This window comes from Canis lupus, chromosome 15 (genome assembly GCF_003254725.2).
Source record: "Canis lupus dingo isolate Sandy chromosome 15, ASM325472v2, whole genome shotgun sequence".
Classification (NCBI taxonomy): Eukaryota; Metazoa; Chordata; class Mammalia; order Carnivora; family Canidae; genus Canis; species Canis lupus.
This window is the reverse complement of record NC_064257.1, coordinates 18959242-19103420: the sequence shown is the minus strand read 5'-3', so window position 1 is coordinate 19103420 and position 144179 is coordinate 18959242. Positions and strand designations below refer to the sequence as shown.

The following is a 144179-nucleotide window of genomic DNA, read 5'->3' as shown; positions in this document are numbered from 1 at the left end:
AAAAATCTTTAAAAAGAAACAAAAGAGAAATCAGGCTTTTTAACCCCTAAATTATTGTCTTTCAAAAAACGAACTCTTTTATCTTTGTGCTTTAAAAAACACCCAATGTGGTTATCCTTCATACAGTTTCTTTTGCATTTATTTGTTTGATGATTTTTTTTTTCATTGTGCTGTCCTAATGATAACTTTCTATTCTTTGGAAGAATTAGATCAGATGATTAAATCCCCTTCTGAGTATTTAGAAGGGGGCAGCCAAAGAAAGCTGATTTGAATACAGGGAATAAACAGTAATTAAACTGTAAATGTTGATTTTCTTTTGAAGTCCACTGGCGTGTTTGGTGTGAATAACGAGCACATTGTCGGTTAGTTCTGCTGCCACGGCGCTGGCACGCGAGTCGTTGAGAGGCTGCGTGAAACTGGGGACTTTCCCAGGGCTGCCGAACTGAAACTTCTCTTGTTTATATTAAAGCCTGAATAATTTCTCTTCCTCAAACAGCACACATTGATTTTAGATAAGTACTGAGGCCCCCCCACCCTTCAGACTCATCTACTTCACTATAATCTGGGGATGAGCTTCAGAAAACCTGGAAATGTGACTTCTCACTGAAAACCAAAAAGGGTTTAGTTCCACGGTGCATTCTGGTGAGACTTTATTTTGGGGACTTTATTTATTATTTATTTATTTTACTTTTTTGGGGGGGGGACTTTAAATAGTAGTTCTCCACCTCAGCTGTTCCTCAGACTCACCTAGGGCACTTTGAAAACTCGCAGGACCCAGGTTGCCCACCAGGTGGGTGGTAACAGATGCTCCGGGACAGGGGACAGGATGGGGGTCAGTGAGAGAAGGTCAGCACTCCCCACGTGACCTGAATGTGCAGCTGGTCCTAGGAACCTCGGCTGAATTCAGGCTAAGACCCACCGGCCTTCTCCAGCTTTCTCCAAGAAGACTCAAGGAAACTGGTGGGCAGTACGTAATCAGAGAAGTGCCTAATTGGCTTTTCCCCTGCAGCTGAAAAAAAAAAGGGGGCTGCACATTGCTCACCCTAAATCATGTAGCAACGTTTACTTGTCTCATGCTCCAATGCAAACCCCGAAGAGACTTCGATGATTATAAAAGCTTCACATGTTTAAAAAACAACGTGTTTAATGATTAACTGGGTCAGCATTATTCAGGATAGGTGAGGCAGGGTATTGATTTCATAAAACCACATACACAACATACACACACAAAGTCGAGGTGGTCTCTACTGCAAATGTATTTTTATAAGTTATTTGTCACCCTATTAACAGCCTCAACTGGATTCTAAAGAGAACATCTGCAGCAGGATGAGTGCGGCAGAAATTGTGCTGCATTATTTGGGGCTGGGTTGGGTCCTGTCTTGGCAAATGTAATTACTATGATGAGACCCCAATTGTCCCCTCGTGGAACTATGTGGTCCTCATGAGTCTGATTCTACGGCGTTTCAGGCCTTCGAAAGCAGTTCACGCGGTGAGGGTGTTTTATAAGCCGCAAAGCACTGAGCACTGAGTAAAGCACCGAGTACGTTCGTGTATCATATATATTTTGCGAAGTTTTGGAATTTTCATGTTTCAAATCGACATCAAAAAAGACAGTCTGCGTTGTGGTTGGCTGCGAAAGGTGATTGATTCTGGTGTGGCCCTACTGGGAATGGGTAGGGAGGGCTTCTTCAGCGATCTCAACACGGATGGAAGGGGGAGTCTAAAACCCCTCGCATGAGCGGCAACTTGTTGGTTTTATGATCTTCTGCTTTGAGAGGTTTGCTCATTCATTCAACAAACGTTCCCTGAGAGTCTAGTTGGTGTCGGGTGATATTCCAGGCTCCAGAAGCAGAAAGACAACAGAAAGCCCACCTTGCCCTCGAACAGTATACAGGCCAGTTGGCGGAGACCAATTAATTAAGTAAAATATGTTTTAGAGAAAAACAGAAAGGAGAAAGGGGATAGGGAGAACTGGAGTGCAGGTTCTCCCTGTGACCAGGGCCGGCCCCCCCACCCTCACGTAGGTCCACGAGGTCCCCAGGTTGCAGGGCCAGGTGGCCCTAAGGGCTTGGGGTGGGCCTGCCCTGTGCTTGCCAGAGAAGATGCAGGAAGCAGGAGTTTCAGATAAACAATGCGTACTGTTTAAACAGAAGGATGTGCCCTGAAATATTTGGGGGGATACTTCTACTAAAATATTAAACTGTCCTGTTTTTTATTTTTAATTATTTTTTTAAGATTTTATTTGTTCATTTGAAAGAGAGCTTAGAGAGAGCACAAGTGGAAGGGAAAGGCGGGGGCAGAGGGAGAAGCAGGGAGCCCCCCACGGGGCCCTATCCCGGGAGCTGGGGTGGTGACCTGGGCCCAGGGCACAGGCTCCCCGCACCCCCAGGTGCCCTGGCCCGGCTGTGCTGACTCTGGCAAGTCTGGGTGCCCTGAGCATAGGGGGAGGCCTGCAAGGGCCAGAGAGCGGCCTGGGGTGCGGGGTGCTGGGAACCGAGGCCGCGGGGCCGGGGCTTCTACTGCAGCGGACACTGGGCACCCTGGGGACCTGCACCTGCTGGCCTTCCACCAGGGATGGGGGATGGAGGCCGGGGGGGGGGCCCCACCCGGGGGGCGGCAGCCTGGGGAGGGAAGGGGGCCCTGGGGAATCTGGGGGGGCGGTGGTCCAGGTGCCTGCGTCCAGCCCCAGGTGGGGGTCAGATAGGGACCCGGGAGGAGGGGTCAGGTGAGCACCAGGGGTCTCTTCAGGGGCGGAACCGGGTCACATGTCCTTTGATGCGGGTGACAAGGGAGGTGGAGACGCGGCTGGATGGGCAGAAAGGCGGTGCCGGGCTCCTTGGGGTGCACCTGTCTCGGGAGTTGCGGGCTGAGCCAGCTGTGGTCTCTCGGCCCGGGGGCGACCCCAGGAGGGGTGGTCATCGCTGCCACCACGTGGTGACCTAGGGCCCCGGGGGGTCATCGCCGCCACCATGCACTGAAATGTGCACGTGCCGGGGGAGGGGACCGCACGTGGAAGTAAGGCTTTCTTGTTTCCCCCTCCTGCCCATGAGGACGGCACAGCGGAGCGTGAGGAGAAGGCGCCTGAGGTCAGCGTGGCCAGGCCGGCAGCTCGCTGCTTCCCTGCCCGCAGTCCTGGGGGCACGGCGTGTGACCCGAGGACCTGCGCCTCCAGCTCGCTCCCGTTGCCTGCCGCCTTCATTTTGGGCAAGTGACACAACGTGGCCCAGAGCTTCCCGCCTGTAAGGTAGGGACGCAAACAGTAGCCCTCTGCCGTGGTCACTCTGCAGATCAAAAAAAGTAATGTCTGTAAAACCGTTAGAGGACGGAGCATGGGGTAGGTACTGAATAGATGGCAGCTGCTTACAGACGGTTATCACTGTGGACACAGAAAACGTCCTCGCTCGGTAGCTGCAGACTCTGCCAGGAACGGAAGTGGAGGCGCCCAAAGGGAGCGGGGCTCCGCGCAGTGGAGACGACGGGGCCATTGCACCCCAGGCCAGTGCTCAGCAGCAGCGGGTGCCGACCGGGAAACCGGCCCGTCTACCCGCAGATGGCTGAACTCCGCTCTCTAATCCAGGAAAGCGGGACACTGTTGACGAGGGTAAAGAGGAGAGGACACAAGAGTGGCCAGAGGGAAGGGAGGATGGGAAGAAAGGGGAGGGCTCCCGGGCGCCCCACGGGGTCCCGCGTCCTCTAGGGCCTCAGCTACCAGGCTCAGCTCTCTCCTGGCCAGACCCATTCTGCGGCCAAGGCGCGGGTGGTCTCTCGGCAGGATGCTGTACCTTCCCCGGTAAGGCCCCTGGGACGGCGCCGCGCCCTAGGCGCACCCAGCGGGGCGACTGTCTGACATCCTCCCCCAGAGGGGGCCCGGGGCCTGGCCGGCTGCAGCTCAGCGCGGCCACCGACGCCCTGGCAGCTCGCGGTGCGCAGGGAGGCGGCTGCGGGAGCCCGTGGCCTCGGTGCCCCGACAGGGGCCGCTTCTCCCCCTTCTCCCCGTTGCCTCTACTCGGCGCGGCTCTCGGGCTACGGTCACCTTCGGATCAGCACTGGGCAGGCCTGCGCACTTTGTTGAAGACCACGGCCACACCTGATGCGGGGCTTGCTCGGCCCTCGGCCCGCTGGGCCGCCACTCCTCTGCCGGCTACAGACCCCGCAGCTCGGGCGCAGACGTCGGGCTCCGGCCGCTAGCGTGGAAGGCATTCTGTCCAATTCACTCCAACTTCCGGACCTGCGAGACTTTGGTCTCTACTTCCTGGAAGCAGGCCAAGCAAATTCTTCGAATATGGAACGTGGGGTAGGGCTTCCGAGGGGCGCGGGGCCCGGCTCCCCCTGGGGCCTTGCTCCCCCCGGGGTAGGGCTTCCGAGGGGCGCGGGCCCGGCTCCCCTCCGTGCAGCTCCTCCCCGCCCCAGCCAGCGGTGGGGGTGTTGGGATAACTGGCGATGCAGCCCCCAGCCCCCGGCACACACACCGTGGCTGCCGCCGGACTGTCCTCCAGGCCAGCTCCCCCGCCAAGTGTCTCCAGAACAGCCGAGGCCCACCCTGCGTCCTCGGCCCCTCAGCCCGTGCTCCCGGCCCGGTCCCCTTGCTCCCTCCCGCCTCAGCATCTGCACCTGTGTCAGGGCCTGGTCCGTGCGCCCTGTCTGCAGCTCCAGGGAGACGGCCCAGGGGTGGGTCCCCCCCGAGGTGACAAGGGCCAAGGGCAGCAGCCTCCATGATTCACTTCCTCCTTGCTGTGTGCTGGGTGAGTCACGCCGACGCCAACCACAGGCGGGAGGCTCCTCACGCGCAGGCCGCGGGCTCTGCTGGAGGCCCGGCATTCTTCGTATTCCCTTGGGATCTGCATGTGTCTTCTGGTGACTCCGGAGCCCATCTGTGTCCCCTCCTTGTGTGTGACTGACTCCACCTGGGACCCCGCCGGCCCCTTGGGGGACGTCTGGTCGCTTGCGCAGCCTGTCGGTCCAGCCCGGGCCGCCACACCCCAGGAGCCGGGCCGCGGGTGGCTCAGTGGGCTGGGCGCCTCCCTGGGCCGGCCGTGGGCCCTGCGTCCTGGGGGGGCTGGAGGGGCCTCGGGCTCTCGGTCAGGAGGCCTTGCTTCTCCTCCGTCCTCCGCTCCGCCCCCACGTGTGCTTTCCCTCACACAAAGAAATCCAAATCTTTAAAAGAATAACTAAATAAGAACGTGTCCCAACAGTCCTCCAGCATGGAGCCTGCGGTGAGTCATGGAGCCCACCCGTGACTCCTCCAAAGTCCATCCTCCACTTGCTTCTCCCAGGAGACCCCCCATGGGAGGAGGACGTGGGCCGAGGAAGGGGTGGCCACGACCTGGAGCTAAGCTCCACAGTGAACTGGGTCTCGTCTCCTCTCAACGATGGGAGGGACATTATCTTCTTTCTTTTTGCGACCTCCTAGGAACCACGGAACCGGATGGACCCCCTCAATCAAGGCCCAGCGGGCCCAGAAGCCCTCCTTGTTGGCCTTGTAGACCACAGCCCTCCCTCCCCCTCAGAGGCGAGCACCTGGGGACTCTGGCACCAATCCCTCCCTTGACTCTCTTGCCACCTGTGGGCGCAGGATTGCCATCTTCCCAGGTGACGTGTCCCCTGTCTTCTGCTGGTGGTGCTGTGTCACTTACCCTATTGGGTGATGCCTGGGCCGGTCCTGCTCCCTCCTCACCCCGCTGACTCCCCAGATCTGCAGCTCCGTGGGCTTCCTGGGTCGGGAGCCCACAATACTCCTGCCACGACGCATGTTTCCGGTCAGGACAGTGCCGAGGCGAGCCCAGGTGAGAGTCTCGGCGGTCTGTCCCTCGGTCCTGCGCTTCCTGAGCTGCAGGTGAAGGGAAACAATTCTGCGATGGGCGCGGGAACCCCCCCCTTCCCCCCACTTGTCCCCCAGCTCTGCCACCCGGAGGAGTGGCCTGGCCAGTGGGCACCTGCGGAGCTGGGCCAGGAAGGACCCATTCACTGGCCCTGCCCCGCCCCCTGCCCCGTTGAGAACACGCGTGCCATTTACAATATTTCATCACACTCTTCCCTGCAATTCCCCACAAAGATTCTTCGACCTTCCTTGGGCTGTCGTAGTTCCTGCTGACCTGGAAATAAAGGGAAGTGGGAACGGGATTGAAAGCCTGACTCTTAACCCTCTTTACTCCCTGTCGTCCTTGACTGGCTCAGGCGTGAAGGAAAATCAACATCGAGTGCACCCCTAATTTTGAGTCCATCATTTAATTAACTGTTAATAACACTATGGGATAATGATGATGATGATTGTTTATTGTCAACCTACTGACCCCCTTCCCCCAGGGGGACCGGGCACCGGGTCACGCAGGCGGCTGGGCCCGTGATGTCAAGATAGCACAGGTAGTGGCTGTACCTGCGGCAGGTGCGCGGGAAGGTGAGGCTTGGCCTCACGGGGGGTTGGCCTGGGCCTCGCCGGGCCTCATCCGAGGGCGGGTGCAGCAGCCCCTCCCAGGGCCGGTGTCCCCCCACCAGGGGAGAGCAGGGTCCATGCTTGTGTGGAACAGTTGGGTCAGGGGAGGAGCAGGCGTTGGGCAAACAAGCAAGGTGGGAGGCTGATGTCCGAGCACGTCTGGGGGTGGCCCTAACGGAGCGCATCCAAGTTCTTTTCAGGGGTGCTTGCGAGCCCTTCAAGTCCGTGTCCTTAACCCTGGGAGGGAGCAACATCTGAGCCACACGAAACACGTGGAAGCTGAACTAGGCCCGGAGCCTGTCGCCCTGCCATGGGCTTGGGCCACTGGCTTCCATGCATCCCCCGAGGCCTGGGGCCCAGTGTGAGAAGCTCTTTTTCCGGAGGAGGAAGCGGGAGAGAGGACAGTGGTGGCAGCTGCCACCCCAACGCGCCCGCATCTCTGGCTGTTAACCCGCGGGGCGTGAGGAGCAGCTGCGGCCTCCCGGACGGGCCCGAGTCCGCAACCCCTTCGAGGCGAGCGTGTGGCCGTTACCTTCTCCCGAAAGACTCGTCCTTCTCTTGTAGAACGTGTGTTGAACGATCCGTTCATTCCTGATTTATCCATTTAATCACCAAGCATCTCTGGAGCTTACACCGAGGGGCCCTCCCTGGCCTAGACCCTGGCGACAGACAAATGAACGACACGGATGAACGGCGCCATTTATCTCATTTTTTAAAGTTTTCTTTTTTTTTCAATAAGCTTCTAAAACGCGATTATATAATTACGAGTGTAATTAAGAGAAAAAAATTGCTCATGTGATCCAAAGGCATGAGAGAAAACAAAAAAGTAAATTAAAAAAACCCGACGCCACGTGGGACACTCGGACACAGGGAAGTTGTGAGTTTTCCTTGGAGATCCAAGCACTGGCCTGACGGGAAAATCGCCACACGTGTCATTTGCTTTGCTTTTCCTCATTTCTGTTTCTACTCCGGCAGAAAATTCTTCAAGGATGTTTTTCTGACTTAGTCCCTTCTCCAAGTCCTTTACTGACTTGTTTCCTGACATACAGGGAGTTCCCAAATGTTTCCATCTAGGACAGGCTCGTGTCACGCAGGGTGAGAAGTGGCCGGACCCCCGGGGTTCACCCGTGAGGAGTGGGGTCCCAGGTGGGGAAGTGATCCACCCAGTGTCAGAGACCGGGTAGCAGCGGCTGGTCCTGTGCCACTGAATCCAAAATGGAATTCCTGCCTCATTTGTCTTCCTGACATCCGCTTGACGACTGACGCTTCACTGTGCTGCTGGCTCCCGTCTGTATCTGACACGGATCTTCATGTGCTGACAACAGTGACGAGATGGCTGCTAGACATTGAGGCTACTGGATGCTGAGCAAGAAGCCGATGACCTTCTACGCATGACATCATTGATCTTTACAACAACCATTCCAAAAAAATTTATTTATTTATTTATTTATTTATTTATTTATTTATTTATTTATTTATTTATTTATAAATATTTTATTTATTTATTCATGAGAGACACAGAGAGGGAGGCAGAGACACAGGCAGAGGGAGAAGCAGGCTCCATGCAGGGAGCCCGACGTGGGACTCCATCCCAGGACCCCAGGGTCATGACCTGAGCTAAAGGCAAGATGATCAACCGCTGAGCCACCCAGGTGTCCCACAACTTAAAAAAAAAAAAAAAAAAAAAGATTTATTTATTTGAGAGAGAGGGAGGGAGAGGACACAAGCAGGAGGAGGAGCAGAGGGAAGGGGAGGGAAATCCCCAAGCAGACTCCCTGCCAAACACAGACTCTGCCTCGGGGCCCAATCCCAGGACCTCAAGATCATGAACTGAGCCAAAATCAAGAACTGGACACTCAACTGACTGAGCCACCCAGGTGCCCCCCCTTTACAATAATGTTTTAAGAGTAGCATTATTATTATTTTCATTTTATTATTGAGGAAAAAGAGTTAGAAAGGTCAAGCCAATGGTTCCATTGTCAGCTTTTAAAAAAATTAAGTTATCTTGAAAAACAAAATAATGATGGCATTAGCTTAAAAGTCAGAATGAAATATCCATGAGTCCACATGATATCAATAAATAATTAAATAAGTTGAGAAGAAATAATTCCTTCTCATAGAGGGTTCCAATTATACATGTAAAAGCAATGAGGGAAATGGAAAATCATCAGAACACCACAGTAATAATTGCTGCAGGTATCAGTGCCCGAAAGTTTGAGGACACAGTTTCAAAGTATCTCCCTCAAGATATTTACTAACGAAAAGTGGAAAAATAGGGACACCTGGGTGGCTCAGTCGGTTAAGTGTCTCTTTTTTTTTTAATTTAATTTTATATTATTATTGTTTTTTAAGTGTCTGACTCTTGATCTCAGTGCAGGTCTTGATCTCAGGACCTCAGGGTGGCAAGTTCAAGTGCCATGGTGGGCTCCCCATTGGACATGGAGCCTACTAAGAAAAAAAAAAGGAAAAATAGCAACTTTGAATAGTATTAATAGTAACCTAGCAGATACCATCTCAACTGAGGGATCGAGGTTAACATCACCAGTAATAAGAGCTAATGATGTCTTTTACCCCTGACGTGATTCACTGAGAATGGAACTTCGTGTCTGTGGTATTCTTGTTAAAAATGTCTAACATCAGGGGTGCCCGGGTGGCTCAGCGGTTGAGCATCTGCCTTCAGCTCAAGTCATGATATGATCCCAGGGTCCCGGGATCGAGTCCCGCATTGGGCTCCCTGCATGGAGCCTGAGTCTCCCTCCGCCTGTGTCTCTGCCTCCCTCTCTGTGTCTCTCATGAATAAATAAATAAAATCTTTTTTAAAAAAATGTATAACACCAGTCTCATCATGAGAAAATACCAGACACAAGTTGAACAACATTGTACAAATTATCTACCAATACCCTCAAATGTGTCAAAGTCATGAAAGTCTAGGAATGACTGAGGAATTGTCACAGTTTAGAGGAGGCTAAGCGGACGTGACAACTCAACTCAGTGTGGAATCATGGGGGAGAAAAAGAATATCGGTGGAAATACTGGTGAAAACCAAATAAATACCACTCCAAGTAAGTATAGGATTATATCAGTTCATTTCTTTTTTTTGATCCTTGTATTAGAGTTATGTAAGATAAGATTAGGGGAAGCCGAGTAAAGGATATAGGGAAACTCTACTATTTTTACAACGTTTTGGTGAGTTTAAAATTATCTCAAAATTTAAAGTTAGGAAGCAGATTATAGAATAGGTTGCTAGGCCCCACCTACGACTTATAAAATTAGAATATTTCAGGTGAGTATGACCCAGCAATCTGTACTGGGAAAACCCTGAGTACAAAGCCATACATAAAGAAAGTAGTATGGTCAGCATCTGAATCCAGGACTCCCTGATTTCAAAGCCCCTGCCCTTTGAGCAGATTGCCTAGTAGAGGTCACGCAGATTCAAACTGAAAATGCCAATGATACTTGAGATAAAAATACTCAGTGCAAAACATTGTTTTATATATCCCATTCTTTTAAATACACAGCCATCTCTGGATTTAATGATTGAATAGAGAGCTAAAGGCCAAACCATTCTCCTTGACCTTAATTCCTAATCATCTCCATTTGTTCTAAATAAGCAGCAGAGCCATCCCAACCACATGCTCTATATGCAGGTTGTAGCGCAATGTTGGTCCATTGTTGATGGAGAGGAACTCAAAACTATGAGCATAAACGCCACCGTTGTAAAGTGTGGTCACATTGTAGGAATATTCATGGTATCTCCACACTTGGGGTTGCATAAAAAGAGCTCAAAGTTTAAATAAATGTAAGGCCTCTTTTAATGTGTGTGCCTTCTTTTCTATTTGGCACAGCTCATCTTTCAGGTTGCTTTGGGGTCTGGCAAGTGGAAGCTCCCAGCAGGCTGGAATTCTGGAATTTCCCACACTCAGAGACCTGGTTGCCAAAGAGGTGTGGTAGGGAGGTTGTCCAAAGGGCTTGGAGCCCATATCCTCTTCCTCCCCGCTGCCTTCTGCACCAGGCACCATGTTAGTTCCTAGAGATGCAAAGATGAATGTGATGCAGCCCCTGCCTTGAAGAACTCCTGGCCGAGTCTGGATGTGGGCCCATGCACTGTTCAGACCGGGGCTTGAGCAAGTAAGGGCAAAGGGAAGGTGAATGCTGCTCGTGGAGCAAAAAAGCGACCATCACCATTTCCACATGCTGGGACGTTGACATAGTTTGCCAGAAATCGGGCTCAAATTCCTCCTCTGGATAGTGGGTGGACCTCCTCTCCTCCAAGAACGGGGCTGTGGTCTGGACACTTAGAGAGCTTTGTGCTCAGTGCAATCACGTTGCAGGAACTGGGGACCCTTACTCAATGCCTCAAAGGCAACTGCACACAAGCAGGAATGTGGAAGCGGGGTGCAGCCTGTGCTCCAGACTTTCCCAGGTCCGCCAGGGAAGGGGCACGCCGAGGGGGTAGGGTCGGTGCTCGCTTTGCTGCATACGCAGTGGCGAGGTCGGACAACAGCAATACGGTGCAGGGCGTGCTGGGCGTGATGGGACCACCGAGAGGGGGTCTGGCTCTTTGATGGGGCGAGAATGGGGGGCTAGAGGCATAAAAACCGCACAGAGGGAGCCATATATGAGATCAAAATATGAGTCGGAGTCCATCAAATGTCTGAGGCGAAAGGAGCTTTCCAGCAAGAGGGCTCATACCTTGGTAACAGTCCCACCTCCCAGCACCTTTTGAATTTTTTCTTTGAGTGATATATTATGTCTGTATAGGGCTCCTGCCAAAGCACAGGTAAGTGTCCCAGGAAGGGATAAGGGCCCCCACGTAACAGCCGAGGACGACACCAGTGGGGCAGCTCGTTAAAGGGGGAGAAACAGACCAGGGCCCTCAGCTTTGGGAGGTCAGGTGCCAGCCCTATTTCTACCCCTATTGGGGGCTCAAGTGGGGGTCCTGGGCATGTGGGAGATACAGAACACTGGTGCTTGACAAAGGGAGGGTGTGTGTGTGTCGTGGGGCTCAGTTTCCGCACACGCCCTTGTGAGCCGGGCTGGCTTTGACGAAGCGGCTGTTCCCTCGTTTAGCTGGAAGAGGGCTAAGCGTTCAAGGTTCAAGCCATCACTACGTTTGAAATGAAAAACCTGCAGAACAAAAAAGGTGGTGGTAATAAGGAAGGGGCTAGTGATCGTTGCGAATTCGCCGCGTGCTTGATATACAGTTTCCCACTTCAGCCTTCCGGCCGCCTGGTGCAGGAGACACGATCGGATCGTTAGCATCTGTGCACAGGGAGGGAATGAGAAGGGGCGTGTGAATGTGGCTGTGGTCACGGGCTGGTGGGGGCAGGTCCTAAATCCCGGAGCAGCCTCGTTCCCACGAGCTGTGCTGTGTCTCTGCTGCTGGAAGATTTAAACCAGGATTTGGGCACAATCTGAGTGATTGCCTCTATACTAAGTGTCTTCTGGGAGTTTCCCTTCATGGCATTGTGGGTAAGACAATACTCTGCTGGGCTCCTCTGTGCAGCAAACTGCCGGGTCCTCCCCCGGTGACTGCGACCGCCTAACACGCCTGTCCACGTCCGTTTCCCCATGCCCCACTGCGAAGAATGATGCTAGGCTCACGAGGCAGGACCTCAGCTGATTAAGCCTGAAAATCTGACCACGGGCAAGAGCTTGGGATCACTTGTTGACTCTGGGCAAGCTCTTTAAATTCCGCAAGCCCTAGTTTTCCTTCTCAGGATAGTAAGATTACTTCTCCAAATCCCACAGGATTGCTGTGAGGAACCTCTAGTTTCAGGAGGGCTTCAAGAAATAGTGAGAGTGGCATGTTGTACAAGGAACAAAGACAAATAAGGGGCTGTTGCCCCCCTGGAACTCACAGCCTAGCTTTGCTCTACTCAGCGTGGTCCCTGCACAAGAAATGCATCCCTAGGATGTTAAAAATACAGAATCTCAGCCCTCATCCTGGCACTACTGAATCAGAATTTGTCTAATAATCGGCTCGCCGTGTGGTTTGGATGCACACGAGAGTTTGCTGAGCTCTGGCTGTAGAGCACACAGGAGGGAATGAGTAAGTCCGTTGCAGGGATCAGGGCTGTCTTCCAGAGACGGGAATGCCAGGCCTTGAAACGACAGGCAGGCTTCCAATAGGCAGTGAGAAAACAGAGTAAACAAAAGCTTGCTAAGTAGGAGCATAGAATTTCTCGGTGTAATTATTTCTTGGTTTGAGACATTCCAGCTCCATAAGGAATGACAGTTTATGTGTAATCAGGAAGCAAGAGGGGCCTTGCGTATCCAGGTTCATGTCTGATAATAGCCATTCAGCTCACCAAACATTACTGGGCATTATTGTTGATTATCATCCTGCACATCTGTGTTCCAGGTATGTGAACGAGGAGCGAGCAAAACAGGTCTGTTCTTCCCCTGAGTTCTGGACCCGTAAAAGCCCAGGTGAGAATCCTGGAAAAACCATTTCCCACTTGCCTAAATGTGGAGAAATGTTAAGCCTTGCCATTCCTCAGTTTCCACACCTGTAAACGAGATCATGATGGTCCCCACTTGGTTGGGTTTACGGGAAGCTTACATGAGTAACGCGCTCTGGAAATAGGAACAGGAACACAGAACGAGTTTATTGGCACTTTCTATAATTAGTGGTTAGTGTGGGCAGAGTAACTGGAAATTTTGGAATAGGTTAAACATTTCTGCAGACCTTTTAAGATTCCCTGGATGACCGGATCACCTGCGGCCCTTCCCACCTGACCGCAGAGAACTCTGAACAAGAGGGTAGCTGATCTTCATCATGGTATTATTTATAAGCTTACCTGAAGACTTCCCTCCTTAGCTATTTCGTCCTGGCCCACCCCTTGCTCACTGTGTGACCATGAACCGGACCTCAGGATTCCGTCCCAGACCTCAGGATTCTCAAAGAGACAACGGCGAGTCCTTCTACCTGCCCGCGGGATTGTTACCAGGATTAAACGACTTACTGTAAGTCAAGTGCTTAGAGCAGTGCCTGATTCATGTTAAGCAATTGCTAAATCTTAGCTATCATCGTTCTCATCACTCTTCTTTTTATTATTTCCCTTAAAGAACTATCTGGGGGCACCTGGGTAGCTCAGTTGGTTGAACTGAGTCCGACTTGTGATTTTGGCTCAGGTCCTAAACTCAGGAGTCATGGGATCAAGCCCCAAGTCAGGCTCCGTGCTCAGCGGCAGCCTGCTTGAAGGTTTCCCCCCTCCCCTCGCTCTCCTCTTCCTTTCTCTCTAAAATGAATAAATAAAAATCATTAGAGATAAAGAACTGAGACATACGGGTGGCCCAGCAGTTGAGCGCCTGCCTTTGGCTCAGGGGACCCCGAGGTCCCAGGGGTCGAGCTCCCTGCAGGGAGCCTGCCTCTCCCACTGCCTGTGTCTCTGCCTCTCTCTTTGTGTGTCTCATTAATAAATAAGATCTTTGAAAAAACAACAACAACAAAAAGAACTATCTGAGAATGAACCACGACATAGAGTGTGACTCACATACTGTCAAGGTTGGTTCTAACATGCAGTGTCCTTTATACTCAAACCCTCGACTCCTTGACCTCCCTTGCTTGAAAGGAGCTTGACTTGGCTGGTCGTTAGGCCCCATACGGTATTCTTAGCCTATACCTGGCATGTGAGCAAAACGGGAAATACTATATACAACCTTAAAAAAGTTGAATGTGAGGAATTCCCTTGCCATTACCACTCCCCCCACCCCCCAGCCCGTCACACACCCTCTGTCCAATCTAAGAATGTGGACAGTCGTTTTGCAGCCTGTGCCCTCGGCATTGGTGATCTCGTATTTTCTGTCCTGCCAGGTTGGGTAGCTCATCGTCTTCCCTTTTCCAGTCCCTTTTCACTGCTACACAATGTGCTATTTCACTCCGAGGAGAAAATGGAACACCTGTTGTAACTCTTTGAGGATTTTGTTCTGTGTTTTCTTGTAAAACCAAACCAGAAACCCCCACTGGCAAAACCAGCTGTGCCTCATATTTAAATACAAACTATAAAGTGTCGAGGGAAAGAAAAAGTGAGTTAGCCAATGAAAACCTTACGCAGGGGGCCAGAATTGGTTTTCAAGATTTATGAGCTGAAAGCAAGTCACACTTTAATGAATATTAAGTGAAACCCTTCTTATTCGTGGAAGACAGGCTATGTTTTCCTACGGACGGACGCTGATGTGGAATGCCTCTCTTCTGAAACTCGAGTTGTCTCCTTAAAATGATATGCGCATCAGGACATTGTAATAAAACTTCTGAAAACTAGAAAATAATTGATGGTTTGGTACCATGGAAATCATATATTTTTCCTCTAAAATGTGTCAGACTTTTATCTACGGGGACACGTTGTGAGTGAAGCATAAGGACAGAAACCTTGTATTTCAGATTGCTTTGCCTTGGTTTGAGGTTCTTGAGATTCTGCGTCTTCCTACCTTGATAGAAACGTGAACTCTTTTCACTGTAGCATTCCAGGTGTTCTCTTTAAATCTCAGGCCGAATTCATGGATTTTCAGGATGATTTGAAGGTTATCTAGGTAATTTGGTGGGGACAGGTGACTTGGGGACCCCATTCTTCCACCATCTTGCCCCGCCCCCCCCCCCCAGGTTCTTGAAATTCTGAAAATGAGGCCCAAATTTGGTATAGGGAGTAAGATGTGGGCAAGGTTGGTCCTCAGTGTCTTCAGTGCTTCCCCCCCGCCCCACCACCATGTTCCACATTCTCCTTCAGGCCTGGCTGCCACAAGGAACCCTACCCCACTTCCTTATCCAGCCCCTCAACCCCAAAGGGCACCAGGGAAAGAAGGACGCAGTGTGAATACGGCCTTTGAGAAGAATATTTGTATTTAAAATATCTTCGCTAAGTGTGGAAGGAAAAACCGATGCATCTGGGGTATGTAAGGAATTACTGCTGTTCTGTGGGGGCGTCTCCCATCCTCGGGGCACCTGTCATATCATATTCTCTGTTTCTAACGATGTGCAGGGCAGAGGCCCTGGAGGAGGAGACCATATTGGCTTCCCAGTGTTTCTAAAATCCCACTAACATACTAACTCGGAGCCTCCCTGTCTGGCCTGGCTGGGTATGGGGGAGACAGAAATAGAATCAATTCTAGAAGTGAGGCCTGGCGAAGAAATGCACTAAAGCATCTGTCAGAAATGCCTTCTTTCCGTCAGGGAGGATGGAGCCCTGTGCCGGAAAAGGAGAGTGGTCAACCATGAGTGACCGATAGTCCCAGATGGTGACCGTTAACGCTGTGCTCAGCTGGAGCAGAGCTCGACCGTGTGGTCTCGGCCCCCTAAGGAGGCACACCAGGAATACAGTGTAAATCCCCCAGATCTAGGCAGGACTGCCTCCTTTTCCCCGTGAGTGGTTGATGATTTAGAACATCAGGCTATAGTTGCCAGGTAAGTCGGACTGTGGGTCCGTTTCTGGGGTCGGGTTTGCTCTACGATGCCAGGACAACTCTTTGGTCTCTGCTTTGGGGGAGGCAATACATTTGGTGCCACACTGAACACAGCTTCCCCTGGGGCAGGAATGGCATCCACCTCTTCTGTTGATATACCTGGCTCTGTTCCGAGCACAAAGTACATACTCAGTAGCTTTTGGTTGTGTTTTTTTTTTAATGTTGAGGGAGTGAATGATGGATGTATGAATGAATAATCTGTTTGCAGTCCCAGAGCTGCTATATTTTAGCTCTCCGGCCTTGGGCAGGCTATCCAAACTCAGTCTCAGTTTTCTTGTTTGCAAAATCGGAAAAAATAACACTTGCTTTACAGCCAGAAGAAATAAAAACCTAATGTGTCAGTAGCCCTGAGCACAATGCTTTAATAAAGATAAGCTTTTCTTATGATCGCAGCAGAAGCAATAATATTATTAGCTTCCATAGTCCCAGCATAGGGTCGTTTTTCCAGTGGGGGAGGAAGCAAAATACCAGGTATAGATGCCTGTGGCAGCCACTGAGTGGACCGGCAGAGGAGAACTGCACTGCGGTGGAGACTGGAGTGTTTTAAGAGGCTCAGGTGTGAGACTGCACAGGTTTGGGCCTTGGCAAAGGCCGTAGAGAAGCCTGGGATCGGGTCTGAGAAAAACTGGCTCGGTTTGAAAGGGAGGTCGGTTTTGAGGAAGTTGCGGATGTATCTAGCCTCCAAGGTGAGGCCATGTCCACCACCACGTGCACATACGACTACGTGTATGAAGAAGAGGTGGGCTGGACCCAGGAACGCAGGTGTGCGGATATACGTGTGCATGTGTGCAAGGCCCGGGAGGCGTTGCCTGGTTGGTAATGGAGGCAAAGAAAGTCGTGGGGGGAGGTAGTGGGGAAAAGGGAAGGATGTGTGTTAGTTAAAGTAAATTCCTGGACTGCCTGGGTGCCTCAGTCAGTTGAGTGTCTGACTCTTGGTTTTGGCTCAAGTCATGATCTCATGGATCGTGGGATCAAGCCCATGTTGGGCTCTGTGAGATTCCCTCTGCCGCTCCCCACCCCCACACGGGCAGGCATGCACACAGTCTCTCAAGTACCTACATAAATCTTAAAAAAAAAAAAAAAAAAAAAAAAAGGTACATTCCTGGACTCACCTGTGACCTTACCTATGGGAAGCGTGGCTAATATGCTGATACGCTGGGTTCTCTAATACTTAGTGCACTCATTCTTTCTGGTGGAAACTCGTGACGTGTGATCCTATGCTACTTTTACAGCCAAGTTTTGTGGCCTTTGCTGTTTTTAGATTTTTTTAAAGATTTTATTTATTTGTTCATGTGAGACACACAGAGAGAGGCAGAGACCCAGGCAGAGGGAGAAGCAGGCTCCCTGCAGGGAGCCCGACGTGGGATTCGATCCCAGGACCCCGGGATCACACACCGGGCCAAGGGCAGATGCTCAATTGCTGAGCTACCCAGGCGTCCCAGTGGTCTTTGCTATTTACAAAGCACTTGCTAAAAGGGAATCTATAAAAGGCACAAAGAAGAACCAATAGAGAAATTTGGTGCTGTGAATGCACGTTTTTAGCCAGGGTACACCAGGCATTGGTCTAGGTGTTTTATACACTTTATGTCTAAGTTTTATAGTACTTCTTTCCATTTTATAGATGGGAAAGCTGAGACAGAGGTTAAGTAACTTGGGGAGTATGTTGTGAAATCAGGATGCAAACTCAGGTCCATCTGAATTCCAAACCAATGCCCTGTCCAGTACTCAGTAATACATGTGAGGTGGCCTTGGCCTTCTTTCCTTCACAGTTATCTTTCATTATGTGGACGGGCTCAGTGATAGGAGGAGATATGTTGATGGAAAATAATCACTTCCAGGGACAATGTCTATGTCTTTTTTTTTTTTTTTTTTTTAAGTAGACTCCATACCCAGTGTGGAGCCCAGCATGGGGCTTGAACTAATGACCCCTACCAAGATCAAGAGCTGAGCTAAGATCAAGAGTTCGGTGCTTAACCGACCCAGGAGCCCCAGACAATGCCTATCTCTTAATGAGAGCTATGGACACTGAGTCCTCGCTCGGTGCCACTTGGCTAAGGGTGTCACCATTCGCGACCTCATCTGGTTGTCCTGATCCATGAGCCGAGCCCTGTGCGTGCAGTCGGTGGGGATGAGGACCAGCACCTTCCAGCTCTGCGCCATGCCTCCTGGGTGGGGTCTGCGGCCCAGCCGTGGCAGGGAGCCACCTGAGGGCCTGCTGTTTCCTGCATCCACAGCCTTCTCCGCGGGCTGCAACTGCTGGGCTAGGCCCTTCCCCTCCTGTAGGCCGGCGGGCTGTGGGCGTCGGGGGGGGGGCCGGCCGCCCTCCTCCCTTCCCTGGGTGCCCGTCACCCACCGGCGCCCGCAGGCCGGGGGCGCACCTCGCCAGGGGCCGTTCAGTATCCCACATCCCAAGAGGAGGGGGCGAGTGCAGCACAGTGACCTATTCCGAGAGAGAAAAAGAGAGAGCGCGTGCGAGCTCAGTCAGCTAACTTTGGTTACCGTGGATTGCTGTCATTGTCCCATCTTATGATCAATTATTACTGTTGCTCTCTCCCTGGGCCTCATCGATACATTCGACTGCATCGTGGGTGGGGGTGCACAGGGACAGGTGCAGGGAGCCTTAGGTGCTCCGTGTGCTTGCAGGCCTCCTCCTGGCTGGAACTGATCCCCGCGTGACCCGTGAGCCGGGTGGTACTGTGGTTCCTCGGGCCACTTGCCACCTTCGGTGACACCTGCCAGGCCCCTTTGAAGGGCTGGGCCCCGGCCTCTTCCCTCTCCGTCCTCACACATGCTCCCTGACGGGGGGAACCCAGAAAGTCAGGGCCACTTGGCCACTGTCCATCCTGAGCAGATGGAGTGGCTGGGGATGCAGCCCAAGGGGGTGTGCTGTCGCGTGAGTGGCCGGTGGGGCACAAAGTAGGCGCTCCCCGCTTTTGAACCCACCTCACTGCCTCTGGTGCAGAACCACTGGGAGCCCGGGTGCCTCCTGGAGCTTCCCGCCACCAGCTGGCACCCTGGGGTGGCTGGGTACCTGTGCCCACCGCCCGGTCCTCGCAGGGCCCGACCACGTCTCCCTTCCAAGGAGGCTCGGTGCACCTGTCACCTGGCCGTCTCTGGAGGTCAGGGGGTTAACCTGCGGCCACACACCTGGCCGCCCAGGCCCGTCGTCCTCCGGGGCAGACCGTCTGAAAGCCTTGCCCCTAACTGACCTCAGCGTCGCTCCTACTTTATTTCAGTGGGGACTCGGGGACCTGAGCTTCTAGATACAAACCCACCGTGCTTGTGTGCCCAGCGATAAAACAAGTGAGCTGCGCCTTTTCTTTTCTGAATAGGGATGGCTTCGTGATGTAGGATCTGCAATTACTACGAACAGGAGTTTAATTAAGGAGTGTAATTACTAAAAATACATAGGCTTCCTATAAATGGGGGAATCTCCTATCTGAGGATCACAACGTGTTGCATGCAAACTAGCGCACTCCCCTGGGCTGGGTGCGCCCTCAATTACTGTTTTAGATCTTCCTTGGGCATCCAGCACTCTGGGGCTGAAGTGGGAGGGCAAGTTTACTTATAAATTGCAGCAAGACGGGCACAGATTAGATCTAAAAAAGGACTTCCTGGTTGTGATGTTATTAGACACCGGCCTGAATCACTGGGTCAGTTTTTAAAGACTTGCATGACGAGGACTTCCTGCCGCTTCCGTGGTGCCCTTTTGCCACCAAACCAAGTCCTTCTCCTCCTGTAGTAGAACAAGCGGAGTCTTTGAAGGAAGCACAAATAGCAAAATAGCGAAGGAAAGAAAAAGAGGATTGCAGTGGGTAAGCTGGGAAAACCCAAATTCTGGCCTCTGTGAAGACCGGGGCAGCAAGGTGCCGACGCCTCAATCAGCATCAGGAGGGCCACCCTGTCCTTGTGCAGCTTCTGCTGCTCTTCTGTATTTGCGAATTCTGACTTGAGCTCCCTCTCGCTCTGCCCTCACCTACACATTGCAATAAAGATGACAGATTCTGTGTTTTTAAGAAATAGGGTAGAGCGATGTCTGCATTTGTGTGTTTTCGGGGGGAGTTTCCTTTCTGGTTTCTAGCCGGTGTCGGACAGAGAAAGCTCCCCGATGCCCCAATATTCCTTCTGTACTTGGTTTCTACTGGCTTCGTGCTCCTGCCGCCTACGCTTCCTCGGGCAGGAGAGGCAAGGCCCAGGGGCTCCGCAGCTCTGCAAACCGTCCACGGCGGCCCCGACGCCCGCCTCGCTCACGGCCCGCTGCCTGCCCCAGGCTCCTGCCGTCCGGGCCTGCTGGCCAGCGCTGGCTAGAGCCACCCCGTTTCTGTCTCAGTGTCCTGCAGCTTGTTCGAACCCTCAGGGTGACTGTAGCTTTGGTGCTAGACTTTGCAGGAAGTTTTCTGCAACCCTTAGGAGTCCGTGTCCCCGGACTCCCATCTAGCTGAGGCAGAGCGAGTGAAAAGCCCCAGGATTTGAAGACCAGGGTTTCTCGAATTGGGCTGCTTAGTTCAATGTCTGGTTCCATGGAACTTGAGCAAATTCCTTGATCTCTCCTCCTCAGTTGTCCCCATCTGTCAAACGGACACAGTAATAATCCCCGCCTTATTGAATAGTCGGGAGGGGTTGCATGCAAAGCACTTAATGAGCATGTAGTAAGCGCTCCAGAATGCTCTGATAATAGTCATTACCGTTAATTAATCAGACTCCAAAACTATCAGAATAAGCCTTGTAGGGGAAGACTCCCGTTTATCTCTCTTCCTAGATCCAGAGCATCTTCAATTATTTTAGTGTTTCTCCAGTTGTGGGTTGGATCTTATTACTGTTTCATGGAATCAGTTTAATTGGGTCTCAACCACCCTAAGGAAGAAAAGAAGAAGAGCAGTACACAAGGTGGATATCAAGGGTAGTATCGTTTCATAGAACTTGTGTTTGTATCCTACATGGATACTCATGTATTATGTACATTTACTTACTTATATATGTATATTTACACTCACACTCACAGGAGGACTGAATACAATGAAAAATATCTTATTTCAACTGTAGTTAAAAAAGTGAAAAGCAGGAGGCTAAAACACACAAACTGAAAAGGAATACTTGCTGCAGACCTGTGACTCCTCTAAGTCACAGGTTATATATACACTGAGCTCTTTCAAAATGATGGGATCTTTTAGAAATAGGATTAGAAAAGTCCTAACTGGGGCAGCCCGGGTGGCTCAGGGGCTTGGTGCCCCCTTCGGCCCAGGGTGAGATCCTGGAGACACGGGATCGAGTCCCACGTCCGGCTCCCTGCATGGAGTCTGCTTCTCTCTCTCTCTCTCTCTCATGAATAAATTAAAAAAAAAATTTAAGGAAAGTCATAAGTGCAGCCAGTGAGGGAAGAAAGAAATCATTTAAATACTTACAGGGCAGAGAGGAAAAAAAACTATTACATATGTAGTATGTATGTTATAAAAGCCCCTTCTTTGCAAAGTAGATATCTGCAAAGGGTTAATATCCTTCCTGTAAAAAGAACACTCACACAGTAGGTGAATGGCGAATTTACAAACGAAGCGCATAGCAAACAAGCTTATAAAAATGTCTTCGACACCGTTAGCAATAAAGGAATATGAAGGAAAACAGTAAGATGATCTCTTCACATATCAAAGTGACAATTCTCTATGGTATTACTAACCGTAGAAGAAGTTACAGGGAGTAAATCCCTCCACACAAGACTAGTGAGAAGAAAGGTTGCTAGAACTTCTCTGAGGGAGCAGATCGGTGATTTCCCTGCAAAAGTCATAAAGTTGCATGTACCTTTTGAGTTGACGATCCTACTTGAAAGAATCTATCCTAAGGCCATAATAAAGCAAGTGAACGCACCTTTGGCAAGCAGATGTTCAATGCAGGGATGTTATAGTCAAGACTTAGACCTTAGGTTTTGTAATTTTTCCAAAGTGCATCAGATTGGGTGTAGGCATAGTAAGGATGTGATTAGCTTTTAGTAACACATGATGTGGAGGAGAAATTGCAGGTCACTTCTCATGGGCCAAGTAGCCCACACTTGCCCTGCTGTCGTCCATTCGGGGCCTGCCCACACCCAGGTCAGTTTGGCTTCCGTCCCAGGGAGCCCGGTACTAGGGTCAACATTCCAGACTGTGTGTTGTTGTTACTCCCACTGGCGGAACTGCTGTCCCTCCCCTGCCTGGCCCAGGAGAACCCAGGGCTGTGAACTAGGGCCTGTAGGTGCTTGCTGCTCTCAGGACACTGCCCACCTGCTTCCCTGAGGTCAACGGGGTCTATGGTGGTTGTGGCCCTTACTCCCCCCAGCTAGCAACTGGGGGTGAGGAGCCCTTGGAGATGCATTAGTCTTCCTTTTTGTTTTCCTCCTATCTACTGAGGCTAGCCCACTGGTTAGAATTCATTAAAAAAAAAAAAAAAAATGCTCCTAGCCCTACTTTTGAAATGTAGAAATTGGCCTTTAATCAGACTATGACATGTAGAATTATGGCTAATCATATGGCAAGTGGAAAACAGTCTTGACAATATTACATACAGTGTAGAGTATCATTTTAGGAAAATAGTCTAAATTCATACACACTGAAAATAGATCAAAAGGGGGGTGGAGGTGACTGGGTGACAGGCACTGAGGGGGGCACTTGATGGGATGAGCACTGGGTGTTATTCTATATGTTGGCAAATTGAACACCAATAAAAAATAAATTTATAAAAAATAAATCAAGGGAGAATATAATGATATTACATGTTAGTATATTATCTTCTATATCTTATTATCTGTAATATACATTAATTATGTATAATTACATATATATAATTTTATGGGAAGTACACACCCCATAAAACTAACAGTATTTCTCTCTGGTTGGGAGGATTCAGGTGATTTCCCCTTCTAGTTTCTTTCTCTTTTGTAATTTTCCTCTGATAAGCAAATATTCCTTTTAATAATGAAGACAAATGAACCTTTTTGTCATTGTTGCTCTCTGGTGCACTGATGGGTCCTGCAATGGAATTGATTGTCCCCATCGAGTTCTTCACACAGCCTTGCCTTGTTAGGCTCACAGGTTAGAGTTTGGTTAGTATGTGTTGAAAAACCTAAGTTCCTTTCTCTTCCAGATCCTCCGGGGCTTTGGGCTTCGTGCTGCGTGCTCTCTTGCCTCTCATGCAGAGGGTTCCTGACCAAGAGGTCAGCTGAGGCTCCCCGTCACGGGTCCGATGACCTGAGGGGGTAAGAGTCCACACATTTAGTCACTGGTGTTCATCTCAGGTCTGGCCAGCAGTTGAGAAGAGATGGCGCAGTGGCCACGGTGTCCTTGTTTCGCATCCTTCTTCCTGGGGTTGTTTTGAAGAATAAATTAACTGAAGCGCCAGGTGTGGGGCGGGAATGGGGCCCGTGACCGGCACACGGAAGCTCCTTGTCTGTGGCCCTTTCCCCCTTTCACAGCCTTCTCTACTGGAGGTTCTCCTTTGGAGGCTCGGGTAGCTAATTATTTCAAGCTGGTGTGGGAATTCAGCTCCAGAGATTGACTGGTAGATCAAAACTTGGATTGTTCTGACCCAAAGGAGCCCCGCTCTGTACCTCATTAAGTGTCTTTTTGGCATTTTGTCTTTCTGTTTCTGGCTACTCTTCTGCTCACACCCCTTTTGGAGTCTGTGTTGATGAATCCAAAGTTTTCACGGTACCACAGGGTTTGTGGGAACTGAATACATTTCTTCAAGATCGAACATAAAAATAAGCCCTGGCCCCATGCCTAAAAGAAGTCACTGGGAACCCAATCAGAGCCGGGCAGCGAGCCCAGGCCCTGGGCTAATGAGACGTTTACATTCTAGGCCTTCCCTTTCAGCTGGGTCTCTGCGGGATGCATTGTGAGGGTGCGCTGCAGGCCGAGGCCCTCATGCTTCCTAGTTTGGTGTCACGCATTCCTGCAGCGGAGCAGGGCCCTGATGAAAACACATTTGGAAACCAAACCAAATCCAACACAGTTAGCAAATGACACATCCTTAGCCCAGAGCAATTATTCGGTTTTTGCGACTACTTATTTTTCATTTAAATTCAGTTTGGAGTCTTTCTTTGCATCTTCCCTCTACGTTCAACCTGTTTATTGCTAAAGTCTAATCGTTTACCCTGAGAGGAGGTAGAAATAGGCAAAGGAAGATGCAATCTCATTTCTTTCAATATTTGTGGGAACACTTGGCCCTAGGGTCAATATTTGTCAGAGTTTTAGGAGAGCATTTTAATCTACCATATTCAGGAATATTTAAAAGGCACCTAGAAGAGAATTTGGGATTGGAAGATAAGACCTCGGAGAATGTTGACGGTATGGTGATCGTTTTGGGTGAATAGTATTGGCTTTCTAATAGTGGTCACTCGTAGATGGAAAAGACAAGAGGGACAGTACTTATGCTTAATTTAGGCTAAAAGAAGGGTTTTTCTCTCAGGTAATGGATGGTAGTATGGCAAAGTGTGGTATTTTTTCCCCCAAAATAGGAAAGCTATTTATGCAATTTGTGCAGAGAAGAGAACCCAATGGCTTTGTGGGTAAACTTGCAGGTTTTTTCTAGGATAGGGAGAAACCAAAGGGAGGGAAACCCAGTGGCTCCTGGGTTCAGGAATCATGGTTTCGAATCAGGGATGAGAGGAAAGTTAAAGTTCATTTCCAGAAATTTCAGGTTCCCAGATTTGGGAATTGCCTTTCAATAATGGCTCTTTGTGTAGCACATTTCTATTTGTTTTAAGCACAATTTCAGAGATGTCAAGAAAAATAATCCCAAACTTGAAAATAAAGGGAAAAAGAAGACAAGATGTTCTATCAATATCATATTTGGGGAAATGTTTAAAGGGCCACCGAGGATTATATAATCATTCAAGGAAAAATACCTTTTGTTTGACCTATTTATCATCAACGAGGCCTAGACTCTGCGAGGTTACGTGATGATTTATAGATCTATGTCTGGTAGAAAAGATGACCCCACAGATTTTGTTTTCATTGTCCAAGTACCAGGTCCCCAAAAGCCCTGAGAAGCAGCTTCCGTTTTGCTGGCTCCCCCATCCACAAGTTGAATGTGAGTTAACGTGTTCATTCGTTTGTGTGAGTCATGTTTTAGCTGCTTAAGAATTGGGGTGCCTGGGTGGCTCAGTCGGTTAAGTGTCAGACTCTTCATTTCGGTGCAGGTCGTGAGGTCAGCATCACGAGAGGAGCCCTGCATCAGTCTGGGCCTGCAGCCTGTGAAGATTCTCTCCCTCCCTCTCCCTCCGACACCCCCACCGCCTCCAAAATAAAAGTTAACTATTTAAAATTCACTCTTTGACAGTGGAGTTTGATCTCTTATGGTTTTCTGAGTAAGATCTCTCATTATAACATCTGTCTCCTCCGTTCTTTGATTCAGGAGACCCAGAGTCCATATTTTTGTTGAGGCCGTGTGCGTAATTCCACCTGTATTCTTCAAAAGTGTTTTTAAACCTCCGACAGAACTAGTTCCTGATTTAAATTGGGATGCAAAATCCATCCCTGTTCTTAAAAGAAGCTAGGGTGAATGAGACTTCTTCATTCCAGGAACTTTATCCAAATAGAAAAATCAGTGTTTCGGGATCCCTGGGTGGCGCAGCGGTTTGGCGCCTGCCTTTGGCCCAGGGCGCGATCCTGGAGACCTGGGATCGAATCCCACGTCGGGGTCCCGGTGCATGGAGCCTGCTTCTCCCTCTGCCTGTGTCTCTGCCTCTCTCTCTCTCTCTCTCTGTGTGACTATCATAAAAAAAAAAAAAAGAAAGAAAGAAAAATCAGTGTTTCACGTTGTTCAGTACCGTCAATGAGCAGGTCTTGCGTACATGCAGTCTTGGCTGGCTTTCGTGCTAAGAGTTGGACCTACCCTTGTAAACGGTTTCGGGGTAAAAAGACTGAATTGGTTTCCAAGAAGACCAGCTCTTAACAAAAGAAAATATACTGACTCACAAACAGTTGAGTTCAGGCCAGAATTGTTTGTTCACTGCCTGCATGCATTTGACCCCTTGTCCTTGAATAATGAGCCACTCGGATTCCACTGCTTTTTGGTGTGAGACAGTTGCGTCTTTGAAGTTTTGGAGTTGCATCTTTGAAAAGTCTTTGATCTGAAGAGTCTTCACTGCTTACAAAGAAAAACAGGCAAGAGAAACCGCGCCACTTTAAAAGCAAACAGGTGCCCGTACCTGGGACCATAGCAACTCCATCTTTCTCTTTCAGACAGGTAAGGTCCCTTTGTAGAAATAAGTACCTGGTACCCAGAAAGGAAATACTTGTTACAGGGACCGATTTGGTAGCTGGAAATAAAACTCATGACGAAGGAACTCCCAATATTGAGTCTTAACATTTCAATATTTAAAATCAGAATAAAAGTGCAGGTGATCTTTATAGACAAAGAGTTCTTTAGAATACTCATTCTGCAGTTAGCCCTTAAATTCTTAGAGGGGTGCGTAAATGGTTGGCCAGGAAGTTCTTTCTTACTGGGAGGCAGTGGGGAATGACAGCAAATAGCAAGTGGGTTGTGTTTGTTTTAGAAAGTGGTATCATCCGTTCTGCTGTCTGGGTCATAAATATGGGATGGAAAAAAAAAAAAAAAAGAAAACTATGGGATGGCCTGTGTTTAAAATTGGGGTAAAAGCTTCTCCTCATTGGACTAGGTCCCTTCAGCAGCTTATTTACAAGATGGACTACCCATCGATATTTGACAGGAGGGAATGCTTAGTTTTCTTAGGTCAATATATTAAAAACTCTAAGAGCAAGAAGGAAATTCTATACTCCCGTGACTGATAAATTAGAGCTAGGTAAAAAATAGAAAGAATTGAGATATGATTTTTAAACACAATTCACTAACCCAAGTTATTCATATTTTTAAGGCCGATATTCTTGGCATGGTATATTTACAGGCAACTATGTTATAATAATTAAAGATGGACAAACATAAACTTCTCAGATTTACAAAACTGTTTTTAACTGTTGTTGAAAGCTCTCTGGGGGCCCCTGGGGGGCTCAGCGGTTGAGCACCTGCCTTGGGCCCAGGCCATGACCCCGGGGTCCCGGGATCGAGTCCTGCGTCGGGCTCCCTGCATGGAGCCTGCTTCTCCCTTTGCCTGGGTCTCTGCCCCAACCCCCTCTGTGTGTCTCTCATGAATAAATAAAATCTTAAAAAAAAAAAAAAAACAAACTCCCTGAAGATACAGATGTTTATGATTTGCTTCCCTTTTGACTAGTAAGGCATGATATATTAATGTAATGAAAGGATTTTGATTTTTTTTTGAGAGATCTTTGATCTTAATAAAATGTCTTCTAATTAAAAAAAATTGTGATTTGAAATTGTGGAGATAGGTTTCTAGAACCATCTTTACCCCCAGGCTATCCACATTTTCTTGGTCTTCGGTGTTTGTTTTGTTTTTTGGTTTTTGGGTTTGTTTGTCTATCAATTATCAAACCAATTGGTAAGTGGTGACTGCTGTCTTCTCCCCCAGCCTTCAGAGCTGCTTGTCTCTCCACGAAGGCGCCACCAGTTCTGCAGGTGTTAGTTAGTGTTGGTTTGTGTTAAACAAGCGAGGTTTATGTGATTCTTACTGAGGCTTCTCATCCAGCTTTGATTAATTTGGAGACTTTAGAAATGATGATCTGAAAACCAGTGACCCCTAGGCACAAAATAGCTGGTCAAGTTGTTTGTCTTTGACAACTACTATTAAAAAGAACCAAGTACAACAGCAATATATACTCCTGGCTAGATAAACAGAAAAGAATAAAGACTCACGGGGGCTCAAAGTTAATCCGCAAGGCTAACTCAGCCAAAACCCCATTTCTTTTGTTCAGCTTCTAGGAGGGGGTGTCTGTTGTAGTCAAAACCAAACTGGTAAGTATTCTTAATACCATTCCTCCTAGATTCTTTTTTTTTTTTTTTAAATTAATAAAAGGATACTTGGGTGAAATAGGTGATGGGGATTAAAGAATACACTTGGGATCCCTGGGTGGCGCAGCGGTTTAGCGCCTGCCCTTGGCCCAGGGCGCGATCCTGGAGACCTGGGATCGAATCCCATATCGGGCTCCCGGTGCATGGAGCCTGCTTCTCCCTCTGCCTATGTCTCTGCTTCTCTCTCTCTCTCTGTGTGACTATCATAAATAAATAAAATAAATAAATAAATAAATACATAAATAAAGAATACACTTATCGTCATAAAAAAATAAAATACAGAATAAAATGATACTCAATTGTCAATAGAAGAATAATGATAAACTATAGTTCTCATTCTTTCAGAAATTTCAGCATTTTTGTTCCTGTAAAGGCATTTGGCCTGTAACTGGTACCTTTAAAAAATAAACCAATGGACTGCATTTTCCTGTGGAAAGGCAGATGAATCTTAGAGCATTTTTTTACTAAATGAAAAAAAAATTTTTTTAAACTTTTCCTTGAAGTCATTCTTTCACATCGTACACAGATTATTTGAAGATGACTTTCCCACAGTACAACCAGCCAGCTTGATTCCTCCAGGATGTAGGAATGACAGATTGTTTCCAAGAACAAGCTGTGTCTGGAACTTGATGAATCTAATGTAATCATGGTCATCCTGAAGCAACAGTCCCCATGACCAGAAATTGCTCAAAATATGAAAGAATATAGTGGCCCCCAAAGGAAATAACATCGCTCAGAGCATTTGTGGAATGGTCTGGACGTTGCAGGAATTTTCAGCCTTTGGGATTTAACTGGTGGAGCACAGCGTAGTTTATGTTGCTTGGTCTGTCTGTCTGTCTGGCGGAAAGCTTGGAAGTTCAGGCCCCAGCCCACCGGGACTGGCCACGAGGCAAGTCTGTTCCCATCCTTGTCCTGATTGGCTAACATTGCAGATAATCTCCTGCACCTCGGGGTCAGGCTGCCTGGGTTCAAATGCGGACTCTACATTTGCTAGATGTATGACCGTGATAAGTCACTCAAACACTCTGTGTCCCGGTAAACCCATTTGTAAAATACAGATATTGGTGGAACCTACTCTCAAGTGAATATATGGACTTAACGTGCATACAGAACTTAGAAAAACTGCCCAGTACAGAGTAAGCATTTGATAACTGTTGGCTGTTTATTTTCATAATTCCGCCTCTGGTATCCTGGGACTCTCTATTTCACTTGTTCCTACGTATTTACTTTTATTTTTTATCTAGTTTTATTTATTTTTGCTTTTCTTTTTTCCTTTTTCTTTCTTTTTTTTTTAAATATCATTAACTATCCAGTAAATAACTGTTAAGACTTTGGTATATTTCCGTCCAGGCTTTTTCCTACACACATTTTTTTTTTTTTTAAAGATTTTATTTATTCATGAAAGACACAGAGAGAGGCAGAGACACAGGCAGGAGAAGCAGGCTCCCTGCAGGGAGCCTGATGCAGGACTCAATCCCAGGACCCCAGGACCATGCCTTGAGCCAGAGGCAGATGCTTCAACCGCTGAGCCACCGAGGCGTCCCTATTTTTTTCATTTTAAGTAGGCTCCATGCCCAGTGTGGAGCCCGCTGCGGGGCTCAGACTCATCACCCTGAAATCAAGACCGGAGCTGAGATCAAGAGTCGGATGCTCAACCGACTGACCCACCCAGGTGCCCCCTGTATTTGCTTTTAAGTTTATTTTGTGTGTGTAGCAATCACATATCTAGGTCTAACAGTGCATGAAGAAGAATTAATAAGTAAGTCAGGAAAAATTCTAGGGATGGAGAAGCCTTTCCAATTCTCAGATATATAATCACCTAGGTACTGTTTACTGCAGGCTCACAAGTTACCAGATAAGCAAAGTGAGTGAGAATTCTGTTTAGAGAGCAAAGGCTAGGACTTCCCTAGTCATGCACGAGGAGGATTAATTGGTAAAACACTGAAGGAGAAAATACTCTGTTCTTAAGTGACAGGGCTTTGTTCCTTTTATGAGCTAGACCTAAGGCTTTCCCAGTCCCTTGTACACCCAATCAATGAGACATCTTTTTCTTGCGTGTTCCCTTTAACTCTTACTTATCCTTTAGGTCTCAGCTTGGAAATTGTGTCCTCTGAGAAGACTCCCTTCCCTCCCTGAGTCCCTGTAAGAAACTTTCCCACCTTCTACACCCCAATTAATGGCACTTAGCATGCTGCATTGGAACCAACAGTCAACTGGTTAGTCTCTCGCATTACATTATAGATCCAGGAGAACCGAAATATTACCAGTTTTGCTTCTTTTTGTAACTTTGGCCCCTAGCACAGTGCTTAGTGTGCAGTAGATGCTCAGTAATATTTTGTTCTTTTTATGTAGGGCATCCTATGACCTTTAAACTTTGGGGCTGGTGTCTGTCAGTTTTGAGCATTAGTAATAAGAATTTTTTTTAAGATTTTATTTATTCATGACAGAGACAGACAGAGACAGAGAGAGAGAGAGGCAGAGACACAGGCAGAAGAGAAGCAGGCTCCATGCAGGGAACCCGATGTGGGACTTGATAGCGGGTCTCCAGGATGACACCCCGGGCCGAATAGGGTGCTAAATCGCTGAGCCACCAGGGCTGCCCAGTTTTGAGCATTAGTAAATGTGGACACTGGAGGGGCTGGCTTGCCAGGCGTATTCTCACATGTAGGTAAGGATGAATTAGGGCCCTGGAATTCCCCGGGCGATGGGGATCTGCTTCAGCTTCTACTGACTTGCTTTCTTACTCCATGCTCCACTCTTCAAATAGAATCTTTTAACTCCTGAGAAGTGAATCACCCCTGATAAACCTATTGCAGGTGCTGGGACTGGATAAGACCTACGGTAGGCCCTGGGATGGGGAAGAGGCTAGTCCCTTTCCTGCTCATTTTTGGACCATCCCAGAATACAACTGTGCAGAGTCCCCCATCTGTGGATGACCAGGTAACTTGTTTCCATTTCCATTTTCTGGCCTTGGGCTGCTCTGAGACTTCCTCCAAAGGTTTGTAAGTATCTTTGTTGGATAACTTGGGGTTAAACTTCCTTTTGGAGGAGATAAATCTTACCTGAGTCATTCAAAGGATTCTTATTATTCAGATTCCTTTGTAGGTGTCAGGTTAACCCGGCTGGACCTGTGGCTTCCCTTCTATCATCTCATCGGGCCTGTTGATCTCACTCGTTCATCTCATTCTGCTGAATGAAGGCATTAACTGGTCAAAGTGTGTGTATACCGTATGCAAAGTGACGTTGCTGCTTTGTCAAAAAGGAGGAGCCCTTTACCTTCTTGCCATTTGAATGAGAAGAAAAGATCTATTAAGAAGGGTTGTACTGGATAATGATTATGTGCCTCTATCTCTTTTAATTCCTGCTTTAAAAAGGAAGTGACTCATACTGTAGATAAACTGGACTTGAAAGAACGTCTGGCTTATGCAAAGCTCTTATTTACATACTAGTCTCTTTCATTCACAAGGAAATTGGACTCAAGGACTTTGGAGTTCCTCCTTCTTTCTTCCTGTTCTTTGATAGCCCAAAGGATCTCTGGGAGGATATTCTCTGCCCCTAACACATCCCCCACCTCTCCCCACCCACCACCCCCGGCCTTTCCTTTCTCTGTTGGAAAGAGGAATTGCATGAATGGACGAGTGCAGGCCAGAGAGGTGTTATGAGAAGTTCCTCCCTCTTACATTCCTAACTCCTGAAAGGCTCAGCCCTTCCACCGCTAGTATTTCATGTCTTCTTGTCTGTCTAGATGGAGTTATATTTACCCCCTACAATGTCTTTCCCAGGGTTTAACAAAGCAGTCCAGAGTGCAGGTGAGGGGCGTGTACATGAGCGTCAGCCACACCTGGCTCCTACGAATTGTGTGGTCACAGGCGAGTCATTTAATCCCTTAGCTGATGTCCTCACCTATAAATGGGAGTCCTAATACTAGCTGGGTCACAGGACCGCTTTGATGGTGTCATGAAACTTTATGTAAAGCACGTGGTCTAGCAACTGGCCAGGGGTAAGCTCATCCAATATTTGAGATTGTCATTAATAAGAGTTTTATTTGTTACCTGACTTAGCCCCCCCCCCTCCTCTTATTTTTAGGCTTTTTTTTTTTTTTTGCCTTTTCTAAATAATTTCTCCATTTTTAGCTATTTTCTCAGTGTTTGTTGTATAAATGAATTTGATGAACGAATGGTAGTGGTTTGTGTTCCCAATGATAAGAACCTACTAAAGCCTCAAAAACTGGAACTTGTTCTTGAGATTCCTGGGCAGGCAGACTGGTTTGCAGGGTGAAGGGTTGATTTTTCTCTATAACAGAGTTCAAAGGAGTTCCTAGAAGCCAGGTTTCCTTGCCCTGCCCACTGGCTTCTGAACCAGAGGTGACCTCAGGCTGGTGTGATCCAGAACAACTCCCACTTTAGGCCTGGCCCAGTCTTCCCAGCAAAACGGCATCCGGACAGGGCAGTAGGCAAACAATCCTCTCTTGTTTTCCTCTTCCTTAAAATAACCCTTCATACACTCAAAGACAGTTATTAACTCCGTCACAGTTCATTTATTAGTACAGGTATAAATGACTAATAAAGTGAACTCTTGGGCACCTGGGTGGCTCAGTCGATTAAGCGTCTGGCTTAGGTCATGATCCCAGGGCCCTGGGATTGAGCCCTGTGTGGGGTTCCCTGCCCCATGGGGGGGGGTGGTCTGTGTCTCCCTCTCCCTCTGCTGCTCCCTGCTTGTGCTTTCTTGCTTTCTCTATCAAATAAATAAATAAAATCTTAAAAAAAAATAATAAAGTGAACTCTTGAGTTTTTTTCAATCTACTCTTTATTATTTTTTTAAATATTTCTTCCGCTCTATGAATCCTGCTTTGTTGTATATTCATTCATTTAATCTCTCGATCCCTTTCTTTCACTCCCAACTAACCAACTAACCAGTGGTAAACAGAGCCTTGAGGGCTTGACCTGAAGGGGTTAGTGACACAGTCCTTCCATTCACCCACTCAACAACCGCCTGGGAACATGTCCTCTGTGGAAACAGTGTACTAGATGTTGTGTATATATTAACTAAAAAACAGAGAGAGAGAGAGAGAGAGAGAGATTCCTTGTCTACAGAACTTAAACCCTAGTCTCATCTTTATGGGAGATTTTAGGGCTTCATTAGGGACCATCCAGGATCCCACACTCACAATTCCATAACTGTCTTTGTTCTATTTGACTTTCACCCCCATTCCACTTCAGCCATCCTTCCACATAGGCACTTCACGGGCATTTACAATTACACTTGATCTTGTCATCACCCAGGACTGAAATCTTCAGCTCCCTAGACTGGCTTGCTGATGACAGCCTCCCGTCCTTCCAGCTTTTTTACTCCCATTTTCCAGCCATGCATTTCGTCTAAGACTTCCAGCTCCTCTTCCTCCCGGTCAGCCTCTGCTGTATGTATGTTCGCGTCCTTGCTGTGCAGCCTAGACAGGATGATGGCTTAATGCTTTGCTTGGTCTCTAGGCAATACTGTCACATCCCTTGCACCTCCTCCTGCCGTCGTATCCTTCAAGAAACTTGTCCTGTACCCGTGTACCTTCTTCAGGTCCACTTTTTGGGCTTTTTATTTTTATTTTTTAATAGGCTCTAGTAAATAATTCAGGAAAGCTAAACAAAACACTTTTTAGTCTTTTTGTGTTCGTTCATTGATCTCTCTGTTAGCTACCTCTGGTTTTTCTGACTCTGTTTTTAGTTGTAATACTTTTTTTTTTCCCATTTTCCTTTTTATTCTTGATCTTTTTCATCAAGCTTGTAAGTGCTGCTAGTCATTCAACTTTGTCACAACAATTGATGGTCTTCCACTTGAGGCAAGCTTGCAGTGCTGGTTGGTAATCTTTCTTTCATTCCTCACGATTGCTTTATTTTTTCTTCAGGCTTATTTTCTTTTCTGCGAAAAAATTTGTCATTGTGGAAAATTTCAAACCTACAGAAAAGTCGCATAGTATTATAGACCTCTATGTGTTTATTACTTAGTTCGTGACCAATCTTGTTTCACCTCTGGCTTCCATCACACCCCCAGATGATATACTCTAAAAGGTAAGGACAGTTAAAAATGAAGAGGTCCCCTCTTCTAGGAAGGCTTCTCTGACCCCCAGCCCAAGTTAGGCATCCTTCTTGCATATCTGCTTCAGAAATGTCTCTTGATAGACTTCCTGTTCCACACCATCTCGGCCGGTGCTCATGCAGGTGGCTTCCCAAGTCATAGTATGTTCCAGCTCCAAAGAATCACCCCCTCATTTTGTAGGTAAAGATTTGTCTGTTTGCACCTTGCTGTCTTTAAGAAGGGAATCCAATCTCCTTGTTTTAGCAATTCAGAAGCTGTTTGTTTTACCAAGGGTCTGCCAAGGGCAAGCCTCTATGTTAGACATCCTCAGAGTATGAAGATAGAAATCTTCCCTAAGGTTGCTTAGTGAGATAGAGGAGATAAAATATCCACTCCACTAAGAAGAATACAATCATAAAGAGGCTCAGATAAAATGCTGTGAGACTTCTGAATAGGGCGTGATAAAGGGCCCTGAAGTCACCAAGGGAATGGAGGAAAACCCTACGTGGGGGTAACATTTGAGCCGAACTTTGAACACAGGCAGGGACAATTCTAGGGGGGGAAGGATATTTGATTCAGAGAGGCCATGAGAGAGAAGGCAGAGAGGAATTTGAATTTTAAACCATGGACACGATTTGCTATGCATTTATCTGAGAATTAGCAGGTTCTTTTCTTTATTATAGAAATTGCATATGAATTGCATAGCACCAAATCATGAATCTCCTGCAATTTGAAAACTATTTGTACAGTGTCAATAGATTATCCTGTATTATCCCATTACTTTGGCTGTCTGCATTTTCCTAACGTTCAAAGAGGCAGAAATTTGGTAACATTTGTCTATTCCATTATCAAGTATTGATCTTTGCTAAGAGCTAGGTATACTAGTGTCTATAAAGATATGGAAGCTAAAATCACTGCTCCCAGGAAATCATAGTGTTGTGGGTGTGGTAAGAGTTAGAAAGGTTATCAGTTGGTTAAAATACAACATGGCAATAAATTACTCTTGCTATAGAAGCTGAGCCAGAGGGAGCCCCTAACTCCATCTGCTTGGGGGTGGGAGAAACCATCAGAGAGGATGTGAAACCTGTCAAGCAGGTGAGGGTGGAAAAGTTCCCAGAGAGAGCTGCAGTACGTTAGGAGTGAATGAGAGGTAAGAAAACAGGACCAGGTGTGTAGCATTTTGTACTTTCAAAGATTTGCAATAGGGCTTCCGCAGGCAGTGTTTCCTCGCCTGCCCATATTGTTTTTACAAAAAAAGAGGAGAAATAGAAAGAGGAGGAGAAAGGAGAGGACCTGGTTCTGCAGATCGGACTCTGCAATTCATGTGCTGTGTAATTGAGGAAAATTATGTAATATCTGTGGGCATCTGTCAGTTTGGGCACAAGCCAGATGATTTTTTTTTTTTTTTTTTTGAGAGAGAGAGGAAGAGAGAAAGAGTGTGAGCGGGGTAGGAGGGAGAGGGAGAGAGAACCTTAAGCAGGGCGCATGCTCAGCATGGAGCCACAAGAGGGGCTCGATCCCATGACCCTGACATCATGACTTGAGCCAAAATCAAGAGTCAGCCACTTAACCTACTGAGTCACCCGGGCCCCCTAGGCTGGATGATTTTTAAAGCCTTTTCCAGCTTAAGTGACCTAGGGCTCTATTTTCCATAACTTTCCCTTTGATGATGAAGCTGAGCATCTGAGCATTGATGAACACTGGATCGAGGTATTTGTCTCAGTATATGCTGAGAAATAATGAAGCCCATTTTCAGACATTTTTTTCCCTCCATGACTGAGCACTGTTAGGGTCACGTCCACCAGAGCAGCTGTTCATCAGCTATATTCCTTAGAGGGAGGGCGGGAGGCATTATTATTATTATTATTACTTCTTTTTTTTTTTTTTAACATTCTGACACCTTTCCTTGCCTCAATATCACTACTGCTCATGAGCGACATAATATGGTGATAAGAACTGAAATTACTCATGGACATTATCATGGGGCTATTTTGAAAGCATTATCTCATGTTCGTTTCCTAGAATATCATCAAGTCTCTCCAATATCAGTTCCTTAAAAGAGCATGTTGTTTTTGTTCCAGCTCAAGCCAAACTATTTTTGTGAATTTTGTCTTTAGCACTACCGACTTCCTTCTCCAACGCTGTTGCCAAAAGCATAGCTTTCAGCAAACCAGAATCTGATAGTTTGCTGCACTTGACGTTAGCTGTTTTCAGTAACTGTTCATCTTTACTCTTCATGTAGATTATCTGCATCTGTAGGTTACTTTTGGAGCATTTAAATCCTGGAATGAATTTCTTTCATCATTTCCTGTGCCTTTGCCACGCCTGACCTGAGCCCCACGCTCCCGTCAGTCACTGTGTCATCAGGCCCAGAGAAACACATTAACCCAATGTTAGGCAAAGCAGCATTTCACAGCCAAATCCAGCACAAATTAGTATTTTATGTATTCCCAAAGGTAGGAAAAGGGCTTTCACGTTATCTGAGAGTTTAGTTTGACTCCATTAAAGTGATAAGAGTTAAGGGGGGAAGAGAGTCAGCAGTGTTTTGTGACAACGAAAGGCAGAGGCCTACACAGTAAGAAAAGGTGGAGCTTCTGGGAGGCCCAGGGGCTTGATGGCTTAGATTTCGTCCTTGGGACTTGTCTGAGCAATGGTCTTGCCTCCACTATGTAAGTCATAGACATTAGAAGAGCCTGTACTTTCAGCCAGATGCAACGGAAAAGAGTCTTATGAGTAAACACACGGTAGGACGGTGCTAGAACATTATTAGCCGATGAGCAGAATTTTTTGCAAGGCAACTTGAGGCTGAGGCTCGTTTGCTGATGAATTTACTCAAATGATCATTTTTGTAAGGCTGCTGCACAGAGAATTTAGCCATAAACAATTCTGCCCACTATTGACCTTTTCAACTCTAGCTCTCCTTCCTACTAATACCTGATGCAATCAAGACTTTTCTTGTCAGTTAATACAGCACATTTTTTTCTCTTTTTAAGGTATTTTTGCATATCAAGCAGTACTTTTAAGGCTTATACCAGGATAGTGTCTTGGATGATACATTTCACTGTTACTTTTCAGATCATCTCTCTGGATAGTGTAGTCTAATCAAGGTAGAAATAAGTGCAGAGGGGTGGAAATAAATGCAGAGATTTTTATTGAACACTGGCTTATTTTTAGGTAGGTTTTTTTTTTTTGTTTTTTTTTTTAGAGAAAGAGGGAGAGGGAGAAGGAGGTGGGAGAGACAGAGGGAGAGGGAGAGAGAATCTTAAGCAGACTCCATGCCCAATGAGGAACCCGGGGAGGGGGGGGTCCATCTCACAACCCTGAGATCATGACCTGTGCCAAAGACACAGGCTCAATTTGTTGGTCACTTAACCAATCGAGCCACCCAGGTGCCCAAGTAGTTTTAACTAGTTAATATTCTGTGTCTGCCTATCTAAGAGGGAAAAGTATTCTGAATTCCTCTGTTGTGTAGGTTGTTTTACTTGGCAGTTTCTGGGTCTGGAGGGTAGAAAATGATAAAATACGTAAATAATAATGAACATGGTTATGGAAAAATGGAAATTAATGGTGCTAGGAAAGTGTTAAATTCCTGTCAATATGCGTGAGTTTAGTTTCACAGGAGTTCAACAGTGAGTCTTCTGGCCTTTGGGCAGCCCCTCAGAAAACCTGCTATTACTGTGAAGGATCAAGGAGGAAAGTCCACTATTATAGAAGCCAAGAATGCTAGTTTAGGAAAAGAGAACTTTGAAACGGAGTGAGAATGTGTGAGAAGAGTTACTTTAGGTAGGAGGTTGGCGGACAATGAACTAGAAAGTGTGGCCACTATGGAATTAAGGTCCAGGATAAGCAAACAACAAAGGAGTGTTCTACGGCTAGGGGTCAGGCTGTTTTCATAGTGAAGCCACCGTATTTACTGTGCATGCATTTCATGGAGTGTAGTGTGTGTGTGTGTGTGTGTGTGTGCGCGCGCGCGTGCACGCGCACGCATGTTTAGGGGGCTGGAAGTTGAGGCAGACTGGAAAGGAGGTAGTCTCCATCTAATCAATAAGGTCTGCTATGACCTTTGCTCCAGCTGATTGTTGCCATGTGGACCTAATGTTGCCAAGTCTTCTCAGTTTTCAAAAGACATGGGAAATCTGACATCTTAGAGGAAATATGTCAGATTTTAAATGTAGCACCACATTAAAAGATTGTGTGAGCCCAACTGAGTGTCTCTATAGGCTGATAGAGCCAGCTGGTGACCTGTATTCTAGGCTGATTTCAGAATGACATAGCTACATGCTGAGATTTGTCCTACTTATTTGTTGGGTAACCTCAATGTCTCGCTCTGAGTAATGGCTGTAAGAAGACTCAGCCCATAGGGTTGTTTTGAGAATGTAATAAGATAATTTATATAAAAACTCCTGAAAAAAGGTTTGTTCCTTCTGTGTTGGAGAAGGATCTAGCTTTCCTCTCATAAAAATGCAGGGAGAGTCTATCTGTGTCTTCCTCACTTGACATTTCTTGCTAATTTCCCTCAAATTATCCCTCCTACCAGCTCCCTACTAAGACACATCTTAGGGGGTTACTCCTTAGTGTCCAGAGGTGTCAAGAGGCTCTTAGGGCTGGATGGAGAAGCAGCTTCATCCTGCCAGCCAGCTCCAGGTGTTTGGCTGCCCAGCCCCTCACACTGAGAAGAGTTGGAAGGCTTACCAGGCTCAGCATGGGATGGTGTCCCCGTCCATTAGCCGTGTCTTCCACAAGTCCACGAGGAAAGAGTAGAAATACATGCTAATCCTGTGCCTAGGAAATACAAACACTCATTTAAATTGATTTGAGAGTGAGGAAAGGGAAATACATTTGCCCATATTTAACCCTGGATTTGTTTCAGGTCACAAACTAAGGGCCAGAGACCATGTTTTTTTGTTTTTTTGTTTTTTAAGATTTTATTTATTTATTCATGACAGACACACACAGAGAGAGAGAGAGAGAGGCAGAGACACAGGCAGAGGGAGAAGCAGGCTCCATGCAGGGAGCCCGACATGAGACTCAATCCCGGGACCCCAGAATCACGCCCTGGGCCGAAGGCGGCGCTAAACCGCTGAGCCACCCGGGCTGCCCCAGAGACCATGTTTTTAATGGGCTGTACTTCATAGTTCCATGTCGTTTTCAATGAAATTATAAATTATCGAATACTGTCTTTTCTTCCCCTTCCCTCCCTTTGCTGCCATTGTTATTACCCTCTCCTAACCTCTGTGTATAGGAGAGTCGGCTCGTCAAATCCAGAAAGCTCTGAATGTAAATAAAAGCTAGATTTCATTTGTGAAGGTTATGGAAATATTGAAAGATCTGGAAACTTTGGGTCTCAAGTTCCTCAGGGTCTTTCTGGTGACATTGCCCCAGAAAAAAACAGTCTTGCTCTGCCCAGACTACATTTAGTTTTCTGAAGAAACTTACAAAAAACCCTTCCCTCATGGAGACTTGGGCGGGCACTTGAAACACCTTTAGTGACCAGGTGGGGTGTAAAGGCGACCAGCTATGGGGAGGCAGCAGCCAGACGGGATAATAAATGGCACCTGCTGCTGGACTGGACATTGGGGTGAGCTGGAGGGCACAGGCTCGTTTATCTTCAGCTTCTATTGATTGTTGCAATGCCCTTGGCCCCCAGAGCTTCAAGAGCAGGTGTGTGGGTGCACTCGTGGATATTAAAGCCTGGTGGGGGCAGATGTAACATGTCTGTGGACTGGGTTGAGCCTCAAGACCTTACTTGATTCCTGAGAGGGAGTTAGGGAGTGACCCATGATGTGATGAACTGGTGGTCTGAGATCTCTACTTAGGGAACTGGAGATGTATACGAGTGTGTGGGGAGGGGTGGGAGTGGTGGACAGCGCAGGGAAGGGAAGGTTTAGGGACAGTCCCTGCTGTGTCTCGAGCCTGACTTCACTGCATGAAAGCTCCTAGAAGGGAAAATATGCAGGGACCAGAGCAGCAGTGAGCTTGATGCTGTGCACAGGATGCACAAGTGTGGGGGCGCATACGGAAGAAGTGGACGGGAAAAGAAAAGCATGGAGCAAAGGAAAAGAGCTCCCGGAATCTTGGCAATTGGCCTACTGGAGCCCTTTTAGGAAGATATTGAAGAATGCAGTCGCCGAATGCCCTTTCCGATACCCAGGGACACAACTAATGGCAAACCAGGAAACAGGACAGGATTGAAAAAGTGATTACCTCCAAAATGGACCAGTGATCGTTTGCTCCTAAGAAGGGATCAATGCTCAAAACCAGAACTCTAGGCAGCATATGCTTATAACTTAGTTGCTTAGGATGGTATACTTATATAAAAAATACTTAGTATTTCTTGACTATAAGTAATTTTCTAGAATATTCCTTACTATGAAAAGCCCTGACAGTTGTATCAGTTCTTGATTATAGCAACCACCCCTAACACCCCCAGATCCTGGGTTTGTGAGGCTGAAAGGAGCCACAGAGATCATACATTACTTTCTTTTTACAGATGAGGATCCCTTACTGAGAGGAGTGAAGACTTAGCCAGGGTCACAAAGCTTGAATCCATCTGGGACTAGAACCTTCTCTCCTCTCTTGAACTCAGATCTGATGTCTGTGTTCAGATCCAGTCAGCAGTTGCTATCCCCGGGGGTGTCCCTGTTCCTGTCCCCCTAGCAGCCCACCCAGTGGAGAGGAGGAAAGGAAGGCAGAGCAGAGAAGGGATGGTTGGAATTACAACCTAGTGTTTGAAAGAAGCCTGGGCAAATTTGTCGTGCCTTCCCTTTCCTCTTTTTAAATTTAGTGGTGCCCATAAATAGGACCCTTTGCTGAATAAAGCAAAGTGCTTACATGTAGGCGGGATCTAATTTAAAAAAATCTTTTTTATTCATCATATAAATTCATGTTAAGTTTCTTGACTCCTAGATAGGGGCTAATTTTCCCTACATTTAAAGACCTAAAAGACCTAAATGTTATATTGGAACATGATGATTGATTATGGGTGTGTGTGTGTGTGTGTGTGTGTGTGTGTGGTTTAACACCTAGACTTGGTTTTAATTGAAGTATTTTGGCTAAGACAGGTAGCAAGAAAATTGGAGAGATATGCTAACTTACTTTAGTTCCGTACATTTGTGTGGTGGATAGAGATCCTCTAGCCCAGAGATCCTTAACCTGTCAGACCGCCTTAGCACACTCTGCTTGACTTCTAGGCTTCACCAGGGCAGGGATTCTCAAGAGAAGACGTGCACATCCCAGAGGTGTATCGGAAGCGGAGTCACGGTGGCAGGCAGGGCGATGCAATTCCACGTAGTTTGGAAAAATTCCCCTCAGAGAGCTGATGACATTCCTTAGTGGGAGGCGCGTTACCTCCCGGGTCTGGAGTCTGTACACTATTTGTTCCCATCTTGGGGGCATGGCCTAGATTAGGATCATAAAGGGTCTACGAGGATCCTTAGAAAATATTCCCCAACTTCGTAGGCGAAGGAAGAGCTAATGGAGGCTCCGTGAGCTAGAATAATATTGTGCGTGGTGGAGAGAGGGGGGCAAGGAGTCAGTGGGAAGAATGTCCCCAGGTAGCGGTCCTCGCTGCTGACAGTTGCTCCTGGGCCGGAGGGAGTGTCCTTCCCTTGATTGGGAGCCTCCCTGGTTTACCAGCCCATCACCAGACTTTCCGGAGCAGGAGGGGCCTTCTTTCCATCCTCTCTGGTTTTTTAAGGGTTGAGGGTTTGGGTCAGAAAGAAAGAAGAGGATTAGTCAAGGGTCCTAAAGATTAAAAGGTGGTTTTATATTTTGATTATCAACATTGTATGTGAATTTCATGTGTTGAAAAAAATAAGTACAAAGATGTGTCAGTGGAGGTTCATTGACTGACAAACGTGCTGGTCAAGACTGTGCGGGCCTGGGGGCAGCAGGCATGTGGGCAGGAAATCTCTACACTTATCCTCGATGTTGTGGGAACTTGAAAATGCTCTCAAGAGTAAAGTCTAATATATATATATATATATATATATATATATATATATATATATATATATATATGCCTTCTAGTCCCCTTACAGCACTTAGCATCTCACACTTCACAGATGTTGACGTGAAAACCCGGGACCCCTGTGCTGGAAGGAGCGAGCGGACACATTCCTCTTCTCTTTCTTCTCTATCTTTCCTCCTCTTCCAACCATTTCCCACCTCTTTTGGGAGCTGCGTGGGTTTGAAATCGGTTGCTCGCTCTCCCTCCAAGGCTCACTGGTCCTCAGGACAGTGCTTGGCTGTAGCAGGTGCTCAACACGTTTCATTGGCTGGAGGGAAGGAGCGAGCCGGCTTGGGGCCCCCGCACGCAATGAGCCGCCCTTCCAGTGCGAGGGGCGCTTGTTCTGGTGGGGGGACCTCGGGCAGTTTGGAGACTTTTTAGGCCATACATATTTGTCGGGGATTAAACCGACTCCTATCTGTGGAATAGAGTGCTATAGATGGGAATCAGCTTTAGAGACCATCTAATCAAGTCCTGGAACTTGTAAAAATAAGATCTCCTGTGTGCGGGCTCCCGGGAGCAGACGTTTACTTACGTGTTCAAGGTCACAAAGCTGGGAAGGAGCAAAGCTAGTGTTTGGAAGCCCAGTTCTGCTGACTCCGAGTAGCACCTTTGTGACCGGCAATTGTCAGAGAAAACCTAACCCGGGAAGGTACTCTAGGGGGTGACAAGTGCCACGCAGGTGGCGCCCTTCCATAGCCATGTGGATGTCCCTTACATATTTTCCTTATTATCAAGCTAATTTCCACTACGGAGAGTGTTTTTTTATTTCTTAGGGAGGACTGTGTGGTTTCATTTCCATCCCAAGCTGAAGTTTTAAATAAGCTACACACACACACACACACACACACACACACACACACACAGCTTGCTGACATCAGGGAATTCTGAATGTGATCTTATGTAAATTTGGATTCCTGCTGAGAGAAGAAAATTCAATGAAGTGGGCCCTGCTGATAACCTATAAAACATTAAGTTATGGCTTGTACGATCAAAACGGGGTGGGGGGTTGGAGTACAACGCTTTATCTAAGACTCCTCTCCAGCTAAGCACTTCCCTCCTGATTGGCTTGAAGACGTCGCCTGCCTGGCAGGGAGAGTCCACTAACACGTAAGCGGGCAATAGGAACAGAGCAAGAAGCAATCAGTTGAAGTGGGATCTTTGAGAGCATCAAGATGTCATTAAGAGAAAGTTTGAAGGCCTTCGGAATTAGATGGAGAGAGGTTGAGTTCACTTTATGCTTAATTCTCTAGAAAATATTTGCAGTCCTTGCTTGCCCATCCTGGCTAAATTCCTGCTCTCCTGGCTGCCTCCTGGCCCTCCTACCCCCACGGCAGACACCATAGAGTCATTTTGGAAAAGCAATGATTGGCTCTGATGTTAGCCGTGGGTGCTTCAGACGTTTGGATCGATTGAAAGAAGAAGTAGAAACTAAGCCAATGGAGTGGGTGACCCATGAAAATGATTTAAGAAGTAGGAAATCCATAGAACCTCTTCTGAGACAAATCGGTAACGGTGGAGCGGCCCAGATACCTTTCCTGATTTCTCCTTATTGCTTGTAGAAAGGCACTGAGGATGAATTTTACTATAAATTGCATTAGTTTCTCATACTTCACATCACACCCTGATACCTGTGTGATTGTTGTTGTTGTCGTCAGGTTTTTTCCCTGCTTTGGTGTTTTTATAAAGACCTAGCCAAGACTCCAGATACTTGTGGTCCCATGTGGCCTTGAAAGAGTCACTGTAGAGATACAAGGAAACATTTTCTGGGTTTAATTGAATTGAGATCTGATTAGATCCTAGCTCTAGTATTTTTTTCTCCCTCCCTCCCTTCTTCCTACCTTCTTTCCTTCCTTCCTCCCCTACCTCTCCTTTCTTCTCCCTTTTTCACTTTTACTGTCCCCTCTCTCCCTTCCCTCTCTCCTATGAAGAGAGGAAATGGAAGGAGAAAGATTAAGGCTGGAAAATGTGCCTTATAAACTCTTTATCCCTGCCAGGATATAAATATTTAACAATTAATAATAAAAGTTAGACTCTTGGATATAAACAATTTCCGTTCTCTGCTTTTTGTCAAGCGAGTAACTAGGGTTTGGCCAGAGAAATCTCATGAGGCTTTCGGTTCCTTCATTCTAGGGGTCCCTCTTCCCTCCCTGTGTATAGGGAAGGGGAGGAGGCTCGGGTCTTTCTGCAGCACACACCCAGAGCACGTATTTGCACTCCTGAGCGCGCCTCTCCTGGAGGCGAGAGCAGAGAGGCACCTCCATCTGGGCCGTTCCTTCTGCCTCTTGCTGTGTGTGGGGGGACGATGGGGGGTGGGGGGCTGTCCATCAAAGAGCATACGAGCAGCAAAGAGTCCCGCTACTCCTGCTCTGGCTTCCTCTCCAAGGGCCTCCCGTGGCACCTGGTCTGTGGAAGGAACTCAGAGCCTGTTGATAGGCTGTGGCTTTATAATGCAGCTGCAGAGCCATTTCCTCAAGCTCTGAAAGTTTTCGTCTGATACTTTCTGGTTTGTACCGTCTAAAAAACATTCTCCCTGTGCATTACCCTTTCTCTCACCTGAACACACCCTGGGTGATCCATTTCTGACACTATATGGATGTTTATTGCTTTTAGTGAGAAAGCATTAGGTTTTGCAGAAGGAGAGGAGGGTTAGTATTGTTTTCAGGATCTTACTTAAAGCAGCATTTGAAAAAATGCTCCTCTCCACTCATTACTGGTTCATCAACTTGACAGAGTGGGCTTCAACTGCAGCAGCATTTTTTTAAAAGGGAGAAATTGAGTGGAAAAATAGCAAAGGCGGGCACTGTTTCGTGGCACTTCTGTTTCCGTCACACATCCCTGTGGGAGTGCGCATGGGGGGGCGTGGAGTGAAGTGCTTTCTCACAGGAGGTCCTGGAGTTGGAAGCTATTGCTTGAAGGCATGCACACTTTCTGGGTTTGATTTAAAGGAGCAAACGTAGTCTTTGTAAGATCTTGAATCACTCAGTTAATCACTGAGGTTACATTCAGAGAGCAACTTCTATATCTGTCTGGAAGTAAAAACTTAGTAGATAATAGGACTAAAATACATAGTTTGAATATCTATTTGTACCAACTGTATTAACTCCGAGCTAGTGGTTTATACGGTCAGCTCTCTACTGCTCCAGACTAACAGCTAACTGTAAACAGGTCATCTGCTGCTTTAAAAAATCCTTTGGTATTGAGTTGGGAACATAGTAAGATGGTGGTGGAGGGGCGCCCAGGTGGCTCAGCCGGTTAGGCGGCTGCCTTTGGCTCAGGTCATGACCGCAGGGTCCTGGGATGGAGCCCCACATCGGGCTCCCCGCTCAGTGGGGAGCCTGCTTCTCCATCTCCCCCAGCTCGAGCTCGCTTGCTCTCTAATAAATAAATAAAATATAAAAAAAAATTAAAATGGTGGTCCATGGAGATGGGAAAGGGCTTTTCCTCACCTAAAAGAGCCTTGGAAAAAATGAGGTTTTATGTGGATCAGGGTCTTCAGTTGTGTTGGGTACGTGTGGTCAAAGGCAGGACAGAACTTAAAAGTGTGAGTCAACCTCCTAATGACGTCCCATGATCCTTCTGCAGCCACTTGCTGTCTTGTTTGCAGGACACAGGGTGGGTGCCTCCGGGATGTGCTCCTCCGGTCGTCTGGTCATCCGTATGGGGCCTCTCCAGGTACTATCCTAGGCAGTGCATGTGGGGCTGGTGTTCACAGCTGAAAAGGAGGGCAATAGAGGCATCTCAAATTGCTGCCGAGGACACACGAGTGGCACTGGCCAGGTTGGAAAGGCTGTGAGTGCCACACACGGCCGTCCCTTTTCTAGTGTGTGCTGCCCAGGCCCGGGCTGCTCTTTCGTCTGACAAGGACGGAGGGTTTTTCCCCTTTGGGCAATCTGCCCCATATTGTCCAGAGGAAGGCACAAAGGAGCCAATTGATTGATAGACTCCTTTTAGGGAAAACAAAGCAAAGCAAAACAAAACAAAACCCCAATGAGACTAAGGCTATTTTCCCATCTGACCCCGGGTTTTGCCCTTCCTGAAAATAGTGCCTCTTGTGTGGATTCACAGCTCTGGAAGTTCCCTGTCATCAGAGGGCCTGTCTTCAGTCAGGTCAGTGAGTAAAGCTCGTTGAAGCTGTTTTCATCTTTATTCTATTCCAGAACTAGCCCACTCTTTCCACTTGGACGGTATCATGGCTCACCAGACTCTGGAGCTGGCTGGTGGCTTAAGGAAATATATTGATGTCCCACTTGGAAACCGACCTTTAAATTTTGTCCTCATTCTTGATCTTCCTCTCCCCCTTCCTACTCCTCCCCGCCCCAACCTGTTCTTTGAGGAGGCAGGACAAAGAAATGCAAGAGGAAGGCCAGGACTTGCTAGGAACCACCCCCACCTCCAAGGAACAATAGGGTGTCCCTGTGGACCCAGTCTGGACCTCTTGAATATGCTGTCTGCCAGTCTAACTCCTTTTTTATGTTCATATATAAAAAGAAAAATAAACTGACATATCATCGTGGGAGCAATACACCTCAAGTGTGCACATCAGAGACATGGCTTTAGCAGGAAAATGCCTCCTGTCTTCTCTCCCCAGGATCTCAGCCTTTATTCCAAGACCTTTGAACTCGCATTGTTGCTGACCGGTTAGTGAGAAAGTGAGAAAAGAAGAGGCACATGAAAAGCTGTGAATGGGCCCAGAGTGCTTTTCATTCAGCAGAAGAAATTGGACAATCGTGAGGGAGAGGGGGACAGGTCAGCTGTGTCTTGATTGTTAAGCTCCTGGAATATCTAGGCATCTTGTTTTCTTATCAACCTGTTATTTGGTCATTAACCCTGTGGCCCAGGAATTGAGCGCTGGAGGGACGAAGGGATAAAATTAAAACCAGTGAGGGAAAAGGAAGTCAAAAGGCACAAACTTCCAGTTGGAAGATAAATAAGTTCCTAGATGTGATATACAGCATGATAACTATAAAAAATAAAATAAATTTTAAAAAAGCCCTCCACAAGTGAGCATTTCTGTTAGAGAGGAGATGAATCTGATTCTACTTAATAAAAGAGACTTTAACTCCATCTTTGTCACATGGTAAAGGGAGGGTGTCCCCTTAGTCTCTTTATTTTCCAGCCACTGCCTTTCAGTAATCTGATTTCTCAGGGTATTTGGCTAGTCAAGCATATCCTGACCCTAGTTACTGAAGTGAATTGAGAGTTAGCTGTATACGTCCGCTCATTATTTTGCTTACTTTCTAGTCGAAAAGCAAAACCACTGCTCACACTCCAAAGCTGGGTCAGGACAGAGCATCCTACAGTGTGATTCAAGGTGGGGTAGGCTCCCTCACCACTAACTTTCCCACCGCCCAGTTGCACCACTTGAAACCATACCAGTAGAGAGTTATTCCTCTGGACTAAAACACAGTTTTATTTTTCCCAGGGAGAAGTAATATTGTCAAATTTTTTTTAATTATCACTTTTTTGTATTTTTGAAATTGGTCTGCATTACAATCGATGAATGTATTGTGGTGTCCCCTCCCCAAATTTTATTGAATTTATAATGCATTTTCAGTAGATGGTAGCTTAGAATATTATAAATATTATATATTGAGCCATTATTGTTAATCATATCTAAGGATGAACTATTTTAGAATTTTTATTTCTGGAAAGCTACCTGAGAAGAGACCTTCGTGGAATTAGGAATGCTATTGTATTTTTTAAGTTCATATTTATAGATCTACTTACAATGTGTCAGGCTCTGCTTTTGTTACCGTGATCTCCCTTGATCTTTAAAGTAATCCTACAAGGCAAGTGTTTTCTTTTATTATTATTAGTATGATTATTTTTATAGAACCCTGACTCAAAAAATCTGAACGTCTTTCATTTACTTCCATAACAACCGCTTATGGATATTTGTTATCTACTAGGGACCAGGCATTCTTTTTTAAATATCAAGGACTCAGAGATAAATAAGGCAGTTACAGTCTCTGTTCTCAGGAAGCCAACAGTAATAAACAAGCAAAGATGAATGAGATAACTTAAAATATCAAATGCTCTCAGGGAAGTAAAACACAGTGCATCTGGGACTGGCTGATCGTTGTGGGGCTTACAAGGCGATAGGTGGAGGGAAGAGCAGGTGCAAAGCACTGAGGCTTTGCTTAAAGCTTCGTGACTTTTCAAGGTCACCCAACTGGTGAGTGGCTCCGGGCTTGAACCGTTTCAGGCATAGTGAGCGGCAGTGGCATGCGTGGCAAGTTGTGCTTATTCAAGGTGAAGCCACGGGAGTTATCAGAGCATGTTATTTGCAGATATTTGCCGAGCTGGAAGGGGGCCAGGACACCTGGGCTGCGAGGTCCACCCCCTACCCTTGGAACCCTAGGGACCGCAGAGGAAGTATTTGTTTTAATCATTTCTGGAAATGGGATTGTTCTTTGATGTTTTCTCATTCTGTTTGCCTGATGACCACACCGGAATCCGACTTTTTTTAAAGGCCTCTCTTGCCTAATGATGCTTTGGAAAACTCGATGCTTTGGAAAAAATCTGCCAAATAATAGAAATATTTCTTTTTCAGCTTAACTGCTGACCCAGACTCGTCAGAGAAACGGCCTTTCAAAGGATAAATCTATGAAATTCCATTTCTGGGGGCAAGTGGCTTGATTTGCATTGAGCATTGTTGTAAATGTCAACTGTCGGGCTCCCCCCGGCCGCCTGAATGGCCCCCAGTGTTTCTCCTCCCAAGAAAATGGCAGTGACTTGTTCAGTGCGTGGTGGGGGCTGTGAGGCCGCACTGTTTCTTGTTAACCTCAACCATACCCCTCTTATCTGCCCTCCTTCCTTCTTCTGTGAGTCACTGCCAAGTATTCCAAAGTCATGATGAAATGCTGACTTCTCCACTTCGCTGGGCTCTTGGTTTTCCTGGGCTGCTCTGCTGAGCTGGCATTCCCATGACTGATCCCATGGAAGTTGCTGGGAGGTCAGGAAAATGTGAGCTGGTGGGGGAACGGGAGCCGGTTGAAGGGACTGATCAAAGGGACAGCATGTGGCAGCTTCCCTCCCCGCAACTGGAAATGGATGTGAAGAGCCCAGGGCACAAATCATGCCAAATGGAAAACACCAGAATGTGCTTGCTCCCTTGTTTACCACCGAATTCCCAAGACCCAGAGAACCCAGTAGGTGTTGGGTAAATACTTAGGGAATGACCATCATGGCAAGTTACCTACCAGGTTGACCAGACTCCCCAGGGCCTCCTCCTTTCTCCCAGACACTGCCCGTCTTTTGCTAGTCTGCTCTTGGGCAAGGGGTTGAGACTACAAAGGGAGGGAAGCCTGGTCCTATTGCTGGGCTGCATTGGCTGCAGCTACCATGACTCTTTTTCCAGCTGCAGAGCAATTTGTGTGTGATAAATGGTACAGAAGCAAGTCCCTGGCAGCCAACTGGCCCCTCACCAGTTCTTTGCAAATACCAGGCAGAGGCGGCTCTGGTCCTGTGCCAGCCTGGGGACAGCAAGAGCAAACCTCGCAGGTTCTTACTCCTCACAGGGGGCTCATCACACCTCGACGGCTGTTGTCTCAGCTCCAGACCCTGGTTGACAAATTCCTTGTAATTTTCCTTTGGAGAATCTATGAAGGAAATGTCATTGTCCCACTTCCCTCTGCCTGTGTGTGTCCACTTTGCTCTCTTTCCTTCTCTACTCTCGTCCCTTTGATTCAGAATGTCCTTTCCCACTGATTCCTTCTTGTTCCTGAAGGTACAAAATACACGTTTGTTTTGATAGAAACCTCAGGAGGAGAGGATGTGTTCGGTCGCGTGAGGGGTCTAGGTTAATAAGGGGAGTGTCTTAAAATCTATTTTCACCTGTCTTTCCATCACAGGGTTCACTCTTGGTGTAGCACATTCTTTGGGTTTGGACAAATGGATGATGACTCTATCCATTATTATAATAATATACAGAGCATTTCCTTTACTACCTTATTCATCCCCCTCCCTCCCTTCCTGGTGCAACCAATGATCTTTTTATTTCCTCCATAGTTTTACCTTTTCCAGAAAGTTATATAGTTGGACTCATACAGTATGCAGCCTTTGGAATTGGCTTCTTTCACGTAGTAGTATGGATTTAAGTTTCCTCCGTGTCTTTTCACGGCTTGATAGCTCGTTTCTTTACAGCACTGAATAAAATTCTATTGTCTGGATGTAGTACTGTTCATCCAATCACCTACTGAAGGACTTCTTGGTTGCTTTCAAGTTTTGGCAGTTATGAATAAAATTGCTATAAACATCCACACGCAGGTTTTTGCATGGACATAAGTTTTCAACTCCTTTGGGTAAATACTAGCAGGTGTGATTGCTGTATCCAATGGTAAGAGTGTGTTTACTTTTATAAGAAGCCACCAAACTGTCTTCCAAAGTAGTGTTACCATTTTGCATGCCCATCAGCAATGAATGAGAGTTCCTGTTGTTCCACAGACTCGCCAGTATTTGATGTTGTCAGTGTTCCAGATTTTGGCCATTCTAATAGGTGGGTACTGGTATCTCATTGTTGTTTTCATTTGCATTTCCCTGATGACAAATGATGTGGAGCATCTTTTCATATGCTTATTTGCCATCTGTTTATCTTCTTTGATGAGGTGTCTGTTAAGGTCTTTGGCCCATTTTTAAATTGGGTTTGTATTTTTATTGTTGAGTTTTTTTTTTTTAATTTTTAAATTTAATTTTTTTTTTATTGTTGAGTTTTAAGAGTTCTTTGTATATTTTGGATAACACCTCTTTATCAGATACCTCTTTTGCAGACATTTTCTCCCTGTCTGTGGCTTGTCTTTTAATTCTCTTGATAATGTCTTTCACGGAACAGAAGTTTTCATTTTAATGAAGTCCAGCTTATCAATGATTTCTTCTACGGTTTGTGTCTTTGGGGCTGTATCTAAAAAGGCATCATCACACCCAAGGTCATCTAAGTTTGCATCTATGTTTTCTTGGGGTTTTATAGCTTTGCATTTTACATTTAGAAATAGAATGCATTTCCAGTGAATTTTTGTGAAGTGTGTAAGGTCTGTGTATTTATTGATTGATTGATTGATTGATTGCATTTTTTTCCATGCAGTTGTCCTAGCACTATTTGTTGAAGAGACTATCTTCGCTTCATTGTATTTCCTTTGCTCCTTTGCCAAAGATCAGTTGACTATATTTATGGATCAATTTGTTTTTCTGGTCAATATTTTTTTCTATCTGGTGTTAATCATTCAGACTAATCTAGAAGCAAAATATTCTACAATCAACCTATTTTTTAAAAATGTGTTTATTATAGTTATTATTTTGAAAATATGTGGATAGATTTGTATGAAGGAGGAAAGGAGCCAGGAATGAGAAATTTGGGGTTGTACTCCTGTTTTGGCTTTGGCGAATTGTAGGACCTCACATAAGTTTGTGCCTTTTGCCTCTCTTTTCTTGGCTATAAAATACCTTGTATGCAGTGATGGCAAAGGTATGGATTTCATAACTGTCTTTCCTCCCCATGGGTCATTATTCAGAGTCAAAAGTATGAGGGGGCCTTAAGTCTGGTTAATATTTCCTCAGAGTGTAGTTATGGCACGGTGACTTCTGGAACCTCTCATGCTAGACCAGATTAGTCTTCTCTGTAAGATAATGATCCCATAACATGAGCTTATAAGAAGAATTCATAGCTGTTGAGTGCCGGTAGAGTGTTGGATATTGTGCTATTTATTCGGAGTCTCTCCAAAAACTATTGAAGTCCTAACCCCCAGTACTTATGGATGTAACCTTATTTAGAAATAGGATTTTTGCAGATGATCAAGTTAAGATGAGGTCATTGAAGTGGGCCCTAATCCAATATAATTGTATTCTTAAAAAGTGGGGAAATTTGGACACAGAATTTGACACACACAGAAGGAGAAGGCCATGTGATAAAGAAGGCTGAGACTGGGGTGATGTGTCTACAAGCCAAGGAACCCAAGGGATTGCCAGAGAACCCCTAGAACCTAGGAGAGAGGCATGCAATAGCCCTCGGGAGGAACTAGTCCTGGCAATACCTTGGGCTTCTGGGCTCTAGAACTGTGAGACAGTGTCTGTTGTTTATGCCACCTGGTTTGTGGCACTTTGTTACAGCAGCCCTAGGAAACTAATACATTGCTATAGACACTGAATAATCTGACCCTTACCGTGACTCTATCTTCCAAGGCTCTAGTGCTAACGCAGAGAACAGAAGGAAAAAGTCTGCTCTTATGGAGGTTGCATTCTAGTGAGAGAGGCCAGATGAAAAAACAACTAAATATGTCGTGTATCAGATGATGAGATACGTGACTGACAAAAGTTAGATATGAAAGGGGAGGCAGAGTGTATGGAAGAGGACAGCACGAGATTACTGTTATAGAGAGGGGGATCTGCAACTTCCCCACAACCAACAAGAAGGCGTAGTTCTGATGCTGTGTACTCACCAAGCCGGGGCCTTTACACATCTGCGAAGAGTGTGGTGAGGTTCAGACACATGGACACACTTGCCCAAGGTCATACAGCAAGCAGGGGAGTTGGGATTTAAGCCCAGGATCCCTAACTGCAAGAGCTCACCCTCTTCATCACTACAGGAGCCTTTAGGTCACTCTTATCTCTAGGACTTCAGTGTGATTTTGTGTTCTGGTCAGCCAGAGTCTAGTTCCAGAGTTACTACAATTAGACACATAGAAAATTTACTTGAAGATTGTCCCAGAAGCAGTTTCCAGTGAGCTGGTGTCAATGTAGGGGATGTGTGTCAAGGTATTTTATCACCCTGGAGTCATGGTATCTTGATGAAAGGTGATGCTGTGTCAAGCAGACCAATGTGATATTATTGAATAGGAAGCACAATCCTAGACAAGCAGACAATCACGTAAGAGTGGGAGGAAACCAAAACCAGAAAAATCATTACAAGATTGGCTAGCTACAGTCAGGATTTTAAAAGACGGGTGGGCCAGAGCCGATCAGTGTATGAATCAGCAACATCATGTCGCTGTGGGAACAGAGCTAAGACAAGCCAGGATGGATGTAGCCCTTCCTCTATGCTCTGAGCACCTCAAACACTTACTGGCGTATTACAAATAATATTGTCCTCTGAACTTAAAATGATTCAAACGTTAGTATGTTAGTCTAGTCTAGCAAATACAATTGGAAAAGTTAAAAAAAAAAAAAAAGATTCAGTGTTATTGCTTGTTTGAAAAAGGGACATTTTCACATTTCCTGAAGGGATTTTGAAAGATACTACATTTCTAAAATACAATTTGACAACATGTATTAAAAGTTTTCAACAGTGAATGTTCTTGGAGCAATTCTAATTTCAGAATTTCCTCCATCCTACAGCAATTGTTGTATCTGGATGAAAAGATGTGGTTACACAAGTGTTTATTGCAGTATAATCTAGAACAACATTGGTTTATGTGGTAGAGTGTGGCCTTTAAAAATCCTATTGCTAAAGGGGAATCTTTAACTGTTTTTTGGGTCATGCACCCTTTTGGGAATATGTTGAAAACAATCAAGTACCTTCTTGGGAAGAAGGCAAAAATTTTGTTTATAATTTCACAGAATTCATGGACTATGTGAAGTCCATGCACAGACTTGAGTTGAAGATTACCACTCTGTAGTAAAAAGTAATAATTAGTGACAATGGAAAATAGTTGCCGGAGGCCTGGGTGGCTCAGCGGTTGAGCGTCCGCCTTTGGCTCAGGGCGTGATCCTGGGGTCCTGGATCGAGTCCCGCATTGGGCTCCCTGCATGGAGCCTGCTTCTCCCTCTGCCTGCCTCTTTCTCTCTCTCTCTCTCTCTCTCTCTCTCTCTCTGTCTTTCATGAATAAATAAAGTCTTTAAAAAAAAGAAAATAGTCGCAAAATCACGTTATGTGTATTGGGACATGAGACTCTCATCACATGAGAGATGAGATGATGGATTTCAAAAAATTTCTTCTTTGGGACTTTTCAATATTTGTTGAATTGTCCACCAGTAGAATGTATTGTCTCAATCTCATTTTTAAAATTATCTTAATACGGAGTAAAAAATGCACAGGAGACAGAGAAGTCCCCAAGAAACTCAGCAAAAATGAAAACTGATGAAAAGTACAAAAGAATAATATTATGTTGCCTACAATAATGGGAATTCCTACGAAGAGGCACAAACAGTTCTCTGTGCTCATGGAACATTCAAAGGAATGGATTTAATTAATTTTTTTTAAAAAGTTGTTTTAAAAAAGATTTTATGTATTTGAGAGAGAGGGAGAGCACAGAGGGAGAAGCAGACTCCTCACTGAGCAGAGAGCCCAGTGCGGGGCTGCATCCCAGGACCCTGAGATCATGACCTGAGCTGAAGGCAAGTACTTAACTGACTGAGCCACTCAGCTGTCCTGGAAATGGATTTAATTTAAACTAAAGGTTATGCTTGGGCAGAAAATAGAATTTCTTTTATGCCAGTTCTGTGAAATATATCAGAGGACGGGTGGAAACTCTGCCCATGAAAATGTAAAAGATACAGCAAGAAATTATTGATCTTGTTGGTTTAAGCATCCTTCTCCCTGAAGGCATGAAACAGAATCGGTGATTTGTCTAGAGCCCTTTTGCCCCATATTTCTGTGTTTTTGAAGCAGGGTACACTAGTACACAAGAGGGAGGAGCAGCGCCAATACTCAGCAATTGGCTCTAGGCCCACATATTTCATTGAGGCCCCTTCTCACACATCCATCAGTTGGAACTCTTCTTAGTAAATATTGACTACCAGGGAAATTGGTGATCTCATTTCAACAGAGCTGATATTCATTTTTATGCCTTACTTTAATCCACAGCTCTAAGTGAAATATATAGTGGGAAGAGTCTGGTCAAGGCAAATTATCCTTCATGCTCCTGGCTATTAACATTAATGACTTCTCTAGAGGAAAGCATTCTGTTTTTTGGCCAGAATCTTCTGGAGGCCTGCTGAATCTGTGGGGGAGTTTCTCTAATCCACTCTAAAGGCTTGGCAATCCTTTGACCTTGTTATTTCTTATTTCCTATCATGCTTATGATTCTTTTTATGACCCCAAAGTACTTCTGCCAAAAGCAGATATCTTAGAACAGTTTAGTATCTACAATGGAATACACAAATTGGGTATCATTGTACATTGTACCAAACACACAGATGCACGTGCACACATACAAACACACACATTTATACTACATGTATAGATACAGAAATATCCATGTTATGGATAAGACCATGGGATCTGTGGACAGGCTTTTTGAGTTGGGTTTCTGGTTCTACTGCAGCTCTATGAAATGGGCAATTTATTTAAAATTGGTAAACTTTATCAAAACAAGTATAATCATGGTTATCTTCCTGACAGGGTAGTGATGATGATTAAAAATGTTAATATAATATTGCCTGTGCTACAGTGCATGTTTGCTAGCAGTATCAACACTTGCTAAGTGTCAGAAGGTTTGTAAGAAGTTCTCTGCTTTATTGTCCCTCCCAGCTCCCAGGTCACAAAACTCTTGCTTGTTCCTAAGGCCACAGAAACCAAGATTTCCTTTGGGTATTAGACTCTTTCTACCTCTAGCTTCTCCAGGGCAGATATGGTCCCAATTGCCTCTACTGGTGCTTGGTTATTATGTTGACGGGATGCCCAAAGGAGATTCATGACCTATCTAGAGCTCTCCTAACCCTGGGCGCCCATGGAAATGGAGCCCTTCCACGTCTAAATTAACTTACCTACCAAAGATGCCTGAAAAGGAGGTTGCATCTTGGTTCCAGGGTGAGTACCACAGATTGTCTTGGACGTAGAGAGCATCTTTTCTGGTCTATAACTTCACAGTCTAGTGAATCTAGTCTTGGTTATCTCTTTATGTACCCTTTGCCTTCCAATAGGCAACCTGAATTTCTCTTGGGTTTCTTGTTCCCTGGGATCCCAGACTTTCTTACTTTCCTGGATAAGCCAGAGGAACTGATGATACTGAGACATTGACAAGGAGAGTTCACAGAATCATGGATAGGTGTCTCTCCCTTCACACAAAAGCGAAATTTCTAAAGTTGTACATAAATAAAATTTTTGTAACTCAAATATAAACTTGTTGGAACAGTGTATTTTGTGGGGAGGGGTAAAGAGTCTGGTGTACTCTCAAATAATGCATCTATTATGTAAAGCATTACAAGAAATCTTGGAAGTTATCAAAGACGTAGAAATATGTTTATTTTCATAGGGTCTGCATTTTAATAAGTCAGGGAAAGACATACATTATATTTTTTTCTTCAATATGTATAATCCTGTGTTGAGTACTGTATAACTGTGGGGAGTAGAAATAGTCTACCGAAATTTACAGTTCGAACTTCAGAAAGGCAAATCTGAAATATTTTTACCATTTTGATTTCCTGAAGATGGTGTATCCTGAACTTACTGGGACAGCATCTACTTCATGTTATTTCATTCTAGTCAATAAAAGTGATTAAATCCACAACCAGTGCAACTTATTTTGTCTTCTACAACTTTTCATGCAAATCAAAACCAAAACAAGAGCACCTTTGATAGGCCTCAAATTCTGATATTTGGTTCCAAAAATATAATCTTTTGGACCTAGGGCCCATTTGGTTTCATGGGTTTCTCAAAAGTGTTAGAAAAAGAAGCCAGCATAGTTTAGGAGTCTGACAGTCTGCTCTGAGGTGGTGACAGTACTTTGCTACTCACGCAGGGTATCTTGGATTGAACAGTGCCTTTGGCATAGTCCGACATGGTGCATTGTGACCTCTGTACCAAGATTGTTGGCTTTTCCATCTGTCAGAGATGATCACAAGCAAAGTTTGGGGGATCCTGCTGTAGTTTATCCTTTGCTCCTCCTTCCTTGCTTCTCTGCTTCCCACAGCTGCTCTACTGTCCTCCACTGGTTAGCTTATCACCTGGGGACCTTATTTAAAAAAAAACCTATAAAAAACATCTGCTCTTTTTTCTTCTAAACAAGATTGGGGAAGTCATCGCTGTGTACTGTGTCACAGTGTAGGTTTGGCCTGTAGGGTTCCAACCGTCTAATCTGAGAAGTGGAGAGTTCATCATTCATGTTCTTTGTAACTTTGGGCCGACAGTTCTTTAGCTGGCTTTGTCCCTAGGCTAGAAAAAGTAAATGTTACAAAGGATTTAGTAGTGCAAATAATAACTTTAATGACGTACAGAAAGGACACCCTGATGGCTGAATGAAAACCTATAGGGCCAACTTGATCTCTGATGTTAGAGGGAGAAAGGAGATGGGGCGGCTCAAGTGTTTTTAATCTTTCCAGATCAGAGTTCTGGTTTCGCGAACTCTCTTATGGTTCATAAGCTGTATCTGCTCTAAAACAATTTAGAAAGTTTAGCACAAAACCTTCTCTAATAGGCTTCACAGTTGTCTCAGAATAATTTTCCTTAATTAGATATAATGGATTGTCTGGTGAACTATATGACTCTCTATTTGGTCTGGCGGAGGTAATTAGCTATGAACAATTGTACTTAGCCTCTTTAAAATTATGCTAATGAAAGAATTATGCTTTTATTTTTTATAGCTGCCATTTGAAGAAACCTAAAGACTTTCCTGAAGTAAATACTGTATTTCCTTTCTTTGAAAACACCTGTTTAAATCAGAACATCTTCATTTGAGGCCTACCACACCCCCCACTTCCACCCCTAGCACTTGCTGGCTGTATGATCCTGACAAATAACTCATACCAAGTCTGTTTTCTCAGCTATAAAATGGGGGCAAATGATACTCACAGGTTTGAATGAAATAGTATCTATCACAATATTGCATTTAATAAATAATGCTATGTCATGTTCTTTATAAAAAAACAATGAGCTTGCACAAGTAATATTTTTTTAAAAGATTTATTTATTCATGAGAGACCCAGAAAGAGAGAGAGAAAGAGAGAGAGAGAGAGAGTGTCAGAGACCCAGGCAGAGGGAGAAGCAGGCTCCATACAGGGAGCCCGATGCAGGACTCGATCCCAGGTCTCCAGGGTCATGCCCTGGGCCAAAGGTGGTGCTAAACCGCTGAGCCACCCGGGCTGCCCTACAAGTAATATTTTTTAAACAGTGGGTTGCAAGTCATTACTGGGTCCAGAAATCTATTTACTAGGTTGAGATGACCAGTTAAAAAAAGGAACAAAATAGAATGGGACAGAAAACGTAAGTATGCTCACAGGTAGTAAGGGCAAGTGTTTCACTGAAGATTGTGAAGTGTGTATCTATGTATAAGGTTGTGATGTTTAGCGTCTTTTTTTTTTTTTTTTTTTTTTATACTACTGTGCATGAAGGGCACCGATGTTTGAGAACCACTGGAGAAGATGTACCTTATCAAACATCAAATTTTGAGCAACTTTATCCACTAGTTTTCTAGCTGCCTTCCTCTGAATTTGTATTAAAGAAAAAAAATATCAATATTTTGAAGCCTTAGGCCCACAGAATCTTAATCAGATATATTAACTAATAATTTTGAAAGCCCAGTATTTCCCCCATTAGCAGACACTGCTGCCTCCGTACTTGCCAGAGTCCTACATCTCTTCTTCCTCACTGCCATCTTGGGGGCTCTCTTATTAAACTCAGGGAAGACTGGCAAACAGCTTCAGTTCCAGGGATAAATCCTGACAGGTCTAAACCAATCATAAGGTTTTCATTTTCCTTGATGGTGAATAGCTTTGGAATGGACATGTGATATAGGTCCTGCCAGGAGATGGGAGGACTGTTCTGCTGGGTGCTTCTGAGAATGGTTTCCTTGCAGATAAAAGAAGTCACAGGAAAAGAGTCCCTCCTTTTCATCTTCCACTAGGTGTGTCATCCAGTAGAGCCTGGGTGTGTGACAGACAACGAGGAACCGTTTGAGGACATCCCAGTGGATGGCAGAGCTCAAAGAATGAAATAATGGGTCTTTGATATGGTATCAAGTCCCAAATTCTACCCGTTGTAAAGCTGCTCTGCATCTACCTTTGACTTCTTTCTAATTGAGATAATACGTATTTGTGGTTGAATCCATTTTATGTCTGAGTTAGTTAATACACTCAGAATAGCATCTTGATTGTGTTTCTAGGAAGTGTAACCCCCGTCACTGAATATCCTAGGAATATTTTGAGCTTTATCACATGGCCGTTTAAACTTGAAAGCCAGGTGTGAGCCAGGAGTTCCCTATCATCCTCTCCTAACTCATTATGCTTCAGTCTTTGGAGTCTGCTCTCTGCAGAGGTTATCGGTGTAGGTGTGTGAGGGAAAGAGATTCTTAATTCTTCATGTATGTATTGCGCGCTGTACTTTCTGAAATTATATCTATTTTTATTGAACATTAATTAAAACACCTATTATTGAACACCTACAAATGCTAGTGTTGGGCATTTGGGCATGCAGTGGTAAGTGTGATCAACATATTTTGTCTTCACTGAGAACTTAAAATCAAGGTATTTTCAGTAACTTTGTAAAGTGGAGCAACTTTCATGAAATTTATTATTCTGTGCATTTATTCATTAATTCATTATGTTTTTGCTGAGATTCTGCGTGCATGGCAGGGTATCAAAGAATGCCGTGATGAGCAAAACAGACATGACTCTTGCCTACTCTGCTCAGCTTAAAACCTAGCTCTTTTTTTTTTTTTTTTTTAAGATTTATTTATTTATTTTAGAGAAGAGAGACAGAGACAGTGGTCATGGGATTGGGGGGAGGGGCAGAGGCAGAGGGGGAGAGAAGGAATCCTTAAGCAGACTCCCTGCTGGGTGCAGAGCCTGACACAGGGCTGGATCCCAGGGCTGAGCCCATGACCTGAGGGTGAAATCAAGAGCTGTCTGCCTAACTGAGCCACTGAAAATCTAATCTAATTCTTCACAATCATTTTACAAGGTAATATATATTACTAATTTATTCACTCAACAAATATTTATAAAATGCCTTCTGTGGGCAGAGAAAATTGAAGCCAGAGGTAAAATGATTGAATAAGCATAATACTAGTTACTAGTTACTGAGAAAGCTCAATCTCGAACACAGAAATCTGTGATCTCAGTGACCTTCTCACTTGATTGCATTGTCCTTTAAATAATGCAAAGTACAACGAAAATTACTTCCTAAGAACATCTTGCCCAGTTTGTAAAAGAATTAGCATCAACATTGTCTTCTCAAACAAGGCATAAAAAGTTAAGCTGGAAAATTCCTCTGAACTTTAAATGTAACATTTACTTTTAAATCCCAGGGGACAAAACTAGCTCAAATGTTTTGAGTTCAAAGGACCCAGGTTCCATCAAACTGCAAGGTTTGCAAATGAATAAATAGGAATATTATGGTCCTTAGAGAAGAGTAAAAATTCTAGAATTTATGGAGGAAATAGCTATTCACTCCCGGTGGGTATTTATATATATTGTATATTCTCCAAGAATCCATGTTTTCTGTCTGTGCTGTGGGAGTTCTGTGATTGTCTTGTTTGTGCCTTCTCTTTCAAATCTTTCTTTAGAGTCCTTACTTTTGCTAAAGGTATTCTTGACCTGGCTCTGTCTAAAATCTTTGACTCAGGTTCTGATTCAGAACGACTGAAAGGATTCCTTATGGCCATCAAATATAGAGCATTTAATGCTCAAGGAGCGATAATTTTCTACATAACATGAATTGTCATACTTTGGAAACAAGGTTAGAAAACACTACTTTCTGAAATGGTAGCTAACAAGCATCAGTATACCATGCCATTGGTTACCAAGTGGAAATATTCCTAGGAAATAGTGTATGTTAAGAAGGACAATGATGGAAAAAAGAACTAAAACGGTTGAATAAATCAAGGAAAAGAAGAAGCAAGGGAAAATGGAAGGGGATCATGGAATTAAGAAGGTCACCTTTAAACTCTGAGGTGAGTTGGTCGTAGGAAGTAAAGGTGGTCCCCAGGAGGTCTTGACTTTCTGATGTGCCTATGGACTCGAGGTGGCTCTGGGAGGGCTAGGAAGCCCTTCGGAGGGAGTTGACATGGAGGCTTCCTATCAGTTGACTGGTTCTCTTGGATTCATCTCTCCTTGCTCAGAATATGTGAAGAATTTTGTCCTCTAATAGTATTGATAACATTCTATTTTACAGCATAGTTATGATTTGAATGAATGGCCTGCCTAGAATCTTTTAGACGGTATTCTAAAAGTATTGGTGCATTCTGAGTTCTATTCACAAATGTATAGCTCCAAACATAATTCCTGAGACATGGCAGAGAGTCAATGAATGTTCTTGAATGTTCAGTCAATGAAATGGAACAGAGGTGTGAGTGTGAATATAACTCAAGCATAGAGGTGAAAAGTTAAATGCATCATTCTATTTTTATTTAACTTCCTGAGTAGTTGTTGTCTGTTGTTGTGCTTATTGTTACCTTTCAATTTGGTAAATAATCAAATAGTGCAATATTAGAAAGCTAGTTTCCTAATGGAGGCAGAGAAATGTGAAAGATAGTGTCAAAATGATCATCAGAAGAAAAGCCATTATTGGAAACTCTTTCTGGTCCCTGTGACCTCCTTGGGCATATTGGGCATATTGGGCAGCCAGGCAGTATTAAGTGTTTTTATTATTTCTTTTTGTGTTTGAATTACTTTTTTTGAGTAAAATAGTTACCATAGATTTCTTGGATATGTCCCTGATCAAATATAAGCCAGAACATACACACACATTTCAGTTTGTTTTTTTTTTTTTTTTTTTTTTTACACATTTCAGTTTGTATCCAGTGAGAAATATGCCCGTAAGCAGTAGCACCAGTGTGTTTTTGCATAGCTGAGTCCTGAACTGATTGTGAAAATGAAGTGCTTAACCACAATGCCTGAGCTTGAATATCTTCTCTGCCTCTTACTAGCTCTGTAACAAGTTACTTCGCCTCTCTGTGCCTCAGTTTCCTAATATATACATCAGAAATAATAGTAGCTCTGCCTCACAGGGTTATTGTGAAGATTTAATGAGTTAATATATGTTGTTAGAACAGTGCCTGACGTACAAGTGTCACCACTACATTTTGTAGTATTAGCAAATATTGACCAAGAAAATGCACAATAATAAAAGCTTTTATAAATTATGATTTTAAATAAGCTCATATTTTATTAATCAATTGCATTTATATATATTTGTAACATAACAATACTGGATATATATGTACATATACATACACATATATATGGCATTGTTTATTAAGTTTTCACATGAAACATAGTGAGTATATGACTTTGTGGCCCTTCAGATGTCCATGATATATGTATCCCTCAGTTCGGGAGCCACTGGCTTCCAAAACCTAAATGCTCACTGTATGTATCAGTCATCTAGATTAGTATTGTTCCTTTTCCTAAAGGAAACCAAGCTGAAGTTGGTTAGGAATCGAGTACACTTAAATGTAGTTAAAAATAACTGACAGAGGGGCACCTGGGTGGCTCAGTCAATTAAACGTTTGCCTTTGGCTCAGGTCATGGTCTCTGGGTCCTGAGATCAAGCCCCACATCGGGCTCCCAGCTCAGGAGAGGGTCTGCTTCTCCCTCTGCCTCCACCTCTGCCTCTCCCTCCTGCTCATGCTCTCTCTCTGTGTGTCTCAAATGAATAAATAAAATCTTAAAAAAAAAATAGCCAACAGAATTGGAACAGTGTCTCCCTTTGGCTAGTGGAGTTCACTCCAAGGTACCAGGGATTTCATGGATCTGACGGAGATTAGTGAAGGAAGAACCAAGGGCAATTTTGTGATTGGAGGTAATGTAGACAGCAGAGTGATTAAAAGCCTACAGCAACTCTGTGAGGAAGGTGGTATTATTGTTTCCTTTTGTAGGTAAGAAAACTGAGACTCAGAAGTTCAGTAACTTGCTGAAAGTCTTACAATAGAGCTGAGATTCAAATCTATGACTGGCTGTCACCAGGGCACTATATTTTTATGCTATAGTCCTCCCAATAGTGGCTCTCATTTTAAGATAACCTCAGGAATGTGCAGGGTTTTGTTATATTTTTAATTTGCCTGACCCCCAGAACATACCACATCAATGACAGAGACAACAAAAGAATAAACCTAGCCATTCATCATGGCAGCCAGCAGCAGGGAAAAGTCTGGGATCTTCCATTAAATTCCTTATAGTTCAGAGGTGAAAATGTAGGCTATCTGAATAGGTTACTTGGGCATTGCTGGTCGGTAAAGATTAGGTCTAAAGATTGGGCCTACTTAAATACCTGTGGGCAGGGAGGTAAAACATGCAGCACGAATCGAAGTCTCCACTGCAAAGGTGGGGGTGGTAGGGCTGATGAAGAGAGTGGTAAGAAAGAGGTCATTCCAAATGGTTTATCTTTCCTTTGAAAGTGAGTGGAGGTGAAGAGAGGAAAACCCTATCAAGATCAAGTAAGTGCAAGTCCAAAGGTTTATAAGGGCAGGGCAGGGATGCACGCTCACTCAGACACAAGGAAAAGGGAGCTCATAGCTGATATGCTCAATCCTGGTAGCAGGGGGGCTTTGATGGCAGATGGGAATATGGGAAAGGCAGGTGACCCCTAATGATCAAATCTATTTTTACCTTTTTTAGCTGTTCCATGTTCTAGGATGACGTTTGGGTGTCTAGTTTGTCTTTGACCAGTTTTTGTTTTGTTTTTTAATTTTTTTTAAAATTTTTTTATTTATGATAGTCACACACAGAGAGAGAGAGAGAGAGAGAGGCAGAGACACAGGCAGAGGGAGAAGCAGGCTCCATGCACCAGGAGCCCAATGTGGGATTCGATCCCGGGTCTCCAGGATCGTGCCCTGGGCCAAAGGCAGGTGCTAAACCGCTGCACCACCCAGGGATCCCTGTTTTGTTTTTTAAAGATACTTACCCCTGATTGCTGGCACCTGGCTCTCTGCTTCTCCTCTCCTATACCTCCTACTCCCCAGCTTGTTTCTGTATTTTCTTCCTTTGATGATTCCAGAGGATACTCTCCGGTGAGTGAGGTTTATTAAGCTTTTTCCCTTTGTTTCAAGTCCCCTTGCTGAGTTCCTGATGATTCTGTAACAATAAGTGAAAATAAACCACTATTTATTGAACACCTACTATGTGTAAGGCACTGGGAAAACCATGCTCAGTGGAACAGAGTCCTTCCCTTAAAGAGGTGATATCTTCTTTCGGAGATGACTTTGTAAGAGGGGAAAACACAACCTCATATGATGTAGTATAAGAATATAATATTAAGAATATGTGCAACACTGAGTGTGAATGAACCAGTCTTTCTCAAGGGCTCCCCCATGCAGTGGAGTCTGTTCTATCTTTGGGAAATTCCACCTGCCTGAGAGGTCAGTGTGGGTCATTACCTACACTATTTGCGGCAGCACAAATAGAAATGGATGAGTCAGGGACTGAGAACTGACACCACCTTCTCAGTGAACCGCGGGCTGCGTTGGCTCAGAGTTGGCCTCTGGGTCTCCTTGACCAGCCCTTTAGCTTCATGGATGTGCAGAAGAATCAAAGGGGACAACATGTGAGATAATTATGCTTTCCCATCATAAAGAGTAAATTTCTTAATACTATCTCCATTTCCTCCTTTCCTTATTTAGATAAAAATTGAGTGGGTTAGTCTCAACAATTTTCTGGAAGAGGATTTAAGAGGAAAATGGATGAAAATCTGTCTGGAAGCTAGTTAGGAGACCATCTTGAAGAAAGTTCCTGGAGCCTAGCTCCTGATTGCTCAGGGAAGCACCTGAGAATAATGAACCGTAATGTGGGGACAGAAGGGACACTCACCACAGGGTACATCAACACAGAAGTGTTGTTCTGAGCATCTGGGTCCTCCCTACTAGGAACAGTTGACCCAAGAGAAGGTTTTGCAAACAGGAGGAATCTAACTTGGTACCAACTTTGCCAACAGATTAACTGATGCCAAGAGATTCAAAATGAGAATGCTTCAGAATAAAAATTTGCTAAATACTAGGAAGACTCAACCTATCTTTGGGAAGCCATCTGTCTAAATGGTATCTATTAAAGTATCTTTATGGATTGCAAAGGTAAGAAATGACACAGAGGAGGGATATTAAAATATTGTGTAACTATCCCCCTGTTAGAGTAGGATGTCAATGAAAAGTAATCAAAAGATTGACAGAAATGAAATAGTTCTTGAAAAGATTGAGGGTCTTCTTTTCCTTTAGGTATTTTCCTTCCTCCCTCCCCTTGTCCCTCCCATTGTCCCTCTCTCCCTCTCTCTCTCTCTCTCTCTTTTTTCCTTCCTTCCTTCCATCCATCTGTCCATCCACCCATCTTTCCTTCCCTTCAAATGGAAATTGGATTTCCTGAGACGGGAACACAATTTCTGAACTCCCCAAGTAGCAGGATGGTCAAGATCCAGAAATATTAGGAAAGGAAAACTGGCCTCAGAAAGCCCTTGGCCCACTTGTGTATGGATGGGAGAGTCACTTCTGGGCTGTCTTAATAAGAAGAAGTATATAAAATATGAATCAGCAAAGATAAAACTACCTATGGGCCAAGAATTGTTTCTATGCTTGTTATTCATGTTGAGCTAGGAGAAACTGTGATTTAATATTTTGGGGTGGTTGAGTTCTCAGAGTTGTGAGTGGTGTCATGTCAACTCAATAAATATTTATTGAATATCTGTGTCTATCAGCAGCATGGAGATACACCAAAAACTCTAAGATAAGATTCTTGTATTCTTTGGCTAGATCTGGGCTGTGATTCATGAATTGGGTGAAAATGTGATAGGATGTTTAGATAAATAATAAAATACACCCTTCAAGACACTGTGATCATAAAATTATTCACGGATAATTGAGAATTGATCTGATGTTTGAGAATCCAGAGCTTGCTTGGTAGTTCAGTTAAACACAGAGCACATCTAAGGCCCCCAAACCCATCTCTGAAAAGTTGTGTATTTTTCTTCACACTATTTCTCAGATAGCAACTGGAATTTGGGGGGCGGGTAGGAAAGGAGGTTAGCTTGAAGTCACATATCAGGGAGAAAGGCCATTTCAAAATCGAGATCTTTGTTTACTGAGTATCTGGCTTTCACGAAACAGTATTTTTTTTTTTTTTTTTTTTTTTTTACGAAACAGTATTTAATCTAAAGTGAAATTGGTGGATTTCGCAGATGCGTTTGCCCCTCTATAATTAAAAGATCAGTCCTGTACAGTTCTTTTCTTTAAAGATTATTCTATAATGTGAATAAACCATTCTCAGAAATGACAGCTTCTCTCTTCTGAAAGCTTTCATCTCTTCCACAGCTGATTAAAAGGGCTGCTCATGGTCTTTTTTAGCTGCTTATAAGGAATATAAAGCAAACCAGTGCAGTAGAGAGAGATGAATAAAGATCCCTTTGTTCCTGATCACGTGCCTGAAGAGAGAACACCATTGCCCTTGAGGCGCTCTCTTGAGTGGGTTCAGGATCTTCCCCCTTCCTGTAGCAGTCTGCGTGATTCTCTCACAGGCCTGCATGAAAAAGCAGCTCTGTTCCCTCCGGGCTGTGCCCCCGCCAGCCACCTCCAGTCCTCTTTACCCAGACAACAAACAGAAACTGCTCCCAGCACAGTGTGTTCAGGGATTCTCCTGCCTAGTGGGAACTTGTTTCAAAGAAAGTTGACAAGGATTGCCTAGTGTTAGAAGGTTCAAAAAATCAAAATACATTTCATAAAATAATTTGCCTACAGTATCTGAATGTACATAGTGTCTGGGGGAGTTGTGAAAGAATGGAAGGGTATATTTGTCAGGGAGGGCAGGGGGTAGAGGAAAAGAAATCCCTATATCTGCTCTCTCCGGGAGGCATCACATGACTTTAATTTAGACATCACATCTGAATATCTGCCCAAGAAATGTGATATCTTTGTTTTGATTTTCTAAACTTGACACATTTCCTGGAAAAATAAGACTTCTGGTCTTTGGGATGTTTTTCTTCCATAGTCTTAAAATTCTTATTTCTAGGGATCCCTGGGTGGCGCAGCGGTTTGGCGCCTGCCTTTGGCCCAGGGCACGATCCTGGAGACCCGGGATCGAATCCCACGTCGGGCTCTCGGTGCATGGAGCCTGCTTCTCCCTCTGCCTGTGTCTCTGCCTCTCTCTCTCTCCTCTCTGTGTATTCTCATGAATAAATAAATAAAATCTTAAAAAAAAAAAAAACAAAAAAAAAAAAAAAAAAAAAAAAAATTCTTATTTCTAGAATTTCTTGTTCCTTTTCTTGAATATCTTCATGATCTAGCTTCCTGGTGGATTCCTTATGGGTTTTTGATATGCTGGTGATTTATTATCATTTGTGGCCCTGGTCTCTGTGCAGAAACATGCACACACTAGGTGCTCAGTAAATAGTTCTTGAAAAAGTGAATGAATGGAAAAAGGAAAAAGTCAATATTAAACTGTTTAGTGGAAAATCTGATGAGTAAGCCCCTTCCCTTAGAAATATTGTGGTCTCATAACAGGCGCAAATATTAGGTTTCTCTGAAAGGAGGGCAGATTTCCCTTGGGCTATTACTGAGCTAGGCCCCCAGAACATAAACTTTAGGAAAACATGCCATACAATGGCCACTGAGGGTAGGATAATTGGAAAAACGGTCAGAATAGATTTGGTTCCATTTCTCTTCAGGAAAATCTTTGGCTCTTTAGCTGCCTACCTTGGACTTATGAGGCTGTTGATTTTTTGACTATAAAGAAGGAAATAAAGGAAAATATTGAAGATCTAGTTTAATTCACTGAAGACTGTGCTCATGGAAATCCTAAGTCTGGCCTATATCAATAGGACCAGGCATGAAGATGAAGATGGTAGGATACCGTGTTAGCCACCAATATTGTTCGTGTGCTGGAAAGAGCCATTTCCCAGTTACTCTTCTTTCCAGCAGCAATGAGTATTGAGGGCAGAGTAACAATATCATTCTTTTTCTAAGGTCACAGCTAGGAGAGAGAGGCCTATATCAATTCTCAAGGGCTGCTATAACAAAATAATACAGACCATGTAGTTTAAACAACAGAAATTTGTTTTTTCATAGTCTGGAGGCTAGGAGTCCAAGGCCAAGGTGTTAGCAGGGTTGGTTCCTTCTGGGGCCTTTCTCCTTGGCATATGGATGGCTGTCTTTTCCCTATATCTTCATATGGTTTTTCCATCTGTACATGTCTGTGTTCAAATTTCCTCCTTTAAAAGGACACCAATTATTTGGATAGGGCCCACCCTAATGACCTCACTTGATATAAATTATCTTGTTAAAGTTCCTATTTCCAAATATAGTCATGTGGTACTGGGTATTAGGGCTTCAACCTATGAATTTCAACGGGACGCAGTTCATGACAGGGCAACTGCAGCTAGATCCTTGTTTCATCATTGGATATAAGTTATTTTACTTCTGGAGGAAAATTAAGTATAAAAATAGAGAATAGATAACTGCTAATTGTAGAGAAGAATAACCAGAGAGTTAGAGATGTTGAAATAAGCTGGCTAAGGGGCAATAATATAGCTGAGTGTGATTAAATAAAACAAAACAACCTAATTTCCCTACGTTGGATGAAAAAGAAATTCCTAGCAGGCAGGAAGAACAAGGAAATTTTTCACTCCAACAGTATAATTCAGACTTTCATATTATTATTCTACTTGAGGCTTTTAAGAAACGAACAATTTGAAGGGTAAAGGAAATATAAAAGTGTAGGAAAACAAACTAGGAGAAAAGACAGAATCAAAATTGTTTAGTTCAGTGAAATCTGAAAGGTGAAAGAAGGCTCCATGATATGAAGAGTGAGCAGTAGGTGTCTTAGGGTTCATATAGCAAATTATCACGGACTGGGTGGCTTCAACAACAGACCTTTATTTCTCCCAGTTCTGGAGGCTAAGAAGATTAATATCAAGGTGCTAGCAGATCTGGTGTCTTCCTGGATCTCAGAAGCCCGTCTTCTTGTTGTGTGTTCATATGGCAACAACAGCAAGCAAACTGTGTCTTCTCTTCCAAGGGCACTAATCCTATTCATGAGGGCTCTACCCTTATGATCTAATTACCATAAAGGCCCCATCTCCCCATACCATCACACTGGGGGGTAGGATTTCAACATATGAATTGTGTTTGGGGTTGGGAGAGCACAAACATTAAATCCGTAACAGTAGGGTTATACTGTGGGTTATTGGATAGTGTGGGCAGAGAAGGTGTCCGTTTTCACTGATGTCAAAAGTGAGATAACTAATGATGTTGAATTTTGAGAGTCTTAAACTGAAAACACAGTAGAGAGAGAAAAAATTCATGCCGACAATCAAGAAGAGGGAACCATTGCCTGTTAGGGCTAGAAGAGATGCTGCAAATGTTCTGGACCAACTTTCTTCTTTTATAGGGAGAGGATGGTGAGTGAAATCTGGATTCCAAGGTCACTGAGCTAGTATGCAGAATTGCTGTTACAGGTCTCATGTTTGCTCTTTTACTAGGCTTCTTAAACGGGCTTAGTCAAGTTACTTACATCGTATTAAATATAGTAGGGTAGTGTAGGAACTGCAGGTGGGTATAATGAGAATTTAATGATTTAAAATATTGAGTCCTGTGTGATTGAAAATGTACATGAGTCCCATGTGGCTCAAAAATCCTCGCATTTTAAAAAGGTAATTAAAATGAAAATGTGAGCATGTGGCACTTTATTTAATGTCCTTCTTGTGGAGCCAGGACTCAAGGGGAAAATCTGTGCTTTGACTGCTCGGAGCTCCCCATGTAATTGTGCTCTCACTGCAGCTATCTGGTTTTCTAACATGGAAGCAGAAAGCATAGGGTTATTTATTGCAAAAGGACCTCCTGTTTGTTCCTACTTCTTTTTCTTCCTATGTAGGATTGTTTTCCCATTTTGAGAAAGCTTTATGATAAGAAAAAAAAATTCATGTTTTTTTCATGCTGAAGGGCCAATATTTAAGCTATAAAAGAGAAACTTGTGCCATAGAACTTTGTCCATTTTGATAGTTCATCCTTTTATCATCATTCTCTTCTTCCTCAAATCTTGCTGTTGTTGAACATCAGGGTTGTGCTCTGTGATCTACTGGATGTGTCTTTAAAATATACAGAACAATTTTATTGGTACAGATTTGAAAGTATATAGGGACATACCTATAAAGTTTTTGAATCATGATTTTAAAAGTCAGCCTATTTAACTTAGAGGTAGGAGACATGAAAGTCATATACTGAATTCATTCATATTTGCTGAGGTGTGATAATGGTTCAGACGTTTCTACCTAAGAAATGATGGAATAAATCAAGTTAAATCTTTAAAAATGGTGCTCTGATTCTGACAAAGCATAGACTATTTAACACACATATTCACAGACGTTAAGAAAAAAAAAGTTCCTCTCAACATTGGGAGAGTTTCCTTTTCATTTGTACTATTTTTAAGTAGCTGAATTCTGAAGATTTTACCCCTTTCTATTTTTTTCCATCCATTTCATCATGCTTTCTTAGCATCTTTAATTACTTAATGAGGAAGATGGTGCTTCATTTTCTCTAGTGAGGAAGATGAGTATCTGAAATTGTGAGTTTAGTGTTAATCAAGGTTGTTGCGTCCTGCATTTGTTGATAGGTAAGTTGAAGGAAAGAGGTTACTTCTTTTCATTCTCTGTTCTCATTTGTGGGATGAGGTTCCCAGGGGAGGCCTGAGGCAGGAGATTTGGGCTGGTTGGGAGCTTTATCACCACAAAGACACTACGATTGGCCAAGGAGAGAAAGGAAGAGGATGGTGAGCGAAATCTGGGCATCCGAGCAGTGGGGTGAAGACTCAAACGATGAACTCCTTCAGCTTCTTGGGCAGCATCCTTCAAAGGCCAGGAATTCAAAGTTGAGGAACTCTGACTCCATCCTAGCATGTTGGTTTATTGTCTTTGAGAGGAACTTTCCAAGGCGTGGCAATCTGGGAGACAGTCAACTCTTTTGCAAGGCAGGGAGAACTAAGAGAGCAAGGAGACCCTTTTGAAAGCTTTATAAGAATTGTAATTCTAATGGAGAGAAGAGCTTCTCCCACCCTTGGAATGCTCATCTGTTCATTCATTCATTCATTCATTCGTTCGTTCACACATGAAGCTATGTGGCAGACACTGTTTGGAATGCTAGGAAGCCTAACAGAACAAAGCTCCAGCCCTCACAGGGCTTATATTCTAATAAAGGAATCAGAAAATAAATGTATGTCATATAGAAGAAGGGTTATAGGCAAAAAGGACACGGTATAAGGGGCTCAGAAGCATGGTAGTGGGCAGTCGGCTGGAGTTGCTGTACTACCTCAGAGTTTAGGGTGGGCTCCTCTGATAAAAGTCACCCAAAGGAAGTGTGGGAATGAGCTACACCAACAGGCAGGGAACAGCATCCCAGCGAGTGAGAACATGCATGCACCTGGTGTGTGTAGGGAGCAACAAGGAAACCAGTTTGCGGAATCATAGTGACTAGGGGTGGCGTTGGTGCGGGACATAATCAAAGAAAGATGGAGTTGTGGGGCAGATAAGGAGAGAACTTGTCGATTCTTGAAAAGAATTCTGTTTTGACTCTGAGTGAGATAGGAAGCCATTTGAGAGTTTTGATCAAAAGAGTGACATAACTTGACTTTTAAAAGGACCACTCTGATGACAGACTGGGAGAATAATTCTAGAAGGGTTTGGGTGGAAGCAGGAAGCCTAGTAGGGAAATAATTGCAATAATCCAGCAAAAAGTGCTGGATTGGACCGGATTGGTAAGAGCCGGTGTGTGAGAAGTGGTAGGCGTCTGGATCTATCCAAAGGTAGAGTCAAAAAGCTGAGCAGGTGGGCTGGATGCCTGCATGTGAGAGGAAGAGAGGAAGCAAGGAGGACTATCAAGTTTAGGGCTGCCCATCACTGAGAAAGGGACATGGTATGAAGAGCACGTTTGGGTTGGTTTTAGGAAACAGTGTGACATGGCTCTTAGATACCTAAGTGGAGGTGCTGACAAGGCAGGCAGATAGATGAGTGTGGGGTTCAGTGGAGAGGTTGGTGCTGAAAACCTTAATTTAGGAGCTGTTAGCATATAGGTGGCATTTAAAAGCAAGAGGTGGTAATGAGAGGAACGACAGGGCATTTGGCAGCGGCCAGGAAGTAGCAGCTTGGTGCAGGATCAAAAAACAGCTGTGGATTAAGTCTGGCAGCATGTGAGGGAAATAAAGTCAATAACCGATGAAGAAAAGCTTTGACCAACAAGGGGAGTGGATGACCTTGCCAAGGAAAGGCGAGTTGGCCAACCTGTGGGGTCGGGGGCCAGAGACAGTTTGGTGAAGGCTCAGATCAAGGATAATTTTTGTTGCAATTATAATTTTTACCAAAAACACTTGTCTGCTTTGTCAGGCAGGTGCGACCTGGTAAGGTAACACATACACTTTCACAGTCCCTGAATGGCAGGCCTACTGGTGTTTTAGATAATGAGCTGCAAGTCTTCTATCTCCTGATAGGTTGTAGCTCCCTTTAGAGAAGATGCCATGTTCTAACTCATTTTTATATTCTGCGTAGAGCCTAGAATAGAAGACTTTGTATATGGTAGAAGCTCAACAAATACTTAATGAATTAATTAGAAAGTTATCCATACTTTCAGAAGTCTCTCGAAGGTGCTTGGAGAGCCATCATCATGAGAATTAGCTTGGTGGGCTCTCCCAAATGGTGTCCTTTGCTTGGCAATGGTCCTGAGCATGTTGAAGTAGGAGACTCTTCTGAAGTCAGTTACTGTGGGTGCCTTCTTAGGAATGATCTTTATAAAACTAAAAATTATAAGGTGTTTGGCTGCTTGTTCAACAGGATTTGTCCCGAGTAAAAGTTTTGCTGTGTTTTATGGCAGAATTATTCAAAAACTAAATGCTTAAGTTGAGGTTTCTAAGTAGGCTCTTGTAAAAACAGGCAATTACTTGCTCTAGGCAGTTAATTGCATGCACAGATGGTTACTTGTGTTACCAATTACTCATTTGCACTTGTGATTACCATTTGCATTAATTCATGAAATCTAAGGGAATTCTTAGGTTCTGAGAAAGGTTTTAGGCATTGAAAAAACATAATACTGCCATAAGAGGAGGCCAGAGGGGAAATAGCTAAACATAAAACTCTATTCCATTGGCTACATTTAAAGACCATTTTTTGAAGTTCATGGTTGCTGAGGGGAAGAGGTTTACCTGACGCTCTTGTTTAAATGATTTCCATTTACTCTGTCAGCTTAAAAAAAAAAAAGAGGAAAGGCTAAAGAAAACAGCATTTTAGCACTCCTCATTTTATTTTTCTTGTAGTAATGGTTGTCTCTACCCAATGGTTTCTGCTTTGATGGTTTTTGTTTTGAAAGAAGAATTCTTTTTTTTCCTGAAAGGCGCTCAACTTAAAACTCTTTGCAATAACTTGAAATCACAGATCTGGGGAAAGAGTGGGTAAAAATCCCAAATCCCCAAAGGTTGTCGTGAGGGATCAAGGAGAACTGCCATTTGAGGAGGTTATCGTGACAACCCGCTGCTACGACCAGTGAACGCTGAATGTAAACAGAAGATGAAAGCAATTTCTCTCCCCCATCAAAATATGTGCACTAGCTTTAAGACCAATGTTTTCGAAAATAACCGTTGAATATTCTGCTGTGAACAGCCTGAAATAAATGCTTTATGAGAAAAAATATCCTGCGCTAATGTGTTCTCATGTGATATGCCAGTTTTTAGTACTGAAAAGGGAATTAACCTGCCAAACTTTCTATCCTATGGAAGCTACAAAGAACTTTTACATTAATGTCTCTCAAGGCACTTTGCAGGATTTGTTATTATATTCTTTAATTGTCCAAAACATTTTGGAGAAAGAAAACAGGGAATAAACCCATCCCATAACGGCAGTTTAGTTGATGGAACAATGGATTGAAAGACTAGAGACCCTTGCGTGTCCCTTTGAACTTGAGAGTGCTTCTTAGGAATTCTTAGGTTTAGGAGTGAAGGTAGTCAGCCCAAGACCCTTGAAAGATTTAGCATAATCCTGATTTGGAAGATTCCTAGTGATCATTGATTTCTTGTAGTAGTTCATCCTTGTGCATGCTCCTGAATCAAGGGGACCCAGACCTGTGCAGCATCGTATCAGAACAGGCTAAATAATGCTGCTGTAACAAACAGTTCCTAAATCTTAGCAGCCTAAAACAACAAAGATTTACTTCTCCCTTGTGCCATATGTTCTTTGTGTTTCCATACCCGGGACAGGAGGCTCTGTTCATCAGAGTCACTCTGGAATCTAAATACATGGAATAGTCTCTATCACAAACACTTCTGGTCATTGTGCAGACAGACAAGGGAGGTCTTACATTGTCAGCTAAATGCTCCTTTTTGAAGGTGACTTATTTCCCTCTGCTCACAAGTCATTGACCATAATTAGTTACATGGCTCCACATACCATAAGGGGACCAGAAAAGGTAACCTACCCTGTGTCTGGCAACAGAGTAAACCAGAGATATTTGGCAAACAGCACTAACAACCACTCCAATTGACTTTAAATTTAAGTGATTTGGTTCCAGGAGCCAGAGAACTGTTGTCAGACTGGTACCCAAGTACTGCCTGCTTTTTAGGTGACTTTTCTTTCATTACATATTCTCTTAATAGGCTGACTATACTATGGTACTGAATGCTATATGGTGCACATTTTTTAAGCCACCATGTTGGACGATAGATTTTAAATAACTGTAGGACCACTTCTTAAGAATTTCAGAGACATTTGAGAAGAACTCTAACTTTATTATCTGTGGTCCTACATATGATTTTCAGCATTCTAAAGCCCTCCATTAAAACATTTAATATGGTTTGAACTCTGGAGTACCTGAGCTGTTTCACATTGGCAGGGGTCGGTCATCTTTTCGCATTCTATTCTAGTTGTGAGGCAGTTGGGCTCTTTGTTTTGGGAAATGTCAGCAGACCAAGAATTGTGCTGATCTGAAGACTCAGAGGAAAACTGAATTGCTCAATTTGTTAGCCTAACCAGCTCAAAAATAGAAAAATTTAGGAGAAAATAGATGAGAGAAAAGGGAGGGATAGACTAACATTTATTTATTCTTTATAGTTTCTTGATTTTTTAAGAAATGCATTCTAGGGGCACCTGGGTGGCTCAGTCAGTTAAGCATCTGCCTTCAGCTGAGGTCATGATCTCAGGGTCCTGGGATGGAGCACTGTGTTGGGTTCCCCGTCAGCGGGAAGTCTGCTTTTCCCTCTCCCTCTGCCCCTCCCCACTGCTCTCTCTCTCTCTCTCTCTCTCTCTCTCTCTGTTAAATAAATAAACAAAGGCTTAAAAAAAAGATTGGATTCTAGCTTTGGCAGCAATGCTTATTTAACAAGGTAGATGGATAATGGAATAAAAAGATTAGAGCTGATTCCAGTGTTGATCTCTGTTTTCTCCTCACAGAGGAACTAATGATTATGCCAACCAGTATGGCTATGGTAATATGGCCCACTTCTTTTCATTCTGTTAGTTAGATCTCAGAGATTGTCTCTTAGCTTTAGTCTAAGTCTTAATCTTTGCTTAAGTAGTTCTGAAAGTGCATTTTCATTAATGGGCTTCCATAATTAATTCCTATGAAAGCCTTTACTCCCTTCCAATGAATTTCAAATTTTGACTGTGGATATGCAGTGCTTCATCTCTGCTTTCCTACTTTGAACTTGATTTCCTCTTCTACCCCAGCAGCTGCTTGCTCTTTGGAATTCGTTTTGTATATTCTGGGGGATCAGTGTTCTTTCTTATGCCTGTGGTAATGGTAGGCATGTAGACCCCTTTTCCTGGGAAGAATCACTTCTCACTTGAAATGGGGCTGAAATCTGGTTACTCATTTTCATACAGCTGCGATACTTTCCTTTTTGGTTCTATAGGAATTGCTTAAACATTCCCTGGTAACAGTGGTTCCAGATGAAACCGTTTGTTTTATTGATCATTATAATTTGTGTTACAGTAGCATTTTCAAATTAATTATCCATTTTAATTTCTGCTCTGCTACTTATTAGCTATACCACATTAACAGAATTGTCAAGATTTCTCCTTTCTTTAAAAAAGGACCCCTCATACATTGTTAGTGGGAATGCAAATTGGTGTAGCCACTGGAAAACAGTATGGAGGTGCCTCAAAAATTGAAAATAGAGTTACCATATGACCTAATAATTCCACTACAGGTATTTTGCCCAATGAAAACAAAAACACTAATTTGCAAAGATCTGTGCATCCCTATGTTTACTGCAGCATTATTTACAATAGCCAAAATATGGAAGCAACCCAAGTGTCCATCAGTAGATGAATGGATAGAGAAGATGTGGTATAAATATATAATGGAATATTACTCAGCCGTAAGAAAGAATGTTATCTTGCTATTTGCAACAACACGGATGGACCTAGAGGCTATAATGCTAAGTGAAATAAGTCAGTCACAGAAAGACAAATATCATATGACTTCATTCATATGGAATTTAAGAAGCTGAACAAATGAGCAAACAAAGAAAAAGATAAAAAACAAATCCAAAAAACCCAGACTCTTAAATACAGAGAACAAACTAGTAGTTGCCAGAGGGGAGAGGTGGGTGGGGGGATGCGCAAAATAGATAAAGGAGATTAAGAGTACACTTATCTTGATGAGCACTGAGTAATGTATAGAATGTGAGAATTATTGAATCATTGTATCGTACACTTGGAACTAATATAACACTGTATGTTAAATAAATGAAAAATAAAAATATGTACATAAAATATTAATTTTGAATAAAAAATATTTCTCCTTTCCAAAATCTATAAAATCAATCTCTTGGATTTCAAACAAAACTTACCAACTTCGCTAGTACTAATAAGTAACCTACATGGCACTATGTGTGTGAATGAATGCCTAAAAAATTCCTGTTTTTGATGGTAGAGGTAATTATATTGAAGAAAACCACCACACATAAACCAGTTCCCCATTTTACATGGTGGTCTGTTTAATGAACACTTGCACTGCAGAAAATTGAGGCTATCTCCTGTCAGAGAAAGAAGTCACAGAATTATGGAAGGTGAGAATTGGAAAAGACAGATTTTTTTAAAAACATCCAGCTATGAAATCCTTTCTCTAAGGGGAAATTTAACCTGGCAATCTAATATATAAACAGATATGGACTGGCCTGCTGTAGCTAAAGTGTGGGAATGGGAATGGAATCCTAAGTCCCATGTATTCTTTTCCAATCTCTACACCCTAGACTTCCATGGTGCATAATTTGAAAAAACCACCGACGCCCAGTCCCATTTTTCTAGATAGAAATCCAGAGCCCAGAGAAGGTGTGTGACTTCCTCAGCATTGGGTCTTCTCGTCTTCCTACTTTGCCCTTTTCCATTAAAATGTGGTCTCTTAGTAGAGAGCGTTTTGTGTAGAAGAGAGAATGAACACTTTGTATTATTACTATTGCTACGGAAAGAAAAACCTGAAGAAAGTATCTTTTGAGATTACCGACTTTGTACTGGGAAATTGTCTTGTGAGAGAAAAGAAAAGTCAGCTTCAGCAAAGTCCCTGTAAGAGCAACACAAGAGAGAGGGGGCGCTTTCTTGCAGGGAGCCTCAAGACCTGCTCTCCCCAGGTCCTGGGTCCATCTCTCCTCTGATTGTGTGTGACCCAGTGTGAGATTGGATGAAGATTTGTTGGAACAAGTCGGTGGAGCTTTCCTGCTCAGAAAGGGCTTATCTCTGTTCTTGGGGGGAAAAGGAAAATAAAAAATACAAAATGAAACCAGCACCACCCCCACCGTTGCCATATCTGAAACATGAACCCCTGGTCTGTTAATGCATTTTAACAAGTCCCAGACTAGAGAAAATTATGTGTATTTTGATTTACACACAAATCAATAGTTGTCTGCCGTGATTGAACTCTGCACTAGAGATCTGTACTGTAATTATATTCATGCCAGACATCAAGGACAGATCCCCTGGGTTTTGAGTAGGTGTGAGACAGGAAGAAATTACCAGTCCAGCCACAGAAGATTAAAAAAAAAAAAAAAAAAAGTACTCACAAAGCTTTTCTTTCAGAATGGTGGATTTAATTACATATTCTTCATCTAACAAATAACAGTTCTCCAACCCTTGCTAAAATCATTACATTGAAAAAATATGTGTCTGGGGGAAACAATGCTGTAAAACAGTTTTATCCATACCTTTGGATTCTCCGTTGTTTTTACCTGTTCCTATTGGGGTTGGATCTTTCTCTGTTTCTTAAAATAGGTCAAATATAGGCACTAGATTTTAAAGTTTCATTATTCCCTTCCTCCTATTATGGCAATCTAGAGAACAATACAATCTATAATTCTGAAATTGCAAATCACACCACTATCCTGAATGTTCAATTGCACGTTGCAGCTTCCTGGAAAAGTTTTGAGGCCGCTCATTTATGATTGGACTGAAAATCGTTCCTTTATACTGTCGTATGATAGGAAACGAATGACTTTGATCCAGCAGCTGAGGGAGTGCCTACTGTGTGTCAGGCACCGCAGTCAACTCTAAGAACACAAGGGTGGATTAGATGTCGTCCCAGCTTTGGAGGCTCATGATCTACTGCAGGCTTCAGGTAGCGATGGACTCCTCAGTTCTTGGCTCAGACTGTGTTCCTTACACCCATATATCTGCCTCCCTCCCTCCTGCTCTGGCACCTGCAGAGTTCCTTTTCTCCTTTGTGTTAGTGAGAATTTCTCTACCATTCTCCGTGTTTTGCACGGCACCTCCACTGCAGATGCCAAGGACACCTAGGACCCTGCTAAGGGACCGGGAACCACACCTGGGGCAGGGTAGGTTGCCTCGCTTGCTCTCCACCCCAAGTTGAGAGCCAGAACATGCCCACGTAGATGGAGAGTTTTAAGACCAGAGACTCAAGTTCCTAAGGGCCTAGCTTTCGGGCCTGTGCATAGACATCATGAAGACTATTTTCTGTGAGAAAGGAACTTAAGATTAAGGAAGGTAGAAATTTGGTTATTTTGATTTGCTTTTCTCAGAATTAGGTTTAGTTTTCATCAGCCTGGAAGACAGAGGTTGAATCAAGCTGAGTGTGGTTAGAAGCTGTTTTGTTTGGCTCATGGTATATGGTGGTTGTTGTTTTAAATTTGAGTTAGAGGGGGTGTCTGAGTGGCTCGGTCAGTTAAGTGTCTGCCTTCAGCTCAGATCATGATCCCGGGGTCCTGGAGTTGAGCCCCACGTTGGGCTTTTTGCTCAGTGGGGAGCCTGCTCCCCCACCTCCCTCTGCCTGTTGCTCTGCCTACTTGTGCTCATGCTCTCTCTCTCTCTGTCAAATAAATAAATATAAATTAAAAATAAATAAATAGATGAATACATTCTTTAAAAAAATTGAGTTAGAGGCCAACTTTTTACATTTGAGGAGTTTGACATGAAAGCTAGAGTATGACTTTTCTTAAAAAAAAATCAGAAGATCTGGTAATGCGGCATGGCAAATTTAGCTGGTAGCTGCTGCCTGGACTAAGGACTGTGGTCTTTCCATGTTGCCACCAGGGCCTCGTTGATTTGCATAGCCTTCATGATACCTGAAGACTTTTCAGATTCATCTTTTGTGGGCTGGGGATGGGTTCCTTGGTAGTTAATAATCATCAGGAAATTAGTTGGTCCTGGAACCAATCTCCTTTGAGAAGTTTTTATTGGCCAATCACATGCATGGTTCTGATTGGGTGCTCATACTTCTTTATAAAGCTGCTGTGGTTTGTTCAAGCTAGCAGACTCATAGCCATCGAGGGGAATCATGTGCAAGCCTGAGTGCCACCCACCTTGCTATCCAACTCCCCTTGGCCACAGTTGCTCCTCTATTCTAATAGTCTGAAGTGTCCACGAGGAAAAGAATGCTATGCTGGCAAGATGGGAGCTTAGAAGCAAAATTCTCCCTGGTGTTATGGTAAATACACCTGGAAGTTCTTTTCATAGTTTTTTTAGACAACTAATATTTATTCAGCCCCTACTCTGTGCCAGACCTTGAAAATAGAGACTCAAGTAAAAGGAGTTAAAAATCTCTCCACCTTCTCCCCCGCAACTCCCATGTTTTACATGTTGGACAGGGGAACTGATGGGTAAACAACCTGTTAGATTACCTTGGGTATAGCAGGGGATTATGTACAGTGTTGAAGGGGATAGGAGAATAAAGCAGGAGGGGCAAAGATGTTTTGGGATGGGGAGTTACAATTTTAGATAAAGTTATCAGAGAAGGCCGCATTCAGAAAGTGACATTTGAGTAAGACCTGCAGATAGAGAGCAAAGGAACATGCCTTGCAGATAACTGGGGGAAGAGAATACAGAGACCATTCAAAGTACAAAGCCCCAAAGAAGCAGCAGCAGGTCTGGAGTTGGAGTAGAAAGTTCATAAAGGTCCTTGTCTGGATTTTGGTTTTTGCTCCGAGTGGTTGGGAGAGAGAAGTGGTTGAGTAGAGGAGGACATCTAATTTATGTTGTTTGATGGGATCGTTCTGACTGCCGCATGGAAAATAGACCAAAGAGGCAAGGATGGGAGAAGGAAAACCAGTTAGGAGGCTGTTGCAATGATTCAGGAGCGAGAGAACAGCAAGTAGGACCGTGTTGGGGGCATATTTAAGGATGCATTTTGAGGGTAGAGCTGGCAAGATGTATTGGTGGACTGAAGGTGAAGTATGAGAGGAAGAAGGAACTCAAGGATGACCTCAAAGTTTTGATCCAAGCAATTAAAAGAATGGAGTTGCCATTAACTGAGGTGGGGGAGCCTGGAGGAAGAGCATGTGGGAAGGGCTGAATATTAATAGTATTTTGGGGATGTTACATTTGAGGTGCATGATAGACATCTAATTGATGTTGAGAAGACAGCAAATCATGGCTACTTCAACTAAGGTAGGACTTCAAGGCTTTGCCTTTACAAATGTGCTGTACAAATTCTAAATAATAATTAAGTGTAACCTTATTCTTATGCAATTAAGGAAAGATACAGTTAAAAAAAAAAGAAAAAAGATCTTTCTAACATTCAGACAACTTGAAAGGAGGCCAATTTTAATAACCTTCAATTTAACATTAGATTCTTCTATTATTAATGTAAATTTAAAAAATCATTATAAAAACTAAATAGTTATTAGAAGTCACCTTGGGCTGAGAGCTTGGAGAATAATTTTTTACTTTAATAGACCTAAAACATATATTTAATGCTGACAATAGAGACACATAAAAAGTCAGTGGGAAATATGCATGACTCACAAAGGAGGCATCGAGGGCTTTTTAATCAAATTGAAACCTTTTATATAAAAGTTCTTTGAATTTTTCTGACTTTTTTGAAGTCAAAAGGTTTCCTAGAAATAATCTCATTAAGCTGTAGTGAGACTAGCCAGGACACATAATATTATTTCTAATTTATAGATCTGGCTGTGGAGGAAGAGAAGGATGCACAATAGAGTCGCTATATTCTTGGCGACTCATGGCCAAACAAGGTTTAGAGCGTGCGTTTTTTTTTTCATTTCAGATAAGCTATTTTCCAGCTTAAACTAAATTGTGTTCTCTTTTTGTCTATAATAAACAAAAAAATCCTTGTTTCACTTTCTTTAATGACTTCTACCATTTTAAAAGGGTCACATGCAAAAAGATTTTTTTGCATTAGAGGAAAGATTTGAGCTCTGGCCAAGGATAGCTTAGTTTTCAGTCCCTAGGTTTCAAGCTATGGAAAGACCCTATATTCTCCCCTCAAGATGCATGTGAAGGATGGTTCTTTCCTCCAAAGGTTTAAATAACCAAAGTGAACCCATTCCTGTTGTCAAATTACAGCAAGATGTGACAAAATAGCAAGTGTGACCAGAAATAGGATTTATTTGTATCCAATTTTCAGTATTCCCTTTACAGGTCATGTACACCCAAACATGAGAGAGTCATGTAACAAACATTTGTTGAGTACGTGTTAAACAGACAACGCTAATCAGTGACACAATAGACTTTGATAGAGATAATCCAAGTGTAAGAATTTATCAGGATTACTTAGTTAGAAGCTAGTGGAAAATGTGATCATAAATAACCATTGTGTCACAATCTTCTACTCCCATGATCTTAGATGCAAGAAACATCTACTGTTAGCCCAAGTTAGAATAACGCAAGGCAAGGACTCTTATCAGCTAAGTTTGTGTCACATTCCTTACTCCTTGAACCAGCTGTTGTCAGCATAGCCATAGGTTATGACAATTTGTTGGGTTTAAGTAATATGACTGGAGGATAGCAGACCATAATTGCAGGTATTGTAGACTTACAGAGAATGGGTAGTGGGAGAGGAGCCATTTCCCAAGGGAAGAGGAGTAAGGTCTGGCTATTATTAAGGGGGGAGAGGTGGGTGGAAGACCGTAGCCATAGATGTTAGCTAACAAGTGACAAGTGTCAGTGTCCTGACAGAGACAGGGCACCAAAGGGGGAATCAGGTATCAGGGATGGTTTCCTACCAGACGTATTATCTGACCTGTGTAGTTTTTAAAACTGAGCTAAAAATTGAAGAAAGCAGGCATTCTCTAGGTACTTATGTATGTACCTGTATACAGACACAGGAGATATTAGGGTGGTCAAGTAGAGGGAGCATGGTATGTAAAGGCACAACGGTGGGAAAACAAGAAAATGACCTATTCAGGAAAATAAGGAGCTGAGTTTGGCTGGAGCATAAGGTAAGATGATCACATGGCTAAAAAAATGGGAGAATTCTGCATACCATGATATGGGAAACCACCTACTAAATTTAAATCAGCTAGTATTTATTGAGCACTCGTCCATGCCAGTGCCATTCTGCACATTTCACATATGTTAGCTCATCTTAAAAGGAATTCGTTCATGTGATTACGGAGGTAGGCAAGTCCCCAAATCTTCAGGGTGAGTCAGCAAGCAAGCTGGGGACCTGGGAGAGCCAGTGGTTTAGTTCCAATTTCAAGGCCCGAAAACCAGGAGAATTGATAGTGTATTTCCGGTCTTAAGGCAAGCTTGATTTTTCCGTTCGAGTGTGAAGGCAGGAGAATTCTCTCTTACTAGGAGGAGGGTTAAACTTTTTGTTTGATTCAGGTCTTCAACTGATTGGATGAGGCCCACCCACATTAGGGAGGCCAATCTGCTCTACTCGGTCTATTAACTTAAATGTTAATCTCATCTAAAAATATCCTCACAGAAACACCCAGAATAATATATGTCCAAATATCTGGGCAACCCACGGCCCAGTCAAGTTGACACATAACATTAACCATCACAGGATATGATCTGTTTATTCCGTATACTGTCTTTGCTCTGGTCTTTTTGGTCTTGACCTTCTGGCTCTAAATTCAACTTCAGCTTCTGCCTTTGGCCATTGACTACAGGATGAATTATGAGGAAAAGACCTGCTTTTTTAGTGATTCTTATTACCCCAGAATGTGATAATTAGTAAGTGAGCCATCTCTTTTCAGAGGTTAATAGGATATTCAAAATGCTACCTCTTCTGGGCCTCCAAGGTATGGTTTTTTAGAAGTGACCCTTGACAGAAAGTCTGAAAAATTAGACAACTTCTCTGGGAACAGGCTTTGGGAGAGACAGATACTATCATTCTGGACTCTTCCTTTCGTACCTCATTTTGCTTCAGATTCGCTGTATTCCCAACCATACCTGCCACTGTGGGACAGTCTCCTCCTCTGAACTGCATAGAACTGAGTGTCCTATGCATATTCTCTACTCCATTATTCCCAAAAGAACCTCCAAAGGTGTTCACGTATTTCTCTGCCTCTTAACTCAGCTGTGATTGGCTTGGATTTTTACCTTATTGTTTATCTGGTATTGACTCTTGGCTCCATCCTTTACATAATGTATAATCTTGGGAAAGTTATTTAACTTTTACGGATGCCAGTTTCCTTACCTATAAAATACTGGTAAGAATAGAATCTACCTCTGGGTGACCATGAAGATTCAATAAGATATTTTATACGGTCACTGAAATGTGTGGTGAACAGCAAGTCCCCAGTAGATGTTAGCTCTAATTTTTTATTTTGTTTTTCTGCCTCTCAAATTTTTTCGGGTTGTCTTTGTAGGTATATAGCTGATCTGTGTTTATTGACTCACAAAGCATAGAATGTTTACCTAACTGTGAATCATATTTTATTTTCTGCAGGTGACTATTATATATTTGAAAGTAGAAACAGGAAAATCTTGCTTTTCATAGTGTGCCTGGGTAGCCAAACTTCATTGGATTGGGTACATTTAAGGGGAGTGAGGCGAAGACAGGGATATTTGGTTGGTAAATTTCCATTCCCAAATCCGACCACTCATCTTTCCGTTGTGCAGGAAATCAGTGATTACGTTTCTGATACTGATGACCTTTTTTGCTCCTGACTCATTTCAGATGATGCCATATGAAAACCATGGCTCTGGTAAATGGACATGAAATTCGTTTCTTGGATTTACCAGTGTATGAGTCGGGATTCTCTGAATCACTAATCTCCCTAAAAAGGACAATTCCTGATTGCAAATTATTTAGTCTATACACAATTTAGAAACTTGGGAACGTTTAGAAATTCAACTGTTTCACAAGCCGGACTATTCATGTTCAGAGAATGTCTGCTGAATCCTCTGATTTGGTTCAGATAAAATAGAGCTTATGCAACTCTTGTAGAATGTATTGAACAACAAAGCAGTGAATCACATGGCTTGGTCAACTCTGCCTTAGGTTATTCAGTCATTCTTCAAACATTTATACAGAGGACGCACAAATGAATGTGATACCATCTGTGTTCTCTAGGGCTCAAGAGCTGGTGGTGCCTTTGTAAAAAAAAAAAAAAAAAATGTGGCAATTACAATAGGAAACAACCATAAACCCATATCAACTCAGTAAATAATAATGAAGCATTTATATGGGCCAGGTACCAAGCTAGGTATAAGTGATTCAACAATGGACCATACAGATTCTCCATGTCCTCTTAGATCTGTTAAAATTCTTGGCAGAAATAAATAATTAGACACAAATTTATAGTACATTGTAATAAAAGCAAGATACGGGAACCACTTACAACATATTTGCGATACATGCAATGTAAGGAAAGGAAGTAGACAGCTGAAGGTAAAATGATCAATTAAGCGATTTCTTTTTTTCCCTTTCTTCTTCTTTTTTTCCCCCCACGAGACCACAAAGATTGGAAGCCCTGAACCGAACAGTTTCATTCAAAAGAGGTCATGTGAGAGGGTTGTGACTTTAGAAGTTTCTTTGTATGAATTTGTAGAAAAGCAATCAGGACTACGAATAGAAATAGCAATACTCGATATAGTTGATGTCTTAAGGGAAAGAAAATCTGTGTATTTGGCATGGGATACTGAGTAATTGCAGACGCAAAAAGCTAAGAGTTCTTTATGATGAAGGCATGGAATTAGCACTGACAATAGGAAATGGCCAAAAGGACTTACCTGGATGCAGACAACCTGATGAAAGGAGATGCGGATTTGCACTCAGATGAAGACAGGGCTTCTATTCTAAGTGTTCCTAGAGAGGAGGGCACTTCCACTGGCAATTATTTATGTGTTAGTCTATATGTTAACTGCTTAAGGTAACTGTTGGTAAGTTACATGCATTTAATTCATTTCAGTATAGGGGAGTGGATTTCCTTAAGTATCATCTCATTTTTCTCATCAGGTCCTCAGTTAAAAACATTTTTTTTCTCATACTGCTGATAAGTATCTGAATCAGAAAGAATCCACCAGCATTGCTGTGCTCATACCCTGAGAAGGTGGCTGAGTAAAAAACCCTCTCTCATTTTTAGTAAAGACCCTGAAAAAGGGGTATCTGAAAAGTCAGAGGTGCCCAAGTATACTTGTATATCAGCAACATCCAAAGAGTTTTTTTAAAAAATAGAATCTATCTTATTCTAGGGGATTCTGATTTTGTAGGTCTGAGGGAAATAACTGGGAGACTGATTGATTGATGAGAGAGTGAGCTGGAAGGGGGAAGGTTAGAGGGAGAGGGAGAGAGAGAACCTTAAGCAGGCTCCATGCCCAGCATGGAGCCTGACGTGGGGCTTGGTCTCAACCCCGAGATCATGACCTGAGCCAAAATCAAGAGTTGGTCGCTTAACCCACTAGGTAGCCAGGAGCCCCAGGGAATATAACTTTAAAAAGCCTTCTCCGGTGAGGCGGACGTGCCCAGTCTGTCCTGGCCTGCTGTTTCAGAACCATTGTACCAGGTTAAGTGTATGATTTCTCCTTTATATTCACTTCCAGGTGGGTAACTCATTTTAAATCTTGAAAATAGATTCACATCAATGGCCATTTAATATTCCCTTCCTTTGCCCCACCTTCTTTTCTTTCATCTCTTCCACACTTTTCGTAGAATCCCCCAAAATTTGTAGATTCATTCTGCTTGTCTGGTCCAAACCCTGCTTTGTGATGAGAGGATAGATAACTAAACCCTTTAGAAAGCCTCCTTACTTACTTAGCCCACTCACTTTTCCTAGAAGAGCCTCAGTGTCAGGTAACCATTCACAAGCAGGAATGTGTTGTGATGAACACAACGTGGCTGAAAGAGACCTAGGGCAAAGCATTTGACAATCTGCTGAAGTGAACCTACTATCCAGCTGGCTTTTTCAGACCCCGCCTTGTTGCCCGTGGTGTGCTCTTTCAGTATGTTGCACCCTTTCCCATGACTCATGACTCAGCCTCAATGACGTGGCAACCTCCTCAATGTGGCCCTTTGGTGGGCAGTTTGGTGATGGCTTTCCTTCTAGGGCTGGGGCTCATCTGGGCCATACTCTGCCAATTTGCATGTAGCCAATCAGCCTCATTGGCCTTCTCTTGGCTTCCTTGTACCTTGGCTTATTCCCTAAGCAAATGGCCTTTTGGAGTCACAGTACAAAAAAATCACTTTTTCCCAGTTTCGGTCAGCTTGGTAGCCATACAAATCTTTCCTTATGTTCAGCTGAGATCTCTTTGTCCTAATGTAACCATTATCTTCTTATGTAGTCCTCTGAGGACCGATCTCCTAATAGGACCCATTTTTCATTCCTTTAATCATATCTTCCATTCATCTCGAAACTTGCACTTTTTTCTTAAGTGAATTAGTAAGTATAGAGCACTTTGATTAATGCCAGATACAGAGTAAACATGTTTAGATGTCATTATTTTCTTCACATCCTTTGAATAGCACTGTGAACAGGAGTGGACTTACTCCTTTCATGATTAAGTGGTTTTCTCTAGTAATAAGGATGGGGTGAGGCTGCCGTCCTGTTCCCTTCCCCACGCTGCAACCACACACTGACTTCTGCTTTCCTCCCTCCTGTCGCTGAAACCCTCATCCCTAAGCACCTCCGCTAGATTGCTAAATTTGAATTTGTCTTCAATGACGGTGATCTCCATGTTCTTTTCTGGCAAGTACTTTTTCCTCTTGGAAAATATATGGTTTGGCAGTAATTTAATTGTGATAAAAGGCATAAGCATGGATTTCCCATTTTAATTTTCTACTGTGAATTGTGCCGCAATCTGTTTATGGTGGGAAGTTATGATCATTAAACTCAAACACATCGACATCACCCAGAAGCATTGTTTGTAGGATAGCAGATGTTTTAGTTTCATTCTCCCTGGGTTTTTTTTCAGTCTTTGGTAGAATCTTCCCTCTTAAGGTTTACCACATAAATAAAATGTGATCAGTAAGTTTGCCTTGAAACAACTTCTGGAGTGTGATGTAGAAATCCTACGTTGGCAAGAGACCTCTTCCTGTAAGACTTGGCTTAAGTGTGAAGGCAGAGGACCTGATATAATTTTGGCAAGAGTCAAGGTAGGGACCAGAGGTTAGTTGGTCAGTAGATAAAGTCCGCTGAAGCTGGGAATTAAGGGGAAAATCACTTTAAACACTCTAGTTTAAAGGTCCAACTTTTCTTTGCTGTGAGTTCATTGCTTGGAGTTCCTTGTCTTTCTTTTTACATAACCGCTTCTCATCATGCATCCTTTACAACATCCGGTTTTAATTTCTTTAAAGTGGAACAAGGTCCTAGAATCGCTTATAAAGTGAACTGAGCGTACTCTCTGTCTAGACTAGTTTTAATATACCCTATTTTTCTTCCGACCTTCTTTTTTTTAAATAATATTTATTTTTTATTGGTGTTCAATTTGCCAACATACAGAATAACACCCAGTGCTCATCCCGTCAAGTACCCCCCTCAATGCCCGCCACCCAGTCACCCCTACCCCCTGCCCTCCTCCCCTTCCACCACCCCCAGTTCGTTTCCCAGAGTTAGGAGTCTTCCATGTTCTGTCTCCCTTTCTGATATTTCCCCACACATTTCTTCTCCCTTCCCTTCTATTCCCTTTCACTATTATTTATATTCCCCAAATGAATGACACCATATAATGTTTGTCCTTCTCCGATTGACTTATTTCACTTAGTATAATACCCTCCAGTTCCATCCACGTTGAAACAAATGGTGGGTATTTGTCATTTCTAATGGCCGAGGAATATTCCATTGTATACATAGACCACAGCTTCTCTATCCATTCATCTTTCGATGGACACCGAGGCTCCTCCCACAGTGTGGCTATTGTGGACATTGCTGCTAGAGACATCGGGGCGCAGGTGTCCCGGTGTTTCACTGCATCTATACCTTTGGGGTAAATCCCCAGCAGTGCAATTGCTGGGTCCTGGGGCAGATCTATTTTTAACTTTTTGAGGAACCTCCACACAGTTTTCCAGAGTGGCTGCACCAGTTCACATTCCCACCAACAGTGCAAGAGGGTTCCCCTTGCTCCACATCCTCTCCAACATTTGTGGTTTCCTGCCTTGTTAATTTTCCCCATTCTTACTGGTGTGAGGTGGGATCTCATGGTGGTTTTGATTTGTATTTCCCTGATGGCAAGTGATGCAGAGCATTTTCTCATGTGTGTGTTGACCATGTCTATGTCTTCCTCTGTGAGATTTCTGTTCATGTCTTTTGCCCATTTCATGATTGGATTGTTTGTTTCTTTGATGTTGAGTTTAATAAGTTCTTTATGATCTTGGAAACTAGCCCTTTATCTGATACGTCATTTGCAAATATATTCTCCCATTCTGTAGGTTGTCTTTGAGTTCTTCCGACCTTCTATTGTTGTCTTACCACACCTATTTAGACTGCAATGTTTAAAGCAACTCACTTTTGAGTTTTTCAACATTCAATTAAATTTTTACAAATAATCTTTCCTTTTTACATGTATGTTTCATCAGTTTATATGATATTGAATACAATTACATAAGTCTAATAACAAATACAGTGGGCATAAACATGTCTGGGAGTGAAGACAAGTGATGCTTTATAGGTCAGCCAGTGGACACAGAAGGGTAGGGGCTGCTGGAGATCAGTCTCTATTTGGCCATCAATCAGTGGGGTTTTTAAATTTTTTAAAAAGATTTTATTTATTTATTCATGAGAGACACAGAGAGAGAGAGGGGCAGAGATACAGGCAGAGGGAGAAGCAGGCTCCCCACAGGGAGCCCAATGTGGGACTTGATCCCAGGACCCCAGGATCACGCCCTGGGCTGAAGGCAGGTGCTCAACTGCTGAGCCATCCAGGTGCCCAATCAGTGGGTTTTAAAGAGGGATAGAGATTATTAGATGTAACCACATGTCCCAGTTTGTGCCAATTGTCCTGGCTTAATTATCAAGTGCACCCCTTTCTCTCTCTTTTTTAAAAATTTATTTATTTTTTTAAATTTTTATTTATGATAGTCACAGAGAGAGAGAGAGAGAGAGGCAGAGACATAGGCAGAGACATAGGCAGAGGGAGAAGCAGGCTCCATGCACCGGGAGCCCGATGTGGGATTCGATCCCAGGTGTCCAGGATCACGCCCTGGGCCAAAGGCAGGCGCCAAACCGCTGCGCCACCCAGGGATCCCACCCCTTTCACTCTTTAAGAGGTCCTGAGTAAGAAGTTATATGATCACCCCTAGTGTAGGTTAACTCAGTTAGTCTGGTTAAGTGGAGGTAAAAGTTGATTAAGAATTTCTCCTGGGACGCTTGGGTGGCTCAGTGGTTGGGCACCTGCCTTTGACTCAGGTTGTGATCCCGGGATCCGGGATCGAGTCCCACATCTAGCTCCCTACGAGGAGCCTGCTTCTCCCTCTGCCTGTGTCTCTGCCTCTCTCTGTGTGTGTCTTCATGAATAAATAAATAAATCTTAAAAAAAATAAAAAGAATTTCTTCTGAATTTGGCAAAAGTTTCATGATAGCTGACTTGACAATGCCCATGAATCCTTGCCAAGTGGTTATTAGAATTGGAGTTGACAAGAAGCTATAGTTCTTGATTAAGATCAGGAATGATGCCAGAGCAGATGAGTGGCCCGGGTGGCTGCTGAGGGGCTGTGATTGAGGGCTCCCCTGGTCATGCTACCGTAGTGGGGCTCCCAGGCTTCTGGTGGGTGAGATTGCTCATTCAGGCAGGAGGACATGGGGTACAGCAATGATCTCCAGCACCAACGTTGATGACATGAGAACCACAAGTACATCATCTTCCCGTGGGGTGTGTGTGTGTGTGTGTGTGCGTGTGTGTGTGTATTTGTGCATGTTTTAAGCATTGATAAAAGTGGTTAACTGAAAATGATGTTAAAATAAAAGCTTCCCTCTTTACTTTCTAGCAGTGTTTCTGGGTCTGGGTCTCCCCAGTTTCACCCATTTTCTCCACCTCTGCAGCCACTTTCCTACATTCTCCCTTCCTTACTTAGCCCCTCTTTCTCTTGTTTGGACCTAACCCTGCTTCTTCCTCATCTGGCTCAGAATCCCCAAGAGGAGGCCAAACAGCAGCGTGTCCTGTCCTGTGGCGAGCTAACCTTGCTCATCCCAGCCATGCTCATTCCAGAAGAGCAACCCTTCACACTCTGCTCCTTTCACACACACTGACCTTTTCTGTGTTGGTTTCTGTGCCTGGAGGACGACTGTAAAGCTGTAGTCCCTGGAGTGGGTTAAGCCTGGAGTTGGCTCTAGACCCTGGCATCTAGAAGATCTGACCCTCAGCTACCTAATCTGTGTAATTGAGCCCTGAGCTTGGGATTGGGAGCCAGAGGCCAACGTAGAGGCATTCATGGGGCTTGAAGGTCGCTATTGAATTAATACCTGTTAAGACTTTCAGTTTCAGCGAGGCAGTGCTAGGCAGTAATTGAGTATTTGCTGTATCCCTGGGTACAGTGCTAGTTACTTTCATAAATATGACGGCATTTGATCCTCCCAACCACCCTTTGAGCTAATATTACATACAACAGCACCCCCCCACACACACACATATATGCACGCACATTTTTTCCCAAACAGATGAAGATATTAAAGCTCACAAGGCATACAGAAACTTGCTCCTGGTCCCACAAACAGCAAGTATGGATCTGAACCTCGTACCTTTGACTCAGCATTTCCTGCTTTCCAGGAGACCTTAGTGTTCCTTCTATGTAAAGAGTTGTTCAGAGAGTATTGCTATTTACACACTACGAGCAAAGAGATTAATGCTATGGTTTTCAGATTTTCAAAAACATCATAAAACCTGTTATTTAAATGAAGTCTTTTGAGGAAGCTCATAATAAAATGGCTAAGTACAAAGCTGGTCTAAACAGGTGGAGGGTGTCTGCAATCATCTCTACTATTTTTCTGCCTCCCATCCCTCCAGCGCCTCCAAGCCCGCTGAGGAGCACCGTTCGACAGGCCTGGATTAGTGTAATCAAATATATGCATCCATTTAATTCAAGTGGCTCAAAAAAGGCGTGTAGTTAGAGATCACCATCTTCCCCCATCAGCCAGCACTGAGTTCCTTCCCTGGAAGCAACTGGTGCGACTCTTCCATGTTCACCTTTTGGTGATTCCTTACCTGTACACCAGCAAGTGGATATCTATTCTTTTCTTCTCTCTTGGGTGAACAAATTGATATAATTTGCATTTGTGATTTTATTCACTTTGCCAGGCATCCTTTGGCGTCCCAAAGATCAAAAACATTTCCTAAAGTACTTTGACAAGAGGTGGCTGTGCAGTAGAGGGTCAAACCAGCCCAGTTCACCCAGGACTCAGCAATTTCCTGGGACACAAGATTTGCAGTGCTAAGAGTGCAACAGTCCCAGGCCAAATGGGACAGGGTCCACAAAGCCACGAGAACACAAAATGTGGCTCCTGAGGACCACTCTCCAGGGGACCGCACGACCACTGCTCCCACACCCTTGGCCTGTTGGTTCCTGGTCCCTCTGATTACGTCAACTGCAGGTAGTTTAAGCAATCTGATTAACAGTGCTCCTTTATTCCTGGTCCCGAGCTTGATCTGAAAGTCAGTAACAAAGGCGCCCATGTTAAGAACTTGAAGGAGCCATGCTGTTTTGTTTTTAAAGCATAGTTAGACCATGGCACACTCTCTCTCTCTCTCTCTTTTTTTTTTTTTTTTTTTATTCTTAAGCTGTTTTCCAGGTAAATTAATAGGTAGAGCTGTTTTTCAGGTTACCTGGTAGAGAAGTATTTTTTATTTTCTATGGATTTCATTTATTTTTTATCACGTTATTGGGCATTAAAAAAATGAGAATCGCTAAAGAAAAAAACATTATCTTTCATTAGTTGCAAAGCATAGTAAGCTGTAGTACTTGGTGGTGTGAATAAATGGGATAAAAACAGGGCTTTCGGGTTGCTCACTGACAGTAAGACATTGGAAAGGTCCCTTAAGTGCCCAGTGCCCAAGCTCCTTCATTGCCTCAATGGAGATAATTACACCTGCCTAATAGGATTAGCATGAGATGCCAAAGTGCTTGGCAAATTGTATTTGCTTGATAAATGGTAGTTTTCTTTTCTTGCTGGCAGGTCAAGGTTCTGCCTAATAAGATAGTCCCATTAGCAGAAAAGTTTCAATATGTAAATAATAAAGAATTTCACCGTTAAAAATGCACCAAAAAAAAAAAAAAAAAAGAAATGCACCAAACAGACATGTAGGCATGAGGGAGCCTTCTGGGTAATGGCAATATTCTGTATTTTGATCTGGATAATAGTAGCCTGGGGGTTAACATGTATGCCAACGTTCACCAAGCTACATATACATAAGATTCATATATTCTACTGAATGCAAATTAATCTTCAATTTAAAAAAGCACTCCAAACATAAAAGAAAGTCATTTGTATTGATTTAGAAGATTCTTTTAAAGCAGGAGAGAGATAATAATCATAGAACTGTATTGCTGCTTTATTTTAGTAGGGCAGAAATACCATTCATTAGAGTGTTTTAGTAATTAAAGCACCAGCTAAGCCTGGTATTATAATACATGCTATACTCTTTATGTATGTACATATCTATAAGTATATGTGTACTTAATGTTTATAGGACGATGGACACTGCTGTGTTCTGTGTGCATTGGGGAGAAACAGTGATCACTCAAGGTCTAAATCAGTTGTACTTTGCTTTCTCTTTGGAATGTATGCTTAAATATTGCCCTTTTTTCCCTTTTGTTGTTTGGCTTCCCAAGAAACCTCAGCTAACCAAACTTGCAGTAGTTCAGTTATAATCCAGTGTGTGAATCTGAGAAAGGCAGCCAAAGTCTATACACTACGGAGCAACAGCCTTATAACTGATTTTGGAAAACGGATTTGGAAAATGCCTTTGGGCACTGGGCCCGCAGGGAACTCACTGATAGACCCTGGGCAACACTTAGCACAAAGCAATTGGCTTAAAAAAAGAGAAAAGCACGGGTGTTTTGAAACTAATTTTTACATTGCAACATTTATTATAATCTCTCTCTTGTGTGGCATCCTGTGTTTAAGGAAATAATGTTATCATCTATTTCCAGAAATGGTTTGGATGAGTTCTTGGAAACCCTTCCCACGCATTTGTATTTTGGTATCTCTTTATTATTTCCTACTCAGCCAGACTGACCTCAGAGACACTGGGAAACTCTAGGGCTTTGGAATGCACCAGCCTCCTAGTTTCACATGCTGGGGACACACGTGAGATCATCTAGAAAGGGGAGGGGGAGTCATAACATGGAAGAGAAGCTAAATATAGTATTTGGCTCAACTGAGGGAAAACGTAGCCACCACTACCACCATCATGGCCTTATTTCAGAGAGAGAGAGGGAAATCTGTGAGGAGCTGCCTGGGAGCGTCTCATAAGTCACAATGTCCAGTTCCCTGTTTGGGGGTGACGGGTGATCTCAGAATGGTAATTGGGCAGCAAGCCTGAAGGGCAACCATTATTTGTTGGAACAGAAGATGGAAGCTCTGGGGATGTGAGGGTGTCTGAAAGAAAATACGCAACCAAAGAATGTGTTTCAACTTATTTGAGATTTTCCTGTTGGTAGAGAGTTTGCAAACAAATTAATGATTTCTGAAAATGCAGTAAGGGAAGAAAAAGATTACTATTCTGAGAAAAACAAAAAAAAGTACAAGAAATATAGAAAAGTACGTGATGCAGCTGTGAATAAATTTCACATCATCATAATAATGTAATCCTGAGTTTTGATTTAACTTAAAAAATTATGTTGGAAAGACAAGTGGAAAATCAAGAGCGGTGTATGTGTGTATGTGTGTGTACACACATGCATGTTCGATAGCATGAAAGCTAATTCCTCATTTTCAATAACACGGAGTCAATAGATACTATCTAAATTGAAAAGTCAAGAACTAGCAGGATAAGGCCACTCTTGAGAAATATGGAGGGAAGAAAGAGCTGTAAGGATGGAAAGTAATTGCCCTCAGGAAGTAGGCAATAAGAATGTAACTTTGATAATTGAAATTATGTTAAAAATTAACTGAAATTTCTCTTAAGTCATTTTAATTAATTCAGCCATTAAAATTAAAGCCCTTCCTGAGGAAATTAGGGTAAGAGAAAAGTAGGGCAGCCAATAGGTAAGATTTGCACTTTCACTGAAGTGGAAAGCAGAGCCCCGAATTCTTGTATGATTAATTAAACTACTGGTGAACAGGCACCTTGGAAGGGACTCTGGGGAGAATACGAAGAGCTAGGAAGTGACTTTTGTAACATGTTACCTTTCTTCCAGGGCTATTCAAAAGTCCAATCTGAGATGATAGATAGATAGATAGATAGATAGATAGATAGATAGATAGATAGAACCTTACCAGACCCTAAAGCTTGAGAACAGAGTCAGGGGGCAAAAGAGTGGTCGACACATTTCTTCTGTGTCTTGGATCCCAGCAGGCGCTGCTTCTCCTGATCTGGAGCTAGTCCACACTCTACCTGTCCCCATGAGAGAGCTCCCCGGGGTGGGTTAGAACCACGCTCACATATTTCGCTGAACTCCAGATTGTGGCAGTGCCCCTCCCTGGCTGCCAAGGCATTTCTTCACCAGTGCACAATCATTCTTGCTTCCTCCTATGGCCTCCTGGTACCTCGGGGCTGGAAGCCAGTGAACTCCAATTCCAGAACCAATCGCCAATACTCCCAGCAAGGAAGCAATGGCAGACTTGGCAGCTAGTGATTGTTTCCACCTAGACCTTAGATTTGCAAAGACCTGGATTTGAATCCTGAGGGCTCCTTGAAAACTATATGACCTTGAACTAGGTTTTTTATTCTTGACAACTTCTCCCTCTGTACACTAAGGATAGCACCACGTGTCTCCCAGTTCAGAGGAATGCATACAGTACACGCAAAAATGCCCGGCAGAACTGCCACCACTTGTCACCACCACCACCATTGAGCAGTAGGTGCTCGATGATGGGAGCTATTACTACTGTTATGTTGGTCCTGTTTGCCACCTGCCACTGTCACTATTGATGCTAGAGCAACCATGCAACCACTAGGCAAGAAACCCATGCAGAGGGTCTGGACTGAGCCCCTGGGGTAGCTTGTCCTCTCCTGCTCCCCCAGACTTCTCCTTTCATAGCTGGAGAATGTCCACATCTCTCCTCCATCTGCCTCAGCACATAAGCTGGAGACTCCCAGGTGCCCCGACCAGTCTGTGGATGGGAAACCAGGACTGACCACGTTGGCTGTGACCTCGGTTGCATGTGTTTTGCCTTTTTTGTTTTGTCTAGTTTGCTGCTTTTAATAACCCCAAGAGTACAGAGGCCCCTCCCTTTTTCTCCTTGTGATGAGTTGACAGTTGATTGAGTCCTTGGCTCTGCTTCTTCTTGAGGGCCAGTCACTCCTTCCTCTTCTCCTGAGGCCTCCATCCTTGAGACTGACGGATTCTTGTTACCTTTGAGGCGGCTTTCCCAGTGAACTGTACTGCAAGAAAGACCCCTTTCTAGGCAAAGTTATAGAATTCCTGACTTGGAGAATTTCTGTCTCACACCCCCACCCCTTTTATATGCGAAACACCAGCTGTTCTAGATGGTGATTTTTTTGGGCCCTGGTAGCGATTTTTTTTTTCCTCATTGATTTAAAAAATTGTACCCTTTAGCTACACGGCACATGATCAAGGACTTTAAAATATATCATTAATTAAAGTGTTTACTGAAACTGACAAGCAGACAAAATAAATGCAAATGAAGTAGGAAATCTATAGAACTAGCCTGAGAACAGGCATCTCTGTGGGGTCTGGCTCACGGGATACTTACTCTGAAGTCTAAGCAGAGGCCTTAGCCCGTCAGCGAGGTCACCGCACCCCGTTGGCAGTTTCCACTTCCCTCTTTCTTACGCTAAAGATTCATAGCAGAATCTTCTGGGCCCTCTCTGTCTTCAAAGGAGATGGGTGAACAGGGAGGGAGAGGAAAAAATGAGAACGAATTTATAGAGTTACAGTTATACCATCGCTCTATTCCATTTCCCCCACTACTTCTAATTTCTTCTCTCTTTGCTCTGTATTTCCAAAAGACTTGCAGGACCTCAGGGATGGGGGAGATGCGTAGGAGGGAAGGGCACGGCATGGGTTCCTTTCCTGTCCCTTACCCAAGACCCTGAAACTGAGAGGATTGCTAACCAACAGGGTCTGCTTTCTCTCCTAGTCAAATCAAAACACATTCATTAAGAAGATTTTTTTTGGAATGAAAAATATAAAATATCCTTTAAGAGTCAGGATGTGGGGACACCTGGGTGGTTCGGTCAGTTAAGTGTCTGCCTTCGGCTCAGATCACGATCCTGGGGTCCTGGGATCCAGCCCCACCTTGGGCTCCCTGCTCAATGGGGAGTCTGCTTCTCTTTCTTCCCCTCCTTGCTTGTGCTCTCTCTCTCTTTCAAATAAATTAATTAAAATCTTAAAAAAAAATAAAAGCAGGATTGGGTATAAAAGTTAAAACCAAAAATAATCAAGCATGTATCTCTTTTCCTTATTGTAACAAGAGCCATGGGGCTCTATTAAATAAAAGGGAAAGAAGGGGCAAGGAGAAACTTAAGTGTAGGGTTTCCTATTCAGTGGTCACTGTGTCAGTCAAATTAGTCTCTGTGACAGTTCACTCTAGCTGTTAATTTTGGATGTGGTAGCAGCTCTACAGTACTCAGGCACTGTTCACGGATGGTCTGTGGCGTAGAAGAGCCTTCCATGATTCTTGGGTGGAGCATCAGGACAGCAGACTGGGATGAGTTGAATGTCATCTTTCTTTAAAAATTATTTTTATTTTTATTTTTATTTTATTTATTTGTTTATTTTAGTGAGACGGAGAGGATAAGGGAGAGGCAGGAGAAAGAGGGAGAGAGAAATAAAAAAGAGGGAGAGAGAGAGAGAGAATCTTAAGCAGTCTCCATGCCCAGCACAGAGCCCAATAAGGGGCTTGATCTCACAACCCTGAGATCATGACCTGAGCTGAAATCAAGAGTCAGAAGCTTAGCTGACTCAGTCACCCAGTTGCCCCTAAAAAACATTATTTTTAAAAAGCATTTTCATACCAATCTCTCCCCAGTTCTTCCTCTAAGGACAGGGCTTATTGAGAAGTGAATAAGGTAAGTAAAGGATCTGGTGCCAGACACTCCTAGGTTTGAATTTTGGCTCTGCCATTACTAGCTGTGTGGCCTTGGGCAAATTACTTAGCCACACTGTATCTTAGTGCCCTTACTTTTGGAAAAAAAGACTTTATTTGTTTGAAACAGACAAAGAGAGAGTGAGTGAGAGAGCACAAGCAAGGGGAGAGGCAGAAGCAGAGGGAGAAGCAGACTCCCTGCCGAGCAGGGAGCCTGACACGGGGCTCGATCCCAAGACCCTGGGATCATGACCTGAGTCGAAGGCAGATGCTTAACCGACTGAGCCACCCAGGAGCCCCCAGTTCTCCCACTTCTAATGTGGGAAGGATAATACCTCAGAGAGGTTGTTACAGGGATTAATTGAGATGAGGCAGGCAAAGACTTAGTACCATGATGATGGCGAGGTAACTATTGTGTCTGTATTCCTTCCTAGAAAATCCAACCAGCTCTACTAGAATCTTAATTTCCTGTTCTTGCTACTCAAAATCCCCCCTAATTTGCCTGAGATGTCAAGGACACGGGCTATTTGGCTGGGTCATATGAAAATCCTGCTCTGATTAGGGGAAGATGTGATCTCTACGGAAACAGGAGCCCCGGTGGCAAAGAGCAAGCACCCTGCAATTATTTGAGCTAGCTACTCATATCCTGGCAGCACCGTCTTTCTGGGGGAGAATCGTGTGAGTCACCGAGGGAATGGAACCATCTCTGTGTTACTGAACCGTGACCAATGGCTTGCCAATCACAAGAATGGGTCTCTGTCTTTGTTCAATACGAGTTTTTACCTGCTTTATTGTTCTTCTGACTTGGGCTTGTCTTTAGTTCTTTCATCGGAAAAATCTCTGACAAGAGGAGTTATTAAACTGCTCCCTTAGTTGGCACAAGGTTAATTCCGTCAGACTTGGGAGATTTTGCTCTAATTGCTCATGTGTGAGGCAATGCCCACTGGTAATTTTGCATTTGTGCTTTCAGTTGTTTTTCAGATCTTCCTTGGGTTAGTTTTCATCACATCCTTTTACTAAAAGGACAGATATTAGAATTCAAAAGAGCTCATCCAGATGTTGGTGAATCAGAACCATTGTTTTTGGAGGCGAAAACTCCCAGGTGGGCTCATGGTTGAGAGTAGATTCGCCATCCATCCATCCGTTCTTAATTCCTTCCTTCTGCTGAGAAATAGCAGTGAATGAAATAGGTGAAATAATATTGGATCTGACTTTTGATTCTACCTGAAGTTCCCCTATTAGCTATTTTCATCTTGTCTTTCAACCTTTTTTTTCTTAGAACGAATGGGAATAATAAATGGTTGTTTAATTATCTTTGTCTCTCTGGACTTGTTTCTTACTACCACTCACCCCCCCCCACAGTCCCCTTCACACCAAACACACAGATTTGGATAAGTGGAAGTGCTTTGCAGTCCCATGACCGTTGCAGGTTTGCTATGAAGTTCATATCAGGTTGCATACGTGAAAACACGTATTACCGTATCTGGTGTTTTTTGGATCTCTGTATCTGAATTCCAAGGTCTGCTATGTGTCACAAACACAGAATTGTGCCTTAGAAGACTTGTGGTAACATCCCAGCTCAGTCACTTAATAGCTGTGACACTTCAAACGCATTTATCATTCACTTCCCTAAGCCTCAGTTTTTCATTAATAACGGGATGAAAAACTGTGCCACATTATTAGGGAGATCAAATGAAAATGTAAGAAAAGCGCTTTCTAAACTGTAAAGGACGATCCAAATGTAAAATGCTGTGTAAAGAGTTGTGACAATTGTAGCAGCTTTAAATTGGAAGTGATAACAAAAGGTTAAGTTTAATGATATTTCTTTGCTTTAATTCAGCTTTGCTCAATGGCCCCAGGGCGCTCTCTGAATATTAATAAGGCAGGAGAGCTCTTGACCCTGCTTTACATACAGACAAGTCTATGACATCCATCAAATACACATAATGCTCTTAGATATAAGCTGGAGAGAAGTAGGTGTGGCAGCCACAGTGGGTACAATTGTGGGCCATTTTGCTCCATTAGTGCCCTGAGGCCAAGGTAGTGAAAAGCCAAAAATGAGAGGAGAGGCTGATTAGCTGCCTGTCCTGGCCAGTCCTTGCATGTTGCCTCCATAGAAAAGGGGCTAATTATCAAGTTACCCAGATGTTTGCCCGAGCCACTGATTCACTTTGCAGTGGGAGGGAGAGATGAGTAGGTGGGGGATCTGCTGCAGCGACTTCCCTTCCTCTTCCTCTTCCTCTTCCTCCTCCAAACCAGGGAAATTGGAGGGAGAGAGTGAAAGGAAATATGAGTCATTTGTAGGACACACTTGATTAACTTGCTTTCCCTGTGGATGGAGGAGACAACTTCAGTGTCATGAACACTGAGGAAGACAAACCATCAGCAGCATTTATCGCACTAAACTTATTTGGCCTCATCTTCTAGCCTATGGCTTGGAGGCTTGAGGTCAGCCCAGGACAAGAGGGAAAAAGAGAGGGAGAGAGTGAGAAGAAAGAGACAGAAAATAAATAATAGAGAATGTAGTATGCTAAGAAGAACATACAGTCGGGCAGGTGAGGTGTCTTAGAAGTAAGAAGACTCTATGGAGTGTCGGTACCTGGTGGGTTGGGCAAAGCTGAGCCTTTTGTGGAACCAGGTGGAATAGCTGAGTGTCATGAATTAATACAAGAAATTGGATGAAAAAAATCACTCTGGATATGGTTCAAGATGCAGTCTATGGAGGAGAAAGGCATTTGTTATGTTTCAGACACTGTGGAGAGTACTTTACAGATGTAATTTTACTTAATCCCAAAGAAATATGAGAAAAGTTGCAGATGAGGAAACAGAGATTTAGAGTCCTAAGGCTATTAGCTTAAACAAAGGAGATCAGTTGGATTCCAAGTTTATGTACTGTTTTTTAGTTTCATATATGGAAAGTCAGGCTGAGGTATGTTAGCTGTAGGTAGAATTCTTGTCCCTCTAAATCCATAGGACTTCTCTATTGCTGCTATTTCAGTTGCGGTAACAATATTGAGAAGCACTATGGCAGCAGATACTGTTCACTGATATCCTGGTTCTTCTCCTACCATGTAGGTTTGTGCTGCCTCGCTCTTTGTGAAGATAGCCAGGTGACTTATCTCCAGCAGTGGAGTATGAGTGAGAATGACTCATGTCACTTCTAGGTAGAGGAACATAAAAAGCAATGAGAGATTCACCATGTTTTTCTCCACTTGCCACAGCAACTGTTACCCCTTGGTTAATAAAGTGTCTGAGACTAGTGAGGAAACATGGAAGAGAAGCCCTGTTCATTTAGTGTAAGAAATACAAGTTAATTAAAAAACCCCTGTGATTTCAGGATTGTTTGTTACTGCAGCATAACCTTGCCTTTCCTGACTGATGCAAGCAGGAAATGATAAATGTCTTATCATTCACGATTTCAAAAGGTATTTTCTTATGGAAGAGAAAGAATGGAGAAATAGGCTGACTGGAGTAAGAAGAAATGTAAAACTCATCAAGTCATCTCTTTGTGTTTAGAACCAATGAACAAAATCTATTGTTTTAAATTGTATACGTGTTTTAGGTGGTAGGTGGTTTCTGAGGAGTGGGAGATAATTGCTGTATGGTTATAGTTGCTAGGGCTGCGATAGCAAAGTACCATAGCCTGGGTGGCATAAACAACAGAAATTTATTTTCTTATAGTCCTGGAGGCCAGAAGTCCAAGATCAGGGTGTGCACAGAGTTGGTTTCTTCTGAAGGTTTTCTGTTTGGTTTGTATATGGCCAGCTTCACATCATCATCATCATCTTCTTTCTGTACATGTCTATGTCCTAATCTCCTTTTCTTATAAGGACACCAATCCTATCAGAGTAGAGCCAATCCTAACACCCTCATTTAATCTTAATTACTTCTTTAGAGGCCCTGTCTCCAAAGACAGTCATGTTCTGAGGTACTGAGAGTTAGGACTTTAACATATAAATTTTTGGGGAAACAATAGTACCTGCTACATAATATAGACTTCAAAAAATGATTTTTGAATTTTTTTTTGTCTCAGTCAAGAAGTTCCCTATTTATTCTGCTCTGTCCAGAATGAACCCAAGGCTCTGGCCAGCTGCTCTAAGATACTTTGCCATAGCTGTGGGCAGATCTTTATTGATCTCCTAACTTCACACCAAAATGATCCTGGTTGGGAAAGACCTCTGGAGGAATTGCGAGATGGGCACTCCCTAATCCCATTTTAATAGTCAAGCAAACTGGAGCTCAGAGATGTTAGGTGGACATATCCTAGGTCGCAGAGCCAATGCACGTCAGACTTGAGAATTAGGTCTTTGAATTTTGAATACCTGGCATTGTCCTTTCGTTAGGTCAGAGCTAATGTAGTTTACAGCAATAGAATTTGAGCTTTAAAGGAATGAGGGTGTATGAGTTCTCAGAGGTGATTTGCAGAATGGGATGAGAATAGAAAAGGGATGGAGTGACCTGAGCAAAGGTAGAAATGGGAAGAATAAAGGAGGATCTTTATTTTTAGCCTCTATTCATTCACTCTCTGGCCTGTACAATGGCATACACATTACTATTCATGTTGAGTACTCATGTTGGGGTTGGGTTGACAGTGCCTCTCTCGATAATCCAGGGAATAATGAGGCATCTTGGATGTGTCATCAATTTATTTACTGGCTCATTGGAGAAGCCATAATGGTTATTCATCAGCCACTTTATATTTGCAGAATGGTTTGCCATCATTTTGATTTGCTTTCTCTTCTGGCGGACTAGCTCAGGGTGGTCACCGCAAGTTACCCAATCCCCTAAGGAAACATTTAAAGATATAAAGACATTAAATAAACTCGCCCAGAGCAGCTGAGAGCAAGAGCTACGGTTAAGAATTGGAAACTTCAGAGGCCTCCTCTGTTTTTGCCTCTGGGGCCGGCTTTCACCACAGACGGGATTAAGGGAAACAGAAAGATGAGGGGATTCCATGAAGAGTACGGCATTTTCTGTAACCATTTATTTGAAAATGCAAGTCATCAGATTAGAAGAAAGGCATACCAGGGAGGCGGGGAGGCCCACACTCCGGGCCAGGGTTTCAGAGCAAGGGTCCTGCACTGGGTTCTGCGCAACACATTCGCATTGACGGCCATGAAAGGATTCAGCGTCTTGAATGAGACAGCTGCTTGTACAGAGGCGTTTTTTATGAGCTGACAAGTTAGCCAGGAACAAAGCATGTTTGTAGGAAGTAAATCGTTGCCAGTTTTAATCTGAGCTTTTCATTCAGCTGTAGCCGGAGACAATTGAGTTTTTAATGTTCCGCATGAAGTTCCTCGTTTCGGATTTTAGTCAGAATGAGGCCTGGGATTTGGTTTGGCTTAGGTGCCCCATTTTCAAAATGTCACTGAAATCAATGAAAACAAAAGCAGTGTCGGTTGTTTTCATTTCCTGCTGATCATAACTTTTCCAGGGGACAGGGGCTGGACAAACAAAGCTGCCTCCATGAAGGATGTTTATGCTTCTTGCTCCAAGACTGGGCTTAAGAGGGGAGGTGAACAGTTGACAAGTTATGATGCGAAAATGATTTAACCTCCACAAAGCGATGAGAATTGAGCTGAGGGCCCAGGCGAAGCCAGTGGGGTCTTGAGGGGCTGAAGGAAATTTGATAGTCACACTGATGAGAAGTGAAGAACTGCCTCTGAACTAGCCCCTCTGGGAGAGGAGATGTTTCTCTTAAGAAAAATTCCAGATAAAAGAAGACCATTTCTTTAAAAAAAAATACTTTGGAAGAAAGCACTTTTGTTGAAATTATTTTAAAATATATTCTATACCTTCTTACCTTGTCAACGGGACACATCCTGTTCTTGGGGACTGGGGGAGATCATCTCCGCACGCTGTCTGGGGAGCTCCTGGGCTGCCTGTCTCTGTACCAGTTTGCTGGGGGGAACCTCCTGTGTGGCTGGGTGATGGTTGGGGGCCCCTGGGAGTTTGTATTTTTCTTCTAGACTATCAATGGGATCTTTCATTAGAATCTTACAGATAAAGGCAGGATCTGAGAAACTGAAATCCCGCTATGGGAAAATGATAACTATATTTACTAAGCCAACTAGGTTAGCATTTCAACAGGTCGACCAGGTTGATCGGATCAGCAATACCTGCTCATTAGAGTTGATCCTGACTCAGAGTTTCCTGTCACCCGATACCTCTCACTGTTTGTCTCTTCATATCCATGTAGCAGGGACCTTAGAACCTACCTCTATGTTTGCATAATGTTCATAATCTAACTCAATTGTAATATAACTCAATCTAGGACAACGCAAACTCTAAAACCCACAACTTTGCTGCTTTTCAGGCTATACTTACTGAATGATCATTGGTTTATCTTAAAACTGTGTTCAAATTTTATGCATGTCCTTCAGATTTTACCTTCTGAAGGACAAAACGTCCACCTTCTTGAGGATTTACCCTAGCTTCCTGACCATGCAGGTCATAACCGCAGTGATCAAATTCTTCTCTGGTTATACTGGGATCCAGTCTGCACTAAACAGTCAGCCTTTGGCCTAGCTGACCTTAATGGCCTTACCACTTTAATAAAGAGAATGGATATTTATTTCCACCTGAGGTTTTGGGTGGAGAAAGAATGGTTTTGTGGCTGAATGCCAGCAGGAAAACTCTTTTCCCCAGGCAAAAATTAACCTGAATTCATGGTCTTTCCAGCTATCCTACTTTGTTTGTTTGTTTTTGTTTTTTTAAATTTTTTTCAGCTATCCTACTTTGAAACAATTTTCTTTTGATCCTGAGACACATAAAGCAATACCAATAGTGCTCATTTATTTCAAATGATTGCTTTCCCAATAAATCCTTTTGGCAATTTTTAATCTTATAAATATCTTTTTTATTGGTAGATTGTAATATCTGTTTTGCATTATTTTCTGATTCTTGTCTATTTGTTGGATATCTTAATTTCCTGGATAAGGAATCTTTGGATGAGAGTGCTAATATTCTTCATTATTTTAATTGATTTTGTTTATTTGCTACAGCTTTATTAAGTCAAAGGACCTAAATGTAAGGGTGTGTATCAAGCCCTCAGCTTTGGAACTTATAAATGTTACTTTACATGGAGAAAGAGTTTTTTGTTTTTTTCCAGATGTGAATAAGTTAAGGGTCTTGAGATGGGGAAATTGTCATGAATATCTGTGTGGGCTTCAAATGTGATCATAAGGGACGCCCAGGTGGCTCAGCGGTTTAGCACCTGCCTTCAGCCTGGGGCGTGATCCTGGAGTCCCGAGATCGAGTCCCACATCGGGCTCCCTGCATGGAGCCTACTTCTCCCTCTGCCTGTGTCTCTGCTTCTCTCTCTCTCTCTGTGTGTGTCTCTCATGGATAAATAAATAAAATCTTTAAAAAAATAAATGTGATCATAAGTATGTTTATTATAAGAGAGAGGCAGAGGAAGATAAGACACAGGTAGAAGAGGAGAAAATACTGTGACGCTAGTGGTTGAGTTTGGATGATGTGGCCATAGACCAAGGAAACGCTGGTATCCCCCAGAAGCTGAAAGAGTCAAGAAACAAATTCTCCCCTAAAGCCTCCAGAGGGAACATTATAGCTCTGTTGACACCTTTGGCCCTTGATTTTGATACTGATTTTGGACTTCTAGCCTCCACAACTAGGGGGGAATATATCCATGTTGTTCTAAGTCACCAAGTTTGTGTTAATTTGGTACAAAGGCCGTAGGAAATAAATATAAAGGGTAAGTGAACTACTCTTAAATTGGTTTTGGGAAGTAGTCCGTCTCTGCAATACATTCTTAAAATGTATCAAGTTGAAGGATGTGGTTCTTTTCCTCAAGAGCTTTATGGGCTAGGTGGGGAGATATGGCTGGCATCACAAGAGCAGGTGATACAGAGCAGTGCATCATTACATACTGTGTTACTTTTACAAGTTGACATGAGCCAATGAATTTCAGAGAAGAGGTTGATCCAGGAACATATAGGGAAGGTTTACTGGAAAAGAAGGAACATGGAGAATTTGCAGAGAGAGAGAACAGGAAGGCGGATGTTCCTATAGAGAGTATGAGTGATGTCAGAAGTAGAACTCGACCTGGTGTGCCCTGTGAGGGTAGGACCATGGTCATGTCACTCACTATCGCTCCCTTAGTAGGTACTCGAGAAATATTTGATAAATAAGCAGATGGTGTATTTTTGGATATCACCATTTTAGGACAGCTGGCCTGTAAGAGCAAAGGACATAGTTTGGGATTAATGGGAAATTAGTTTGGGTTTATAGGGTGGGGCCAATCCTTAAGGGACTTGGACCTCAGGAAGATGAAAGTCAATGTACCAGAGTATGGACATATCAGAGAAAAATTATTCCTTTAGATGGTTTAGAAAGGTGTTTAAGAAACATGCCTTTTGGGCAGCCCGGGGCGGGGCTCAGCAGTTTAGCGCCGCCTTCAGCCCAGGGCGTGATCCTGGAGACCCAGGACTGAGTCCCACATCGGGCTCCCTGCGTGGAGCCTGCTTCTCCCTCTGCCTGCATCTCTGCCTCTGTCTCTCTTTCTCTCTGTGTCTTTCATGAGTAAATTTTTTTAAAAATCTTAAAAAAAAAAAAAAAAGAAAGAAATGTGCCTTTCTGGCACGTTTCTTTCCTCTCTTATGTATTACTTATTTTCAGTCAGATCTCTAGTCTTTTTGCAACACTGGGTTGGAAAATACATAAAACAAACTTGATAATCTATTCACCTAGTTTGAACTGCCTTAATTTCACCTGGAAAGTAGAGGTATGGACGGACTTTCCAGAATCCAGTATAAGTGATCAGCTTGAGAATAATGGCCCACATGCCAGGGCTTCTAGAGACTCTCTGTATTTTTTTTTGCTTCCCTGCTTCTTCACTGAGCTGAGCTGGACAACAAAAGTTGGCAGTTTTGCCAGGACAATTGGATAAATGCTGGCGTGTGTGTGTGTGTGTGTGTGTGTGTGTGTGTGTGTGTGTTGCACTAAAGACATTAATTAGCTGCCAAATGATGAGCCACTCAGGAACTAAATACCAAATCAAAGTTCCTTCTCACAGAAAGAGGTTTCCATTGTTTGAAAGGAAAGGTACTAGCTGCTAGTGACTTGTCCATTATTCACAGTGACAGCCCCCAACTGGCATATCACAAACATAGGAACCCTTGTCTTTTCTTCTCGTTTTTAAAAAAGTATTTGTTAAGTTTTTAATTTTAATTCCAGTGGAATTAACATATGGTGTTACATTAGTTTTAGGTGTAAAGCAGTGTAGTGATTCAACAATTCTATATATTACTCCGTGCTCATCACAGGTGACTCCTTAATCCCCATCACCTATTTCCCTCACTCCTTCACCCACCTCCCCTCTGGGAATCATCGGTTTGTTCTCTATAGTTAAGACCCTATCTCTTGGTTTTTTTCTCTCTTTTTTCCCCTTTGTTTTCAATAATGAAATGAGTCTGGTTGCTAGTGGGGCCTGTGTTACCTATAAGGCTGCCAGTCTCCTATAGGATCTGTCTTTTTACAAAATAACACCAGGATGTATTATCATATGGTTGTCACTTCTTGATCAATTAATTCTGAGTTGCGCTTAACAAAGATATTTTTCTCCCTAGTTATTATATATCCAAAAAAAAAAATGTGTAGTAAAACCTGACAAAAAAGTGAAACCTTTGTCGTTTTAGTTTGCACACCTTTTCACACAACTTGAGACCTCCTCTTGTTGATTGTTAGGCTACCTTTCCATCAGCCATCAAAAACGCTCAGTTCTTCACAGTCATCGAATAAATTCTTCCCCACTTCTACTACCCTCTCAAATGCCTATCTTGCCTTTTTCATTCTTTCATTGCCAGACTGAATGAAAGCACAGTGGTTCAGGAGACCTCAGACTATCAGACGGTCAGCTGGCTCCTGCCTGCAAGCCTGTTGCATTGTCTCATCCCATGTTCATATTTTCTGACATTTACAAATTGGGAGATTTGCATAAAAATCTGTATTTCTCTTTCTCTTAAAACACTCGAGAACTGGCAATGCTGGGCCCACACGTGACATCTCTTAGAACGGAACTTCTATCCTTGCCTTTAGACAGGAGAGCATTCTCCATTCAGCGACAGACCCCACCATTCCCTACTGTCTCCAACACTGAGGTGAAGTGCCAGGTATCATTGCCTTACAGTCTTGTTTTCCTCTGTCGTCTATGGGAAGTGAAAGGTAGATCCAGAGGCCTACGTGGCTTTGTTGTCCTCGGCCTGTTTTATTCCTGTATGGTGTCTACTTGGCCCCTTTGGCATCTGGGTTGGCCACCCCTGACCCGTATCACACTTTGTTGGCCTCTCCCATTCTTCACCTTTTTGCTAGGTGGCTTTTGCCTCTTTATACACTGTCACCTGTCTTAATGGTCCCTTCTCTCTTGATAGATCAAATGGCCTTCTGTGAGTTCTCTTTCTCAAAGCCCCGCCTGCCTGCTCTTTCCCCCACTTTCCCTTCCTCTTAAACTACCTTTCTTCTTGGCTTCATTTATACCATCTGACATTCTCTGACCCCTCTCCTTTCTCCTACCTCCTATACTGTTTCTCCATGTTATGTCTAAGATCCTTTTATCTGCATGTACTTCGTCTTGGCACTTTTCTTCAAGTCATGGTTTTGATGCTTTCCTTTGTGTGGAGGACTCACAATCCCATCCTTCCCTCCGACCCGTCCTAAGTCCACAGCCTGCAGAACAGCTCCACCGACGGTGCTGCCAGCCACTGAACCTTCCTCACACGTTTACAGTTTCCCATTGCTTCTTTTCTCTGAGCGGCACAACCATGCTTCCAGCTGCTCACAGGCACGACATTATTACTACGTGTCTGATTGATCGGTCTCTACGCACCTTCTTTCTTTTCTCTCCCATGACCACTTCCTATTCAAGCCCCTGTCACTCCTTTTTTTAAATTTATTGGTTTCATTATTTCAATATCTCTCTCCTTCAATCTATAATATATACTGACGCTTGACTGATCTACCCTAAAAATTAATCCATTGATTCATTTATTAACTCAATAAATAATTAATGTCTGTAAAATGTGTCATTTTTTTTTTTCTCCTCTTAAAAAGAAAGTCATCTGTTGGGGCGCCTGAGTGGCTCAGTCAGTTAAGTGTCTGCCTTGGGCTCCGATTATGATCCCAGGGTCCTGGGAGTGAGGCCCATCCGGCTCTCTGCTCAGCGGGGAGTCTGCTTCTCCTTCTTCCTCTCTCTCTGCCTCTCCCTCCTCCCTGCTCATGCTCTCTCAAATAGATAAATAAAATCAAATCTTTTTTAGAAAAGTCATCCATTGCTCTCTGTTGCTAACGGAATCAAGGTCACACTACTTATTTGGCTTCAGTCTATCTCTTGGCTCTCATCCTTGACTCCTCAGGTACAAATCTTCACTCCTTGAGTTAGTGTCTGAAAAGTATAAAGCCCTAGAGCTTGCCTAGACTAAATTCCAGCTTTGTCACTTGGCTGGCTGTGTGACCTTGAGCAAGTCATGTAACTTCTGAATCTCAATTTCTTTATCCACTTAACCCATAAGGTTATTTGAAGAGTTAGGGGAAAAAAAAAAAAAAAAGCCATGTGAAGCAACACTTGGTGCAAAGCAAGAGTGTAAAAAATGTTAGATGTTGTCATGTCATCCAGCCAAATCACAGTTTCCTGTACATTTTTGTGTAACTTCTTCCTCCTGGAATGCTTGTCTCGGTCTGTCTTTCTCTAACATCTCAACCCTTTTCATCTGTAAGGCCCAGGGCAAATGGTATGGCTTCTGCATAGCCTTTCCTGAGCCCTACCAGATAGAAATACTCTCTCTCCTGTACCTTTAATATGACATTAACACTTTATAATTTGCAAGATTGTAGTTATATATAGGTCTCCTCTAACCTACGATACAGTAAACGCTTTGATTTCTGAGATCTTCACCATGTCTTTGTTGCTCATATCCCCTAGAGCACCTTGTACAAAGTAGATGGTTGATAAGTATTTGTTGAAGGGATAAATATTCATCTGAGTGGGTAGTTATATATTTTCATCCATTTAAGAAAACATGGAGTATCAGTCATTTGATTTGAGCAATGTAGTAATTTTCCAGTAATTGTTAGTAATCTTTCCCCTTACTCCTATGTTATAGGTATAACACAGGTGTCTTTTGAGGAATTTCTGTATCTATTGATTTATTCAGAATTTATGCCCCACCTTCTTTCAAAAGGATTTGAAACAGCATGCAAATTAAACCTAATGTAAAATAGGACAATTATGGCTAAAAAGAGAACAGAGACCATCTCAAAGAAACAGGGAGCAGATGTTACCAGGCACCTGGGATGAGCTAATTACTATACTTGGTAACTGGATTTGGCTCTGAGTTTCTTGGCAGCTAAAGCTGAAAGGAAACACATTGGGTTATTCATTCAGCAAACATTTGTTGAATATCTTTGATAAATGGGGCACTGTGCTAACACTGGAAATTCTAAAATGAACAAGCCTGGGTTCCCGGCTTCAGCACATCACTTAGCCATGAGTTAAGTGGCTGGAGGTGGATACAGGGACACGAGGAACTCAGGGAAAGGACATTGAGTATGTTTGTAAGGGAGACAGTCAGGGACAGCTCATGGAAGGGGGGATGCTTTCCGCAGAACATTCAGTGGGGAAGTGACTTCCTGGTAGAAGACATGGCACAGAGAGGGACTGGGAGGCCTGGATGAAGCATAGGGTGAGGAGGTGACAGAGTGAGATGAGGGAAGTTGATAGAAGCCAGAATTTTGTTTTAAAGACTTTATTTATTCATGAGAGATGCAGAGAGAGAGAGACAGAGAGAGAGAGAGACAGAGAGACAGGCAGAGACACAGGCAGAGGGAGAAGTAGGCTCCATGCAAGGAGCCTGATGTGGGACTCAATCCTGGGACCCTGAGGTCACACCCTGAACCACAGGCAGACGCTCAACCGCTGAGCCACCCAGGTGCCCCTAGAAGCCAGAACATGATGGACTTCATACGTGATGTTAAGGAGTTTGGATGGTATTCTTTTGGCAAGTGTTTCTGGCTGCACACAGGAATCACCAGGGAGCTTTGGAAATATAAATATATATACTTAGAGTCTTTGAGGGTGAAGACTGAGAATCCGTATTTTTAATAGTGTAACTTAGCTGATTCTCATGCAGTCAGCTTTGACATTGGTCACTAGACCAGATTTGTAGATCCCCACGACGTAGGCAAGAGATAACCCCTTAAGGAGTTTGAGCAGGGGAGTATCTGAGACCTGGGGATTTTTTTTTTTTTTTAAGCTGTGGATTTTTATAACTACCTGTGCGGTAGGAAAGGCAGGGTCAACAAGGGTGGACATGAGGCTGAAGGGGAAGCCGGGAGATGGGTTTATTACGCCCATTCTTATGGGTTCTTAGCACAATGCCTGGCATACACTAGGTGCTCAAAAAGTGATGTGGAACGTAAAAGCTGATTCTACTTACAGTGATCGTGTGATTTCCGGGATATAAATGGCTGAATCCAGACACTTGATCAGAAGTGAGACATGGTAGAAAAATCTGGGTGTCGAAGATTACCCGGTATAGATCAGCCTCACCCCTGGGCAAGTTGTGTGAAACCCCTCAGAAGAAAGTGCCTCATCAGGGAGGTGGGAAAAATAACTCCCACCCCACAAGACTTCTCTGAGGGTCATAAGAGATAACACATAGAGAATGGGCAACAGAGGACTAGTCCTCTTGCTCCTTCTCACTACATTTTAAAAATAGCCTGGGATGCTTTTGCTGCCTCATTAATTCTGTGCTGATTATTACTGCTCTATAACAAATCACACTAGGCTTAGAAGTATAAAGCAAGCCACTTTATTATGACCGTAGATTCTGTTGAATTGAAACAGTACAGTGTAATAATGGTGGTGTCTCTGCCCTGCAATGAGGCCCCAGCTGGGAAGACTTGGATGCCTGGGAGCGGCTGGAATGGCCGGGAGCTGGGGCTCTCTGTCCAGAGGCTCTTTCTCTCACATGCCTGGTGTCCAGGCAAGGAAACCTGATGGCTGGATTCAGGCCGGGCTCTCAGCCGGAGCACCTCCTTCGGGCCTCCACATGTGGCTTGGACTTCCTCATAGCATGGAGGCTTCGGGACATTTGGGCTTCCTATGTGGTGGGACAGGGCTTTAAGAGTGAGCATCTCTATGAATAAGGTGGCTGCTGCTTGGTCTTTAACAATCAAGCCTCCCAAGTCATATAGTGTCACTTCTGCTATTACTCTAGTAGTTGGAGCCTGACCATAAGCAAGGTGACAGTACATAGACTTTACCTCTCAACAGGAGAAATAGCAGAGAATCTAAAGCCGTATTTTACCAGCACTTTCCCTTTGTCCAAGCTTTTGAAAACAAGCAAACACTTGATCACCTTTGTAGTGTTTAGATAATTGTTCTCATTTGCAGAAACCAAATAAGAAGGATCTGATTTTTTCTTGAGCGTGTTCTCTGTTGTTGCAATACCATCTGCCTCATAGAGTTGGCCTAGCTTATCCTTGTTTTCTACTTTTCTCATGTATCAGACACTAGTTATGCCTTCACCCCTTCTGGCATTCTTTATGATGAGAAAGTAAAACATGTTTTAAAAAGAACTGAAACTCTCCAGAGGGAAAGTAAATGAATGGAATTCTTTCTGGGATTTTCCAGGGGCCATGGCAGGAAGAATTCTGACTTATTGGGCCCCAGTTGGGAAGACTTCTGACTTATTCAGCCCCAGTTACTCCAAGTACTGGAGAGAGAAGAATTGAGATAAAATGGGAGGATCATTGTGCCTGCTTAGAGCTCATCACAGAAAAGTGATGCATAGCTAATGACCTTTTGTAACAATCTTATTCTTAACAATCTAGTGGGGCCATATGTGCCCTGCAGTGACAGATGGTCCCAATCTGCTGTTGCCAGATAATGGCTTGTTTAGAGGCTCGGCGTGACTGTGTGACAAGTCTGGGCTAGACCAGCTGTTTCCCCTGCAACGAAAGTGTGGACAGGCTGAATGAGCACAGCAACAGACTTTAAAAGATGTGCTTCTACTATACATGGGAGTACCCACAATTCCTCTGGCAGGAGAACTGATCAATATATTTCTTCAAGAACACTTACACCTTTCCTTTTTCCCCACCAAAAATATGGATCTAGGAGGTCAAGGGACCTGGATTTTAATCTCGTTGCTGCTGCTAATTAGCTGTGTAACTATGGATGCATCACACAAATTCTCCAAGCTCCTATTTCCTTGAATGGTCTGAATTAGACCATCTTTGAATTCTTCTAGATGTTAGCTTTCTTCAAGTTTTGAATCCAAAATGTGGACCATATTCATGAACTTACCAAGCATTAGGTTCTCTGCTAAGCCCATACTAATAGTATTTTATTTAACCACCACAGTGGCCTTAAGTGGCCATTATAATTATTATTCATTGTTTTAAAGGTGGAGAAACTAAGTAACACAGAATCAAGTAACTTGCCTAAAGTCAAATGACTAATACGAGGCAAAACTGGAATTGGACCTGACCCATGCTCTTTACCCCCATGCTGTGCTGTATACTGTATACACTGTGTGAGTTGGAAAAGTAGGCGAGGCAAGAAAGAATCAAGATGTAAACAAATAAAAAGACTGATGATGTGTGACATTGCTGTTTCCTCTCCTTGCGTGTTATTTGTATATTTGTGATAACTTGGAGTATATGCTGTTGGGAGGAAGAAATTCCTCTGCCCTTCAAGGTCTTCCCAGTTGGACTAAGAATAAAACTGACATGAGACAGAATAACAGGAGAAAAATCAAACTTAATTTCATATGTACGGGGATTCCATACAGATGTGGAAATTCCAAAGACAATTAGGCAGAATGAGGTATATATGTCATTCTGACCTAAGGAGATGGGGGTAAAGGGGCCTGGGGCTTCAAAGGGAAGGAACGCAATTCACAGGAAGATGAAAAAGAGTAAATGTTTGGTAATCAAATGTTTGCTGGGCCTTTTAGAAACAGTGAGACATAGAGAACTTTGATCGAATAGGCCTTGCTAGGTTCCTCCCTGACTACCGCAACTAGTTCAGAGTACGATGTAGTTATCTTTGGTGATAGCGGTCTTGCTCTATCTAAATTCTTTTCAGGCACTTGTGGGGGAGGTGAAGAGGTTTTCCTGAATCTGCTGGGTTTTTATTACTTTTTAACTCAAAATAATCTTCATGCCAAAGTGGCCCATCTTGGGGGCGGCCTGCCCTTGGCCTCTACAACACCCCAATCCATTTCCGGACACCACTATCCAGATACTGGCCCTCCCTCCTCACTGAGTGAGCCCTAAACAACCAGGTTGCTGGGGTGCCCATGTTGTTTGTTTGGAAGAGCCCCACTGATGTGTCATGTTGGGGGCACCTTTTTTATGGGGTAGGGCCAGTTGTGGGAGAAGGCTCTTTTCTAGAAAAAAGCCAAGAATCCATCACACACTTGTTACTATATCTCTGTGTGCTTAAGTCACATGTACAGATTTGTCATCTCTTAACCCTACTTTATTTTAGTTCACATTTCTGAAACCCTTCATTATATTGGTCTTGTGTTTCCTGGTCATATGAATTTTGAGACAGGAAACCCTTTCTGTGAAGAATGACCTCATTCTCCTCATAGAAAAATTACTTTGGCATTTGAGCAAATAAGAATTATATTGAAACCCAAGCTGTTCCTCTGATTGTGGTAAGCTTCTCCACTCAGCAGCTCTTCAGTGTTTGGCTATGGACACTGAGTTAGTTGTTTTTTTTTTTTTTTTTTTTTTTTTCTCTAGGCTCAGGTTTATTTTAAGAATATAATATAAATATTGTTTAAATAAGCCCTTCCCCACCAAGTACAGGATAAAAGATGTGCTGTGAAGAAAATACTAGATGTTTAGTTGACCTTAAGGTTAGAAGATAGGCTCTTGGCTAAATTTAGGCCAGCTCCGTTTTCAACTGGGATTTGAGTCTCAAGAGGCATTTTTTGGAAGAAAACTTATGGATATTGCCAAATACTGCCACTATTGGGTCCCAGAATGGAGGAGGTATTACGGCTCCCATAGAGGCTCCCAGCCCTTTTCTATATTTGTGGATCATTTTACTTTGGTCACATGTTTTCCCATATGGTGTTATTAGATTTAGTCACTCGTGGGCCTGGCATTGGGGAACACAGAAGACTCTTTAGAGACCTGCAGAGAGGAATGATGGTATTTAATTGGTGACAATTTTTTGAGTGTTGTGGTCAGTGTTATATAAAGCCAAGCTCCAGGGCATGAGGGTGATACTAGAAGACCATGTGAATTAGGGAAAAGAAAATTGAGACCATGAGGCAAGGCTGGAACCTCTGGCCTTGGCTTGAGGGAAACTAGACTGGGAATGATAGATACTAAGTTGACATTTTAAATTTAGAAAATAAAAAAATAAATAAATTTAGAAAGTGATTTTCTGTGGACGTCAGCTGGCACAGGCAGCTGTGTAAATTAGTAAAGTATATCATTGCTGGTGTCACACCTACAGTTCATAGCAGTGCAGTGATTACATTATAGATCAGTTATATTGATAGATCTGGCGAGGTCAATAAAGTTGCAGTACATATGCTTTGTCTGTGGAATATTCAGTTTAGGTTGGTACTCTCTGCCCCTGCATTGTGATGTCAGTGTTTCTCAATCTCCACACTCTTGACATTTTGGGTCAGAAAATTCTTTGTCACTGGGGATGCAGCCCTATGTATTATAGGATGTTTAGCAGCATCCCTGGCCTCTACCCACAACATCCCAGGAGGATTCTCCAATATGATAACCAAAAATGTCTCCAAATGTTGCCAAATATCCCTTGGGGGGAATATTAGCCCCTTCTCCAACTGAGAACCGCTGTATCAGATTCATACTGACCCATAGAATTAAAAGTGTATATAAGATGATGCACACATAAAAACATATCCTTCTTTCTTTATCTATGACGTGAAACTAAGAGCAATCCCTTACATATAATGAGCTTTGCATAAATAGAACATTAACAGTAATTCTTATTCAATAAAATTATGCTACCTCCCCTCCACTTAAAACACTGATTCATCCCAAAGAATGATGTGATACCAGGAATGATTTATGGCAGATTATAACTGGAGTCAAAGGGAGGTTGTTAAACCAGACCTGCAAGGCTTTCTTCTGTTGAGTGTGGTAATTTATGGAATGAAATCTGAGAAAACAATGTAAACACTTTTTGGTTCTACCAAGGAAGCCCTATGACATGTAGAAAACTTGTTGCTGAATTAAAAAAAAAAAAATCTATGGATAGGTTCAATGGATTACACTATTTCATTTTCTTTAACTTTCCTTCAGAGAGGGCACCCAGGTGGCTCAGTGGTTGAGCATCTTCCTTTGGCCCAGGTCGTGATCCCGGGGTTCTGGGATCAAGTCCCATATCAGGCTTCCCGCAGGAACCTCCTTCTCCCTCTGCCTGTATCTCTGCCTCTCTCTGTGTGTCTCTCATGAATAAATAAACAAAATCTTAAAAAAAAAAAAAACACACACACACAAAAGCTTTCCTTCAGGTAAAATCCCTATTTGTTTTGAATTAATGGATGAAGTGAGGACATCAAAAAGAGCTCCTAAAGGAAGGTTTCTGGGATGAGTGAGGGAGGAGATATTTATAGTTTGGAGCAGGTCATCAAAATTATAGAACCATATAATCATAAGATGGGAAAAGACTTTAGAAGCCCAATCACCTGTGTCCCTCAACTCTACTGCAACAGATCATGTAAGGATCACAGGGATTAGTATTAATAAATAAGTGACCGATTACCTGCCCTCTTCCCTCTTCTTATACTGAAGCACTTCACATTGTTGACAATCCCCTCCTCAAAGCACAATCTTGTCTAGGATTCCCATGGAGGATCCTTAAAAAATAAAAAACAGAGGGTGCCTGGGTGGCTCAGTTGGCTAAGCATCTGCCTTCAGCTCAGATCATGATCCCAAGGTCCTGGGATTGAGCCCTACATTAAGCTTCCTGTTCAGTGGGGAGCCTGCTTCTCCCTTTCCCTCTGCCTGCTGCTCCCCCTGCTTGTGTTTTCTCTCTCTCTGTCAAATAAATAAATAAAATCTTTTTTAAAAAATTAAAAATAGATATGCTATATGATCCAATAATTCCACTATTAGCTATTTACCCAGGGAAAACAAAAGCACTAATTCAAAAATATATATGCACCCCTATGTTTATTGAAGCATTATTTACAATAGCCAAGACATGGAAGCAAACTAAGTGTCCATCAGTAGACAAATGCATAAAGAAAATGGGGTAAATATACAATGAAATACTACACAGCTATAAAAAAGGATGAGATTGTGCCATTTGAGCCAACATGGATGGACCCAGAGGGTCTTATGCTAATTTAACTAAGTCAAACTGAGAAAGACAAATACCTTATGATTCCACTCATAAATGGAAATCTTAAAAATTGAATAAACAAACAAAAAGTAGAATCAAACCTATAAATATAGAGAATGAATTGATGGTTGCCAGAGGGGAGGGTGAATGGCTGGGCAAATGGGGAAGGGGATAGGGAGCTACAGGTCTCCAGTTATGGAATGAGTAGGTCATGGGAATAAAAAGCAGACCATAAGGAATGCAGTCTGTGATATCGTAGTAGTAACGTAATGGGCCAGGTAGTAGCAACACTGGTGGTGGACAAAGCATGATGTGGAAACTTGTCAAATCACTGAGTTGGACATCTGAAGGCAACATAACACCATGTGTCAACTCTATTCAGATTAAAAAGGAGAGAGAGAGACCTTTTTGTTTGTCTTTTAATCAGGTTCTTCTCTACAGACCTGTAAACATTAGAGTTTCCCGGAGCCCTGTATCTTTTCTTTATTCCCTCCCTAACTGATTTTACCAGGTCCCAGCGACTTTGGAGTATAGACTTCCAGCCCAGAACCCTTCCTGAAGCCTGACCCAAATATTCATTTGTTTTTTAACATCTCTTCTTGGATGTCTGACAGATGCAGTTCTTGGATGAAATGTAATTTGGCTGAAGTGGGGTAACTCCACCCGTCCCTCATCTATACCCCTCAAAGTCTTCCCCATGACAGGGCTAATCACCCTGCCGATTACTTAGGCCCCACATCTAGAATTCATCCTTCATTTCCCTTTTTCCTTTCACAAAATCTGTCAGAATCTCCCATCAGGAATACTTCTTAGATATAACCTGAATTTTCCACCATTTCTAGGCTCGAAGCTCTAGACCAAGCCACCAGTGTCTCGCAGTTGATCTTGTTTCTATTCTGCTCACCTGCAGTCGGTGCTTCTCACAACATCAAGAGTGATCACATGGATGTCGTACCAAGCCATCTCCTGGCTGAACTCGTCAGTAGCTTTCCATTACGTGGAGAATACAATCTAAATCCATTCACATTGCCCACAAGTCTTGCCAGAACCAAGATTGGCTCCTTCTCTGACCTTACCTCCTTATCATTCCTTTCTCTCTAGCCAACCCTGGACTTCTGTTTCTTTAATAGACATCAAACTCATGTCCATCTCAGGTTCTCTGTGCTATTTCCTTCTCCCTGGACTGCTCTTCCCCAGATCTTCACATTGCTGCCAACTTTGTATCATAAGGATTTCAACTACGGGCTCCTCTTTATCATAATATCCCATTTCTCTTCCTCACCAAGTGCTTATTAGTATTATAAAATATCTTGCTACTTACATATTTACTGTCCGTCTCCCTCACAGGAAGGGAAGTTCCTGGAGAGGCTCTATTTTCTCAGTATCTGGCAAATAGCTGTTTAATGAATACATACGTACTGCCTGGTCAACATTCCACAACATGGCCACATACAGCCACATTCTGACCACAGGCTCAGCTGGCCAAAGGGAAGGGACAAAACGGAAGTTGGCTGATTCAGAAACAGTTTATTTATATATCCCATGGGTGTAGACAGGGAAACAGCTGGTCTGGATCTTAGTTGCCCTTTAAAAAAAACTTTGCTTTTGACATTTGATGGCAAGAGACATACCCTAAATTGCGCTGACATGTTAAATAGTCTTCTGGCATCTTTGTATCATGCTCTCAGGTTTATCTTTGAATTATTTCCAATTAGTATAAATAATAGAGTGAATCAATCCTCAAAGGCCTAGATTTCTAGAGCAGACACTCCCTACCCTCATTGTAAAAAAAAAAAAATAGAAAACACAAAAACTTAAAAATGGTTTCATTCTTCACTCATCATATTTCCACAGGACAGGAAATTCACTCCCTGCCCTAGGAAGACAGATCCTGGGGAAGACACTTCCAGATTTCCTGAACCTGTTCACTCATGCTCATCAGACCAGGACTTAGCCGACTAATGAGTCTGAGAGTAAGAACTGAGCATACTCAGCTAAGCTCCTGCATGTGTCTCTCATTTCTATGTGTCTGCCCACTGAAGGGTGCATTCTTATCTGTTCTCTGCCACAAGGTAATCACAGGTAAGCTGTCAGCTCTGGGCATGGCCTGTGGACACAGAATGTGGCCAGTGACTGCAGGGTTAGGCTGCATAATAGGGCAGCGCGTAAGGAAGCTCACTGGGGCTGCAGAGCCAAGCTAGACCTCCAGTCCCACTCTACCAATGATAAATGTGTCGTGATCTCCATCAGCCCTAGGCCTCTGTTGGTGTTGAGCTTGGGCAGAGCAACGTGCTGTCATTTACGGCCCCTCTTAACCTCCGAGTAAAAGGACTAGCCCAGTCTCATAAACTCCAGCTTGAAAGATGCTAATAGATTATAACAAATATTCAAAGTTTTTCTGAATTCTTACAGCCAGGACTTCTAACCAGAAGTTCAAATTTCCAGATAACTTTTTACAGTGACAACTGGTATTCCATGAAGATGATAGAACGTTGCTGAAAAGATCACATTTTGAAATCAGTAAGACACGGGGCACCTGGGTTATGATTGCCGGGTCATGATCTCAGGGTCCAGAGATCTTAAGCCCTGTGTTGGGCTCCATTCTGCGTGTAGACCCTGCATAAGTTTCTCTCTCTCTCGGGGCACCTGGGTAGCTCAGTGGTTGAGAATCTGCCTTCAGCTCAGGTCGTGATCCTGGGATCGAGTCCTGCATCAGGCTCCTCACCTGCTTCTCCCTCTGCCTGTGTCTCTGGCTCTTTCTCTGTGTCTCTCAGAACAAATAAATAAAATCTTTAAAAAAAAAAAAAAGTGTCTCTCCTCTCCCCCTCTGCCCCTTTCCCTCCCCTCTCTCTCTCTCAAAAAACAGAAACAAAAACTATTTGAAATCAATAAGACACAACACCATGTAGCTTTGGGTAGGCCACTCAACTCTTTAAAGCTAATTTTTCCCATCGAATTAGAATAATAGTACCTATACTTCTCAGGGATGATGTCAGGCTTAAGTGAGATTATGTACATGAAGTGCTTGTACTTGTAATGAGTAGGTGCTTGATGGGACCTAGTCGCATCCACCTTCCCTATGCCACATGACTGGAAGTTAACCCAAATGTTAAGTCTTGCATGATGTCTATCTATTATACTCATTAACAGTTGTGTTCTTCTTTACACCTATTAAATAAATGCATTCACACTAAGAGTATGATCTTTCCAACTACTACATGGACATATGGGCTATATGCATAGGTGAGCGTGAACCTTTCAGAGATGAGAAAAGATGGCTCAGATGGTTGTTTGATTTGCCCAAGATCAGTAAAGTCTGGTCTCAAGCTCAAGCCAGACTCCATATCCAGCACTCTTCACACCATGCCTTGGAGCCCTGTGCCATTCTCTTTGAGAAGCATGTTACTTACTGGCTACTCTAACAGATAGGGGAACTGGGAGAAGGCAGTAGGAGCGTAGCAAATCTAAAGTGTTAGAATAAGTCTTGGATAAGTATTTTCACATTAGTCAGGTATTCCTTCCTTGTTAGTTCCCTTTGTTATGATCTTTCATTTTCTGAAAGTTTATTTTCTCTATCCATTCATTCACCGGTTCATTCACTAACATTTCTTGAGTCCCTACTATGTATATCAAGCAGCATAATAGGTACCGCACGTATAAAACAGCTGAAACATGGCCTCTGTCCTCTAGGAATTCAGTGTTGCTGGGGGGATGGATGTGCAGACAAATAATCATAATATAGGGTCATAGGCACTGGAGGAGGAATATGCCAAGTGCAACCCAGGAATATGCCAAGTGATCAAGGAAGCCTGGAGGTAGCAAGGTCATAGGCAGAAGGCCTCCTAGAGAAGATGCTTGCATTGGGCACTGATGGGAAGGAGGAATTGGTCACTCTCTCTGAGCCATCTGTGATAAATTAGTAACCACCTCATAAGGTTGTTAATGCCTTAAAGTGCTTAGATCTGGGCCTTGCAAGAAGTAAGTATTTGAATAATGTTGGCTGCTGTTATTTTTACCATTTCATTCAGGAAAAAAGCCATTTCATTTTATGTCTGACTTCACCCACTACAATAGCATAAAACAAATACTCTCACAGTTTTTAGTTGTTGGCTCCAGAAATGAGCTTAGAAGGGCACGCGTATTTGTGGACATGTAAATTCTAGGTAACACTGGGGAAAATAACCTTTTTTTTTTTTTAAAAAAAAAGATGTATTTATTTCCTTGAGGGAGAGAGAGAGCACGAGTGGAGGGAAGGACAGAGGGAAGGTCAAGGAGTCTCCACTGAGCAGGGAGCCCCACATGAGCCCCCCACGAGGCTGGAGCTCATGACCCATGCGATCAAGACCTGAGCCGAAACCAAGAGTTGGACGCTTAAACCAACTGAGTCACCCAGGTGTCCCTTTAAATTTTATTTGTAGAAGCTTGAAAGAAACCTGTTACCTGACCTCTTCCTCCCCACCCCCCTTCCGTTGCTTGTGCCAGGCAATATTTAAATGGAAGATTTCTAATTTCCTGTCCAGAAACTGCTGCTCGGCCAAAGTGCTTCTGATGTGTCTGAGAGAGTTAGTTTCAGTGTGATATATATTTTTCCCCCAATTTTGGGATGTGGTCGACCCTTGTGACACCCTGTTCCTTTACCATGGATGATTGCATGTTTAATTGCAAGGTGAAAAGATGTGGGACTCTCGGAGGATGCTGACTCAGGAGGGCCATTATAGGAGATATATAAGATATTAAAGATATCTTAATCCTCAGGAGCCAGCCCGGCGCACAGGCTGGACGTCTTTTCAGGGCAGCTCATTTCTGAAAGTCCTGACGCTTCCCTGGACTTTTGTGAAATGAATCTTCCTGATGGTCGTCTTCACCTATTTATTATCCCAGTTCTTTCCACTTTCTCAGATTGGTTCCATAAAGCAGACGTCGGGCATTGGAGGTGTAGGTATATTCTGTAGAAGAAGGTGTGAGGAACTTTATTGATTTCCTGTTATATAGTAGCCAAGAAGGGATGAAATGACAAACTCAAGGAAGACTCCTGGGAAAAGTGCAGACCAGGGTTTTCTTGTTATGCCTTTTTCTGGGCATAGGGACTCAGATAAGTCAGTGGCCTAAAGTGAACTTAGTCCAGTGTTTTATCTGACTTCCTACTGGATAACAATCCGCATCTCCAAAGCTCAGCTTAGAGAGCATGGCTCAACTGGAATTTAGAAAATCCACAGGGTGCGTTGGCGTGCCAACCATATCACATTTCTCCTCTTGAGAGAGAAAATGCTGTCCTGCCAATAGCAAGAGTGTTTAGCATTAGTGGGGCCAAAAGATAGAACATTTGAGGAAAAAAAATCCCCAACTCCATGACTGAATTGTATATCATACCAGGGGGTCTGTTTAACCCTCTCCTGGGCCCCTAACTTAGATACATCACTCTTGGCCTTTCTTTCCTAGGTTTATCTGATGACCCCTTTGACAAAAAATATAAAAACAGCTGATGTGCATACATGAATGTGGTGAAGAAATGTACACTTGCCCCACAGAAACAATTACACTTTGAGTCACTACGTAGTCTATTGGTGATGCTAATGTGATATTTTCACTTTTAATATCATACACTGTTATTTTTACATGCATAATTTTCAATATTGTTAACAAAACTGAAGCTGCACTAGAGGCAATAAGGATTAATTTGCAAAGGAATGAGGTATTCTGGTAGTTCCTATGCAATATGTTAGCTACAGGGATAGTAGAAAAATAGCTGTCTCACATTTTATTGTATTCCATGTCACGTTTATGCTGTTCATCTGCAAACTTAAAGAACATATGGTACTGTTTAGGTGTGAGGCTTAATGAAATTTTATTATTATCATTATTACATTTAAGAAATTACAGTTAAGAAATTTTCTCAATTTCAAAAAATATCCATTGTCTTTGCTTACTCAAAGACATTTAACTGTGGGGGAGCCTGGGTGGCGCAGTTAAAAGTTCTGCTTCTCGGGATCCCTGGGTGGCGCAGCGGTTTGGCGCCTGCCTTTGGCCCAGGGCGCGATCCTGGGGACCCAGGATCGAATCCCACATCGGGCTCCCGGTGCATGGAGCCTCCTTCTCCCTCTGCCTGTGTCTCTGCCTCTCTCTCTTTCTCTCTCTGTGACTATCATGAATAAATAAATAAAACCTTTAAAAAAAGAAAAAAAAGTTCTGCTTCTCCCTCTTCCTCTGCTCCCCAACCACTCCCCGCCCCACTCTCACTCTTTCTTTCTCTCTCTCTCTCTCTCTCAAATAAATAAATAAAATCTTAAAAAAAAAATCCCAAAGATATTTAGCTGTGTGTTCCACGTATCCTGAAACAAAGTTACACAGATGACCAGTCATTGGAAATAGAGATCGGTATAGATATTTGACAAATTGGGAAAAGATGTACTTTCTATTGGATTTAAACCCTTGGATTTTTGTGACTCAAGCTTTGTTTTGGAATTCAGTTCACTTTTTGTACATGAAAAATGACCTTAAGTTCATTGCCCCATGGCAGCAGGAGGACTACTTCATTTTAAATACTTTGATTTAGCAGAAGGAGCAAGAAGGTATTGACATAAAAACTCACATGTAAGATAGGTACATTTGGGGAGGCCAGATATGCATTGTTATTAAAAACTCAAATTTCAGGGACACCTGGGTGGCTCAGCAGTTGAGAGTCTGCCTTCGGCCCACGGCCTGATCCTGGAGACCCGGGATTGAGTCCCACATCGGGCTCCCTGCATGGAGCCTGCTTCTCCCTCTGCCTGTGTCTCTGTCTGTCTCTCTCTCCGTGTCTCTCATGAATAAATAAATAAAATCTTTTTTAAAAACCCTCAAATTTCAGCTCTGGAATCAGACAGGTTTGGGTTCAAGTTCAGTGCCACCCTTACTGCACAAGTTATTTGATCTCTCCTAAAGTTCGGTTTCCTCTGCTGTAAAAATAAAGGAAATAAAACCTTCTCACATAGTTGTTAGAATAATAGCTAAGATGCTTAACAGACGACTTAGTAAGCATTCAGTGAATGATGACTATTATTGATGTTATTTTGGATGAAGATGTTTGAGTGTACCACGGAACAGCAAATTCTCATGAATCAATTCAAAGATGACTAAATGTTCTAAGGAAAGAGCATGTCTTGTAAGTAAAGAGACGTCTTACTCTGCTTTTATAATGTCTATGGAATTCCGTAAAGCCAGGAATATAAACACAGGAACTTACCATCCTTGTTTGTCATATCATAATACAGAGCAAACTGTTGGACTTTTCTGTATCTTTATTTATGAGAACAACTAAAAATTGAAGGTTAATGATTTAGAGTAGTTAACTCTATTTCTCTGGTTTTCCCTTTTTTTTTTTTTTTTAAGTTTGGTGCTTAAAGAAAATCATCCAGAGCCTGGATGAGTTGAGTAATTGTAAAACTGTCCCAACCACAGAAATCATGAATTATTAATTGTATCTGTTTACAGAAAATGTGATATCAGTCCAGTTGGCATAAGAGAAGAAAAATGACACCAGTAAATTAAACATATGGTAGCTAAAACAAATAAAAGTGCTTTTAAAGCAAAATTATTTATATTCAGAGCAAACTCTCCATTTTTCTGCAGCTTTCATAATTATCTGTTTTTATCACTCCTCTCCATGTCCTACCATGTCCTCATTGTTTTCTGAGAAAAGAGGCCAAAAATAACTCAAGCTGCCTAAACTTTATTTGGCTCACACCATGTGCATCAATGGAAGCAAACCCTGATATCCTGATCCTAATTGTGGGTCAATGATTGATACCTGAACCAAAGTCCACCCTGCATAGTAAATTTGACACAGCAAAGCCCAACAACACCGGAGGTGGCTTGGTGTCCGCGGCCAACAGGACTGATTCAAACTGGATGGGCACCAAACCCCAGTTAGAGACTCGGATGAGTAAATGGAAGGGACACCAGAAATAGTGAGTTCCTTGTGGTTTGTATGAGGTTCAAAATGGCCCTGTGCTGTTGTCTCTTCTCCGGGAGGCCAACTATCCATCCTAATCTTGGAAGCCCTTGGTAACAGAGGTAGCTGGATTGCAGGAGGTCACATCCTGGGAGGATGTTGGAATAGCAAGCAGAACAACATTCTGTGAACTTTTTAGATAAATGGGGGACAGAACATTATTCTGTGAACTCTTTAGATAAATGCCCTGAGGTGTTTCTGCTCCTCTTTCCCAATCCTGTTTGAGTTTGCTTTGAAATTCTGGTCCCGTTGAAATCCTGGTGCCCAACTATGTGCTGAATCTAAAGCCAGAGCACCTAGATCACATGCCCAGCTGCTCCTCCTAACCACTGGAATGACTGGTTGTTCTTAGCTTGTTATAATAATAATTCAATATTCAGGGGCCCCTGGGGGGCTCAGTTGGTTAAGCACCTGCCTCCAGCTGAGGTCATGATTTCAGGGTCCTGGGATTGAGCCCCATGTCTGGCTCTCTGCTTCTCCCTTTTCTCACTGGTCATCCTCTCTCTCATTATCTCTCTCTCAAATAAATCAATAAAATCTTAAAAAATAAAAAATTGAAATTAAAAAACATTATACATACCAGAGGAGCCATTCTCATTCTGGTGTTCTGATGCGTTGATGTGTTATTATCATTGATGAACACGTCACAAGAAACTTGTTTGTAATAGGATTTAAATAATGAGGTTCAAAAATGGACTCACTTAAAAAAAACAAAGCATTTTCAATTTCTCTCTCACAAGTGCTATTTTATTTATTTTTTTAGGGCAGCTTTACTAAAGTATAACTGACCTACAATAAGCCATGCATATTTAAAGTGAACAATAAAATAAGTGTTAATGTATGTTTATACATGTACAACCATCACCACAATCAAGGCAATAAACACACCCATCGCCCTTAGAAGTTTGCTCATGCCTCTGCTCCTGGTCCTTCACTTCTCCCTACTTTCCAGGCAACAACTGATCTGCTTTCTGTTACACAGATGGCTTTGCATTTTCTGGAACCTTATATAAATGGAATCATGCAGTATGTTTTTTTTGTTTTTGTTTTTTTTTTTGTCTTCTTTCATTCAGCATAATTATTTTGAGATTTATCTTGGTGGTTGTGTCTTTGCTTATTGTTGAGAAATAAACAGGTCTTTTGCATCTACATATGAGTTTTAGAATCAATTTGTCAATTTCTACAAAAAAGCCTGCTGAGGTATTAGTTGGGATTGCACTGAATTTTTAGATTAATGGGGTAGGAGGAAAACTGACATGGTTGCAGTCTGTTCAGACTGGTGTAATAAAAATGCCATGGATATGGTGGCTTATAAATGACAGAAATTTATTTCTCCCAATTCTGGAGGCTGGGAAGTCCAAGACCAAGGCATAGGCCGAGTAGGTGTCTGGTGAGAGCCTGCCTCCTGGTTACAGACTGCCATCTTTTTGCCGTGTCCTCACTTGGCAGAAGAAGCAAGGGACTATCTCTGGGGTTTCGTGTATAGGGCACCAGTGGCATTTTTGAGGGCTCTACCCTCATGACCTAATCACCTCCCAAAGGCTCCACCTCTAAATACTGTCACATCATGGATTAAGTTTCCACATATAAATTTTGGGAGACATAAACATTGTCTATAGCAGAGATCTTTTTAAAAAATATCTTTGATCTATTTATTTGAAAAAGAGAGAGCACATGCATGCAAGACCAGAGAAAACAGGGAGGGAAAGGGAGAGACTCCCAAGCAGACTCCTCACCAAGGGCACAGCTGGTGGTGGGGCTTGATCTCACAACCCTAAGATCATGACCTGAGCTGAAACCAAGAGTCGATTGCTTAACCGACTGAGACACTCAGGCAACCTGTCTATAGAAGACATCTTAAAAATATTCAAACTTTTGGGGTGTCTGGGTGGTACAGTTGGTTCAGCGTCTGGCTCTTGGTTTTGGCTCAGGTCATGATCTCAGGGTCCTCAGATCAAGTCTCCAAGTGGGCTCCACACTCAGCATGGAACCTGTTTGGGAGACCTGCTCTCCCTCTCCCTCTGCCCCTCCCCCTGCATGCTCATGTGCGCGCTCTCTCTCTCTCTCTCTCTCTCTCTCTCCCAAATAAATAAATAAATCTTTTTAAAAAATATTCAAGGGGCACTTGCACGGTTCAGTCTGTTAAGATTCTGCCTTAGGCTCAGGTCATGACCCCAGGGTCCTGGGATGGAGCCTTGCCTCCACCTCCCTGCTCAGGGAGGAGTCTGCTTCTCCCTCTCCCTCTGCCCCTCCCTGTGCTCATTCTCTCTTGGGCATACACACACACACTCTCTCTCTCTATATATATAAAAAAAAAAAAAGTAATTAATTAAAAAAAAAATTCAAGTTTTGACCCATGAATGTGTTATAATCTCTATTAATTTAGGTCTTTAATATCTCTTAGCAATATTCAGTGGTTTTTCAGTATACAACTTTGGCAGACTTATCCTTAAATATTTTTATTTTTTTTGATTCCATTGTAAATGATTTATTTTTTTAAACTTTCATTTCTCGTTCATTGCTAATATGAAGAAATACAATATATAGAATATAGACAATATAATATATAGAAATCAATATAGATTGAACTTGACTTCCGCATCCTTGGTAAAATCATTTGTTTGATCTAATATTTTTGTTGGTTCCATCAGCTTTTCTACATAGGTGATCATATTGCCTATGAATAAAGACAGTTTTACTTCTTTCTAGTTTGGATGCCTTTTATTTATTTCTTTTGCTGTATTGCCTTGGCTAGCACCTCCAGTATAATGCAGAATAAAAGTGCTGAGAGCAGCCCCTGGTCTTGTTGTTTATCTCAGGGAGAAAATATTCAGTCTTTTACCATTGAGTAGGATAGCTACAGGTTTTTTTATAGATGGCTTTTGTCAGATTGAAGAAATTAATCCTTATTCTTAGTTTGCTGAGAGTTTTTAAAATCAAGAATAGATGTTGGATTTTGTCAAATGCTTTTTCTACAGCAAGATTATCATATGCTTTTGTTTTGTATTTTTAGTTTCTTTACATGGTAAATTACATGAATAATTTTTTTTTTCATGGACCAATCCAAGTTTTTATTTAAGCCTCTCCTGCCATAAGCAAAGGGATGGAAGATCAGTATACTGGTCATCATTTGGTACAAGTAAGGAAGGTGAGCCTCAGGTCCCATATACTTTCCTGGTCCTTATGCAGAGTCATAGTCCAAACCAGTACTGTGGTCCCCACTGGGTGGTGGTCCAGGTTCTCTTTATTCATCTTCATAGCCGGTTGGAAGTGGACTCACATGAGAGTTATGGAATAGAGTTTGATTACCATCTCCCCAGGGAAAGGGCTTGGACCTGATGCGGAGATGGGGGTAGGTGATGAACTCAGGTCTCTCTTGCTGTCCATGATGGAACTTCAGGAAGACGTTCAGCATGCTCACTCCTAGGCCAGGGAGTGCTGTGAAGTAGGTGAGGGCCTTCCACATGCAGCTGAGCCCTCCTCCACGGGCGCCACTCGACATGGAACGCCCCAACAGTCCCACCTAGCAGCCCAGAGAGCCGGGACATAGCCACCCCCACCACCGCCATTTTCAACCTTGGACCACATGAATAATTTTTGAATGTCCCATCAATGTTGCATTCCTTGGCTGAGGCATACTCGGTTGTGATGTATTACCTCTTTTATGTATCATTGGGTTTATTTGATAAAATCTTGTTAGCATGTATGTTCATGAGAAATACTGCACTCTGGTTTTCATTTCTTGTAATATATTTATTGGCTTTGGTATTATGGCAATTCTGCTTATATAGAACAAGTTGGGAAGTATTCCTTTCAGTTTGTTAAAAGACTGTATAGAATTAGAATTTTTTTCTTCCATAAATACTTGGAAGAATTAAGTAGTGAAGCCATCTGGGCCGAGGGTTTTTTGTTTATTTTGTGGAAAGATTTTGAACAACAAACTCAATTTGTTTAGTAGATCAATGGCTATGCAGGTTATTTCTTTTTTTTTTAGTTTTTTTTAAGGTTTTATTTATTTATTCATTCATAAGAAACACAGAGAGAGAGGCAGAGATATAGGCAAAGGGAGAAGCAGACTTCTCTGCAGTTCAGGACTGGGATCCCAGAATCATGACCTGAGCCAGAGGCAGACGCTCAACCACTGAGCCACCCAGGTGTCCTGGTTATCTATTTCTTTAAGTGAACTTTGTTATATCTTCAAAGAATTTTTCCATTTCATTTGTGATGTCAAGATTATTGGTATAAAGTTCTTGATCACATGATCCTAAATCCTTTTAAAAAATTTAAAAAAATTAAAAAAAAATTAGTAGAATCTGTAATAATGTCACATCTTTCATTTTTGAAATTCGGAATTTTTATCTTCACTCTACTTTTTTACTTCTACTTCCTCTTTTTTTATAATCAGTCTGTGTAAAGGTTTATCAATTTCATTGTTCTTCTGAAGAACCAACCTTTTATCTCATTGATTTTTCTCTCATGTTATGTTCTGGTTTTGATTTTGATTTCTCTCTGATCTTTATTATTTCCTTTCTTCTACTTTGAGTAGAGTTTGCACTTCTTTATCTAGTTTCTTAAAGTGGAAATTAAAGTCATTGATTTGAGATCTTTTTTTTCTAATGGGGAAGATTAGTGCTATACATTCCCCCCTAAGTAATGCTTTCGTAGAAGCCCACAATTTTTTAAAAATCATTGAAGTGTAATCGGCATACGGTGTTATATAAGTCTCAGATATATAACGTTGATTTGACAATTCTGTACATTATTCCATGCTCACCATGATAAGTGTAGTCTCATCTGTCACCATACAACATTATTATATTATTGATTATATTCCCCATGTTGCACTTTTCATCTCCAACACTCATTTATCTTATAACTGGAAGTTTGTACCTCTTAAGCCCCTTTATCTATTTGGCTCATCCTCCTAACCACCTCCCCTCTGGCAACAACCAATTTGCTCTCTATATTTAAGAGTCTATTTTGTTTTTTGTTTGTTCATTTGTTTGTTTTTAGATTCCACACATAAGTGAAATCATATGGTATTTGTCTTTCTCTGTCTGACTTATAAAATCCCACCCACAAATTCTGATACGTTGTTTTTTCACTTTGATTCAGTTCAAAATACTTTATAATTTATTTTGCAGCTTCTTCTTTGACCCATGCGTTGCAGAAAAGTCACAGAAAGGGAGTAAGGGGATAGGAGCTAGAGGATTAGTATGAGATAAGAGAAAGAGCGCTGTCTCTGGGATGGGTAGGAAGGAGGTAGGAAAGATGCTGATGAAGACTCAGTTGTGAGTGGAGGGAGGAGAGGAATTAGAAGTTGGAATTCCTACCTGATCCCTGTATTCTTGGTGAAGACAGAGGGAAAGGGCATCTACTGTGAGGAAGAGGATAGGTAACTCAAGTGGGGTAAGAGTTTGCAGCAAATTTGTGGGGAATGATAGTAAGAGAGACCCATGGACACAGAAAAATCATAGAAGTAATAGCCAAGGATGAAGATCATAGAGTTGTATAAGCATGTTGTACAATTTTTCTCCTGCTTTTTCTGGATGCCTAAGTGGAGGTTGGGAGGGAACAAGCAGATATAGGAAATGATTCAAGTTCAGGATTTTGGTGGACTCATCTGGAGGAAGCACAGTGGAGAGAGAAAATAAAAGTTACTGATAAGAGAATGATTGAAGAGCTGGTTTAGGCTAAAAAAGGAAGGGAAGTGAAGACAGGAAAGAACTGATTGGTCAGGGAAAAATGCATGCATGAGGAAGTGGTGCAAAGGACTAGTTTTTTGGGGTTGTTTTTTTTTATGAAGTTGAAACACAAGTTTAAAGGAATTAACAGGAGATTTAGTTAGGTTGTGTGGTCAGGCTGTGGGATATTGGAGATTAAGTTTTCATCAGTGAAGCAATTCTGGAGGACAAGTTTCAGGGTGTGGTTATATATGCAGGTGACGGAATTACAGTGGAATTGAAGATGATGGAGTGAAGAAGTCTAAGCATTGTGGGGCAAGGCATTTCGTGGGGCATGGATTTTGTGGCACATTGATTCTGAAACCACTCAGGATCATGGTAAGACTAGGGGTGGAGAGGAGAGTGTGAATCAGCTGCTGTTTAGCATTTGGGGATGAATGTGAGGGGACTGGTTGATGACAATAAGAAAAAGGCATTTGGGATTGCATACTAGAAGGCCCAAGCCTATAGAGAATACTGGCCCATCTCCAAGCTTCATTTCAAGTGAGACTTGAGAAACCAAAAACCACCTCCAGGTTTGAGTTCAGACATGAAGTAGTAGACAGCTCCCCTTTGAAGGATAAAAATGCACCGGACTTTAATGATCAGAAAATGGGGTTCTGGAGGAGACAGTAGAAAGATCTGGGAATGAACAGGAGAGGTGAGCATTTGTTTCTCTCCCGATCCAAATATTAATTTTGGTGTTAAAGATTAAGGACAAAATGGATGATGGAGGAGCTTATCTTTTGGATAGTGATTAAAGGTGTCAGATTGTGAGACATGGTATTGTCCATAGACCATACATTTCCACAAAGAATTTTAGTTTGAGGTTACTTTATTAGTGTTAAAACTAATGTTCTAAATGATACTGGAAGCAATCTGTGAACTTGCCTGCTTAAGACCTCTTTGAGCTCAGGGAAGTGTAACAGTATTCCATTTCAAATATCAATGCATAAGGTATTTTTCCTTCCTGATGACATAGTCATCTTTAGAGATTGTCTCATGGGTTGTAGCACCTAAGCTTCCCATCAAAGCAAGGGCAGTACACCTGCCCTATGATAAGGCATGAGTAGAAGGCTTGGATCCAGGGAAATATGGGCAACCACAGGACTCCAGGTGAATCCCAGTAGCAATTCCCTCTGGAATCCCTATGTCCTGTGATTGTGCATCTTTCTATCCCTTTAACTGTCTTCCTATCAAACTATCTGCCAAAGTAACCCTCGGATGGGACGATACAATCCTGAGTGGATGAGGGGTAGTGTTACTCCTTCACTTCTTTCACCCTCAGGTATACCACTAGCAACATTGTCTTTCTTCATTGATGAGAGTTTTTTTTCTCTGACTTGAGTTCACTGTTTTCCAGAAGGGTAAAGATTTCAAATTGCATGTATGTGAGTCCTATCTCTTCTGATGCATGTAAAAATAGCAAGATTCAGTAACCAGAGAAGGTTTACCTGGCAGGAGGAACTTGGACCAATTGTTTTAGCTATTTATGCCTCAGTATTCTTTGCAGAGAGACACAATAACACAGGACTTACTTTGCGGAGTTGGGGTGACTCCTAAGATTGTTGTGCCTGAAGTTCCCAGTGCAGAATCTGACATAAAGCAAATATTTATTAAATGGTGGCTATTGTCATGATTCAGAACATCATGACAAGTAAACTCATTGCGTCTTCACAATTCCATGAAATGGCTATCGATGATGACACTTGAGAGATGAGGAAATTGAAGTTCAGCGTGATTCTCAAGGTCAAAGGTCAAGACCTCATACATTGCAGAGCTCAGACTTGGCTTCTGGCCTGTTTGAATCTGTACCTAAAGCTCTTTCCAATACAGTTAGACCATCCAAGGGAAATTGTTTAGAATTTAGAGAAGGAAATTTCAAAACGCTATATTGTTGTCATGGGTTATTGTAATCATACCCCCACCCCCACCCCCAACCCCCCGTCAGCTAATTTTCACGAGTTAACCTCAAGTGCCTGGTACAGAATGGCAAGCCCTTTTCATCTTACTCAGTTTTCAGGGACACAAAGAGAGATATGCATATGGAAGCTAATTTCCTAGGTAAGAAGAATTATACCCAGAGCACTTGGTTGGTATGTAGAGGGCTCAGCAATTAGGCTTAAATTAGATCACCAGAGCTAAACTAAGGGAAGCTGGAGTTGATTTGAAATATCAAGAGGGAATGGTAGGAACACTAAAACTCAGAAATATCATACAATCACACTTTCCCTGATCCAAGCACATCAGAATTCTTTTAGTTAGCAATGAGTGGAGGCTCCCCACTGAGTTCCTTAATTATAACACTAGGGCCCTCTATAAAAACATGAGAGGAATGCCATTCCTGGCAATTGATAAATCATGTTATTGCACTTCCCTCTTGGGTGGACACTTTATTGCATACCAGGGTAGGGTTTTTGCTGGACATGCAAACTCCTTCCATTTCAGTTAATCATTGAACATGACAAGTTCCATAATGCCCAGCAGTGATTTTTAATAATCTACAGTCCTTCAGTTGTTAACGCTCTTTCCCATCCCAAGCATGAAGAATCTCTGTGGTTCTATTACCTTGCGGAGACACAGTTCTGAACTGGTTCCCTGAGTTTCAGAGAGGATCTTAGAGATCATGGAGTTTTATCCCTTTATGGTATAAATAAATAAACCAGGGCCTCAAGAGGTTTAATGACTTTTCTGACATTATACAGCCACATAACAGAAAGCTTTAAACTGGAAGGATTAAAACTGGGGATATGACGAGGCAGACTGGTTTCATGAGATGGAACAGACTTTAAAGATAGATATGGCAATTTTTTTTGAGTGAGTGAGGAAGAATTGCTTAGCCCCCCTGAGCTCACCGTCTCCTCTGTAAAGTGTCTCCATACCTGCCTTGTGGGATGGTTGGATAATCGAATAAAGTTGTGTTTAGCAGAATGTTTGGCATGTAGGGTATGCTAAATGAATCATAGATTTTACAAATCTGCCTTTGAATTCTACGTCATCAGATTTAAAATAAAAGAGATATCTGCTCCACCTTCTTCGTATTTCCAGCTGAACTCATGGCCCTTCACTAACCAACTCAACCCAGGCCAGTTTTGGAACCGACCTGGATCATGGTCATAAGCCCTGACAGGCTCTTACTGTGGTAGCTTTAGAAGCCTGCTCTAGGCTTATGACCCTCTACCCTGTAAGGGTAGGTCTGCTCTCATTCCTGTTTTCCCTGGTCCTAGACATGGAGTGGAAGTTGACACGGGGTCTTGCACCCTTACAGGGTAGTTATAGTGCTGCACCTTGCTTGGTTCTCCAAATGAGATCTCTCTTAAGCCCACTATGGCTTGAACTTGGAGAAATGAACTGCTTCTGTGCCCTTCCCACTCCTTTCAACTTGGTCTTAGGCAGCTGTTGAGGTGAAAAAAGTGATTTTCATACCGCCATCCTTGGGATTTGACAAAATTTCTACAAGACACCAGAGCTTGCATAGTTTTTGCTCAATACATATACAAGGCAGTAAACTCTACAAGCCGTTACAAAACTACCCTACCTTGCTTGTATCAAAAAAATTTTTACAAATACAGAAAACATTTTTACAAATTACCATTTTCCTTCATTTGAAATGGCAGTTGTTTTAATGTGTCCCTTGGTGCTGGGTTTAAAATTGGAAATACCTACTTTGTTGAATAAAAGAAAGTCTGTAAGAAAATATATATTGATTTTCAACCATTAATGTTAACCTCTAGGCATATTTGAGAAGTAGTAAGATGGAGGAGCTTTCTTGGCTTTCATCTGGATGCTAGCTCTCAGGCTGAATCACTTGTATCATGAAGACTAGGATTGCTTATCACTGCTCGAGACTCTTGTTTTTCCCACCTTACTCTTTCTTTCCAGGATTATGGGGAAGGCTGGTACTGCTTTACTGAAATTCCAATGAGGCAAACATGATCTTACAAACATGATCATGCCAGATATAAGACGCCATTAAAATATTGATTAGTGAAAGAGCAGAGTTACAGACTTTTGAAAAAACACTGCAATTCAGAGTCCTCCCATAGTGCTGAACTCTGTCTTACTTTCTTTTTCTTCTTTTCTTTCCCCCCAATGGGAGGGAGTAGCAAAACTGGGACTTCAGCTGTAAATCATCATTGGCCAGTAAGCCAATAAGATACAGCTGTTGTACGGGACCGCCAACAACATAAAGGGTAAAAGACAGCCACATCTTTTCCTTTTTTTTTTTTTTTTTTAAGATTTTATTTATTTATTCATGAGACACACACACACACACAGAAGCAGAGACACAGGCAGAGGGAGAAGCAGGCTCTATGCAGGGAGTCTGACGTGGAACTTGATCCCGGATCTCCAGGATCATGCCCTGGGCTGAAGGCGGCACTAAACCACTGAGCCACCCGGGCTGCCCTCTTTTCCTCTTTTTGATTGGTTTATAATTACTCCAGATCTATGAGCACATTGTATAAACTTGCTTTTCCAAAGCCCCATTAATCTTTGCTATTGGTTCATCTCCTGGTTCCAAACATGACCTCACCCCAAATTCTGCCCAGTTGTTAGCAACTCTAAAGCATATTCTTTTCTCAGTCCAAGAGAATGGAAAATCTCTGAGTTGGTACTTGTTTAGGAGCTTTCCAGAATGAATCATTAGAGTGCAAGGATTTGGTGTGGCCAACTAATTATCTGAAGATAACCTAGGGTCAGAACTCAGGCCTTTGCATAGAATTAGAGCCCATGCTCTGGCACATGGGCTTGTCATTTGGGAATGATCAATGTTAGGTAGATTTGTTTTCTCTTCTCAATCCTTTTGTGTCTCTCTTTTCCCAGATACCTTTCTTTCTTGTTATTCCAAAGGTGATTCGGGGAGTAAGAGTCAAAGCCATTAACTGAAGGGCCACATTTTCACTCAGTGTCTGACCTCTTATCTTTACTCTCCAAAAGTCTATCTGGCTTTTCTGTTTCTCTCATTTCAATTGACAAGGAAATTGAGCTGGTTGGACCAGAGGTTAAATGACTTGTCCATGTGGTCACACAAGTCACTTCCAGACCATGAACTGTAAGTTATATCTCAATATAAATCTGTAGAGATTGAGCACCTACTTTTTTTCCTGGGTGATAGGGGTGTTACCTTTAGTTTTATGATGTCTTTTTTCATTTCTTAACAGATGCTACCGTTGAGCCCTTCGTGAATTCAAACCTTTTTCCCTCGTTAGATTGGCAGTAGTATATTGTGTTCAATAACATGCATGTCTGAATGCCCTTGAACAGAAACATCAACACTGGGACCATTTCCTGGTTTTAAAAGGTTAACTTCTCTGATGAACTTGCAATGGCTGACTTAAAAAGCTTATGGCGAGTGGTCTAAGAGAACAAAACTAGTGCATTTCCCCCAAATTATATGATAATTAAAGGAAAGGAAAGAAATAAGTATAGAATTTATCTGGAAGTAAGTTTAGCTGAGAGAGAGAGAAACCAGCAACAGGAGGAAAAGTGCCTGAGGAACTGGCGAGAGCTGGTTTAGCCCTGTGTTTTGAGTTTCCATGCTTTATTTGTGTATGGTTGTACCTTTTGAGATATGCCAGAGGGAAATACAACATAAGCAAAAGAAATCCCTCTCACCTGTAGGAGAACAAAGGACCAGGGACAAACACCTCTCTCTTCTTCATCCCTCCAACAGGTGGACTGTATGCAGAGGGTACTAGATATTCTGAAGAATAATCACTAATGCTTTTCTAGGTCTTTCTGGGTACATGTACTAAATGATTTATGTGTCTCATATAATTCTCTCTGCAACCCTCTGAGGAAAATGGACTAACACTCCATTTCGAAGACATTGAAACTAATGCTTCGAGAAGTTAAATTGCCTAAGATCCCACGGTTAGACTTTGAAATGAATTTGCCTCCTTCCAGACTCTATGCTCATAAGCACGTCCATTGCTGTCTACATTCTTGGCAAAGGAATCGGTTCTGTGCTCCTTTGGAAGCTGGTGCCTATCCAGGGCCTGTGAAGTGATACATGGCTCTGGGTCAGCAAAAAAATGGGACATCTTCTCTATAATACATCACTCACCAGGCCATTCCTCCTTACTAGGGCATAGGAAACACATTTACCTTTAAATTTGTACAGGATCAGAGAAAAGTTATCAACCTCAGTAAAATAATAGAGGAGATGTTCTAGTATGTTAGAACGTACTAACATCAGTCAGTAGTCAACAAATATCTCAAGCCACACTATGTCCTTAAATTTGCACAAGGTGCAAGGGTTTGGGGTAGTGTTTTGATAGCACATGTAGGCCTTCGATAAAGAACTTACAACCTCCAGAGGATGGCATGAAACTATTAAAGGTCAGGAGGCATGTATTTCAATGCTAAGTGCTATGATTATATGTGTGAAGGATGTTTGGGGAAGGGGACGGTTTGGGTGGATCTTCAACATGCTATTTGAAGAATGTAGAGCTGACGGGCCTTACAAAATTGCAAGACTTTAGAAAGCAGAAGGACATGGGGCACTGAAGAGAAAAGTTGTTATTTATTACATGCTGATTACATCCCCAGGGCTGAGCAAGGTATATAAAAAGGGAACTGCTGGAAACATGGGGCAAGCTTGTACTACATATAAAAATCTGTGCTAAATCAGCTCATTGTCTTCCGTATCAATATTGGAATGATGGAAGGAGAACATCAAATTCAGTTTTACGTGTTGTTTTCAAAATTTTTGACTTTAAGGTCTTAGATGATAATGTCTAATGTATTAACCCATTTTGTAATTCAAGCTGATTTTAGGGATCCCTGGGTGGCGCAGTGGTTTAGCACCTGCCTTTGGCCCAGGGCGCAATCCTGGAGACCCGGGATCGAATCCCACATCGGGCTTCCGGTGCATGGAGCCTGCTTCTCCCTCTGCCTGTGTCTCTGCCTCTCTCTCTCTCTCTCTCTCTCTCTGTGACTATCATAAATAAATAAAAATTTAAAAAAAAAAAGCTGATTTTACTACTTGACACTTGACACAAAATGTGAATCAATTCTTTACTCTTTGAACACCATTTGGCTGTCTTACAATTCAGTTCAATTTTGACACTATTTGGAGTTGGCACAGAGCCCACAGGTTAAGGACTCAGCCCCACAAGACTGTTTCCGCCTCAGATGCCACCTGCAAGTATAGGACTTCCTATACTTCTGCGTCACTGGCTATAAATTGCAGGTTCTTATCACTGCCCTCCTCAGTTTTGATAATTTGCTATAATCGCTTACAGCATTCAGGGAAAGAACTTAACTATTACCAGATTATTATAAAGGAGATAAATGATGAATTAGCCAGATGAAGGGGTATATATGGCGAGGTCTGGAAGGATCCTGAGCACAGAGCGTCTATCCCTGTAGAGTCGGCATGTACCATCCTTCTGGCACATGGAAGTGTTCACCAACCCAGGAGCTCCCTAAAGCCTGTCATTTAGGGGTTTTTATGGAGGTTCCACTAGTAGGCATGACGATTAGATCATTGGTCCTTGGTGACTGAACTCAATCTCCAGTCCCTCTTCCCTCCCCAGAGGTATAGAAGTGGGGCTGAAAATTCCAAGCTTCTGATCAAGTCTTGGCCTTTCTGGCAACCAGACCCCATCCTCCGCCAAGAGGCACCTCATTAGTGTACCCAAAGTGCTCCTATCACTCAGGAAATTCCAAGGGCCTTAGGGGCTCTGTGTCAGGAACTGGGGACTGAGGCCAAATAGTATAACAGAAAATGCTTCCATCACCCCCATCATTCAGGAAATTTCAAGAGGGTTAAAAGCTCTGTGTCAGGAACCAAGGAAAAAGACCAAGTATGTACTTTTTTATATATAACAATATCACAATCATCAAGACATGTAATTAAGTTTACTTGAACATTATACAATTACAGACTATAATTATATCTGAGGAAAGATCAAGCAGGAGACTCCGCATGTTCGCAGGGTCAAGAAGGGCTGTGGTGCCCCCCCTACCCCCCATCAACGTAGCAGGTACCGGGGCCTGGAATTTCTTTGTGAAGCTCTACTCAGACAGATTAACTCTTTTCTCATCAGTGTGCTCCTATTGCGTTTCACGCGTAGCTATTCCTTATCCCATTAGGTGGGCAACCTAGCAGACACGGCAACATCTTTAGTGTCCTTTAAGACATAGCCTTAGAAGTCACGTAGCACCTTTTCCATGGTCTTCTGTTTGTCAAGGCAATTAAAGGTCTGCACAGGTTCATGAGAACGAAAATATATTCTGCCTCTTGGTGCATGTTATTGTTGTTGTTTTTAGATTTTATTTATCTATTCATGAAAGGCACACACAGAGAGAGGCAGAGACCCAGGCAGAGGGAGAAGCAGGCTCCATGCAGGGAGCCCGACGTGGGACTCCATCCTGGGACCCTGGGGTCACACCCTGAGCTGAAGGCAGATGCTCAACTGCTGAGCCACCCAGGTGCCCCTTGATGGAGGATGTTAACATCACATTTTAAGAAGAGCACGCAGGATAGGGTATGTGTGGATGCAATCATATTTAGAAACTGCAATCTGCCTCAGTATGGGAGGTATGTAACCACATCGTGTTTACAAACATTAACTCTTTTTATTATTACTCAAGAAATGTCTTCTTAAAGACTGAGTTAGTGCATCTTCCTTTGGCTAGAGATTCAAGCTGTACTTAAATAATGTTTTCCTTGTCATTTGTCAGTTTGAAATGATCTTGTCTGCACCTGCCTGCTATCTGCATGCATCCACTGAAATTGAAGTGTTTAAATTTTATTTTTTTGTTAATATTTTATTTATTTATTCATGAGAGAGAGAGAGAGAAAGGCATAGACACAGGCAGAGGGAGAAGCAGGCTCCATGCAGGGAGCCCAACGTGGGACTCAATCCAGGGTCTCCAGGATCCCTCCCTGGGCTGAAGGCAGCGCTAAACTGCTGGCCACCCGGGCTGCCCTATATTTTATTTTTTATTTTGAAGTTATTTCCAACTCAACAGAAGTTTTAAGAGTGGTATGAAGAACTAACTCTTTAAATCCATCTGGATTTACCTGTTTTAACATATTGCCTCATTTTCTTCCACTAACTCCTTCTTTCTTGTCTCTCTGTCTTTCTACCATTTTAGAATTAGACATCATACCCTCTTCTCCCTCATAAACCCGTAGTACATCATCAAATTCAGGAAATTCAACACTGATACAATGCTGTTATTTACTATACAGATAATATGATAATTTCAACAATTTTCCTGATAATGTTCTTATAGCAGTTGTTTTCTCTCTGAATCAAGATCCAACAACTCAGCCTCACAAATTGTATTTAGTTGTTATGTCTGTTTAGTCTCCTTTATTTGAGACAATTCCTCAGCAGCTTTCTCTATCATGACATTGGCATTTTTGAAGTGTATTGTGGCCAGATGGATTTTTTTTTTTTTTTGGTTTTTTTTTTTTTTCCAGATGGATGTTTTATAGAAACCTTGATTTGGGTTTGCCTCGGGTTTTTTTCATGATTAAGTTAGATTATGCATTTTCAGCAAGCATATCATAAAAGTGGTGTGTTGGGGCACCTGGGGGGCTCAGCTGGTAAAGCGTCTGACTCTTGGTTTTGGCTCAGGTCATGATCTCATGGGTGGTGGGATAGAGCCCTGTGTCGCGTGCTCACAGGGGGTCTGCATGAAAGATTCCCTCCCTCTGCACTCCCCCCTCTCTGAGCTCTCTCTCTCTCACTAAAATAAATAAATAAACCTTTTTTTAAAAGTGGCATGTGTTTTTACCAGTTTATCATCTCAGGAAGCACATGATATCGGTTTCTCTTATTGTTGGTTTCATTAATTTTGATCATTTTTTAAAGATTTTATTTATTTATTCATGAGAGATGCAGAGAGAGAGGCAGAGACCCAGGCAGAGGGAGAAGCAGGCTCCTTGTGGGGACCCCAATGCGGGCCTCGATCTCCAGACCCCGGGGGTCACGCCCTGAGCCAAAGGCAGACGCTCAACTGCAGAGCCATCCGGGTGCCCCAGGGGTTTCCTTTTCTCTATATCGTTGCCAATACTTCTTACCTCTTGTCTCTTTGATAATAGACATTGTAACAGGTGTGAGATGATAGCTCATTGTAGCTTTGATGTGCATCTCCCTGATGATTAGAATGCATGGTGCAAAGATGCACCAAAGATGCACAAAGATGTTCAACAACATCTTTTCATGTATTCATTTGCCATTTGTATGTCTTCTTTGGAAAAAATGTCTATTCAGGTCTTTTCCCATTTTTAATTGGATGATGGTGATGATTGTTTGCTATCGAATTGTATGAGTTTTTAAAATAAATATTGGATATTAAACCCTTATCAGATACATGGAATGCAAATATTTCCTATCATTCTGATTATTTTCTTCTACTTTTATTAGCTGGCATTCTATTGTAAGGAAAATGTTCCCTTTCCTTATTTATTTGAATTAATGGATTCTTATTTTTGAAAAGTGAATTGTAATCCAGAGCTATCAGTTAATTCATTTTGAAACTCAAATTAACCTACACTTGTCCAATGAGTGCCCTAAAATTTATTTTGACATATCTCCTTTATTAATCTGTTTTGGCTACCATAACAAAATACCATGGCTGGTGGCTTAAACAACAGAAATTTATTTCTCACAGCTCTGGAGGCTGGGAAATCTGAGATCAAGGTGCTGGCCCATTTGGTTCTTGATGAGAGCTTTCTGCTTGGCTTGCAGATGGCCACCTTCTCCCTGTATCCTCACATGGAAGGGAGAGAGAGCACTGGTGTCCCTTCCTCTTAAAGAAACACCAGACCTATTGGAACAGGGCCCATTTTTATGACCTTGCTTAACCTTTATCACTTCCTCAAAGGCTCTGTCTACAAATACAGTCACATCAGGGGTCAGGGCTTCAACATATGAATTTTAAGGGGACACAGACCTTTAGTCCATGACATACTTTATCATTTTCTTGAGCACTTCCTTACTTTTAGTATAACAATGTATTCCAAACCCTTTTTGTATTTCTTTGCCCCATCCTTCCTTTTTCCAAAGAGTTCTGGTTCTTTTTGGTGAGGAATAGTATTTATTTATTTATTTAAGATTTTATTTCTTTATTCATGAGAGACACAGAGAGGCAGAGAGATACAGGCAGAGGGAGACGCAGGCTCCATGCAAGGAGCCTGATGTGGGACTCGATTCAGGGACTCCAGGATCACGCCCTGAGATGAAGACAGATGTTCAACTGCTGAGCCACCCAGGCATCCTGAGGATGGTATTTGGAAACAAGATTTGCAAGAGAGTGTAGTGTAGGCTATCTGACGTTGAGGCTATTCAGGCAAAAACCAGTCAAATAGAGAATTCATGAACAGATTGGAAAACCTTTCTGGGGTGCCTCGGTGATGCAGTCAGTCAGTGAAGCATCTGACTCTTGGTTTTGGCTGAGGTTGTGATTCCAGTGTTGTAAGATCAAGTCCTATCCTACATCTGGCTCTGCACTCAACATGGAGTCTGCTTGAGTTTCTCTCTCCCTCTCCCTCTACCACTCTCCCCCTTCTTTTTCAAATAAATAAATAAATAAATAAATAAATAAATAAATAAATAAATCTTTATTTAAAAACCCCAAACCTTTCTTACATTAGAAAGTGTGGGGATCCCTCGGTGGCGCAGCGGTTTGGCGCCTGCCTTTGGCCCAGGGCGCGATCCTGAAACCCGGGATCGAATCCCACATCGGGCTCCTGGTGCATGGAGCCTGCTTCTCCCTCTGCCTGTGTCTCTGTCTCTCTCTCTCTCTCTCTCTCTGTGACTATCATAAATAAATAAAAATAAATAAAAATAAATAAAAAGAAAGTGTGAAGGGGATTTCTTGATTCTTTTCTAAAATATTTACATATGATATATATTTTTTTTACAACCAATCAAGTGCAAGGCAATGGAGTAGGAAGAGCTAAGAAGAGCCATTCTCCTGGGCTTAATGGAAGTGAGGGTCTATTGAACACTGAGTCAGGGAGGTAGAGAAATTGTGAGATAGCAAGAGATCAGGACCCCTGAATAAAACACAGCACTGTGGGGCACCCATTTTTCAGACAACTGATCAAAATCAGGAAACAAGTAGCATCATTTTGAAGTCACTAGAGTGACTGTACCACTTGGACCTAACTAATCATAAAGCTCATTGATATTCCAAGGCTAATAGGGTCTTAGAGGCCATTTGTGGGTTTTGGCTCAAGCTCCATTTTAAAGATTTTTCTGTGTGGGATCAGATTTCCCTGCCTTGCAGTGGGTTTAGATACTCTTTGTCTATCCTAGATGTTTATGTTACTTAGCTGTTTTGATTATTTAGGATGAGACAAAGTGGAGACAGAAGGAGCCCTGGCCCTAGTACATACTAATAATTATATATGTTTTGGTGACTAGTTGACTCAGTGTATTACGAAGTCCCTTCTCCTTCCTGGGCCTCAGTTTTCTAATTTGTGGGATGAGAGGCTGAGGCTAAATTATCTCTAAGTTTGCTTCTAGCTTTCAAGTTGTATGAAACTTTCCCTGCCTAAAATCTTTAAAGTGCAAATTAAGCTTGCAGATCAAGATAAATTACCAGAGGGGCTGGGTGCGTTACAGAATCAAAGTCTTCAGAGCCCCAGCAAGCCTGCTTTTTGGAGAGTGCTTTCTTTTTACAGCTGTGAAGAGAGGAATCAGCACACCAGCTATAACTTCATATGACTAATGGTAACCATGGCGACCACTAAATATTCCTTCTAGACCTTGCATCTGCACAGCTCACTGAAGCAGAGGAAATAAACGTTGCTGCTTTGAAAAATGATAAAAATAATCTGAACCAGCGACAGGCTCAGAAGGAAAGGAGAGATCTTACATCTGAAGGTCAAGCCATTTCATCTCATTATCTCTCAGGGCTTTGTTTCCTCTCAGGAGACATTTGGTGCCAACTGAATAGATAGGTCGCAGGCCTGGGGGATTTTAGCATTAGACTTCTGAAGTACTTGACTAATTTTTAAAGAAGCTTCTGGGGTTCTGACAATATTTGCCATGTCAGTGTGATGACCCCTGTGTTGAAGTACTGACAGTGAATATCACAACACCCGAAGAGGATCCCACGGGCTGACGGTAGTTCTTGATGTCAGGTCATGTTACTGGTTTAAGGCCAGAGAGGCGAGAAGATTGGCCAAGGTCAGGTCATACTCAGAGCGCAGGAACATGCACAGGGGAATCGGGCCACATAAAGCCTGCAAATTAGACAAAGAGAAGGGACAATAGGCAGCGGATGCCTTGGGTAACACAGGGGGCAATCGCCTCAAACTACCGGTTCAGCCTAGGAGGGTCACACAGGAAATGTAAATGAGTGAATTAGCCAAGAGTGGGAGGGGTCTGTGAGGAATTGGAGGGTACATGCCCAGTCTAAAGAGGGCAGCCTATTGTTTCCATGGGAGATCATAGATCCAGAGCTCTCACTTTTCAAGGGAGGCTAGAAAATCTGGGTTTTTTTGTTTTGTTTTTTAGAATATGAAGTTCTTAATTAATGTTGACATGGCATGGGCTGTCATTTTGCATCCTCCAAAATTATAGTCACCTTTTGAAAAT

The 144179-nt window shown here is 43.1% G+C and overlaps 1 pseudogene; it reads right to left on the bottom strand.

Annotated features, from left to right (window-relative positions):
- Nucleotides 1–128080: 128080 nt before the first annotated feature.
- On the bottom strand, nucleotides 128081–128454 carry LOC112654840 (cytochrome c oxidase subunit 6A1, mitochondrial-like; annotated as a pseudogene).
- Nucleotides 128455–144179: the final 15725 nt, after the last annotated feature.